This window comes from Lycium barbarum, chromosome 9 (assembly GCF_019175385.1).
Source record: "Lycium barbarum isolate Lr01 chromosome 9, ASM1917538v2, whole genome shotgun sequence".
Taxonomy (NCBI): domain Eukaryota; kingdom Viridiplantae; phylum Streptophyta; class Magnoliopsida; order Solanales; family Solanaceae; genus Lycium; species Lycium barbarum.
In genome coordinates this window covers 17,099,780-17,204,632 of record NC_083345.1, presented here as the reverse complement: position 1 = coordinate 17,204,632, position 104,853 = coordinate 17,099,780, and the positions used below count along the sequence as shown (strand labels likewise).

General features: G+C 34.5%; 8 protein-coding genes and 1 pseudogene across 13 annotated transcripts; 3 read left to right on the top strand and 6 right to left on the bottom strand.

Annotated features, from left to right (window-relative positions):
- Nucleotides 1-17,440: 17,440 nt before the first annotated feature.
- On the top strand, nucleotides 17,441-26,617 carry LOC132608912 (ABC transporter C family member 14-like). Of its 2 annotated transcripts, none has more exons than XM_060322700.1 (12): nucleotides 17,441-17,619; nucleotides 18,330-20,508; nucleotides 20,994-21,314; nucleotides 21,871-21,957; nucleotides 22,083-22,700; nucleotides 22,869-23,033; nucleotides 23,465-23,759; nucleotides 23,868-24,082; nucleotides 24,179-24,484; nucleotides 24,951-25,014; nucleotides 25,134-25,373; nucleotides 26,276-26,617. In XM_060322700.1, exons 2-12 carry the CDS (start codon nucleotides 18,373-18,375, stop codon nucleotides 26,374-26,376), a joined length of 4,548 nt encoding a protein of 1,515 aa, XP_060178683.1. In that variant the 5' UTR covers nucleotides 17,441-17,619; nucleotides 18,330-18,372; the 3' UTR covers nucleotides 26,377-26,617. The 2 variants fall into 2 exon arrangements, with proteins under 2 accessions (XP_060178683.1, XP_060178684.1); XM_060322701.1 differs by lacking the exon at nucleotides 17,441-17,619 and adding an exon at nucleotides 17,686-17,804.
- Nucleotides 26,618-27,413: 796 nt separating this feature from the next.
- Nucleotides 27,414-31,058, bottom strand: LOC132608920 (uncharacterized). Its single transcript, XM_060322722.1, has 3 exons — nucleotides 30,622-31,058; nucleotides 27,950-28,071; nucleotides 27,414-27,857 (listed from the first exon to the last, which is right to left on the bottom strand). Exons 1-3 carry the CDS (start codon nucleotides 30,968-30,970, stop codon nucleotides 27,741-27,743), a joined length of 588 nt encoding a protein of 195 aa, XP_060178705.1. The 5' UTR covers nucleotides 30,971-31,058; the 3' UTR covers nucleotides 27,414-27,740.
- Nucleotides 31,059-33,653: 2,595 nt separating this feature from the next.
- Nucleotides 33,654-39,445, bottom strand: LOC132608919 (probable E3 ubiquitin-protein ligase BAH1-like 1). 2 transcript variants are annotated; one of them, XM_060322721.1, is made up of 7 exons: nucleotides 39,338-39,445; nucleotides 38,976-39,207; nucleotides 37,348-37,592; nucleotides 37,012-37,266; nucleotides 34,825-34,962; nucleotides 34,251-34,309; nucleotides 33,654-34,138 (listed from the first exon to the last, which is right to left on the bottom strand). In XM_060322721.1, the coding sequence occupies exons 2-7, from the start codon at nucleotides 39,166-39,168 to the stop codon at nucleotides 34,033-34,035; spliced, it is 996 nt and encodes a 331-aa protein (XP_060178704.1). In that variant the 5' UTR covers nucleotides 39,169-39,207; nucleotides 39,338-39,445; the 3' UTR covers nucleotides 33,654-34,032. The 2 variants fall into 2 exon arrangements, with proteins under 2 accessions (XP_060178704.1, XP_060178703.1); XM_060322720.1 differs by having other exon boundaries at nucleotides 38,976-39,425.
- Nucleotides 39,446-54,947: 15,502 nt separating this feature from the next.
- On the bottom strand, nucleotides 54,948-60,711 carry LOC132608916 (beta-glucosidase 11-like). The gene is made up of 13 exons (XM_060322715.1): nucleotides 60,400-60,711; nucleotides 60,240-60,303; nucleotides 59,098-59,153; nucleotides 58,908-58,983; nucleotides 58,743-58,814; nucleotides 58,497-58,584; nucleotides 57,956-58,211; nucleotides 57,210-57,325; nucleotides 56,647-56,867; nucleotides 56,501-56,523; nucleotides 56,335-56,422; nucleotides 55,947-56,037; nucleotides 54,948-55,398 (listed from the first exon to the last, which is right to left on the bottom strand). Exons 1-13 carry the CDS (start codon nucleotides 60,547-60,549, stop codon nucleotides 55,167-55,169), a joined length of 1,533 nt encoding a protein of 510 aa, XP_060178698.1. The 5' UTR covers nucleotides 60,550-60,711; the 3' UTR covers nucleotides 54,948-55,166.
- A 7,553-nt stretch (nucleotides 60,712-68,264) lies between these two features.
- On the bottom strand, nucleotides 68,265-72,194 carry LOC132608915 (beta-glucosidase 11-like). The gene is made up of 13 exons (XM_060322714.1): nucleotides 72,023-72,194; nucleotides 71,393-71,456; nucleotides 71,069-71,124; nucleotides 70,906-70,981; nucleotides 70,741-70,812; nucleotides 70,499-70,586; nucleotides 70,144-70,402; nucleotides 69,932-70,047; nucleotides 69,617-69,837; nucleotides 69,393-69,421; nucleotides 69,216-69,303; nucleotides 68,969-69,059; nucleotides 68,265-68,685 (listed from the first exon to the last, which is right to left on the bottom strand). Exons 1-13 carry the CDS (start codon nucleotides 72,164-72,166, stop codon nucleotides 68,454-68,456), a joined length of 1,536 nt encoding a protein of 511 aa, XP_060178697.1. The 5' UTR covers nucleotides 72,167-72,194; the 3' UTR covers nucleotides 68,265-68,453.
- Nucleotides 72,195-72,428: 234 nt separating this feature from the next.
- On the top strand, nucleotides 72,429-77,617 carry LOC132608921 (uncharacterized). 4 transcript variants are annotated; one of them, XM_060322724.1, is made up of 4 exons: nucleotides 72,429-73,159; nucleotides 74,945-75,044; nucleotides 76,471-76,792; nucleotides 76,912-77,617. In XM_060322724.1, the coding sequence occupies exons 1-4, from the start codon at nucleotides 73,131-73,133 to the stop codon at nucleotides 76,962-76,964; spliced, it is 504 nt and encodes a 167-aa protein (XP_060178707.1). In that variant the 5' UTR covers nucleotides 72,429-73,130; the 3' UTR covers nucleotides 76,965-77,617. The 4 variants fall into 4 exon arrangements, 2 of the variants coding, with proteins under 2 accessions (XP_060178707.1, XP_060178706.1); XM_060322723.1 differs by having other exon boundaries at nucleotides 76,875-77,617; XR_009570613.1 differs by lacking the exon at nucleotides 74,945-75,044 and having other exon boundaries at nucleotides 76,471-77,617.
- Nucleotides 77,618-78,196: 579 nt separating this feature from the next.
- On the bottom strand, nucleotides 78,197-79,377 carry LOC132611707 (beta-glucosidase 4-like; the record flags this gene model as incomplete). The annotated part of the gene is made up of 2 exons (XM_060326092.1): nucleotides 78,197-78,659; nucleotides 79,274-79,377. Coding segments are annotated over 2 exons (336 nt in total), but the record flags the coding sequence as incomplete, so codon positions are not given.
- Nucleotides 79,378-80,629: 1,252 nt separating this feature from the next.
- On the bottom strand, nucleotides 80,630-102,154 carry LOC132608918 (beta-glucosidase 11-like; annotated as a pseudogene).
- LOC132611706 (uncharacterized) lies at nucleotides 92,685-94,770 on the top strand. Its single transcript, XM_060326090.1, has 4 exons — nucleotides 92,685-92,690; nucleotides 92,807-92,971; nucleotides 93,257-94,050; nucleotides 94,308-94,770. Exons 1-4 carry the CDS (start codon nucleotides 92,685-92,687, stop codon nucleotides 94,768-94,770), a joined length of 1,428 nt encoding a protein of 475 aa, XP_060182073.1.
- Nucleotides 102,155-104,853: the final 2,699 nt, after the last annotated feature.

Below are 104,853 nucleotides of genomic sequence, written 5' to 3'. Positions count from 1 at the left end.
GTATAATTACATAGTTTGATTAAATTTTAAAAATAAAAAATAATTATAAAAAACTAAAAGTTAATATTTGACAAATGTGCTTTATAAATGATATTAAATTAGATATTTAAGAAATATATTTTTGAAACACATTAATTAATAATCATATATTTGTAACTGATAAAGGGCAGTCCAGTCCACTAAGGGGTCTACGGAAGAGCCAAACCACAAATATATTTGTAACTAATATTGTAAAAAATAATTAATATATTTTTATTTAATTAATTATAAAAATTAAAATCATACATTTTGTAAGAATATCATGGAGTAATATTTATAACTACAATTCCATAACATTATTCTAAAGTTTGACAAAAAATAATCTACCAATTCTAATTTAAAAATGAACGACATGCGATGTGAAATAACAAGTTAATGCTATTAAAACAAATAAATTTGAACCGAAATATAACATTAATTCAAAATCTAATTTTTTTCCTTAACATAATACTCCTATGTCAAATTCCAACATAATAGAAAATAAGTTCCCACATAAGCTAATTAAATATAATTCAAAAGAAAAGGATAACATAAGTTTGTAACCCCACTCAACAATGAATTATACTTTAATGACATCATTTGTTATATTCCAAATTTGTTAATGACTCATTTTTTCTACTAATAGGAGGTGTAGTTTCAAGAACTATTATAACACACACACAAAAAAGGAAAAATAAATAAGAAATAAAATATGTGTAATTACATGGAATCACAAGATGTAAAGGTTGGAAAATGAGAAGAAAGAAAACGAAAGATAAATAATGTAATTTTTTTTGTAAATATATATAAAAAACTAAAATAATAGAAATAAAAATAAATAAAATAAAATAATAGAAATAAAAAATAAATTTAAATAAAAGAAATTAAAATAAAAAACAAAAAGCAAAGAAATTAAAAAGTTGTCATGTAATTACATGGTGTATTTACACCCAATTCTTAAACCCTCTTGAGAATTGAAGGGTGTAATTACATCCGTCCAATCACACCAATTCCCCTCTAACTTGTTAATTATCTGGCCAAACAAACATGTCAAACTGTGTGATTCCACTAAATTACACTCAATATCAATTCTCTTGCGGCTTTCCAAACAGGCTCTTAATTTTCATTATCCTTTTACTTGAAAGGAGGACAATACTATTATTTTAATATTTTCATATTTACTAATATACTCTCTCCATCTCAAAATACTTATTATGTTTCACTTTTTTAAGAGTCAAATTACATTTACTTTGACCAACATTTTAACATATATTTTTTCACCATATTGTATGAGAAGAATTGCAACTAATAGTACTTTTTGTATAGTTTTTGAATATTTAAATCATAATTTCAAGATATTGAATTAATCTATGAATTCAATTTAACTTTAAAAAATTAGTCAAATTAACTCTCGAAAAGTGAAGCATGTCAACTAATATCGAACATATAGAGTAATATAAAAGTCAATAACAAGTTAAACTCGTCTCCATCAAATATAATTCAGATAAAGAGTTGAGGGGAATAAATTAAACATGAAGACATTAATATTCGGCTAGAGTGTTTGGCCAACATATAAAAAGCAAAATTGATCACAATAAAGCCATAGAATATAGAGTTCATGCGCCGATTATTTGTTATTTTATTTGGATTGCAAAGTCTAAACATTATACAATACTATAAAGCCTTAGGGGTCGTTTGGTGCATGGTATAGGCTGGGATATCCCATCACTAATTTTTTGTATTTTGTTTGGTAGGAAGTATAAATTTATCCTGGGATAAATTTGTACCTCCTACCAAACACGGTACAAAAGGAAGCATAATCCCAAGGGAGGAATATCCCTTCTTATCAAACTTATCCTGAGATTATTTTATACCATCTAAAGATGGTATAAAATAATTCCAAGAGATGGAATAAATTAGTCTCGAAATTATAATTTCGAGATAATTTTGACTACCCACCAAACTAAGAGTAATTATTATTTATCCGCACTTGAATCTTGGATTTGCTGGGAAGATTTTGGTATCCCGACGGTCCCCATCTCACCAAATGAAAATTGCAAAATGTGGACAAATCAAGTACATAATCACACTAGTACAACCAAATCAGGACAATAATTTCCTTGTTTGCTAAAGGACAGGTGATGTCAGTTGAGAAAACTGGGAGGAGGAAATAAAACGTGTCAAATTATATAACGAGTCGGAAGAAAATGACTTTACGAATATTTCAAGTGTTTTGTTTGTGATATTTCATCGATCTCTTTGAAAAAGTCATTATAGTTAAACCAATATGTGGAATGGGTTAAAACTGCCGATTTATGTTTTTATCCCTTACAAAATAGCCAGCAAATGTATAGATTTTATATATTTATACTTAATATGGTATACTTATAATATACATATACTACACGTATAATATACATTCCAGTGTATATGTTGCATATTTGAGCTATTGCCGGTAATTAAGTTTGGCCGAAGGGATATAATCGAAAGTATCCCCAAAACTACAAATCAACACCTTTGGATGATCTAGTTTACAAAATAGTCAGCAAATGTATATATTTTGTAATTTATACTTAAATATATATGCTATACGTATAATACACAAACAGTGTGCAGATTTTATATATTTGGGCTACTACTGGTAATTAAGTTTCTCCGAAGGTACATATGCATAAGTTCACCTAAAATCAATCTCTCATAATTACGAGTGTTTACGCTTTGGTTAAAAATCGATTCAAACCGAAAACCAAAACCAAACCGATTAAATAAACCGATATTTATTAGGGTTAGGTTTGGTTTAGTTTGGTTTTGAATTTTTTAAAAACCGATAATATTTGGTTTGGTTTGGTTTTACTAAAAGCAAACTGAAGAAAAAACCGAACCGAACCGACAAATTTTATACATAATTATATATATACAATATATTCATTTTAAAAATAATTTATATACTTTTTAAGCAAAATTTTATTTATCTCTAATAGGCTAATGAACTTTATACCTTAAGCCGATTTTCAAAAAGAAATTCATGAATTCAAACTCATTTATTCAAAAAAATAACTATATGAGATTTACCTAGATTTATTTTTTGTATTTTTTATAAACTTTATTCACTTAATTAAAATTATAAGTCCTAAGACATTTTCTCCGTAATGCAAGAAACTATAACTACCACAATAAAAGGGTAACAACGGATTATAAGTTGAAAAATGATAGAAAATTCTCTCCTAATTGTAGAAAAAAAACATGAAAGAGAGATATACAGTTAATTTTCTTAACAACTGAAAAACCGACTACAACCAAATTGATGGATATGTATTATATTTGATTTGGTTTTAATAATTCTAAAAACCGACTAGATTGGTTTGGTTTTGGTTTTAACCCAAAACCGACCCATGAACACCCCTACTGCCATAATTATAAAATATTAAATTTAATTAGTGACAAATAATTTAAAAGAATTCTTACAAGAAAAATAAAATAAGGAAGGTAAGCATAATATTAAAACTATAACAGAGGTTAGTGTTACAAAGTCATACATGAGAGGAGATTTATGAAATTATGGCATGAATAAATTACTATTTTTATGAGTGAACATACACGTCAAATCCCCCAAAAAGATCCCCCACTAATTACATTTAAAATGGCTGTCGTTGGATACAATTTTATTACATTCTCCGTTTCATAATAAGTGGTGTTTTTAACTTATGCACACCCTTTAAGAAAATGCTCACTCCTAAAAAATTAGGAGTGTTTTTACTAACTTACCCCTAATCAATGCCTAGAAAAAAAAGCTACTTAATGATTCTTGATTATGTAATAAAAGTAATTTTAGAAGAATAAAATCAATTTCTTCCTGAAATCCTAAAGAACCACTTATTTTGAAATAAAATGACAAGCATAAAGCATCACTTATTATGGAACGGAGGGAGTAGTGTCCACCACCATTAATGGCAGAGCTTAACTTCTAGAAGAAGAAACAGCTAAGAAGAGGAAGAAAAGATTGAGAGAAATACCTGAAATGTAAGTTGAATTTCATTCATATCAAATTGATTACATTAGTTATATACAGAGTATTTTCAACCTCTTAACTAATTGATCTAACAAAATTAGTTAAATACACTATGCCACCCTAACTTCTTGTATTTACAAAGTAGCCCAGCTATGTTACTGCATCTTCAATACCCCCCCTCCCGGTCAAACTGAAGTTGTAAAGATAATATTAAATAGTCCAAGCTTGGATACGAGATAATTATGTTTGTGATTTGAATAATCCCTTTGTCAGTATATTAGCTTCTTGTTCCATGGATGGCAAGTACCTTGCATGTGCTGTTGAACTTTCTCTCTTATATAACTGGATGCCATTGGCCCGTGCTAGTACGGTCCCACCAATTGCTTGTTTTTTTAATTATTAACGTGTTTTTTTTGTTACACCTTTCGTTCAATTCATTTGGTTTATTTTTTTATTTGTTCGATTTTTTTAAAAATGTTGTAACAAGTTACCTTATATAGTTGAATAAAAGTTAAAAATAATTTTAAGCTTCTCAATTAGCTTTAATAAAAATTTCTTATTATCCGACACAAATGTTTCAGTTTTCTTTTTTATAACTACACAAATGTTGTAACATGTTTATTGAAATATAAAACAATTGCATCGGATATATTGATTTTTTTAATATATATATATAATAATAATAATAATAATAATAATAATAATAATAGAATACACTCTCAATTTGAAAGAGTGTTATGCTTGCTCAGTCATTTTATAAAGAATGAACCAATTAGTTGAATTAAGTATTACATATTTTTTGGTATCTTCGTTGCCTTACTTTAATATTTTGATGACCGGCAATTTAGATTTCTGACATATTCAAGCTTAATTGTTGAACAGAGTCTTGTTGCGTCTGATAAATCAGTAAGCTCTGATTTAGGCATATTCATCATTCCAAAAGCACAGTATTAGTTTGCTAAGATCTTCCTCCTATTTTTTTTATTTCTTTCGATTTTTCCCCTTTTATCTTTTTCCTTTGATAAGAAAGAATCAAAATTTGTTTATCTACATAGACCAAGCGGGTGATCTAATGAACATAAAATGTTATCAAATTATAAATAATCATGATATTGTATGCACAAAAATAAATTCTCTCAGTATAACTAAATATCATGCAATAATTCGAATTGCTTTTTTCCTTAGTACTTCATTTGATTATTAAATATGAATGTTTAAAAGTGAAAATTGGTCAACTTAAAAAAAATCTATTTTTGTTGTTCAACATTCAAAAACCAAAAAGGAAAAAACGAAAGAAAGATAATGAAGAACGTAATAGAGGAAATTCAGATTTAGAGATAGAGAGTAGAGATTTGGGGTGTTTGTAGCTTTATGTGACGTTTAAATGAGTTCTTTTAATACCCGCATGACACCAGTTGTTCGTTATAACGTACAACACAGTTGCGACTTCTTTTATACTGAGTATTTATGTAAAGATTAATTGATGCATGATTTGTGTAACAATACTTCTTCTACTAAAATCATATTTAAATTATTATATAATTTTATTTTATTATATTATTTAATCCCGGTACTAATATAAATATTTGGTACACTAAGTTCTTACCGTTGTTCTTCGATGCAAAATTTTATTTGTTTTATTCCCACGTAGATCATGTTTAATTTTTTTATTTGCATATATTTCCTCCTAATTGATTAATTCTGTTAACTCTGAAATTTTATTAACGAAGTACAAATGTCAATTACTTTTTAATCAATATTCAAGAATTGGGTTTACTAAGCCAATAAAATAAACTGAAGCAAAAAGAGAATTTAAAATCAACACATAATCATCAATTTTAATGGTTCGCTTTAGTTTTGATTTGGAAAAATAGAAATGTATAGAAACAGGGCATGAGTTTCGGACTATTAGCAGACAATGTTGTTTTAGTATAGCCACGTGGTAGCTATGTCTTCAAAGTTATAAATGTCAGCAATGATGCGTAAATTGGGCCCAGCAAGTACATTAGCTTATAGGCTATAAAATGCCATTAGTTTTTGCAGTGAATTATAATAATGCCCTTGGTCCCTTGGTCGACGATCCTACATCTAAACTCATCTTTCTATGTATCTCTTATAAAATGACTTATTTTTTTCGTGAAACACTGGATTCATTTTAATAGCTAATTTGTTGTCGTTGAATACCTATTGGTCTTTCAATTAAAAACTTCAAACGCCTCTAGTTCCTTGAACAATTAAGTATCTAAACTGTTTCAGTTATCGAATTTATCATACTTCTGTATTCAACTTCAACTGGGCTTCTAGATAAACGTGGCAACCGGTTCGGGTTAACCGGTTTTAACCGGTAACCGGACCGGTTAAACCGGAATCGGTAGAACCGGTTCCGGTTAACCGTGTAATAGTTTACCGGTCCGGTTCCGATATTTTGGAAACCGGAACCGGACCGGTTAAACCGGTGAAATTTTTTTTTTTTAAAAAAAGAAAGAGCCGTTGGGCCGCCCGCCTGTGCGTTATTAATGGACCGTTGCCAAACGGTCATTTTCTTAATTTTTGGCCCCCAATTTTTTTTTTTAACACTTTAACCCATCCCCCACCCCTATATAAACCCTTCTTCATTTTCATTTTAATTCACACCAATTCACTCTTCTTCATCTTTCTCTCAAATCTCAATCTCTTAATTATAGTTACTTTGCAATAATTAGCCACAAAGTCTTATTATAGTTTCAACTTTCAATTATTAATTTTGCAATTATAATATTGTTGGTGGAGTTGGTGATTTTGCAACAATCCGAAGTAGCTTTGGTGGATTTGCAATTCTAGCCGCCTTCACTTTGTTGGAAATTAATCCGGCAATTTGGTACCTTCGTTCCAACTCTATCTTTATTTTTCGCAATTTAATTTACGCAATTTAATTTGTTGTAATTTATCTTGTGATTTAAATTAATTCTATTTAATAATGTCAAAGAGATTAAGACGTGGTGCCGGTAGTAGTAGTCGTATTGTTAGGGGTGCGCTTAATGAGGAAACATTTGTGGAAGAAACACCTAATTTAGGTATTGATGTTGGTGGAAATAATCCACTTTTAGGTCATGAGGCAATGCAACAACATTTTACCGACACTTTTGATGAAGACTTAGATGATGATGATGAAACATAACCCCCCGAAAATCCCATAGGAGATGCATGTCCTGCACAATCACATACACAAGACAAACCGCCTAGAACTCGTAAGCCAACAGCTAAAGTTTGGAAATTTATGACTAAGAATAGGGAAAACCAAACAGCTACGTGTACCCTATGTGGACAAGTATTTAGTTTTAAGCAAGGAACTGGTAAGGATGGTGGAACGGGTACACTAAATGGTCATATGAGAACTAAACATATGGATATTTGGAGAGAGCAAACGGGTTCAAATGTGGGGGGGATTCAAATGACTATAGACCCACGAACCGGTAGAAATTTTAAGTATGACAAGAAAAAAGAACGCGTAGAAATAGCTAAAATGGTAGCTTATGATTGTTTACCATTTTCTTTTCCCTCGGGTTTGGGGTTTGTTACTTACATTCAACGTTGTTATAACCCATTATTTGAGGGTATTCCTAGAAGTACTTGTAGAGCCGATGTTATAGATTTGTTTAAAAAATATAGATTTTATTTGCGCCATGTATTTAATTCTTTAAATTGTAATGTTTGTCTTACCGCTGATTTGGGTCTTAGTATTAACCATTTAGATTTTTTTGCTATTACATGTCATTGGGTTGATGACAAGTGGGTTATGCAAAAAAGAATTATAACTTTTTTATATGACGAAGGAAAAGGTCGTCACGAAGGAAAATTTTTAGCCGATTCAATGTCTACTATTATGAGATTTTTTAACATTTATAGAAAAACACTTTGTATTGCTTTAGATAATGCTTCTAATAATACAAAGGCAATTGGTCTTTTAAAAAGAGAAATAAACCCTCCTCTAAGAAATATTTTTCATGTAAGATGTAGTTGTCACATTTTAAATTTAATTGTTAAAGATGGTCTTGTGCATTTTGATGATTCTGTTCAAAAAGTTAGAAATGCTCTTGCGTTTCTTTTTTGTAATGCTAATAAGGGAAGAATTAGAGATTTTAAGAATGCTTGTGTGGAAAATAACCTTAGACCTAGGAAAATTCAAGTAGAAATTGAGATTAGATGGAACTACACTTACATTATGCTACAACAAGCATATGAGTATAGGATTTTCATACAACAAGTTCACAACAAATATAATACTGATAGTGAAAATTGGTTAACTTTTAGGCATTGAGAAGATGTTAAAGAATGTAATGATATAGTTCCTTGCTTCTTTGATTTTCATGATATCAGAGAGTCATCAAACTGGCAAACTTTATCATGAAACCAATTACAGATATCTTCGAGTTAAGGCATGCTGCACAGTCAGCATCACAGATCAACTTTACCTTCTTTAATTGATATGTTATTGGACAGTAGACACCCTAACTTGCTTGTGCCTCACTACCTTCATTGATGCATCATGTGATATTTTTAGACTGACGTAGAAATAAAATATTTACCTTATCATATCATCCGAAAAATATCTATAAGTAAGTTTTCTTAAAATATAAAATTTATATATATATATATATATATATATATATATAATATTGAAAATAATATTATAACAGGTTAAAGTAATTTAATAAAAATTTCTCACACTAAATGTAGTAGTACAATTTTGACTATAAGATATTTTATGGTAATCATTAAGTTGATGTTTAGGTTAAAGTAATTTAATAAAAATTTCTCACACTAAATGTAGTAGTACAATTTTGACTATAAGATATTTTATGGCAATCATTAAGTTGATGTTTAGTCAAATATGGTTCATAAACTAGAACCAAGTGGGTAACAAAAAGGTGAGAGCGATAGTCACTTAACAATACTAAAATAAGCAAGACAGGGATCATCTGATTATTGAGGGAATTTTTTAATTAACTATTCAGCTATTACCGAGGGATTAGAAAAATAATTTCGGTTTAAAATTTAATATTATATTATGTTACAGTTGGTTGTCATTTGGTTTCTCATATAAGTTAAGACCAACAATTTATTTTGCAATTGTAGTATAATTGCACAATTTTAATATAGAAAAACTTATGCAAGGATTAACATTATGAATAAAACACCTAAAAGACCAAAACACTCATAACATTATCTTTCATATTTTCTCCACCTTAGAAAAAAGACGAAATTATAAAAATTTACATATTTTACAATATACCTCATGTTACAATTATCATTAATATTAAAAAAAAGAACTAAAAAATTCAATAATTATTTATAATTTCCTTTTTTATCGAGTATACTATATTTCTACATAACTTTGTTCAAGAACCAAAGAAAGTATTCCCTCCGTTCTAATTTACGTGTCTTAGTCTAATCGGACATAAAGATTTTAAAAATAAAAAGAGATTTTTGAATATTGTGATTATATTTGTGATTTTAAACTTGTCATGCAAGATTATTTGAATTGACAACTTACTACCGAAAGAGTTATTTTCTTTTTAGACAAATAAAGAGAAAAGTAAGACTATGAAATTTGAATGGAGGAAGATAATAATTTAGCAAAAGTACGTCAGCTGTGGCGACTTGATCAGTTGTCATTTAATATGTCATATGGTCAACTTTGACACACAACCACGAAAGTGCTTTGCATACAATTGACTAATGACTATACGTGATGCTTTCTAGCATGGTTGAAATTGTTTGGCGAACGAACGTCCCAACATTGACAGTTTTAACTTTCAGTTCATGTGAAATGAAATACATTGACGTAATTACAATTGGAAATTATAGTCAATTAAATTTATAGTTACTTTCTACTTTGTAATATGATTTAATTCACTTCAATTTAAATCAATCGATGAAACGATCGGAACACGGAATATAAGACTCGTGATTCAGTTACTGTCTCATGAAAAGTTACCCGAATTGATTATATCGTCAACTCGAAGAAAAAAAAGACACTTTAAAAAAGCTATAAGAATAAATATCATATAAAATATATTAAAATTTTACTAAATAAATATAAAGCCTCCTTTTAAATTCTGGCTTTAGGCCACCGGCTCTCTTGAGTCGCCCCTGGTAAAAGAAAGATTTTTAAAATCTGTAATATAAAACAACCACAAATATTTACGTGAATATAGATCATCTCTGTAAGAATAAAATAATAATTAAAAGTTAAATTCTCACTAAATATAAAATATTTTTTTTTTGAGATTGATTAAAAAAAGCATATCTAATAATTGGGGATAAAAAAAAGGTAACATATAAGATGTAGTAATATTTTCAATGATATGAAATTTTGGAAAATTCACACTAACTTTGATTCCAAACAGATTACATCACACCATTTAAGAGTACTTTGCAGTTCCATCCCCAACAGAAATGTCGCCAAACTACGTAGTGGTAGTGATTTTCATTGGTTCAGTCAAATCCCATATAGTAGACCTTTTAGATGCATTTCCTCTGTTACCACAAAAATATGAATATTCTCTCCAACGTAAACCACATAGCAAAATCCATTTTCTAGAACTAGAAGAAGATGCTTTTGTTTCCTTGGGATACAGCGAGTGTAATAAATTTTATTATTAAAACAGGATAAATAAATTTTAGATTCTGCAATCACATTGATTATTTATGACGGACAAAACATTCCACATAGATAAGAAAACCATAATTTCGTTGGAAATGGAGCGAGTGTAATAAATGCGAAATGGATGATGACAACGCTTGTGTCATCCGACTTATAGGAGTACTTAGGACCCGTTTGGCCACGAGAATTATTCACTTTTTTTCGAAATATTTTTTCACTTTAGCCATAAAAATTTTAAATACAACTTCTTGGAAAACAACCAAAACTAAGGCCCCGTTTGTCCATAGAAACAAAAAAAAATTCACTTTTTTTTGGAATTTTGGAGTTGGAGTTGCGTTTGGCCATAGTTTTTGAAATTGTAGTTTTTGGTGAAATATAGTTATAAAAAAGTGTTTTTTTTTAAAAACAAGTTTTTAGAGTTTTGGAAATTGTATTCGGAATTCTTATGGCCAAACGCTGAAAAGTGAAAAAAAAAATCCGGAATAAAGTGAATAATTCTTATGACCAAACGCCTACTTAATTTACAAACTAATCTATATTGTCTCTTCATCATTCAATAATTCCAATTTCCGAATTTTAGAAGTTTAAGAAGTTTATCACGTGCTCCGTTCAGATAAAAAAGAGTATCCACTTATCAAATCAAAAAAGAATTAATCTGATTTTTTCTCCAGATTTGACCCTATTAAATGTTACTCCTTCCGTCCCATAATAAATATCACCTTAACAAAAACATGTAAATTAAGAAAGCAATAATGTAAAGTGAAGTTTACTAAATTACTCCTATATAATAAAAATAAATTATTTTTTTCTCTTGATTAAAGCATGCACAAATAGTAATCGTTTTGACATTGAGAATCTAACAATACCAAGTTACTATGGGGCTTTTCCAATCATCATTTAGATGTTACTTTAACTTGTAAGTTTTTGTCTAAGGGTAGAATTGGAACAAACTAGCCAATTTATGTCTTGATTTTCTAAAGTGACACTTATTATGGGACAATTTTTTTTATTAAAGTGACACTTATTATGGGATGGAGGAAGTATGTGCTCAAATTTTAATACCTATTTAATTAAAGACAGTTTAGTTAAATTACTTATTTTTATTTAGAAGTTAGTATTTTTTTAATGAGTGTGCAAATAACTAAGTAGATACTCTTTTTGATTCGGAGGAGAGTATTTAATTTCTTACTCTCCCATATCTGATTCGGAGCCAACTAATCTAAATTCATGCAAAAGAAATATGACACTGCCAAACCTTTTGTTGCTATTTTGTGGAGTCGTGGACTCCGTCAACCAAACTATTTGTCTGATCAAGTTGTTTGAGATGCCTACTCATACCAATTCATATAAGTAATTTAGTACTACGTATCTGTTCTTTCACGATTTTTACATATTTCTTAAAAACGATATTTAGGAGTAATAACTTTATTTGTCTAAATTATTATTTATATACCTTTTTTAAATGTCTCACTTATGTAACAAGCTCCTAATTGAAACAGTTGGATTAGATTTTTTTAAAAACAAAGTAATAATAATTTGTTGTTGGTATAAAATGTCAAATATTAAGTCAAATCAATTAATATATAGGACCAATATGAATTGGAATGAGCAGGTAAACAAATATAAAATGACTTGACAAATTAAATTTAAGGGGGGGGGGGGGGGGGGGGGGTAAACTCTTTTTTCTTCTACAGATTGAGAGTATATAATTTGAGTAAAAAATTATTCGCATCCGATATTTACATCAAATCATATCAATTTACAATAATTATATAATATAATAAATAAGAATATTATTAACTAATCACAATTAAATATATGCACAAATACATATATATATATATATATATATATATATATATCTATTAATTTAATATAAACACTCTGAATAAATTTTCTTACCATTTAACTTCGGTCCTCTAATTGAGATAGTAAGGCATGGTAGTTGTAGTCAATTTCATTATTAGGCGACAAATTTGGCGGTATACTATAGAGCAAAATAAATGGTCGTCCTTTTTTCACGAGAATTTGGGCTATAAAAAACAAATGCGGACCACATAGTTAGATACGTACAATTTTTTTTTTTTATTTTTTTAATAAAAGTTCACTAGGCTTTTGGCCTAGGGCTAATTTTATAAATTTTATCAAAAAATCCAGAAGTTTGTACAACTCTAGCCAAAAGGCTAATGAAAATACAAAATTTAAACTAATGATCAAATTAAGACTTATAACTTGTCTTAATTTGATATTACAAATTGTTAAAAAATTACTAATAGAATGAAATTTGAAATAATTGCTCCATAAAGAACTTTTGTTTCTATATCTCACATGCTCTATATTTGGCCCTCTATATGCACCAAGGCAGTACATTTTCTAACTAATGACCAGTTCTCAGTAGGATGAGCATCCCGGGGTGCTAATACCACCAACTAAGAAACAACCACTAAATAGAAACTGTATGCCCATGTGTACTCAAGAGGTCTGTTGTGTTCCATGTGCTCAATCATTTGGAGCAGTAATTCCACTTCATGTCATTTGTCAAAAGTGCCTCCAACCAGTTGCAATTTATGCTGGTAAAACTTCTCAACATCCTGATTACACTGTGTTTCGCTGCTTGTTGGTATTCCTTCAGTGTGGTTGTTCTGTGGTACCTGTTGAATTAAAATCCTCCATTTATGTTAGTTTGTGTACCTGCAACCATTAGCAAACAGTTAGTGTAAACCAAATCCTTCACATTCTCCTCCCAAAGGATTTGAGTGTGAGGACCTCATTTTCTCCCACCTTCCCCCTATATTCAGTCTCCTTAACATGATCTAATTCTTAGACAGGGCAGCTGTAATTTGTCACTGTTCACAATTCTTTTACAGTGGCTCTCCATGTCATGAAAGGAATTGAATTGTATGTCCCCTGTGTCCAAAGCTAAATTAGCCAAGTGATCTGCTAATTTGTTTCCTTCCTATAAATATGCTCTATCACTACCCCTTTTTCCTCACTTATTCTCCAAATTTCTTCCACCATAGTAATGATTTGCCAAGGAATTTCCCATGTCCTTTGAATAGAGTTCTTCAGCAAAAGTGAATCTGTCTCTATCCTTATTTGATCCCATTGACTGTCTTTTAAATACCTGAGAGCCTGTAAAATGGCTAGGGCCTCTGCCTCGGTGTTGGTGCTTTGAAGATCCTCTATTTCTCTGGCCTGTGCTTGTATCACATCTCCCCTTTCATCCCTTACACAAAAGGCCCATGAACTCCTACCCGGGTTTCCTCTTGAGGCTCCATCAGTATTGACTTTTATCCATCCAATATCTGGAGTTCTCCAAGTCACTGGTGTTACTCTTATCTTTGGAGAATATCTCTGTAATGCCTCAACAATCACACTCCAATTATATGGTGCATACCTAAAATTTCTCCTTCTCACCTTCATGAATTGAATCAAAGTATGCATCACCTGGTAAATGAGTTTTGTGATTGACACCTTCCCTTCATGTCTCATAGTGTTTCTCCTCTTCCAGAGTTCCCAAATAATAATAGCAGGGACAGCTTGGTTGATGCATTTGGCATGTAGTCTACTAGGCATATCCCACCATTTGTTAATTATTTGGGTAACTTGCAAATTCTCAGTATTTATTCCCACTGGTCCACAAAAATACTTCCAGATGGCTTGAGCTGTTGGTGAGTGTAAAAAGACATGGGAGGTATCTTCCACTTTTGGATGTTGACAACAATAGCATCTGGAAGGGAATTGGTGTCCCCATTTCTTCAACTTATCATCCAATGGTAGCTTGAACTTCCAAAATCTCCACATAAAAAAAGATATCTTTATTGGTAGTCCTTTGATCCACATCTGCTTATACAAATTACTGGGGTCTTTTCTTTGTCTGAGCAATTGAAATGCAGACCCAACTGTGAATTTCCCCCTCGAATCTAATTTCCAGAAAGCCTTATCTGCTTGGCCACTTTCATTTGGTGGATTAATGTGCTGCACAATATGGTCTGCTAGATCCTCAGGAAGGATTCTTCTTAGCAACTGTTCATCCCATTGCCCCACTTTTGCAGTTTCTTTTACAAGGATGATTGTGGGATCACACTCAAAATCTGGTGGAGTAATATGGTATAGGGCTCCCAGTCCTGTCCAATTATCAAACCAAAAATAAGAATTACCTTGTTGAAGCTTCCACCATATCTCATGTTCCATCTCATCTCGGTATTTAATCATCTTCTTCCACACATAAGTACCTGATCCGCTAGGGGCTATCACAGCATGAAACTTCTTTAAGTACTTATTACTCGTGAAAGTTCTCCATAAGGATTGTTTGGTTCTCTTGTTCCACCACAGTTTAGCAAAGAGGGCTTTAGATATATCTTGTAGGCTTCTAAACCCCATGCCACCTTCTTCTTGTGGGTGACATAAGGTTGTCCAAGTTGCCCAGTGCTTACTTGAATTTCCCACAGAGTTGCTCCAAAAGAACTTAGCAAACAATCTATGAATCTGAGCAAGTATAGCACTAGGAGGGTCACAAGCGGATAGTAGGTGTATAGGCATGCTCTGTAAAACATGTTTAATCAGTGTTGTCCTTCCTCCAATAGATAACAGCTTACCAGTCCATGAGCTCAGTCTATTCTGAATCTTTTCTATTATCTCCTTGTAGTGAATGTTCCTTCTTCTCCCATAGTAGATTGGTACACCCAAATATGTGAATGGAAAATCCTTTTTAGGAATCTGGGTGACAGAAAATACCAGCTCCTTAATGTTATGAGATGTCAAATGATGCATATAAACAACACTTTTCTGCTTGTTGATCTTCTGACCACTCACCTTCTCATAATTACTCAAAGTCTTCATCACTAATCTCATAGACTGTTCATTAGCAGAGGTGAAAATGATAGTATCATCTGCATATGCCAAATGATTGACATATGGACTCCATTTTGGCATCCCATATTCCTTGTACTCATCCTCAGTATGTAGTGTATTGAGAGCCCTAGACAAACATTCTGCAGCCAAAATGAATAAAGTAGGGGACAGTGGATCTCCTTGCTTTACTCCTCTAGATGATTTGAAGAATCCATGAGGTTGCCCATTAATCAGAATGGAATACCAATTATTTGAGATAACTCTAAACACCAGATCAATAGTAAATTTACTGAACCCCATTCTCCTCAGGACTTTAGTTAGAAATAACCATGATACTCTGTCATAAGCCTTTTCCATGTCAAGCTTAATGACAACATTTGCAGGCTTTCCTCTAATCCTAATATCATGTACAATTGCTTTACACTACAATAACAAATGTAAAAAACGTTCAGATAGAAAATTGAAACTTTTTTCGTCCTTGGAATCATTTTACTTGGTACGTGTTTCGCAGAGGTTTCTTAAGAAATATTAACTAGAAGAATGCTTTAATTAAGTTATCTTCATTTATTTCGATCTTAATTTAATATTTATCTTTTTTTCCCCATATTAATTTAGCCTAATTTTTGAAAATGACAAAATTTGAACCAATTATTTATAATAATAACCATAATAAGTAAACTGGATCATAGACAGGTGACAAAAAAAAACTGGATCAGAGGATATATTTTTTTTTCCTCGAGAAATTGTACGAATTGCGCTTCAAATTGGCTGGTCTTTAATTTTTGCCTTTAACCATCGAACTTATGCGTAGTGACATAAGTTCCTTGGTTATGAGGGCATACTTGTTATGAGATTTTATGGTGTAATACGCCACGCGAAAAAGTTATTCCTATTTGTTAATTGTTATGATGGTAAAAATTAAGGACCAATACAAAATATGGACAAAAGTGCCAATCTTTTTGTTTCTATCTATTATTACTAATAATGACGAATCTGACTTGTCGCCAAACGGCAACATGATTCTACTTGTGGACGATTGCTACATCTCCACGTTTGTTCTTCATAGCGCCATTCATTTCTATCCAAGAAATTGCTACTTACTTTTTTTCGTCATCAATCAAATCCACTTCACTCCTTTGTGTTGAATAAAGTGCATATTGTCTCCTTTTATTTTATGTGGAACTGTTAAATTGAGCATAAAATAAAAATAGAAAAAATATTTAATTATTCTTCAATATGGAAAATGTTCTAAATATACCTTTAATTAGTACTCCCTTCATTTCATAATAAGTGATTCTTTTAGCTCATGTATATTCTTTAAGAAATTGCTTATTTTTAAAAAATTAGGAGTATTTTTACTAACTTACTCTTAATCAAATTGTGCTTACATAATTAAGTATCTATAAAAAGAAAAGATAGTTAATGAATTTTGATTATTTGAATATGCCACGACAGTTTTATAATTATGGAATCATTTAAAAATAGAATAAAAAATCTAACATTAAATTATTTTTAATATAATAAAATAATAACATCCTTCTGGAAACTAATATTAGAGAAAAAGTAAGTGTTAAAGTGAGACAATATGTCGTTCTCCATTTGCACTTTGCAAGAAAACCACATTGTCTTTGTCAAAGACTTAGTAAACATCCTGCTCTCTCCATCTCATATTAATTGTCCACATTACTAAATATATCCGTCTTAAAATATTTATACATTTAAAAACTCAAAATAGAATTAATAATTTATTTATTTATTTTAATTTTAACATTAATTATTTTTAAAGTAATTATTATTGATTAAAGTATAATTTATTGAAAAGAGATACGAATAAAATGCGCGTAACAGCAAAATGTGCGTAACAGCAAATGTGGGACAGAGGGAGTACAGTATATTAGACTTTGAATAACATTAGAAGAGATATATTCGAAGGTGCAAAGAAATAGGCTTCTTTGAATACAGTACCAAATACACTAGAAAAACTGTATGGTTCTAGTACTACTAATAGATTTCTTGTTCTTTAAATAGAACTGTTTGAGTGAAGAGATGTGAATTTTTCTCAACAAATTTATATCTTTGGCTTTCAGTTCTGGTTAGTTCTATTCATCTTTCAATTACTTATTAGCTTTTGCTTAGCAAAAGTTTCTTGCCTCTATGCCAAAAAGTCTATTTTTGCATGAGTTTTGTTGCTCTTTAATTATTGAGAAAGTATTTTTTCTTGATGGAATGGATTTTTCTCTTTTGCCATTATGATTAGAATTTATCAAATCTTAATTGGTATGAACTTTTTTGACAAATAAACATTTTGCTTCACATCATCATATCTGTTAATCATATTGCTTTAAACTTTTGCTAAAGTAGTATTTCCCTTTTTGTATTTTTTTTCTATATGAACTTTTGCTGTACTATGAAAAATTCTCATCATCATATCTGTTTTCATATTGCTCTAAGCTTTTGCTAAAGTTCCCTTTTTGGACTTTTTATATGAATCTTTGCTGTACTATTAATAGTTCATGAACTTTTTTATTGTACAGTGGTTCAACCTAGTAGCTAAAAAGTATTTTTGGTTAATCTGAGAGGTCTCTTTCTCCTTCACTTAATACTTTTACATGTTTCCCTTTAGCTCTCTATCTTTGTTTTCTTCTTGATTTGTTTCTTTCTTTTGATGATTCTTTTTCCAAACCACAATCTTCATGTGGTTTCATGTTTTGTTACTATGCTTCCATACTTTGTGTCTTTTGTTATGGGTGACAATATGTTTTCTTGATGAATAAAAAGATTCCTTTCTTTTTTTGTGTTCAGAAAGTCAAGGAATGCAGATTCAGGGGATATAAAGACATAAAAGATGAATCTTTTATGGTTAAATAACATGGTTGGGAAAAATATGTCTTCAGAATCTTGGTTAACATCACTTTCTTGTTCTGCATCAACACTACAATCTTCAGATGATTCACCAGTGGTTAAATGGCTAAGATTCATTTTCCTCTCACCATGTCCTCAGAGGACTCTGCTATCTTCCATTGATGTGCTTCTTTTGCTTACTTTCATTGTATTTGTAGTACAAAAGTTGTACTCAAAGTTTAGGTCTAATGACAGTTCTAATTCTGGCATTGACAAACCTCTCATTGCACACAACAGAATTTCTGTCAGAACCAATCTTTGGTTTAAGCTGTCTCTGATTTTATCAGCTATTTTAGCCATATCTTCTATAGTTTTATGCATTTTGGTTCTTGGAAGAAGTTCCCAATCGCCTTGGAAACTCATCGATGGAGTATATTGGTTGTTTCAAGCGATTACACATGTTGTGATCACTATACTAATAGCTCATGAAAAAAGATTTCGAGCTGTTTCCCATCCGATATCACTTCGTGTGTTCTGGATTGCAAACTTTGTAGTTATGAGTTTGTTTTTCGGTTGTGGGGTCACAAGGCTGGTCTCATTTAAGGAAATTGATCCTATTTTGAGAATGGACGATATAAGTTCATTAGTTGCATTTCCTATTTCTGTTGTTCTTTTCATTGTTGCAATAAAAGGGTCGACCGGAGTTGCTATGACTGGTGATTCTGAATCTCACATGGGGGATGAAAGTGAAACCAATGGGTATGAACTCCTTGTGGATAAATCCAGTGTGACTGGATTTGCTTCAGCTTCTCTAGTATCAAAAGCTTTTTGGATTTGGATGAACCCTTTACTGCAGAAAGGTTACAAGTCACCTCTCAAGATCGACGAAGTTCCTTCACTTTCGCCACATCATAGAGCAGAAAAAATGTCCGAACTTTTTGAGAGGAATTGGCCTAAGCCTGAAGAAAACTCGAAGCATCCTGTCCGAACAACGTTGCTGCGTTGCTTCTGGAAAGAAGTTGCCTTTACTGCTATTCTTGCAGTAATTAGAGTCTGTGTGATGTATGTAGGGCCAACACTTATAAACAGGTTTGTTGATTACACAGCCGGAAAAAGGACGTCTCCGTATGAAGGATACTACCTCATAGGAACTCTCCTAGTAGCCAAATTTGTGGAAGTTCTGACATCTCATCAATTCAACTTTAACTCTCAGAAGCTCGGAATGCTTATTCGATCCACACTTGTGACTTCTTTGTATAAGAAGGGCTTAAGGTTGTCGTGCTCAGCTAGGCAGGCTCATGGTGTTGGACAGATTGTAAATTATATGGCTGTCGATGCTCAACAGCTTTCCGATATGATGCTACAGCTTCATTCCATTTGGCTCATGCCACTTCAAGTTTCTGTGGCTTTAGGAATTCTTTATACTTACCTGGGTGCTTCGACTGTTGTAACACTAGCGGGACTTGCAGCGGTTATGGTATTCGTGGTGTTTGGGACTAAAAGAAACAACAGATTCCAATTTAACATCATGAAGAATCGCGATTCCAGAATGAAGGCAACAAACGAGATGCTTAATTACATGCGTGTTATAAAGTTCCAGGCGTGGGAAGAACATTTTAACAAGAGAATTCAAACGTTCCGTGAATCCGAGTACGGATGGTTGTCCAAGTTCTTGTACTCGATAGCTGGTAATATCATCGTCTTGTGGAGCACGCCTCTTCTAGTGGCGACACTCACTTTTGGAAGTGCGATTTTGTTGGGAATTCCACTTGATGCCGGGACAGTGTTCACTGCAACTTCTCTCTTCAAGATGTTGCAAGAACCAATCAGGACCTTTCCTCAATCCATGATCTCACTTTCACAAGCAATGATATCGCTTGATAGATTGGACAAATATATGATAAGTAAGGAGTTAGTGGATAAATCAGTGGAAAGATTGGAAGGTTGTGGGGGTACAATTGCTATGAAGGTGAAAGATGGAACTTTTGGCTGGGATGATGATAACAATGAAGAAGCATTGAAAAATATAAATTTTGAGATTAGAAAAGGAGAGCTTGCAGCTGTAGTAGGGACAGTTGGGTCGGGGAAATCTTCCCTCCTCGCATCAGTACTTGGTGAGATGCACAAGTTATCGGGTCAGGTATGGATCTTATCCTCATAGCTCATCCTTCTGTTTGAAAATGTGTAGAGTGGAAGTCTTATATGAAGAAAAATTACAATCAAACAAGTACCTTTCAAATATATTTTCGTACTGGTGCACTAATATATTCTCCTTGATGTATCAATTGATCTCCACTGAATCTGCGCCGTTAATGGCCAAACAAATCATACTAATGTGCTTCACTCCTTTTGCCCCAAATCTTAATCGTCTTTGCTTCTAATGAACTTCAAACATGTAAACTGAACACCTAATGCAAGAACTAAGAACCATATATTATCATTTATATTGCATTAGCTGATTAGTTTCTTTACACATCTAGACCATATTTTACATTTTTTGCTTGGTTGTAATTCATACTTAATCTACATGTACCGATTCACCTATTTCATGATATATAAGTAATACGATTAGCTAAATATAGAAATCATATGTTAACTTGCTTTTGCCAACCCCTTGTTCGACAGGTCACAGTTTGTGGTTCAACTGCCTATGTTGCACAAACATCGTGGATTCAGAATGGCACGATACAAGAAAATATCCTGTTTGGTATGCCAATGAACGGAGACAGATACAAAGAAGTAATCCGGGTTTGTTGCTTGGAGAAGGACTTGGAAATGATGGAGTTTGGAGACCAGACTGAAATAGGAGAGCGTGGCATCAATCTCAGTGGTGGCCAGAAGCAGCGAATTCAGCTTGCAAGAGCTGTTTACCAGGACTGTGATATTTATTTACTTGATGATGTCTTCAGTGCAGTTGATGCTCACACTGGCTCTGAAATCTTCAAGGTTAGAATTCTTCAACGTCATACCTCTTGGCGATTTAATTTAATATGGAAATTACACTGTTCCATTCTGCTAATTATGGACCTATTAGAGGAAAACAGTTGAATTGGTTGAGTGGCTTTGTAGGTGAAATGACAATAGTTGAGGACTTTTCTGTTACAAACCAAAGAAAAGTGAGTTTCTGTGATTGTATCTTTAGTTGAGTGACTTTTCTGAGATAATTACCATTAGTTGAGTGGCCGTCTGAGAAATCAACTCCTTAACCATATACTCTTGCCACTTACCGTCCACATTATTGTAGGGACCAAAGAATACCATCTCCTTCTTTATTATGCTTTAATTTGTATCTAAGGAGGCAACATCGTGATTCTTGTTTTTTGACCCTTGATGAAAATTCTTCTTACTACATTAATTTTCCATGAAGTTGACAAGTCCTATTTGCTACCTGAATACTTTGATATTTTGACCTGGTGTCTATGTATATTCAACCATCACATTTCCAAGCTCCAACTTGTTTATTCTTATAATGTCCATCTGAAAATTTCGAACTCTTTTGCAGGAATGCGTGAGGGGAATTCTTAAAGATAAAACTATTTTGCTTGTCACGCACCAAGTTGACTTCTTGCATAATGTTGATCTGATCCTTGTAAGTTCCGGAGTTGTGGTTCTCATCTTCCTAATTAAGCCTCTTTGGAACCAAGTATCAAGAGTAGTTTTTGTTTGGTTTCTGTAAAACCTGAACTTTGTGTTTTTTGTTATACTTTCTTGAAGGTCATGCGAGATGGGATGATTGTGCAATCTGGCAAGTACAATGAGATACTAGAAGCTGGCATGGATTTTCAATCGCTAGTAGCTGCTCATGAGACGTCTTTAGAACTTGTCGATGTGGAAACCAACAATGAGAGCAACGCTTCCCTCGAAGTATCAAAATCTTTTCGAAGACATGGGGAGGAAAATGGAGAGGATAAATCTCAACAGTCTACATCTGATAGGGGGGATTCTAAACTTATAAAGGAAGAAGAAAGAGAAACTGGAAAAGTCAGTCTTCAAGTGTACAAGTTATATGTTACTGAAGCTTTTGGATGGTGGGGCGTAGTACTTGTTCTCTTGTTTTCTTTCTTGTGGCAAGGTTGTCTAATGGCAAGTGATTATTGGCTGGCATATGAAACTTCAGCAGATCGTGCCATGTCCTTCAATCCTTCTTTGTTCATCGAGATATATGGTATTATTGCACTTGTTTCTGCTTTGGTGATATTGATGAGGATGTATTTTGTGACACTCATGGGGCTTAAGACTGCCCAAATATTTTTCGGACAGATTCTTCACAGTATACTGCATGCTCCTATGTCTTTTTTTGACACAACACCTTCTGGAAGAATACTGAGTCGGGTAAATTTCTGAAGACAAGTTTGTGCTTTTGCATGTAAATTTCAAAGTTTGCTGCTTAGATGATCAAATAAAGACAAGTATCTGTTGCATGATTTAATGTGTATGAGATGTCTGATTTGTGAATAGAAATTTATCACTGATGTTGAGATGTTTCGGTTACTTCTGCAGGCATCTAATGATCAGACCAACATTGATGTGTTCCTACCATTTTTTATGAATCTCACTTTGGCCATGTTTGTCACACTGCTCGGCATCATCATCATCACATGCCAATATTCTTGGCCTACTGCACTACTTTTGATTCCTCTTGGTTGGCTAAATTTCTGGTACCGGGTACGAGCACACTCTTTTTAATGGCTGTCCTTTTCGCTCTTTTTCTTTTCTTGTGTGAACTCAAATCCAAATTCATTTCTTAACATTCTTTTAAAGTTGATTAGTTCTCTGAGCATTTTGGCTGAAAGGTATCATGTAGATCAAAAGGGAAACTTTATTTTCTGCCCATCTTAAGCTTTTTACTTAGATGTGGTTAAGTACATGTCTCAGTGGCTCCTATTTTTTGACTATTTGCAACTCTGATCAATCAAAATTTTTTGGGGCAGAGTTGCTGTTCCTTGATGACTAGATAAACATAATATGTTTTAAAGTAATTCAACTGGAGCACACAGATATCACGCGTGTTATTTGGGATCTTTGAAAAAGATAAGGACTGATAATTATTTAGAGATTATAATTGAAATAAAAGTAAATTCATTTCTGGTTTACAGGGATATTATCTTGCAACATCTCGTGAATTGACTCGGCTTGATTCAATTACAAAAGCACCTGTTATTCATCATTTCTCCGAAAGCATATCAGGCGTTATGACTATACGTTGCTTCAGGAAGCAGGGGATGTTTTGTCAAGAAAATGTAAACCGAGTGAATGCCAATTTGCGAATGGATTTCCATAACAATGGATCCAATGAATGGTTAGGCTTCCGACTGGAACTGATCGGAAGCTTACTTCTCTGTGTTTCTGCAATGTTCATGATTATCTTACCTAGCAGCATCATTAAGCCAGGTATAATACCGTCCAATGATCACTTATGGGGAATGAACTCTAGTTTTTTTTACTTTCTATTCTGGAGCTGAAGAGAACTAATATTCCTTTTTTTTTCTTTTTCTGCAGAAAATGTTGGCTTATCACTATCATATGGTTTGTCCCTTAACAGTGTGCTATTCTGGTCCATCTTTGTGAGTTGCTTTGTGGAAAATAAAATGGTTTCTGTTGAAAGATTAAAACAGTTCTCATGCATACCATCAGAAGCAGAGTGGAAGAAAACTGATTTTGTTCCACCTCCAAACTGGCCAAGCCACGGGAACGTTGAGCTTGAAGACTTACAGGTAATAACTCCAACTGATATTCATTAGCCTACAGATTCTTAAATTTCAGATATGTTAACATTGAAGCTCTATATTGTTTATTCTACTGGTGAACAGGTCAGATATCGGCCAAACACTCCGCTAGTGCTTAAAGGAATTACTCTCAACATTAGAGGGGGAGAGAAGATCGGTGTCGTTGGTCGTACTGGGGGTGGAAAGTCAACACTAATTCAAGTTTTCTTCCGTTTGGTGGAGCCTGCAGCCGGAAGAATAGTCATCGATGACATTGATATATCCAGGCTTGGGCTTCATGATCTTAGATCTCGCTTCGGAATCATTCCCCAAGAGCCAGTTCTTTTTGAAGGAACTGTGAGAAGCAACATTGACCCCATTGGACAATATTCAGATGATGAAATTTGGAAGGTAATTTAACTTGCCGAGTGAACTAGTTTACGAACTACCTCAAAAGATCACGTAAAATTAGCGAGAAACATGTCTAGACTGCTGACGTTTTATTTGGATGATAATTCTGTAAGAGCAACATACTACTCCCTCCGTCTCAATTTGTTTGTCTTAATTTGACTTGCTGCGCAGTTTAATAAAATAAAGAAGACTTTTGAATCTTTTGATCTGAAACTAAAGATATGTGTAATATACCAAAATTCCCATGGAATCTTGTGGTCATAAGTAGGTCACGTAGGATGTCGAGTGTAAAGAGTTAGTACTACATATAAGAAAGTGACAATTCTTTTCTAGAAAGGAAAAGGAAAGTAAGATAGACAAATTGGAAGGAAGGGAGTATTTGTTAATGAGAAAAAAAGCAAATACTCCATATATTGTTTTGTTAACTTCCAGGAATTTATCTAACATGAAATCGTGCACATTGTAGAGCCTTGATCGCTGCCAACTGAAAGATGTGGTGTCTTCAAAACCTGAAAAACTTGATTCACCAGGTACCTTTTTCCTCCTCCACGCGATCCTTGTGATTCTCTGCTGAATTATGCAACCAACATTGATGCTTTTCAAATATTATACATACTGATAGCTGAATACTGTCATTGGTAAATCATAGTTGTTGATAACGGTGATAACTGGAGTGTTGGGCAGAGGCAGCTTCTTTGCTTGGGAAGAGTGATGCTAAAACGAAGCAGACTTCTATTTATGGATGAGGCAACTGCCTCTGTTGATTCACAGACAGATGCTGTGATTCAGAAAATCATCCGTGAGGACTTCGCGACCTGTACTATAATCAGCATTGCCCACAGAATACCAACAGTCATGGATTGCGATAGAGTTCTTGTTGTAGATGCAGGTACTGATTTCTCTCCTTTTACTTTGTACCTTATTTGAATCTGGTAAATGGTTATTTCTCTTTATGTGAGGATCATTTCAAATCAAGCATGGTCAGTATCTTCTATGAAGAATTTTACCTACTCTCTTTGCCAAGTAGTAAATGCCATGAAGTTCTTGGCCTATCTGGTTTGGCTTTTCCCTTTGCCTGATTTTGTGAGTTTCATACTAACATCAAACTAGAGGCTTATGATATACTGTCTGTAAGTCTGATCCCTTATTTATATACATTGTTCTCTTTTCCTTTTTGGTTTAACTAATATAAACGGACAGTAAAAAAGAATCACATTAGTAGGGTGTGTCTAGTATAGACGAATGTTTTCCAATTTTCTCATGTTTGGTTAGGTCACAATGTTTTGGTAAACATTTTCTCTAGGAAAACAAGTACCTTTAAGAATCAGGAAAATGACTTCTGGAGTAGGGAAAACAAGTTCTATAAGTGGCATTTTACGTTGATTATCTCCCCCCCCCCCCCCCCCAAAACCCACACCCCCACAACAGCATCGCCACCCCCCACCACTCACTGCCCTTCACCTCACCCCGATGCCCCATCACCCCCCTCTCATAATGTTTGCCTAGATTATATATAAATGCTCTTCGGATTCTGCTTACTCACCAAACACCAAACGTGGAAATATCACTTATTTCCTCTGAAACATTGTTCGTGCGAAAACATTTTTCTTCATATCAAACACTTTTAATGTGATTTAACCTACTATAGCAGATAATCTGTCTGATTTTCCAGGTTACTGATTCTACTAATTATAGCTAGTTAGTTATATTTTAGCTTTTAAGTAGCCTAATAGTGTTAGTATATAGAAATTAATTTTCTTTTTACCCCAACATTTCATTTTTTTTATGCAGGAATAGCAAAAGAGTTTGACAGACCATCTCGATTGCTGGAAAGGCCTTCACTTTTTGGGGCTTTGGTTCAAGAATATGCCAACAGGTCATCTGAGCTCTAACCAAACCATTCTGGCTTTCTTGGTTTTTGCTGTAATTTGCAAAATACCTATCCAATTATTTACATAGATTTCCAAATAGTGCCATCTCTCCCACTAGTCTTATCTATTATATTTTTGATGAAATGTAACAATATTGGCATTAACAATAGTAATTGATGAATCCATTTAATTAAAACAGCCAGAAGGTTATTCTGTTATTAGTCTTTACATCAATTATTATAAAGGCTGATTTTTGCTCTCCTCTTCCGATCCCCAAACTGTTCTAGCTTGTGTGTTTTCCTACGTACTGCTAAATTGAACTTAGGGTACTTATCTGATCAGTGAACCGTTCTCATCAACATTATGTCAGACAAATTCACCGTCGCCCACTTTAATTTGTTTGCACAACTAAAGTTGTTATCATGTCTTTAGCTCGTTAACCTATTGAGAGGTGAGACAAACAATGCTCAAGTCTCTCCACCAAGGAATGTGTTAGGATGGACGGGATCTCTCACTGGCATTAGTAAGAGTATCACGTTCGAGTCCTGAATGGAACCCTTTATGGTCTATGCGGCAAGCGCACAGCTAAAATAATATAGACATCATACTTGCAAAGTATGAACAATTTAGTGCAAAGAAACTGATGGAAAAATAGGATGAATCTGCCACACTAGAAGTACCTTCTCGGGACCAGAATATGTAACAGAGTATGCAGCAGCTACTATTCTTTGGCTTTTTAATTCGATTTCATCAATGTTATATATGGAAAGGAAGGAATGTCGAGGGAAACGCTTAAAGGGAACCGAAAATTACACCGGCATGGTGGAAGGCCAATTCATAGTTTAGGAAGATAGTTAAAGGGATGCTTCCAGTAGCACCATCACACCTTACGTGATAGATTCTTATTACCTTCCGAAAGTCTGAACTGTTTGCGTATCATCTTTCTGTTAAAACTTACCCGCACCGGGTGTTCATCCACTGATTGCATGAAAACACAATCTCGTTTTGACAACAATATGTTACGCCATTGAGGTAACATGTAAATAATACAACCACCGTCTGATAATAATCTCATTTCACAATGAAACCACAAGATTCACGGAAATTCTAAAGATATGAAAATAAGCTAAATATTGCATCTGGGCTCTCTTCATTTCCATCACTTCCGTAAATGCAGCCTACTACAAGCACACTGATGAGAAAAGATTGGCTAACAATCATACCAACCGCCTGCTCTTATATTCAAAACTTATAAACCAAAAAGAGGAGGAAAAAAAAAAGCAAAGCCACCAGATCAGCCACAATGAACGAGTGACCCTACCCTGAGTACTGGACCCAGCTAGTATCACATTGTCAAGAAGTACTGGATTTTCCCCGGACTGTCTTTAACTGCCAACAAGTAATGGATTTTTATCCTTGTACATGTGATATCTTTTGCACAGTTTCTCTAGTGTTGCTACAGAATGCTGCATTTTATTTAGTTTTGTGTCCATGAACATGCTCTGCAAAGAGGAAAAATTAGTCTCCAGTAAGTAAACGCCATAGCAAATACACGCTAAATAATTTTGTAAATCCCCCAATCCCCCATCATTACCTGATAATCATCTCCATACTCCTCTACAAGCCTGCTAATGTAAATTCGTTGTATGGAAGTCAGTGGTTGCAGAGGAGCACTTTTTCCATCCCTTCGTTTCTTCCCAAGTGCTGACTTAAGATCTATAGTTCAAGAATCAAAAGTATCACATTTATGATAAACAAAAACAGAAGAATCAGAGACTAATAAACTTAAATTGGCTTCATAGATATAAAATATATATTTAACTGGTAATTGCTGTTATTGCCTATTATTACTGCTGTCTATGCATCTCTCCTTGAGCCGAGAGTCTATCAGAAACAGACTCCCTACCTTCACAATGTTGGTGTAAGGGTTGCGTACACTCTACCCTCCCCAGACCCCACCTGGTAAGGATTATACTGGGTATGTTGTTGTAATGCAGTAGGAAGAGTAAAAACAGTAATCTAGACATTATCTTAATTCTGCAAACATAGTTTGTTATTCATCGTAAAATAAAATTTAACTGGCATTTCCATGTGGAGAAAGATAGCACGGCTGGCCTTTGCACTTCCCCTCTCACAATCCCTCTCTCATACTCTCCATAGATGAACTCCTTAATAAACCTAATTGGCAGCTTCTTCTCCATGAGGCAAAGATTGTGCATAGTGCTTTTAGTTTTCCAATTGTCGTCACAGATAATTAGTACTCCCTCTGTCTCAATTTAAGTGGCATCATTTCCTTTATAGTCTGTCTCAAAAAGAATGTCACATTTCTATAATTAGAAACAATTTAACTTTAAAATTCCTCTTTACCCTCAATGAAATGATTTATGGCCACACAACTGTCTAAGGGAGTAAATTCCTAAAAGGTCACCCATGTATTGAGAATTCCCTACAAACATCACATTTGTTTCTCTTCGGACCAGAATATCAACCAACTTTCACTATTTTCCTCAAAATATACTTACCACACAAAACCCTCCTTTCCTAAGTTGGCATGCCATGTCATATAAAATTCTAATTTTTTTATTTCTATTAAATTTATTTAACTGATCCAATCCATTTAACTCAACCCAAATCCATTTTACCCAACAACCCATATCTTAACTGGATGAATTAAATAAATGGTGCCACATTAATTGGGACGGAGAGAGTAATAAAACACTGCTAAGCACGCAATCCTAGTTTCCACTATCATTTGAAACATTCCAGAATTATGTAAGGCTCCGTAGCAGAAGGCTTCAAAATGATTTCTTCCAAAGAGAAAAGAAAAAAAGGACCTACAGGTACAAAACGTTTTCATTTCTAAATATAATCCCCATCCACTATGGTAACCCAGCTCAGAAGCACTCCAAAGAACTCAACAACCAAGCTAAAGATTTTTTTTTTTTTTTTGAGAATGGCACCAAGCTAAAGAAATTTTCCTCAGTACCCATATAGTATATCTTACCAGACTTATTAATACGTCAATAAATAGAGGCAAATCTATGGATATCAAACAACATTAGCATTATGACATTGCACTATGTCTAATCATAGTCCAGCTATATCATAGAACTTTTAGCTCACCACAACTTTTCTGAAGTAACCAAAATAGCAACACCAACCAGATGTACGGCTTAATTGTTGCTACACTTACATTTAGGTCCCCACTGCGTTGCTTGTCAAGTAACAGTTTAGTCTGGTTAGGGACTTGGACATCAGTGTTAGCGCCTCTATTTACTTTAAAAAAACCTTAATTTCCCTCAAAAGACTAATTTTTCGCATCGATATGAATGAATGAATGGAGCAAAATGGTTATGAAGTACTTCATTTTCGCCCACCCAACTAGTTTGATATTGAGGCGCCACAGTTGATTAAAACAATCGAATTCCTATAGTAACAACAACTAAGTCGTTTGGTAGCTGATTAGAGTTATCCATGTATTAGTAATGCAGGGATTAATTATGAGGAAATCTATGTACTTCTTCCGTTCCAATTTATGTAACACCCTTTCCTTTTTAGTCTGTCCCAAAAAGAATGTCACCTTTCTATTATTAGAAACAATTTAACTTTAAAATTTCCCTTTTACCCTTAATGAAATGATCTTTAGCCATACAAATGTCTAAGGTTTGTTTTAGACCACAAATTTCAAAAGTCTTACTTTCGTTCTTATACTTTGTGTCAAGTCAAACGGTGCCACATAAATTGAGATGAAGGGAGTATTATTTTATGCAAGGTATAATTATTCATCTTCTACCCTACATAAAATGATACATAAATTTTCTCATAACTTATACATGTATTAGTTATGCGGGTTTCTAAATTGCAAACCAAACACCATACCAAATTTATACATGAGAATAACTTACCTCCTAACCAACTTATTACTTATGCATGATTTTATACATGAATAACTTGCCTCCTAACTAGCTACCAAACGTGGTATTATTTATGTATCCGTGAATAACTTGCCTCCTAACTAGCTACCAACGCCCTCTTAGTACTAGGATGAATTATGCTGACATTATTTCTTATCGACTGTTTGGTTAATTGGTTTGTTGTATTAGAAATAGCACGTATTGCATTACTATTGAATAGCACTGGATAGGGTGTTTAAGTATAAAAATAGTATTGGTATTATTAACGCCATGATTTACTAATAGGGTGTATACGTAATACTTGTAGACTTAAATTTGGACCCCTAAGAGTATTTGTAAAAGGGATACTGACCATCTTCCTCGACGTCACTAGCAGAATCATCCAAATCCTCAAACCGATCCACGTCATCATCCATATCCATAGGTTTCTGTTTCTTCTTCGGCGGCGGCACCTGAAGGCTATCAGTTTCAATCATATGAGATGTCCGGCAACGAACACCAAGCAAATTAGGGTTCGAAACGACGCCGAATGACTTGTAATTGTCGATTACGCTGCCCTTATCATCCCAATGTGAGTTCACTAGTGACTTCAGCTTTGGTGGGAGTGAAAACGCGGGTTTGAATACATTAGGGTTCTTTTTTGGGAGACCCACTCGAACTTTTGTTCTTGATCTCTTGTATTTTCGCCGTGAACCACCCATAATAACTGTTGAATAACAGAGGAATAGAGGCTAGGGTTTAAGGTGAGGATGTTTGATAAACCTTGAGCCCTTTGAAAAAGGGTAATATGACCTTTTATTTTGGGGTCTATTTATATGCTTAACAAGGGAGAAAATGACTGAAATGTTCCCTTATGTTTAAGGTAGGTTCAAAATAGTCCCTTAAGTATTACTCCTTCTGTCCATTTTTACTTGTCCAGTATTTTAAAAATAAATTTCACTTTTACTTATCTCTTTTAGCATATAAAGAGAAGATAATTTTATTTTCCTGTTTTACCCATAGTATTAATTACTCACTTCAAATCATTTTTCAAATCCAATAAAAATATGCACTAATTACTATGGGCATATTGGTAAATTATGCACTTCATTTATTATTTTTTAAATAGTGGACAAGTAAAAGTAAACGGAGGGAGTATTTAATAGTTTTGGTGTGACAAAAAGGTGCCACCGAAATTTAAAGGTAAATTCTACAGAGTCATGGTTAGAACAATTATGTTGTATGAGGTAGACTTTTGGACAGTCAAGAAATCTCACGTCCAGAAGATGAAGTTTGCGGAAATAAAGATGTTGCAATGGATCTGTGGGCATACTAGGAAAGATAAGATTAGAAATGAGGTTATCCAGGACAAGGTAGGAGAGGCCTCAGTGGAGGACAAGATGGGGAAGTGAGGCTGAGATGGTACAAGCATGTGCTGAGGTGATGCACGGAGGCCAGTGCAGAGGTGTGAGAGATGAGCTATGGATGGTTTCAAGAGAGGTAGAGGAAGCACAAAGAAGTATTGGGGAGTTGTTGTCGTTGGTCCTTTAAGTTTACTAAAAGTCAACACTTTTAGTCTTCATTAAATATTTACCAGACTTTTTCTATTAGATTTGACGGGAATTATGAAAAAGAAAAAGAAAAGTTAGCAGGCACTCACGTTAGAGGTACAATTTTTATAGTTTCTGCTATTTTAAATTTACTTTTAGAGTCTGGTGTAACTTTTTGTGTTATAAGTTCTGCTATTGTTTTATACCAGTATCATTTTAGTGTCTAGTGTAGTCTTTTATGTTGAATATTTTAGAATTTGATGGGATTTTCTTGGTTTTTATAGTTAAATCTTTTTTCCCACTTTTTTCATCAAAAACTAATATTCAGAGTTGGGTAAATATTTAAAAGAGACTAAAAATGTTTAACTTTTGACAAAATTAAAGGACTAAACTATTAAGTGCATTCGTAAGTGACCATTCCGAATCTACCTCAAACATAAGGGACTATTTATGTCATCTTCTCCTTAACAAGGAGTAGGCAAATAGCGTAACTGAGAACTCGTCATATATATATATATATATATATATATATATATATATATATATATATATATATATATATATATATATATATATATATATATATATATATTAATCTTATAGGCTATAGCAATATTTTTCAGAGAAGATTATGATATTGAATTATCCAATAGCATTTCACATAATAATAATATAGATATATGTGAATACTACTATATCGATTGACTATTTTCAAAATGATGTCATTTAGCAATACATTCACAAAGCCGTTCCATTTTTGAAGTAAAACTTATTTGGTTAGTAATGATCTTCAAATAATTTGCAGTTTGGCAAAATAGTAAGAAAATAACTATCCATTGAACGGATAATATGAATATTTAGTAATTTAATATAAGAACCAACTATTAACTTTTGCTCTATTAATTGTAATTAAGGAATAATATGTTTCTTGTAAATTTGGAACCTTTTTTACATGGTTAAAAAGAGGATACCCTAGCCAATAGAATGCATGAAGTAGTCAAATGCTCATTAAAAGGAGGATGTCGAGACCCAATTGATAGTGAGTAGTGACCAAGAAACACTTATTTCGGGTACCTTTGTGCCAACTTCTCTATTGTTATTTTGAATTTGTTACAGTGTAATTCGATATAATATTTATTAGCTATCAAATTACCATGTGAAATTTAAACTCTATAAATACGCAACAACAATAACTTTTCATGTAAAGGACTATAAGCAAGATGAGTAAGGTTGACTAAAACTATTGATTTCATTTTTCATATAACCATCCTATATTCAAAATTCAATGACCTGGGTAATCCAGATTTTTCATGCCTAAGGCCAATATTGATTGAAGTAAACTTTTCCTTTAATCAATCAAAACTCTTCCAAACTTATACATGTTTTGTGTATTTGGAAATGAATCAATCTTGACGGATATGTAAAGGACTAAAGGCCATTCGAATGATTGAATTAATGATTGCTTTAGTCTCTTCGACACGATTAAAAGGAGATATCAACAATTCAACTATAACTTCTGAAGATAAAATCATGTCACTTAAAATTTCAAAAAGGTAAATTTTCTCATTCAAATTCTGGCCTTAGTAGAACTATGGTGACATGCAATAGTACCATATCCATTTTCCAAGTGAAGTAAATACTTACTATGTTCCGAGGTCAAATGCTGAATATTTGTTCTTAATCACCAATGGATACGGGGGGAATAAAATCTCTTCATTCTTAACTTAAAGTTTCATATTTGGGGAGAATGGTAAGTAACACAGCGCGAATCTAGATTTCGGGCCAGTGAAATCCAGATACCAAATGATTAAACAAACAAAAAAAAGTAAGAAGTTAAGGAACTGACTTCTGGAAATCTCGTAATTGGATAGTTGAGTTCCACAACAAATTTTCTTACAAAAATTATGGCTTAAGTTACTTGACCAAAAACCAGCAAGCAGGAGTGCTTTAACTAAAAAAAACACGTAATATGACAAAATTATGCAATTATTTACAGATTCTTGCACTTGTTCGGGGCATGAACAGCAGAAACATAAAGAGAATTTGAGAAAATCTATGTTGCTTGAATCCTTCAAAATAGGAACCACACCCATTTGGGATCCTCCAAAAATATTGCTCAAAATGCAAATATTTTTGGAAGATCCGACATGGGTGCAACAACATTTAGAAGAAAATACAGGAAAACAAAATGCTACTGTGCAATTCTAGTGCCACCATGAGACTAATATTATCATTCAGACGCCAATAAAGGCCCGACAATGAGATTCCCAATGCTCCTTAGCAAGCCGAAGTCTCTCTACTCTCTCGGTCTGAAGGCGCTCTTTCCAATACTCAGGACAACTGTTAAAAAATGTGGAAACGAATTAGAACCAACATAAGCAACAAGAGTACATATAAACACCTCCGGAGTTGATAGACATAAACTGGCCACACATTACAGAAGAAAGAATACCTTCTACTAAGTAGAATGTTAAGCTCGTCCAGATGCACAGCACCTTCATAGACTCCTTCCTGAATCACATAACAAAAAATATGAGATGAATATTATGTCTCAAAAATTTATTTAATACCAGTACAAAGTAAATCAGAATTGGAGAAGCCAGTGCAGAAGCTAGAAAACAGCGAGATTTACCATAACCGAACTGATATTATTGACAGTTTATTTCTTTTGCAACTTATGTCCATCACTAAAATAACGTCCCGAAATTTCTTAAGAACAGTATTCCTTGCATTGTGAAGCAGATTTCGCAAAGCAGGCACATCTTTGTATTTCTAATGAGTTCAAAAGTCCATGTGAAATTATTTTCCTTGTTTCAGGGGCTGGGGTGGGCTGCTATACTGTAACCAGAGGAAACAAGCCCCGAGAAATATTTTGAATTAAGTAACTTCTTTATCCTCTCTAACGCAACAGTAAACATTGGAAATTTGGTATCCAGTGTTTAAGAAATTGGTGCTCATAACATATTATTCACAAGTATCTTGCTAAAAGCTCAAGCCACTGAATAAAGACCAAAAGCTTAACTAACCTCTCGGCAGAGAGGACACTTTTCCTTGGGATTTGCTGCCTTCAGTCCATCAACAATGGTCACTGATGCACCTTTGCAAGCACAGATATAGCAGAAGATATGACCACAAGTGAGAGATACTGGATCAAACACGGTATCCTGCAAAAACAGATGTATTTAAAGCACTACTTCAAAAAAGATACAAACTTTCAAAGTTAATCTCTGCTTTATTTATCCTGCATATTGTAAATGGATGACAAATGATAAAATCTAATTGACAAGTTTCTACATGGATTGCTAGGATAGAAGGCAACATTATTACTAGAAGAGCAAGTGATATGCTGAAACTTACAGAGATAACAACCTTTCAGCTAAACTCCACGAAAAACTGATGACATGCAACAGAATTTGAAGCCAAAAACAAGAAATGTATTTCCAGTATCATATCTGCTAAGATATTGAGAAACCTTTCTTGATCAAAAAAAAAAAAAAAAAAAATATTTGAGAAACTTTCCTAGATTTAATATGCACTAGGGTAGTTTAGTAGGGATTGGATAACTACTGGTCCTCAGCATTTTGCTCCAGAGGATCTCATGTTGCAGCTTTTTCCTCCAAAACTTCATGTTGGTCAACCTTGCAACTTTCTAGTTCGCGATTCAGTTATCTAAGAAACTAAAAGGTTATCTCTAGTCACAGGTCATTTTGTGCTGCTGCCACAACAGTTTTTCTTTTATCTAATTAGAGAATAAGTTTGTCTAGATGTCTGTAATAAACGCGAGAAGACGTCCCTAGAGTTGCAAGGCAGACTTTGACAAAGCTGCAAAGCGTAAGGTTGTGAAATGCAGCTCTTTGCTCTGATTTCTATTCTCAATACTCCAGTTACATTACTGCCTTACAGCTGCAGCCTGCAAGGGTGATTGGATCTGACGGAGAATTAAGAAGCCAAGCTTGAAATGGTTCTTTTAATCTACCACCGGTTAATGTTGTTTTTGAATAACTAATGATGTTTCCTAATATATGGTAATAGGTACAATGTTGATATTCTTATTATGTTTTCAGATATGATTGGGATGTTAGCTTTACTCTGTCTAATGTTTTTCCTAAATTCAATTTCATTAATCATCCATTTGCCAAATGTTTAGTTTTGCTTTATGACAACTGTAGAATAAATTAGAGTTGTTTTTCTGAAATACTGAATTTTCAGGAATTTGTTTTTGATTGGTGAATTTGAGGAATTTAGGGTTGGTAATTATTTAGTATTTACACGCTATATAAATTTGATTCTTGAGCAACTAAATAAACTAAGATAAAGCTTTAAATTACTTGTTTTTCTTTGTCCGTTGTTACATGTATCTGTATCCTTTGTATACAATGCAAAATTGCCCCTCCAGTTTTCTTCTTTCATATGCATCGGTAGGTCAATTTATATCCACAGATAGAGACGGAAATATTGATTGTAGATGTCCTGATCATGTGAACTAGTGAAGTTGGCGATCATACTTGCTCAAAATTGAGCAAAAATTTTGGAATCTAGTAGATTGGATTAGTAGGTGGATATCCTATTATTTATCTAGTGTATCCAGTTCATAATACTTGGATAATACCCCAATTCTAGGGAGTGCAATACCCAACATGACAATCACACAACTACCGTTGTACTAGACGTTTCATGGTATAGCATCTGGAATCAGCCACGTAACAACTAAAGCAGTTATACAAGCTAAAAGAAATTCAAGAGCCAAAGGATAAATATTATCTTTATCTGAACAAAGAGATCGTGTACAAGATTGCAACTTCAAAATGATTATTTTGACCAGCTCTTGGACTGGTCGCACATACAAGTCGTAATGAACTTATCACCAAGTCCAAGGGGGTAAATTGATTAAGACTAGAGAAAATTCATTCATCACTGACGCTAAGAACCAGCTAACGCCAAATCACTCACTAAATTTGAAGTCTGACGCTTTTCATATGCAAAGGTTTCTAATTGTTAAGCAACAATTAGATAATTCCTTTTTATTACAGCAAAAGAGACATGTCTTAAACCACACAGACAAACACGTCAGCCTTCTACAATATTGTGTTTCAAACGAAATTTGAATATGATACTCAATTTAAAGGGAATCTTTTTATTGGGATTTGGGAGTGGGGGTGGTTTCTTGGCTGATAACATGAACAACGAGATATGGAGAACGAGCGAGCACGTACCAAGCAAATAGAACAGGTCAAATCAACGTCAAGCTTGATAGAATCAAAAAGCTCACAAGTGAGAGATGGTTTCCCTTCACTGAAATTCAGGAAGCAACCATCAAAAAGTGCAAGAGCCTTCCCATTTCTTGCTTTATTTTCTCTCAAATTGATGTGAAAAGCCATTAGTTCACACATCCAGGGCGATTGAAGGATCTCAATGTGCATACTTTGAGCTTGTGACTTGAATGCCTGCCCTTGCTTAGAATAGTGAATCTACAAATAGACAGAAGTAGTTAACAAAAGGAAGCAAAACTCAGTAATTAGGTTGAATTAATTGATCTAAAAGGGAAGTACCTTGTCATATTTCTTAAGTATTTTACGCATGGCAATTGCATTGATTATAGCATAGGTGACTAGATCTTTTCCTTCTTGAACTAAAGCAATATGGTTTCCCTGTATTTTTTCTTTGAGCAAGATAAGATACTTGCGGAAACCTGATGAGAGATGCAGTTCAAGCAATCTCTGCGCACGTTTATTGAAGCAGCCAACCACTTCAGACATCTCCTTAAGGAGAGATGGAAAAAAGCTTCCATCACAAACTAAAGAGAAGAGGAAAACTTATTAGAATCTTATAGTGATGACTGATATAAGATATAATAAAACAAAGACAAAAGTTTAGCTTGTACAAGCTTTAACATTGTTCCAGTGCATAATTTGTCAAAAACTCAAAAGACAAGAATTTCTTTGTTTACTTTTTTACCAAAAATAAAATCAAGTGATCCTGTATTAAGTTAATTTGAAACGTGGCATACACTAAATTCCAGAATGCAACTGAAGCAGTAAATAATGCGCATCAGAGATGCAATAACCAGAGATTCTAATTATGTCGAAGCAATATAACTAGATAGATTAATTAGAACCTTATACTAACAGCTGGTATAAAACATACTAGCAAACAAACAGAAAGTCTATAATTTTACAAGCTTTCAAAGTTGTCCTAGTGCATATATTGTGAAATACTCAAAAAGGGGCGAATTTCTTTGTTTTTTTAACCAAATTCAAGCCATCAAAAGAAGATTAATTTGAAAATGGGATGAATGCTAAATTCCAGAATGAAACTAAAGCAGCAAATATGCTCACTAGAGATGTAATCAACAAGGGATCCCACGTATTTTTAGCAATATAAGTAGATAGACTAATTAGAATTTAGACCTTATGAGATGATTGAGATAAAATATACTACTAAGAAATAAGAAAGTTCATTGATTTTACAGGTTTTAAAGATGTTTCAGTACATAAATTGTCAAAAACTCATAAGGGAGTGAATATTTTTTTCCTTCTCTTTTACCAAATTTAAGCAATCTTATAATTTGAATAAGCAAATGACACAAAAGCAGCAAATATCCTCATCAGAGATGAACCAACCACAGATCTTAATATGTTTAAGCAATTTTTTCTCAACAAATTAATCGTGCATAAACAACCAGATAAGTCACAAGGTGATTTCTTTCCATCTGTCTAAGCGCTGACGGGCAGAATTACCTATACTTGTCGCTGGTGGGAGGTAACAGGTAACCCGTGGAAATAGTCAAGGTGCGCGCAAGCTGACCGGGACACCACGGTTATAAACAAATATTGTCAAAAAATTCGAAAGTTGGCAATTTATTCACTCCTTTTTTTTTTTTTTTTGATGCCAACTGTAAGCTATCCTATACAAAATCATTTTACTTGCAACGATAGATGAAACTAAAGCAGAAAAGATGCTTATCAGAGTCCAGAGATGATGAATATAAGCAAAGAAAACATTTCTGCATTTATCAGTTTTAAAGTTGTCCCAATGAATGTATTGTCAAAAACACTCAAAAGGGGGCAAATTTATTCACTTTTTTAAACACCAAATTTGAGCTATCCTATACAAAATAATTTGAAATCAACCACAGAGTCACATATAAGCAATTTAAATTCAACAGATTTAAATAAACCTGAGCATTGATGCTGGGAACACGTGGAGCTTTCATGGAGATTAGTATTTCCAGGCAAGGCAACACTTCTTGATTGATCGCATCTTCGACACTTTTTCAAAATTTTCTTCAATTTCTTAAGACCCACACGTGGCAATTTTTTATTTTGACATTGCCCTTCCATATACTCTTCATATTTCTTGCAAAATTTCATCTTCAAAATTCAATCTTGTTTTTTCAATCTGGGGTTTTTCTGGACCAAAAAAATAAATAAATTAAGAGGTGTGAGCACTTATTAGTGGATACTGAAAAAACTCTGTAATTCTTTTTTTCTTGTCTTTATATCTATATCTCCTTAAATAATGGTAAAAGTGACACCTTACATATGTTATGATCACAGACAAATTTAATTGAATGAAGGCACGGAATTCACGGAAAAGTGGAAAACAATTTTGAAAGTGTGACGGCTTTGTTAAGTTATTTAGCACTGCCGTATTTATAAAGGCTGGTGGATATTGTGGGCCTGTTGTCAGGGTTGATTGTGTTAGTATTTGAGATTTGAATTCTGTACCATATTGTAAAATTTACTAAATAAGGTATTAATACATGTAAAATTTACTCCCGTACTTATATTTGTCCAATATTTCAAAATTATATTTTCACTTTTACTTGTCACTTTTAACATATCAAGAGAAGATAATTTCTTTTTTTCTGTTTTACTCATAGTACTAAATATTCACTTCAAATCATTTTACAAATTTAATGAAAATATGCACCAATTAATATGGGTATATCAGTAAATTATGAACTTCATTAATTATTTTTTAAAAAGTGTGTAAAGTAAAAAATTGACAAGTAAAAGTGAACGAAGGGAGTACTAAATAAGGTATTAATGCATCCTCAAAGATTAGGCGTTTACATCTCAAATGTAACTAGGTAGAATTAGTCATTTTCCAGTTATGTTGGGAATTATGGCTCTATTTCTACCTCAAATCAGATGTAATGGTGTTTTGGAGATGAATAAAATGCGTTAAAAAAATAATTACTTGTCCAGATTTAACAATAAATAAAGTAATAATTTTATTATATTACTCTTAATTATTATAAATAAATTAAACATATTTTAAAAGTTATGCAACCACTAATAATTTTTTGAAGTTTTTACCCCAAGTAATAAGGGTAATATATGTATGAAATGATAAATAATTTCTTGAGTTTTGAAACTGGACGAGTATAAGTAGATATATATTTCTTATACTGAACAGAGTTTTTGATTATGAATATAATTAATCAATATGGCATGGTACAAAGTTCAAACTTTATTTAATTATGAATATGAATCTAATAAATCAAATATGATATGACAAATTTTCAAACTTATTTCGAAAAGACTTGAACACGTTTTTCCTTTTTTTTTTCAAGAGCAAAAAGACAACAATTAATCAAATATTGACACATGGTAGCAAATTGTGGATTGATTGAAATCTATGTCAAGATTTTGTTTGCTCGATTTAAAGATAAGGCAAATGTATGTCGGTTTCGCTACGATGAGGAGACAGATCACCCCAATTATTAATGGAGAAGAGACTTTTTATGTGGTTGTAATGTTATCCTTTTCTATTTATAATTGTAATAGTAAATAATTTTTTTAGAAGATAAAGCACATAATTTAGTTATACAAAGTATATTAATTCTTAACACAACATACAAAACAACCAATAAAAAAAATCTTTTATTTATCATTATAACTAATTTTATTATTAATTCTTGTATAACTAACATTTACCATTACTAATCTTTATGTATCTTCGAACCAAGAGACCCCATAAAATTTAAAGAATCCACGTCTAGCCGTTGTCATGTGAAAGTAATCCGTTAGCCAAACACTTCCTTTTGGAGCCAAAAAACAAACTACCAACAAGAAATTGGAGTCCGGAATCAAAATAACCCAAAAAAAAAGGTATGAACCAAAATACCCTAGGAAAAAAAACAGATACAAAAATATCTTTAACGCATGATTTTCATGAGTTAAAGGTGTCCCTTTTTTAGTCAAATTTTTTGATGACCTTTAATGCATAATTTTCATGCGTTAAAGGTTTATCCATTTTTTTTAAAAAAAATTCTTTCTTTCTTTTCTTTCTTTCTTTCTTCCTTTCTTTCACACTTTTTTACATACTTTAGACATAGATTAATCATGCTTCGAGACTCCAAAACTTGAATATTTTATATAGAACCCTATTTATTTTTGTGCGATTAATAAGGTAGGCTCAACACATCAAGGATACACAAAACTTCGGATTGTCGTTTTAGTGGTTGAAAAGTGCTCGAAGTCCATTTTTGTTTGAAGACTTGTTGTCATTAGCTTTAAGTTATTTATGTTTTAGGGTTACACATTATTTTTATATTAATGCGTAACTTTATTTTTAGTGATTATAAATTTATTTTTATAATCAATTAACAAAATATCAATTCATGATCAATTATTTATGTGTATTTTTTTTTTTGGGGGTTATACCCTTCAACACCCAACTAATTGGAGTCCGCAACTTAAATAACTTCAAAAGTTGGTTTGGGTACCAAAATAACCCATTAACGAATAACGAACAATAAGTTAAATCCTGAATAACGAATAATAAACTAAATCTCGAATAACGAACGATAAACTAAATCCTGAATAAAAAACGATAAACTAAATCCTTAGTTTTAGATTGAACATCATTAACGGAATTTCCGAAAAGGATTAGTTAGTTAACATAATATTTTGATGAAGGATTAGTTAGTTAATATAAAATTTTGTTCGTTATTACTTTAACTAGATGAGTTAAGTAAATTATAATCGACAATACAATATCATGGATTATTCAAAATAACTAATTAAATCCTCCATAACTTATCCTAGTTAAGTAAGTTCTAATTAGAGATTTTTTTTAGTTAATTTCAAGAATAATAAATAATTTAGTATTTACAAATACGACATCTCCATGGATCTCCGTTAATTATTTGTTAATTATGACATTGTTAATATTTGTTAATTATGTCATTGTTAATATATTTATTTCTGAAATTGTTTTTCCCATGTTATTTACTTGTTTATCCCATGTCAATCGTTAAATAAATTAGTTCATTTTTTTTACTAATAATATCTTCTCAACGCTCCCGCTGAGGTTTGATCCCTGGTGGATGAGATTAAAAAAAGTCAAAAGTCAAAGGCTTTACCACCATGCCAAGTTGGTTAAAGTAACAATGTAGACACTTTTTATTATTTTGTATGTTCACTAATGCTATCTAGCTTGTTTTCTTAAATTGAATTTGGAACCTTGAAATTGACATTGAAAACATCATTATCACGGGATTATGGAATTGAAATATATTTTTTGCCATTAGATTTAAAAAAGAAATAAATGAAAATTGCACATTAATTTGGGGGAAAATTGAAATTGAATGGGATAACTGACGTTTTTCGAAAATTTGGGGCGGCCGAATAGCCTTGCGGCAGTTCAGACGCATAGATCTGGAAAAAATACCCAAAATAAAAAAAAATCGCATCAAATAGACATCCGAGCACAAATTTATGACCATTTAAAATTTCACCAACTTACAAATAAATTAGTGCGCAAAAGGTTTTTTAATGGGTTATTTTGGTACCCAAATCCACTTTTTGGGTTATTTAAGTTGCAGACTCCAATTAGTTGGGGGTTGAGGGGTATAACGCAAAAAAAAATAAAAAAAAATTACACATAAATAATTGATCATGAATTGATATTTTGTTAATTGATTATAAAAATAAAGTTATAATCACTAAAAATAAAGTTACGCATTAATATAAAAATAATGTGTAACCCTAAAACATAAATAACTTAAAGCTAATGACAACAAGTATTCAAACAAAAATGGACTTCGAGCACTTTTCAACCACTAAAACGACAATCCGAAGTTTTGTGTATCCTTGATGTGTTGAGCCTACCTTATTAATCGCACAAAAATAAATAGGGTTCTATATAAAATATTCAAGTTTTGGAGTCTCGAAGCATGATTAATCTATGTCTAAAGTATGTAAAAAAGTGTGAAAGAAAGAAAGAAAGAAAAGAAAGAAAGATTTTTTTTTAAAAAAAAGGATAAACCTTTAACGCATGAAAATCATGCGTTAAATGTTATCAAAAAATTTTCCAAAAAAGGGACACCTTTAACGCATGAAAATCATGCGTTAAAGGACTTAACGGCTCCGTCTGCGTTAACTCCTTTATCGCATGATTTTCATGCGTTAAAGGTACTTTTGTACCCGTTTTTTTTCCTGGGGTATTTTGGTTCATACCCTTTTTTTGAGGGTTATTTTGGTTCCGGACTCCAAGAAATTGTGTGACCTGTCATTAATTGCTTCCAATTTCCAAACAAAAATAGGTTGGTGGATAGTGACAGGGTTGATCACATTGACAGAAATTATATGCCTGTTTATTTCAAGTCTAATTCTAAGATTTTAGGTCAATTAGTACTTGACAATTGACATGGTAAGTTGAAGCAGAGGCGGATCTACGATTTAAATTTTAGGGGTTCAACTTTCTAAATTTTTAGCATTGAACTCTTATATTTTTAAAGTTATGAGTTTATATCTACTATTTATTATAAATTTAATAAATTTTTACACATAAATTTATACATCACATCGAAAGTTTGGGGTTCAATTGAACCCAAGTTATAGTGCTCCATCCGCCTCAGCTTTGAAGAGAACCGTACTTGATATGGTTCAATTTACAAAAGAGGGATCCTTTGGTTGATTGCTTAGTTATGTTTAGTTATAGGGTAATTGCATACTCTCATTTCATTTTTATTAGTCCTTTATTGATTTGATACTTTTCTTGAGAAATTATTTATGAAAGTTAATTTTTCTAGATTATCAATATTAATTATCTTTTGAAATCTAACTTTAACTATAGTGGTAGTTTATGTAGTTACTTAAAGATAAGGGTAACATAGGAAGAAAATAATAAATTTATGTTAATTTGCAAAAATAATAAGTAAAACGAAAAAAACTATTTTAATACAAGGGACTAATAAAAGGGAATGAAGGGAACAATATATAAATTATTCTATAAGAAAGTAATATAAAGTTGTTATCCAAAAAATGAATAATGCATGAATTGTTATTTAGAATTTATTTATTGTAAGTACATTTTTATCTTTAGATATTCAAATATTATTATTGTAGGCATATTGCTTATTCTGCTTTATACTTGTATCCCTTGATTTTTCATATTAAATTTATGTGTAATTATGTGATCTGTCACAAAATAATTAAAATATATATCTAATAGTTGATGTTAATTTCAAGTATTCATCATCATTTATTTGACCTATTAACTAGGCTGTCTGTAATTGTTCATTTGTTTGTCATCTTAAATTGAATGCTTCTTATCCAAGAATTGAATTGCATTAAAAGAAAAATAATTAATTGCATCCTTGGAGAATGAAGTTGCAATTTGCATGTGAAGTTTTAAGAGACTTTGTGAGAAGTTTTTTATAATGATACTAGTGTACACAACCGCGCTTCGCGCAGTCATAAGAACAAACAAAGTAAGATTAAAAGTAATGTCATAGTTTTTGTTTAAAAAACTTTTTTTTTTTGAGTTTTTATAACACCTTTTCGAGATTCTATCTTTATAGTGTTTTTCTAACATTTCCTTCATTAAAATTATTTGACAAAGAATTTTTAGGAATATGCAAGTATGAAATAACCCATTGAGATCAGTATACTAGAACTTGATTAAGAAATACAAAAAATAAGAAAATAATAAAAAAGCAAACAAAGGTAATGCAAAAATCTGGAGATGTAAATCGACGCATCTTTTCATTATTCATCGAAAACCTTTTTCTTAATAAGAATAACTAAATGTATCCATTCTTGTTGCACGGTACATCAAATTCCTAGTTCTATTACTTTTTCCCCCTTTTTTATTTTATCACCTTCTTTTGTATATCTCAATCATATTCTTTTACGTTTTTCAGTTCCAACAACTCATTCTTGTACAGATCATTATATGTTTGGTTTGATTGTTTAGCACAACTTTATTTTCAAAAAGAATATGAAATCTCAATAATTTAAGAAGACACACTTGTAACAATATTTTTAGATCAAAAAAGTAGTAGAACAATTTCATACTATATTTCATGAATTTAGTACTGCTTAATTACTAAGTGATCAACATAGAAATATTAAACGATCAACATAGAAATATTAAACTTTTAGCAAGAGAACCTTTCCGATTTACTTATCTGACCTACCGTTGCCTCCTTGGGTATGCAACTACTTATAATATGAAGTAATTACGAACTGATACTTCTTTTCAAAATTTTAACATACAAAGTAAAAGTAAACCAATTTTTATCCATCTATGAAATATAACAAATATATAAAAGGAGGAGCTAAAACATACATGGCCTGTGAAAAATGTCAAAAACATTTTAAAGAAAACTGAGAATACATGAGACAGAGAATCCCGTTATTGTAGAGTTTTAAGCATCTATTTACAAAAAACGACCACACTCAAAATCAAATACTCCTATCAAATATCAAAGAACAAAAAATTGACGCCAACATATCTAAACCTAATGAATCAAATAAATAATCCATCAAATTAAACGTCTTCTCATTTCGCATTAATTGGAACCTCCCTGTGTCAAAAGAATAATCTTTGCAGAAAAAAGAACTACAGGAAAAAAATTGAGAAACAAAGAAAAGTTAAAATTTCCTTTTACCTTATGTACCATCATAGCCATTTTTAATGTTGTTGTTGTGTCATGAGCAATCAACTTTTTCTAATCTTCTCAATTTTTATAGCCTGCCAAGATGAAAGTGTATATCCTTCTCTTCTCTTAAAATTAAATATTCGAATAGCTATATATATTGCACCTGAGATGAAAACAACCTAAAAATATTTATTTTATGTAGCTTAGTTTTTAGAACTTAGAACCACGTCAGTCTTTACTCTTATCATCCAAAATAATATTTTCTCCAAACTCACCTAGATAAGAAAATTTACAATATTATTACTAAAATGACATGAGAATTCAAATAATAAGGTGACAGAAGTTGAGAAAGATTAGGGGGTATATAAAAAAAATAAAAAAATGTCAACGATAAACTATTAAAATGTTGGAATTGAGAAAGCTAAGGAGCAACAGAAATGCGAATGTCCAACTGTTGTTGTCATGTTTGGTTTATATATACTAAGATTAAGCATTTCACCTTGAATGAATACCACATTCAATATAATTAAATCATGAGAAGTGGAGTGGGAAGAGATTGTATCGTGTAAGAGTAATTAAGGGAATAATTAAGAAAGTGGCTATTGGACTTGCCAGTAACGTAATAGGAGTAATAGTACGTGCACATTTACACAAAATAATAATAGGCATTAATCATAGGAAGGAGAAGATAATTGTAGGAGAATTAGATGCGGGACTTTAATTTGAGTTTTTCACCGTAATTAAGAAATTTAAAGAATTACTTCTTTAGTTTTTTGAGATAGCATATTTACAAATATATATAATTAAGAGAGTTAAATGAGTGATTTTTGAGATTTTTTTTATCATAGCACATAAATGTGAAAAATATAGAGAAAACCCAACAAAAAGGAGCAAAAAGATAATTGTGCTTCTAGACCATAGAGAGGTGCCACATCACCTTATCTATGCCTAACTTTATATTATATATAGATTTCTTCAACTTTGTCTACAACTCTACATGCAAGTCTCTGCCCCTTTAATATTTTCAGCTACTCATCTCATACTAAAGGGCATGTAAGTTATCAAATGAGTCATGTTGTGCACTTGTGCTTGTAATCTATATGCTTCAAGCCTTCTTCAAAAAAGAAGTCATAATTTAAAGCTTATGAATTCAAAATTTAGTCATGTTAAGTTAGTGAATTCTAAATTAATAATTTCTATATTTCTAATAATTTTCTTAAAACAATTACAGGATTTTGGACCAATCTACTCAGTTCGGCTGAACCTGCAATTTGTATTTTAGTTCAGACTTTATCTTAGAATAAGAAAATCCACACACAAATATTTACACCAAATCAAGAAAATATTAAATGTATCTCAATTAACTATAATTAAGTGATAACAGTATATAAAAGCCAAGTATATATTGTATGTTTATTTGGTTGATATAACACCAGGTATGAATACAAAAATTTCACATATTTTAATTTGGCTCCCTCTCTTTTACAATGACTTAAAGGGCGAGAAGAAGCGTTCACAATTGACCTTTCTTCTAAGAAAAATTACGTGCTTCAGTGATGGCATTTCTATTAGGGGTGGGCATCGGGCCATCGGATTGCATATGAAAATTTCGGTTTGAATTTTTGGTTTTTGATTGAAGAAATTATAATCCAAACCCAATCCAAATAAGCTCGGATTGGATTGGATTTTTAAGTTCGGTTTTGGATTAATCGGTTTTGCTTTAAGCCTTTAAGGCTAGCTTATTAGGAATGAAATTCATGTGCTCCGGTTACAAGTTAAAGGTCTTAGCATATTGTGAAAACATATATGTGGATTCAGGAAAGAATTGTTACCATTAAACTAAAAGGTATCAAGTCACATAGTTAAGTTCTACATTATTTCCTTTGTTTCAATAGAAGTTGCCTTATTCTTAAAGTAGTGAAGTAAACTTCAGCTTTGCAAGCTATATTGTATTTAATTTAATAGAAAATTCTATGTTGGACTTAATATTATACTGGACCTTAGGACTAATTAGTATTGGACACATATAATATGAGTAAGGCTAAATATAAAGTATAGAAATTTCGGATTTTCGGATATCCGAAAATCCAACGTACTAAATCCTATATCCAATCCGAAATCCATAAATTTTAAAAATAATATCCGAAGTCCAATCCATAATCCAAAAATCCAAATCATATATCCAAAAAATTCAAATTTCGGTTTGGATTTCGGGTTGACCCAAACTATGCCCACAACTAATTTCTATCCAATAAAACTACCGTGCTAAATTATAATCAAAGAAACCCAATTTGAAGTTTATCTAGAGCTATCTTCTCCTTCAAGAACAAAAAATAATAATAAAAATAAATGACGTGTGAGTAGAAAGAAAACGTGCAAGCAATTGTTGTATACGCAAAGTTGCAAGTTGCAACCGTACGTAGTGCGTAGAAGCATATTGTTGAGGACGTACGTCCCAAGGTAATCCAATGGCAAAATGTGGAAAATACTTTTAAGAGTTTAATTATAGAAACTTCTTTAGATTTTAGCTTGTAAGATGTTACTCTTCATTAACCAAAAAAAAACTTTTGTAGTCCTAAGTTTGTAGAATTAAACTCTTTAAAGTATTTTCCATCTTTTATCATGGTTACCTTTTAGGTTTCGTGAAACTAAGTTTGTATACAAACCAACTACTTTTCTCTAAATCAGACATTCCCCAATTTTGTTTCACACTTATTTCTCACTAAATTTATGATCCACATTAAGGACAGAATTTGTGCTTTCGTTAAACAAAATGGACTAAGAAGTTTGCATAATATTCAATATGATAATGCCGCCACGTATGATAGATTCAAAATCTTTGTAGAAATATTCGAAAATATTGATTTATCTATTGTTTTATCAGCATGCAAAATCCCCATCTAGGATTATGCTTTTTGACAAATTGGAAGAGTTGTTTACCTTTCCACCTCAGTAATAGTGGCTATTGATTCACCTTAATAGAAGAACAAATCAAGCTTTATCCTTCAATCCATCTGAATTTAAGGAAAACAAAATAAAGGAAGACAGCCAACTTGTCCTGTCTGTCAGGCATTATCGGTGGCGTAAGCACAATTTTGTAAACATTAAGTCGGTTTATAAACACAATTATTACTATATGAGACTATGATAGTCTTAAGATTTTATGCTTATCCCGAGTTAATATTTATTTTGTTCGAATTCTAGACGGCCACGATGGATTATACAACAACAACAACAACAACAACCCAGTGAAATCCCACATCGTAGGGTCTGGGGAGGGTAGAGTGTACGCAGACCTGACTCCTACCAAGGTAGGACGGCTGTTTCCGAAAGACCCCCGGCTCAATAAAAGCATAAAACGAAGTCAGATACGGTTAGATAAGGTTAAGAGATTCGGATAAGAGATTTAAAGCGATATGGAAATGAAATAATGCAAGCGACACAGATAATACAGGATAATCAGAGCACAGAAAATAACCGATAATAGCAAAAATCAGAGCAGATGACACAGGATAACCAAAGCACAGGAAATAACACATAATAACAGATAATAGCAGAAATCGGAGCACAAGAAATTATATTGCAATAATGCGACTACTAATAAGAACGGATAACGAGACTATCTACTAGCCTTCTACCCTAATTTGGGTCCTCCAAACCCTCATATCTAAGGTCATGTCCTCGGTAAGCTGTAATTGCGTCATGTCGTGTCTAATTACCTCTCCCCAATACTTCTTCGGCCTACCCCTACCTCGTCTGAAACCATCCATGGCCAACCTCTCACACCTCCGCACTGGGGCATCTGTATCTCTCCTCTTCACATGCCCAAACCATCTCAATCTCGCTTCTCGCATCTTGTCTTCCACCGAGGCCACCCCCACCCCCACCTTATCCCGAATATCCTCATTCCTAATCCTGTCACTCCTGGTGTGGCCACACATCCATCTCAACATTCTCATCTCGGCAACTTTCATCTTTTGAACGTGAGAGATCTTAACTGGCCAACACTCCGCCCCATACAGCATAGTCGGTCTAACCACCACTTTGTAGAACTTGCCCTTAAGTTTTGGTGGCACCTTTTTGTCACATAGCACTCCGGAAGCAAGCCTCCATTTCATCCACCCTGCCCCAATACGATGTGTGACATCATCGTCAATCTCCCCGCTGCCTTGCACAATAGACCCAAGGTACTTGAAACTACTTTTCTTCTGGATGGCCTGGGTACCAAGCCTTACTTCCAAGTCAGCCTGCTGAGTTGCTTCACTGAACTTACACTCCAAGTACTCTGTCTTGGTCCTACTCAGCGTAAACCCTTTAGACTCCAGAGTATGTCTCCAACACTCCAGCTTAGCGTTAACTCCGCTACGAGTCTCGTCAATCAGGACTATGTCGTCCGCGAAAAGCATACACCATGGCACCTCACCTTGAATTTGCCGTGTCAATCCATCCATCACCAAGGCAAATAAAAACGGACTAAGAGTTGATCCTTGATGCAACCCCATCACAACTGGAAAGTGCTCTGAGTCTCCTCCTACTGTCCTCACCCTGGTTTTGGCTCCCTCATACATGTCCTTGATCACCCTAATGTACACCACAGGTACACTTTTAGCCTCCAAGCATTTCCATAGGATCTGTCTTGGAACTTTGTCATAAGCCTTTTCTAGGTCGATGAATACCATGTGTAAGTCCCTCTTCCTCTCCCTATACTGCTCCACCAACCTTCTCATAAGATGGATGGCTTCTGTAGTTGAACGTCCCGGCATAAATCCGAACTGGTTTTCTGAAATAGACACACCTCTCCTCACCCTCATCTCCACCACCCTTTCCCACACTTTCATAGTATGGCTTAGCAGCTTGATACCTCTATAGTTGTTGCAACTCTGGATATCTCCCTTATTCTTGTATAGAGGGATCATTACACTCGCCCTCCATTCTTCGGGCATCAATGCCGTCTTAAAGATGACATTAAACAACCTAGTCAGCCACTCCAAACCTTCTGGGGCCGCGCTCTTCCAAAATTCCCCCGGAATCTCATCAGGTCCGGTTGCTCTTCCCCTGCGCATCCTACGAACAGCACCCTTAACCTCGTCAACCTTAATACTTCTGCAATAGCCAAAGTCGCGACGCCTTTCTGTATGTTCTAAATCACCCAACACAATGTCTCTGTCCCCTTCTTCATTCAAGAGTTTGGAGAAGTATGACTGCCATCTCCGTCTAATGACAGTTTCCTCTAGCAATACTTTGCCATGCTCGTCCTTGATGCATTTTACTTGATCCACATCACGTGCCTTTCTCTCCCTTGCCTTGGCTAGCCTGAACAATTTCTGTTCCCCTCCTTTCTCTTCTAGGTCAGCATACATGCGTTCAAAAGCTGCCGTTTTTGCCGTCGAAACCGCCAACTTCGCCTCCTTCCTCGCCATCTTATAAAGTTCTGTATTCGTCCACTTCTCCACCTCATCCTTGCTTTCTATCAACTTCGCATACGCCACCTTCTTTGCTTCCACCTTCCCTTGAACTTCTCCATTCCACCACCAGTCCCCTCGATGCTGACCACGACTACCTGTCGAGACCCCCAACACTTCCCTTGCTACGACCCTAATGCAATTAGCCGTCTTATCCCACATACTGGTCGCATCCCCACTACTATCCCAGGCCCCCATATCCTTCAATTTGTCTCCCATCTCCAGGGCACTAATAGTGGTCAAACTCCCCCATCTGATCCTAGGTCGGTCCTCCATGACCCTCTTCTTCCTCGTCATTTTGATCGCTAAATCCATCACCAAGAGCTTATGTCGGGTTGTAAGATATTCGCTCGGGATGACCTTACAATCCTTGCACAGACCTTTATCATCCTTCCTAAGGAGTAAAAAGTCAATTTGAGTCTTAGCCACCGAACTACGGAAGGTTACCAAGTGTTCCTCCTTCTTTGGGAAACTCGAATTGGCTATCACCAATCCAAAAGCTCTTGCAAAATCCAAAAGTGAGACTCCTCCTCCATTCCTGTCCCCGAAGCCAAAGCCTCCATGCACATCATCATAACCTCCCGAAATAGGTCCGATGTGTCCATTGAAATCACCTCCCACGATGGATTATATGTATACATATTATCTTTTAGAAAAAATAATTACGCTGTATTTTTTTTTTTTTTTTGGCGAAGCAGTGCCAAACATTCCTTAATAAAGAGTGTCTCGACCACGAGGTGTTCATGCATCTTTTTCTTTTTCTATTTTATATTATATATTTAAGTGAATAACATGTGAATCTAGAGATATTAATGGTTGGTCTCACAATTGACTAGATCTTAATTAGATATGGGTGGTTGAAAAGCAACATTATAGTGGTGAAATAGCAATTTTATAAATCACTTTCTATCTATATTTCATCATGGCTTATAGCTAATGGCCTATACTACATTAATCTAAATACAAACAGACCATTATTGGCGGAATTGACGTCCACTAAACTTAGTGCATCCCAATTCTGTTTTTAAATAGTCTTTTATTCACCTCCTCTTCAACTTAATTACAATCAATTAAACATGGCTAGCAGTAGGATCTCATTCTTAGATATTTTTGGTGTTCAGATGTCACCCATATGCTTATCGAATTATCTGGACTATAGTATTTTAATGATGAGTGATACTAATTAGTTTCAAACTTATGATTTCTACTTGGCGGTAGTTCAGATTCTAGACACTTTTATTTTAAGAAAAACTTAGAAGTCACCTGTAACCCTTATTGACTTGGTATGTATAGTCTTTGTTAAATGGAATAAATATCCCCTACTTCCTTTGCCGCTCTATCTCTTCTCGTAACCGATATTCACTCAAAAACGTGGCTTTTATCGTTTTTATTACTCACTCCGTCCCAATTCATACGAGAGTGTTTGATTGGGCACGCAATTTTTTTTTTAAAGAAAAACTTTTGAATTTTGTGGGCTAAAACAAGCTAAATTTTTTATGGCTAGAAATTATTTCAGTAAAGTTAAATGTGAATTTTAGAGTTATTTTACTAAACATAAAAAAGATGTCTTTTTTTTTTTTAAAAAAAAACTGATTAAAAATTAAAGAGTGTCATATAAATTAAGACGGAGAGTACTACTATATTGCTGTGTGGAAAGTCACTTGATTGAATCCAAAGTAGTTACGGAAGGAATAATGCAAAGCAACTTCTTTACGTGACATCAACCGCAAAATTGCAATTTTTTTTTTTAAAGAGAGATAATGGTAAAAAACACACGTATCATTTTTTTTTTTGAGTTTCCTACCTGAACTATCACCAATTAGTTTGCACATGTATATTTTGCAAACTAATTGATGATAGTTTAGGTAGAAAACTCTCACACCTGATAGTTCAGGTAGAAAACTCAAAAATAGGTGATACTTGAGGTGTGTTTTCGATCCTTAACTCCTCCAAAAAAAAAAAAAGAAAGAAAAAGGGTGCAAGAAGTCACGAGAAAAGGACCAAAATCATCCATAATGTTTGGGTTTGGATCAAAATCATGCATATTCTTTCACATGGTGCACTAATAGTACATTATGTTTGCATAAGTGGTGCACTTTTAGTCACAATCCCAAATAAATTTAACGGAAAAGAACAAAAATGCCCCTGAACTTTTAGAAAAGGTATAAAAATACCCTTTATTCATCTATTTTGCTAAAACTACCCCTCAATTCAACTTTTTGGCTCATTTATTCCCCTTGACTAACGGACAACACTAATTTATTTATTTTTTAAAAAAAATTAAATTGCACATGACATTTTATTACTGAAAAATTGATTTATTCTTTTAAAAAGAAATCTGAAAAATCGTTATTTGTAGAATAAGGAAAAATAATTTTTCAACATCCATTTCTTTAAAAAAACAAATGTAGTAAGCCTTTTATATATATATATATATATATATATATATATATATATATATAAAACAGAATTGGATTTTCATTAAAACATGTGGAATTTTTTTAAGTTTGGAAAAAAAAATTTAACGGGTGGAAACCCCATTGTTTTTTTAGAAAATTCAATTTTTAAATCTGAAAAACTGATTGTTTTTTTAAGTAAAATGTGAAAAACTAATACTCCATAATTTTCTTCTAGATTTAAAAAAAGATAGTTTTCTGGTTTTTTTTTTAAACACAGTTTTTCCATAAAAAATTTAATTTTTTCAGATTTTTATAAAAATCCAATTTTTCACATTTTGAAAAGAAAAAAAAATTAGTGTTGTCCGTTAGTCAAGGTTTTACTCGTTAAAAAAAAGTTTTCCAAATTTAAAAAAATTCCAAGGTTTCAGATTTCTTTTTAAAAGAATAAATCAATTTTTCAATAATAAAATGTCATGTGCAATTTTTTTTTTTTTTTTTTTTTTAAAAATTAGTGTTGTCCGTTAGTCAAGGGGAATAAATGAGTCAAAAAGTTGAATTGAGGGGTAGTTTTAGCAAAATAGATGAATAAAGGGTATTTTTATACCTTTTCTAAAAGTTCAGGGGCATTTTTGTTCTTTTCCGTTAAATTTATTTGGGATTGTGACTAAAAGTGCACCACTTATGCAAACATAATGTACTATTAGTGCACCATGTGAAAGAATATGTATGATTTTGATCCAAACCCAAACATTATGGATGATTTTGGTCATTTTCTCAAGAAGTCACAGCCAAATGAGAGTTTAGCAAACATTAAATTACGAAGACCCAAAATTTCAGCCGAAAGAAAAGCAAGTTAAGCAGCCCCCTTTCATACCTTTTAGGTGAATGAATAAACTTTGCTAGTTTTTGATGTGCAAACCTACTCTAGATATTTCCAGACCATTTTGTCTTTGACAATTTGAAGAATTAGAAATTATGATTTTGTACTACATCTTCTCTAAGAAAACATACATTAGCTTCTCCGGTTATGTCTGGTATAAAAGAATAGAGTGACTTGCTCTAACCAAGACTCCACTTTTTGTTTTGTCCATTGAGCGTATGAATTTCCCAGAAAGTAGATAGACCAAAAGAGGGAATGAATAGGAATGATAGTACCATTGGCCAAAAGGTCACCTGTGCCCGTTAATTATTTGTACAAGATAATTTAATATTAAGAGCAATATTAGGTGCAAGTAAGTATTTAACGTGTAGTCATGGGACAAGGTGACTCTTGTTGATTGATTGATCAAAGTCGTCAATATCTGGTTGTGAATTCTGCTTTGTAACATTACTGTGGCAAAATGTGGGATTCTAAAAAGAAATCATGACACTGTATGTGATTAAGACTAATAGAGAAACTAAAGAGATAAGCCTGACATAGCTTATAGGCTAATTGTGCCCATGAAATGATAAAGAGAAAAGTTGACAATCTGTGGGGTTTCGTGAACAGAAAATTTATTTTCTTTCCACAGAAATTTTGTGCAGGTAACTAATCATATTATTTGAAAGCTAACGTAACACCTTGTGCAGGTAAAATTTCATTTTAGAGAAGAACCAGTTTAGTAACAAAACTAGGATTTGTAGATAGGAAGCTTGTCTGCTGCTTGGAAAATTGCATCATTCCTCGAGCTTTTTCCCTTTAAGAAATTGGCATACCAGTATGCAGAATGTTTTGGATACCTTCTTAATTCTTTGTCGTCCAAATCTACATAGTAGAGGCCATAGCTCGGTACATAGCCACCAAGTAACTCTAAACCATCTAAGAAGGACCAGACGAAATACCCTCTTGTATTCGATCCGTTCCTGCATAAATAAGGAAAGAAGCTTTTAGCGAAGTGCACATAAGAAGAACTTAGCCTACATCAACTTGAAACATGATTAATGAAAGGAAAAAATTTATGCTCTTAACCAATGAACTTGCTTAGTATTAGCAATTAAGGTGCCTACCTGTTGCACAGGACAAACAAATAAAATTAAGAGTTTTAAGTTATACATATCAGGTAACTTATAAGGTAGTTACAGGTTAATGCCTATGATGAGCATTAATTGGTAACCTAATAAAAATGGCAACAAACCTGTTATAGTAGGTTAAACTACACTAACCCTTTACATTATCAATGGAACTTAAATCCTAAAAGGTGGCTTGACGTAATTAGGATAGTGGTCTCAACATTTTAACTAGCAAGAGTGTAAAACTTTTATGATTTTGTTTACTTCTTGAAAAATGATTTGCCAAATTTACAAGAAGCAAAGGAACTTGACTTTCCATCTCTTCCAAAGACAAAATCAAATATACGATCAAGAGATCTCTCTGACTACGGATAGTCAATAACTTTGTTGTGAGATAATACCTGACAGCATCAAGAATACTCCCAATGTAGGCGTGCAAATATTCTATTCTTGGCATGTCATTTAGCGTCCCATTGCGCAGAGACTTTTGACCTGCCAAAGCAAATCATTCTAAGCATCTCTAACACTTTTCACTTCAGGAATTTGAAGAAAGTAACATAAGTATGTTTGCAGCCTAAAATCCTCACATTTGGAATTCAGAGGAAATTACATTACAATATAGCATAGTTTGCAACTGCAAACTTCATCAAAGATTTTCTAAAATACCCCAAAACAGGAAGTGGGTGTAGGGGATGCCAAAATCTTGAAGGGTTGTTACTTAAGTGAGATCAAAAGCCTCCAAAATCATGATAAAATCAAAAGAAAGGGATGTGATTGACGAGGACGCACCATTTTCCTGAATGTATATTGGCAGGTTGCCATAAGCTTCTTTAAGATACTCCAGAAGTTCATAAAGACCAGAAGGTATCACTGGATACTAAAGTCAAACAACATTAAAGTGACTGAATGCATAATCTCAGAAACATCACATAAGAACTTATATTAGAGGCCTTACCTGATCTGCTGCCAGTACCGCAACTGCAGAAACCCAAAAAAAGGATAACATTAGCAAGCTCATTTATGTCACCTAATTCATCATAAGCAGATATAGTAATAGACTATGGAGGGTGATCTTCATTTAGTAAGCACTGGATTTCGTACGTGAGAAATCTGCTTCCATGTCGGCATTGAAGTCCTTGCTATGCTTTTCAATGCTGGAAGGCCTGCCCTTCACAGATACAGTAGTATAGTGGTTTAGGCCTATGAAGTCAACTGAGCCCTTAACTAGCTTAGCTTCATATTTGGTGAAGGTTGGAATTCTTTTCCCAGCAGCCTTCTTCATTATAGAGGGATAGTCTCCAAATATGAAAGGATTCATAATCCTGCAGCCAAAGTTGGAATAGGAAATTGTGGTAAACAAAAATGTTACTTGCAAAGACTGGATAAATTACTTGTATTTCCACTGAAGTGTAATGAAATTTTTGAAAAAAAAAAAAAAGTTGCATTTAACATGCTATAGAAGATTACTTGCCTTAATTTACAGGTTACTAGTTCCATTTATAATGGGTAGTCACCTATACTACTATTTTAAATGACCAGATAGTGTGAGAAACTTTTACACTGTCATATTATATAAAAGTTAAACTCTGATTGATGAGACTGTTAGGCAAGAGTTTACACATCTGGCAAATATACTAATTAGCCAATGAAATTCAGAAACTTACCAACCAATAAAAAATTCGTTGGCTCTTTGTGCTGCAATTACATCAGCACTTGCATTTGTGTAAGGAACGCACCACATACTATATATATTAAATCCCACGAAACCATGTTGAGTGGACTGCATTGTAAAATTTTGCCGTCATTAGTAAGCACGAGTCTTAAAGTAAAGTCATTCATGCGCAAGTTTAGAGGGAAGTGGAAATGAGAAAGGATATTCTAAAATTCCTCACGTAGAGCAGTAGTTTCATCAAAGAATTAAGAGGAGAAAAAAGGAAAAAAGTTTTCCTCAACACAGGGACTTAAGCCGTATGATGCCAAACATCTAATGTTACAGACTAATCTGCTAGTTAAACTAGTTTGCACACGTGTGTTACTCGTAGTACTAACTGAGAACGATAAATTAAAATGGAGTACTATTTTTACTAAATTTAAATAAATAATACAAATATTACATAAATTATTATTCAGGAAACTTGTTACCGAATAAACCTTTAAAGCATAATAACTAATATTTGCCCAAATAGAAGGAATATGAGGTGATAAAATTGCCCTCCCTATATTGGTAACAATTGTTCAAACTATAAGAGTTATCGGATGTTCAAACGATAACCTCAGAACAATAAAACACTAAAGTGCTAAATCACTTATAATACAGATGAAAGTTATTTAAGTGAATCAGAAAAAAAAAAAAAAAAAAAGGTTATTTAAGTGACCAATTTGCTTCTAGATTGGAATCTTTGAATCATACCTTGTAATTTCTCCTGTACAATTTCATTGCAGATGAATGCGCAAGCAACATGTTATGTACAGCCATGTATGGCTCAGTAGATGAATTCCCTCTAGAACAATTAACTCCAAAAGGTGGGGAACAACGTCCTGGAGGGGTGAAGCCATTATCATAACCTCCAATCGCGTATACATTAGCTTCATTAATGGTGGTCCAATACATCACCCTGTCACCAAATTCCTTGAAGCATACCTCTGCATATGCAGTGAAGTCTTTCCTAAAGTCAATAGAAAATTATACTGTTGAAGTTAATCATATCTGAGTGGCCTGATACTAAACCAAATATGAGTAAACAAGGCAAAATAGAGGGATAATCACATTTTTGAACCGCTCTAAAACATAATAGCCGGTAAATGTATATGTTTTGTATAGTAAGTATAAATATACATATTATATACATAATCAGTGTATAGGTTTTGTAATTTTTGGCTAGAGCCCCTAATTAGTTTTGACAGACAGGCCAAAAAAGAAAAAAGTCCTAAAAGATACGCTTTATACATACACAATCTTTCGGCTTAACCAACCCCCATATTCATCTTCAAGTGCCTGTGGTAGATCACTGTGAAATAGTGTAACATGTGGTTGAATACCTGCAGCATTAGAAGATATGAAAGAGTTTTTTAGTGCACTCTTCAGAGGAAATTGGAAGTGCAGTTTTTTGCTTTTATTTCCTCCCTATTATATATGTAATTGACAAATGAGCTGAAATTTCAAAATGTTGGAATGCTAATAAAGATTTAGTTATGACCGTGGCTGATAAGTTCATCAATGTAGTTGTTGTAAAATTGTAAGCCCTTTGGATTTACAGGTCCTGTTCCACCTGGAAAGAGAGCAAACACAGCATAAAAGGGACGGAAAAAAAAAAGCAAAATTATGTGTGGTGTTTCATGTAGTATCAAAAGCTTAATCCTACCAGGAATAAGTCTAGACCATGAAATAGAGAACCTGTAGGCTTCTAAGCCTATGTCAACCATGAGTTGGACATCATTCTGCAACGAAAATTTGATGAACTCAAAATGCCTTTCTTTATGAAAAACCTGATTGAACTTGAGAGCTACCTACTCTTTACAAGAATCATATTAAAACAGAATGATTGTACACACCTTGTATTTGTGGTACAAATCACATGCTATGTCTCCATTGGCTCCACCGGAAAAACCTAGGAGCAAAACTTGAAATATCATATGCCAATCTGCATTAATCTAACTCACACATCGACAAAACACACGAGAGATGTTGGGTAAATAAGTAAGCAGGCCTTAGACCCTAGTGACGCGTTTTAAAGTCATGTGACTTAGGCCCAGAGCAGACAATATTACTAGGGGGTTGGGCTGTTACATATGGTATCAGAGCTACACTTTATCAGCCTTGTCGATTGTGGGTCAGTGTTCAATTGAGTTTAGGCGAATCTCGGGTAGGCCGAGCAAACCTCAGTGCTGAGTCTAGGCAAATCACACACGGTGGGGCAAACCTCAGCGAGGACACTGAGTCCATAAGAAGGGTATATCTAACACCTCAGCTTAGGAGAAGAGTCTCACATCGGCAAAACATAGGAGAGATGATGGTTTATAAGTAAGCTTACCTTCGACCCTAGTGACGCGTTTTAAACCCGTGCAGGCCGAGGCCCAAAGCGGACAATATCGTTAGTGGACTGGGCTGTTACAAAAGTTTTACAATTACGCAAGAAAATGAAAAGAGGACTTCCTTTCACAATTTCAACTTCTCACACATGGGATAGACAGGAGAACTTATTGAGGTTAAGAGATGAAATAGCTCACAAGGACATATATTTTGATTATGCTCTAAATTGTTCAAAAGTTAAATGAGCTTAAAATCTGAATTTCCTTTAACTTGTGTCTCTAGTTAGTAAAAGAATGACAAGGTCTCGGACTATACATAGCTTGGTAAAGCATCAACTATGTGACGCCCGTGACAGAAGGGGGTGGGGGGGAGGACCGACAGGGTTCTAGGCGACAAACATATGAAAAGGGGCTGAATATGATACAACAACAACAACATGGCCAGTGTGGGCTGAATATGATACGTTAGGCAAATAACATACCGAAAGAGAGAAGAAAGTGAAGTGTAAGACAACGCTTTTGGACTCAAAAGTGACGTAGTCCAAAAGACAAATCCTGGGGCCAACGCAAACAATACATGTCATGGACATGGATTGACACAAACTGCTAGTTTCAAGATTATTGACCAGAAAAGAAGCAGAACTGCAAAGATTTGAAAAACGAACCAGCATGAGCAAAAGTGTCCCAAATGCTAGGTGTCCTTCCATCTTCAAATGCTGCCCCTTCAACCTTTTTTTTTTCCAAATATAACCAATCAAACAATAAATATTCAGCAATGACAAACTTGACTATTAGTATAAAAAAGAAGAAAGCTTTTAAACTGACTTGATAGGCGGAAGTTCCAGCACCAAAAACAAATCCAGGAGGGAAGTCACCTCTGTTATAATGGTCTATACCAAAGACTATGACAAGTAAACATTGAACAGAAATAATCAGCGGCAAAAAACAGAAATTGGGCTTCAAATTTTGGAGCATCGTTGTGGCTAAGGTTAACTCTTACCCACAAGTACCCTCAAGATTTATTGTATTTCTTGACTCATATACCACATTTTAATGAGTTCTTGATGTAGAACAATTTCACAAAGTTAATGATTTGAAGTGTATAATTGATAGTGACATGGAGAAAGCAAATTTTGAGAAAACTTGTTCATCTTTTTATTCCTTTTTAAAGTCTAGGTTGTGATGTCACATTCTGACATTGCAATCCAACCATTTTGATTTTTGGTATAGAAATTAGAACCACACTGGGATAAGTCCCAACAAATGTCACAATATGCAAATCCTTGATTGACTGTGTTATGTAAAGCTACTGTGCAACAAGTTCCATTTTTCTGGGTCTGCCCACTTGCACGTGCAACGAATCTGGGATACACATCAGTGACTTATGTTTTTTACTCGCTCCGATCATTTTTATTTGTGGGGGTATTGACTTGACATACTCAGTTGCCACAAATTGAATAAATTTTTACTATAACATCCTAATTATTAGCAAGTCATTTAACGATTGAAATCAATTGAACATTTTTTAAAAGAAATACAGTCACTAATAATTTATTGAAGTTTCTAACTCAATAATTAATAGTAAAGATAAAATATGTATGAAATGATAAATTATCTTTAATTTTTCAAATTAGACAGATAGATATAAGCATCTATTTTTAGCATAGAGGATAAGTAATAATGGACGAAGGGAGTAAAACATTTTCAGATGATAAGTGTGATTTTCTAAAAAAAACTCTCTCGGTTCATGTGATGTATTTGGCTGCACGAAGTTTAAAAAATAAAAGAAAGATTTTAATTTTTTTTTGATATAAAACAAGTCTAATAAATATTTGTTTGAATATATATAAATATTTCATTACGCGTAAAATAATATATTTATAGTTAAATATTTATTAAATACAAAATGATACTATCATCTTTTAATACCACACTAATTTTTCCATTATTTCGTTGTATATAACCAAACTAGATATACGCACGGGCCCAATATTTTTTTTTTTTTTTTTTTTTTTTGCATTTTATGTTCGTATGTTAGTTTTGGCATCAACAATATGAGACTTGATAAGTTTGATCTTATAGTAATTTGATGATGAAGAGATTATAAAGCAAATTGCTTTTCAAGTGATCAATTAGTTATTTCGATTCTTGGTGATTCACTTGAGACAATGCAAGAGTTACAAGATGCTAATAACTACAACTATATGCAAGAGTAGAGCATCAGAAATATCATAATTACCCTCCAAATTGCCAGGCAAGCATGTCGATGAAACAGAGTCCTTAAGCTGAAAACTGTGGCTTCTTATATTAGAGAAAGAGAAAGTAGGCTTTTAGAAGCTATCCCAACATTTTTTTTTTCAATCTGGGTATAGTTCGATTAATAATTTGTACTTTATTTTTAAAACATGACATAAGCGTCGTAGTATTATTGTTAAGATATTTCATTAGTTATGTAAAATAATGGAGTATTAAGGGGTCTTTTGGTTGTTGGTTAGGAAATGAATTACTTGTGTATTAAAATCAACATAACTAGTATTATGTTTGTCAGCATTTTAGTTGCTATGTATATAATTCAGTACACCAAGATCGGTGTTTGATTACCAAGCTTAACATCCCGCCTAAAAAAAAAAAAAAAAAAAAAAGGACAGCCCGATGCACTAAGCTCCCGTCTAACTAATACATGTATAATATATGGGGAATCTATGTATCATCTTATGCAGGGTAGATGATGAAATTACTAATACATGAATAACTAAATCCTCCATAACTAAGCTCTGCATAATTAATTCATGCATTACTATTACCCACCTAACTCTAACCAGCAACCAAACATCCCCTAAATGTTCATTCAGTACAATTTTTATAAGAGTTTGTATCCATGCATGCAATGTTCAAGCAAGTTGCAACGATGCATATTGTGCAGACTTAATTTTTTAGATGGTCATTCAACTTAACGAAGTTAGCTAGTAAAGTCACTTATATTTTTTTGTCCTAATAAAGTCACTCATGTTAACATATACTTCCTCCGTTCACTGTTACTTATCCAGTATTCTAAAAATACATTTTCACTTTTACTTGCCAGTTTTAGCATATCAAGAGAAAATTTATTTTTTCCTGTTTTACCCATATTAGTAATAATTACTCATTTCAAATCATTTTTCAAATCCAATAAAAGTATGCACAAATTGTTAGGTTTTAGGTTTTCCCTTCCTATGTGGAATTGGATTAATAAAGCCCAATCCAATTTGGACCAGGCCAATTTTGCCCAAAATTTCCTCTATATATAGGATCAATTTAGGTCTTATTTTGAGAGCACAAAAGTGAATTCATAGCAGCCATATAGAGAGAAAAACGTGAGAGAGAGAACAGATTTTCGTCCAGAAATTTTTTGCTACAACAGTCCTCTTTAAATTGCGTTTCCCGATTCGTTAACCGTTGGATCGTGCTGAAATTTGAACTGAGGGTTCTAAATATCTGGTTATTAGATTTCAACGGTGGAGATCGGAATATGTGGTCTATAGATCCAGTTTTCGGATTATGTGGTCTATAGCTCCAGTTTTCTAGATGAAAGATCTTCTATTTGTCAAGAAATTGCATTTACCTGTATTTGCTTCTAAGAAACCCGAGTCTATTAAAGATGAGGATTGAGAATTTGAGCACTTATAGGTTTGTGGCTATATTAGGCAATAGGTTGAAGATAATGTTCGAAATCATATTGTGAATAAGACAAATGCTAAAAGCTTGTGGGAAAAGCTCGAGACGCTTTATGCTTCGAAGGCTGGCAATAACAAGTTGTTCCTACTGAAACAATTGATGAATATTAGATACAAAGAGGGCAGTCCTATTTCTGATCATATCAATGATTTTCAGGGTGTCCTTGATCAGCTGTCTGAAATGGGTGTCAAGTTTGATGAAGAAATACATGGACTTTGGCTTCTTAATACTCTTCCAGACTCTTAGGAAACTCTTCGAGTTTCTTTGACTAATTCTGCTCCCAGTGATGGTGTAACCATGGAATATGCTAAGAGTGGTGTTTTGAATGAAGATATGAGAAGAAGATCTCAAGTGTCGTCTTCTTCAACTTCACACTCCGATATTTTGGTTACTGAAGACAGGGGGAGAAGTAACTTCAGAGGTCAGAATGACAGAGGCAAAAGTAGAAGCAAGTCAAGATCCTCCAAGTACAAGAATCTTACATATGACTATTGTCACTTGAAAGGGCACATCAAGAAACATTGCTACAAGTTTAAGAGAGACCAGAAAAGGCAAAAGAAAGAAGGCGATAATGAAAATCGTGTTGCTGTTGTTGCTGAAAATGATCTTCTCGTTGCTTGTGGTAAAAATGATATCAATCTTATTTGTGATGAGTCTACCTGGTTTGTGGATTCAGGTGCCACTTCTCATGTCACGCCAAAGAAGGAATTATTTTCTTCTTATACTCCGGGTAATTTTGAAAATTTACGAATGGGCAATGATAGTGAGGTTGAGGTACTTGGTATTGACACAATTTGCTTGAAAAGTAAGAACGGTTCGAGGTTGGTTCTTAACAATGTCAAGCATTCTCCAGATGTTCGTCTGAATTTAATTTCTGTAGGAAAGCTTGATGATGATGGTTATGATCAAACCATTGGTGGTGGCCAGTGGAAGCTTCTTAAAGGTTCAATGGTTGTGGCTCGAGGTTACAAGATGTCTGACTTGTACTTATTTCAGGGCTCCATTTGTGGTGACTCAGTAAATTTGGGGGAGAATGATACTTCATCAGAATTATGGCATATAAGGCTGAGTCATATGAGCGAGAAGGGGATTGATAACTTGGCTAAGAAGAATTTGCTTTCTGGAGTGAAACAAGCAAAGTTAAATAGATGTGTTCATTGCTTAGCCGGGAAACAGAAAATAATTTCTTTTCAGTGTCATTCACCTTCAAGAAAGCATGATTTGCTGGAGTTGGTACATTCTGATTTGTGTGGTCCTTTTAAAGTAAGCTCTCGTGGTGGTGCACTTTAATTTGTGACTTTTATTGATGATCATTCTCGCAAACTCTGGGTATTTCCTTTGAAGTCCAAGGATCAAGTACTTGATGTGTTCAAGACTTTTCAGGCCTTGGTTGAGAGACAGACAGGGAAGAAACTAAAATGCATCCGCTCAGACAATGGTGGTGAATACATTGGTTCCTTTGATAATTATTGTAGACAGCAGGGTATTCGGCATTAGAAAACTCCTCCAAAGACTCCTCAGTTAAATGGTTTAGCAGAGAGGATGAATAGAACTCTAGTTGAGAGGGTTAGATGTTTGCTTTTAGATGCTAAACTGCCAGATTCATTTTGGGCAGAAGCACTTAATACTGCTGCTTATGTTATCAATTTATCTCATACTGTTGCTTTGGATGGTGATGTCCCTGACAGAGTTTGGTTTGGTAAGGATGTCTCTTATGCTCATCTAAGAGTCTTCCGATGCAAGGCCTTTGTGCATGTTCCTAAGGATGAGAGGTCAAAGCTGGAAGTTAAAACTAGGCAGTGTATCTTCATTGGTTATGGTCAAGACGAATTTGGCTATCGTTTCTATGATCCAGTTGAGAAGAAACTTGTTAGAAGCCATGATGTTGTGTTCTTTGAAGACCAGACAATTGAAGATTTTGATAAAGCTGAGAAGGTTGATTCTCAGAGCAATGAAAGCTTAGTTGATGTTGATCCAGTTCCTGTGACTATTGCACCCGAAGAAAACCTTCAAAATAATGAAGATCAAGTTGATACTGAAGCTAGTGATCATGTTTAGAATGACCAGCATGATGCTGTTGATGCTCCAGTGGAAGATGATGTGGTTGGCCAGCAACCAGTTGCTATTGATGTTCCAGAGAGTTCTCTCAGAAGATCTATTAGAGAGAAAGTACCTTCATCTCGTTATTCTCCCAATGTGTTTGTACTCTTGACTGATGGGGGAGAACCTGAAAGTTTTAATGAGGCCATGGATAGTGAAGAAAAGGAAAGATGGTTTGATGCTATGCAAGATGAGATTAAATCCTTGCATGATAATCTTACATTTGATCTGGTTAAGCTTCCTAGAGACAGAAAAGCTTTGAAAAATAGGTGGGTTTTTAGGGTGAAACATGAAGATGGTAACCCAGTTGCACGATACAAGGCTAGATTGGTTGTCAAGGGCTTTAATCAGAAGAAGGGAGTTGATTTTGATGAAATCTTTTCTCCAGTTGTGAAGATGTCATCCATTCGAGTTGTTCTGGGCTTGGCTGCAAGTCTAGATTTAGAGGTTGAGCAAATGGATGTTAAAACTGCTTTTCTCCATGGTGACTTAGATGAAGAAATTTATATGGAGCAGCCAGAAGGTTTTGAACTCAAGGTTAAAGAGAATTATGTTTGCAAATTGAAGAAGAGCTTGTATGGTTTAAAACAAGCTCCCAAGCAGTGGTACAAGAAGTTTGGTTCTTTTATGAGTCAACAGGGCTTCAAGAAAACTTCTTCAGATCATTGTGTTTTTGTGCAAAAATTCTCTGATGGTGACTTTATCATTCTATTACTTTATGTTGATGACATGCTTGTTGTTGATCAGAATGCTTGTAGAATTCAGAAGTTGAAGGAAGAGTTGAATAAGTCTTTTGCCATGAGAGACTTGGGACCAACAAGGCAGATTCTTGGCATGCAAATTGTTCGTGACAGAAAGGCCAAGAAGTTGTGGCTATCACAAGAGAAGTACATTCAGAAAGTACTTCGCAGGTTCAACATGGATAAAGCTAAAGTTGTCAAAACACCTTTAGCTATGCACTTCAAATTGAGCACGAAGCAGTGTCCTTCCAGTGATGGTGAGAAGGAAGATATGAAGAAAGTTCCTTATGCTTTAGCCGTTGGCAGTCTGATGTATGCAATGATTTGTACAAGACCTGATATTGTTCATGCCGTTGGTGTTGTCAGCCGTTTTCTTTCTAATCCGGGAAGAGAGCATTGGAATGCTGTGAAGTAGATTATGAGATATCTTTGTGGCACTTCTAGTCTGAGTTTGTGTTTTAGGACAGGAAAGCCTATTCTTTGTGGTTACACTGATTCAGATATGGCCGGTGATGTTGACACTCGTAAGTCTACTTCGGGCTACTTGATTACTTATGCAGGGGGAGCTGTGTCTTGGCAATCTAGGTTGCAAAAATGTGTTGCTCTATCTACTATAGAAACTGAGCTTATTGCAGCCGTTGAAGCTTGTAAAGAGTTGCTCTGGATGAAGAGATTTATGGAGGAACTTGGCTTTGCTCAAGAGAGGTATGTGCTTTATTGCAACAGTCAAAGTGTTATTCATCTTGGCAAGAAATCTACATTTCATGGTAGGTCGAAACACATTGATGTGAGGTACCATTGGATTAGAGATGTGTTGGATTCTAAGTTGCTTGAACTTGAGAAGATTCACACCGATGATAATGGTTCGGATATGTTGACCAAAGCTTTGCCAAGAGGGAAGTTTGAAGAGTGTTGCTTGATCGCTGGGATGACGGTTTCCTCCACATAGTCGGGAGGGGGAGAATTGTTAGGTTTTGGGTTTTCCCTTCCTATGTGGAATTGGATTAATAAAACCCAATCCAATTTGGACCAAAGCAATTTTGCCCAAAATTTCCTCTATATATAGGATCAATTTAGGTCTTATTTTGAGAACACAAGAGTGAATTCATAGCAGCCATATAGAGAGAAAAACGTGAGAGAGAAAGGAGATTTTCATCCAGAAATTTTCTGCTACAGTAGTCCTCTTTAAGTTGCGTTTCCCGATTCGTTAACCGTTGGATCGTGCTGAAATTTGAACTGAGGGTTCTCAACATCTGGTTCTTATATTTCAACGGTGGAGATCGGATTATGTGGTCTATAGCTCCATTTTTATAGTACGAACAGTAGCTCATTTTTGGGGGTGATTTCTCTCTTTTCTTCGCTAGTTTTGGTGCTATCTTTTATTTATTGTTGCTCTGTGCTTGACTTTGTTGTTGTTGACATTTGGAGAACATTGTTGTAACTCTTGTTGTTTATAGTGGAGCTTTTGTGGGCCGGAGGTCCCGTGGATGTTTCCTCTTTACATTGAAGAGGTTTTACCACGTAAATTTGATGTCTCTTCCATTCGATTTATTTTTGCTTTGCTATTTTATTGTTGGTATAGCTGCTGCCTGGATTTCCATTTGTGCTAGTGTTTATTGTCTTCTCTTGGTTCAAATAGTGTGGGAAGTTTCGACTTGGGTATTTATTCTGTTGTTACCTCGTCGTGCAATTTGGTTATTGCTTGTTTCTTCCCAACACAAATTAGTATGGACATCATGATAAATTATGCACTTCGTTAACAGTATTATTTATTAAGGGGTGTGTAAAGTTCATAGTAGACAAGTAAAAGTAAACGGAGTGAGTATATATCTCACAAAGTAACAATTGCAGGAGAACCCTTTAAAAATGAGAGAAAATGTTCAAAATAGATGTTCAAAATAGTGCCTTAAGTTTGGGATTTGAATTAAAATGGCCTTCGTTCTTTAAGACGGAACACTAATCCTTTCGGTAGTATTCTTTCTTTAGAGGTAAAACTGCATGTCCGATTATTCTAGCCAAAAGCATTTCTTGAATGCCTCGTTGATAGGTGCAAATGCTGCAATCGCTTGCCTTAAATCTAAAATGTACCTATGTAATTTCATTTCATTTGCATAACTAAACAACTGAGAATGAGAATTACAGAATAACTGCATTATAGATTTTCTTATGCTGTGTAATTAGTATTAAAATTCGTCCTCATACAAGGATACAAGACTAATCGTCTAGACATAATCATCATTTGTAAAAATTGCAACAGAGAATTGTGAAATCCATAACTGGATTGACAACACAATAGAACCCAATACTCGCGAAGGAAAGTAACACTTATTGAGAAGAATGAAGTAATTTATCCTCAATCTCAAGAAGTGCAGTATATTTGGAGGCTTTTCCCTTCAAGAAGTTAGAGTACCATTGTGCAGAAAGCTTTGGATATCTTGTTAAGTCTTTGTCATTCAAATCCACATAGTATAAGCCAAATCCCGAGTCATATGCGTTCATTAACTCAAAACAGTCTAAAAATGACCATGTGAAGTAGCCTTTGACATTTGATCCGTTCCTATATTAACAAAGAGATGCGGGTGATATTATGGTCTCTCTCGTGGCGGAGCCATGATTTTCATTAAGGGAATTCAAAATATTAAGAAGTAAACACACGAAGAAGTTAAGGGAACTCAATATCTGTTACAAATACATACAAAATAATTTTGACCTTATATATGAAGTACTTATAACTTTTCTGATGAAGGGAGTTCTGATGAACCCCTTCGTGCCCCTAGCTCCGCTCAGGCCTACAGTCTCTCATCAATAGCAAATGTGTAATGTGAAGATAGGGGGCTTACCTCACAGCATCAAGCAAATTCCCAATATAAGCTTGCAGATATTGTACCCTACTTGTATCATTTAACGATGCATTTCGGGGTGTCATTTGACCTGCCAAAACAAATAACACCAGGTTTTTTAGAGTTCTTGTTTTATGGGATGCCAACGCGTATAAAACTTTATTGGGCTCAGAAATTTAAAGCAAAGGTATAGGTATTTGATGGGTGTTTGTGTGTGAGAATGAGAGATAAAGAGAAAGGGGGGAACCATTTTCATGAATATACATAGGTGGATTGCCATAAGATTGCTTGAAATATTCTAGTACTCCTTGTAGACCAGGTTGTGTCACTGGGTACTGATTCAGAACATATTGTCAATGGAAAAATAAATAAACATAAACAAGGTCAAGTGCACCATAGAATTGAAGCATGTCGCGATCCTCACCAGGCCTGGAGGTGGACCACCAAGAATGACTGCATAAATAAAGTGATAGAAGCATTGAATCTTGCATCAGACAAATCTAAAACAGAGAAAACTGATCCAGTAAAGAACTGGCGTTGGTTCAGTACCCGATCAAATTTTAGCTGATTAATATTGTCTTCTAAAGCCAGTTAAATGGATCATTATCTTTATTTTATAATGATTGATGCATTAGTCATTATTCTTACTTTTAACTTGACATGCTGCATCGGCATTGAAGTCTCTGATATCAGTTTCCAGGCTGCTGGAGTTGTCTTTGACATGTGCGTTCAAATAATGGTTCAGGGCTATGAAGTCTATGGCACCTTTAACTTGCTTAGATTCTTGTCTTGTGAATTTGGGCAATCTAGAGCCAGCATTCTTCTTCATTATATCAGGATAGTCTCCAAATATCAAGGGATTTGCAAACCTGTAATAAGGATAGGAGTTATAATGAACCAAATAACTTCAGTCCATCAGCGTTAAAGTTTGAGATGCTAGGCCAAAACACTTATGCATCTTACCAGCCTATGTAGAAATCATTAGCTCGTTGTGCTGCAATTATATCGGCTGTTTTATTTGTAGAAGGAAGTGACCAGAAAGCAAAGAGATTTAATCCAACAAAACCATGTTGAGTTGACTGCATTGGAGCATATACACTATTAGCAAACATTTGGGAATTTAGAACATTAGTAGATAGTGATCACTCATGGATTATGATGTTTATCGGTGATACCTTGTACCTTCTCCTGTAGAGTCTCACCACAGCTGAATGGGCGAGTAGTAAATTATGAGCAACTATGTATGGCTCGGTCGAAGAGTTACCTCTGGAGCAGTGTTTCACTCCGAAAGGTGGGGAACAATGATTTGGAGGGAATATTCCATCATCATAACCGGCTAGAGCAAATAAATTGACTTCATTCAAGGTAGTCCAATGCAAAATTCTGTCACCAAATTCCTTGAAGCACACATCCGCGTAAGCAATGAAGTCATCGCTGAAAGAAAAACATGAACAACTTTTATGCATTCGATTATATATAAAGAATATGTAGCCAACATATGAACTAAACTAGAAGTACTCTGCATCACACATTATCTTTCGGCTCATCCATCCTCCATAATCGTCTTCAAGTGCTTGTGGAAGATCACTGTGGCATAGAGTAACATGCGGTTGAATTCCTACAAATTAAGGAAAACAAAAGGAAAGGACAATGGAGTCTATCAGATAAGCGATAGATCATTTATTAACTCATAATCTTGCTTGCAAGAAGTGAAATTCAAACTTCCTACTGAAAAAGATAAGAACTAGTGCACATGGAAATGTGATATATACCATGACTAACGATTTCATCAATGAGATTATTGTAATACTGCAATCCCTTAGGATTAACGGGACCTCTTCCATCTACATAGAAAGCAAAACTCGAGTATGAGAAAGGAAGATAAAGCTTAATAATAACAGCATCATATGCACTATTAGTTGAATAAAAGTGCTTACTAGGAATAAGTCTTGACCACGATATGGAAAATCTATATCCTTCCAAACCCGTGTCAGCCATGAGTTTTACATCTTCCTGCAATAAACAGATTTTAAGGGCAGTCAAATTAATCATCAATTATGTGAACTCAAGGTTAAATTGATCTAGTTTCGTCTTCTAGACCTTGTATTTATGGTATGCGTCACAAGATACATCTGCAGTGGCGCCTCCATATCCACCTGAAAATTTAGGGACCGAACTTGTAGAATTTAGGTGTCAGTTGTTGCTGCTGTAGGAACACGGCAAATATACTGGCCTTTCCCAAATCATAACGATCTTTCAAAATATTATTTTATTTAGTACCAATAAAGTTTCTTTTAACTTTCTAATAAAACTGAGAAAAATTTATAATTCTATTATTTACAAATCTATTAGTTCATCCTGCTAAAAAAACCATAACATACTTTGACATTCAGAGATTAACCACAAAGGTTAAAGAGAACAAACCAGCATGAGCAAAGGTGTCCCAAATGCTAGGAGTCCTTCCATCTTCAAATGCTGCCCCTTCAACCTTTCACCAAGCGAACCGCTAGTCAAGTATTTACTGTCTACTATATTTGCTAACTAACACTGTATATCCATATATACACACATAATCACATGCATATTACATATACATTAGGCCAGCGCCAGAGATATAGAATTCACATGAATAAGTAACTTTTGCACAAACTCTACCTATTAATTATGAAGTCCGCTAGGTATTGATAAATATTTTATTATGAACCCAGTTATTATTGTAATTAACTTGAGTTTGCTACAGTAACACCTAAACGTCAAATCTCGAATCTGTCTCTGTGTGCATGTCATGTATGTATTCTAATTTTCGGTATCTATATTGAAGTATACACCCATACACATATATGTATTACCTAGTTATCTGTGATTTATTGTATTTGCTAATCAACACTATATAAGTAAGAGTTTAACTTCTATAAACTGATGAAAGTGATGTACATTTTGCAATATCAGGTCACTTAAAGGCAGACACTCATGTTGTTCACAGTCAGTGTATATGAGTTATTAAATCGTACATCTAAACGTATAATTGCAGGAGTGAAAATAAAAATTACTGACTTGATAAGCAGAAGAACCGGAACCAAAAACGAAAGTATCAGGGAAGTCAGCTCTGTGGACATCATCCGCGCCGAAAACTACAAGGGGCAAAACAAGCGTCATTGCAGAGAATATACATCGGAGCTGCTTCGCTGGAGTAATCATTCTTCTTTAGGTATTGTCGTAGCTTCAGCAAAACTCGTAATATATAGTCTATCAGTTTTGTCGTATAAGACTACAAATTTACCATTAAAGAGAAAATTAGCAATGAATTAGAGAAAGAAAAGGCAAGTCTCTGTCAGTTTCAGTAAACATGCAGTTAGATATCGTGCTGAATCAAACTACTAGAGGCTAGAGGTGCCAAAATTCAAAATAATGACATGGTTATGAAGGTTAGAATTTTTTTTTTCTTCTTGCTTACTAATTAAGGTAATTGAAATATCTCTTATTGGATTTCTTGATCCATATACCACATTTTAGCAAGTTCCAGTAAACTATGAAACCCCATAGTTGGAGAGTGCACAGAAGTTGACGTAGAATTGTCTACTACAATTTCACACACGCAAAAAAAGCCGATTTAAAGAGTGTGATGATTGATAGGACGTGGAAGAAGCAAATTTTGAGAGAACTTTTTCATCTTTTTCAGGTTTTGATGTCACTTTCTAACTTTGCAATCGACCCATTGCGGAGATTGCTCATTTTTGGTAAAGAAATAAAGAACCACATTGCTAGAAGTCCTAACAAATGTGTCATAATATGAAAATCCATGCTTGACTGCCGCAAATATACTGTGCAACAAATTCGACTTCCTTTTTTTTTTTTTTTTTGACACTCCCATCCCTCCATAGCCTCATTTATGATGTTACCCGCACCACACTAACCTCTTTCATGATCTCAATAGTTAATATTACGTTTAAGATTATCTTTTTGTAATCTTTTATGTAATAGTATAAATAAAGGTATGAAAATTGATATGATAGACGCTTGATGAGATAGAAAAGCCTCTATTTTCTCTTTACATATTCTTCGATTCTCTTTGTGTTACTGTTTTTAATCTTTTATTTTACAATGTTATCAGCACAAAAATTCTGATAATCACATTCAAAGCGTGGGTTATGTTTTTCCTCAAATGCTCGTCTCTAATTTAATTACCAGCTGGTATGGCCTGTTATTCCTTTGCAACATTGATTCGTTGTGATTGTCATTTTTGGTTCTTATTAGTTCTAAGTGTTTGACTGCAGCAGTTGATTATACCAGCTAACTTTACTCTTGCCTATTTACTTTTTTTCCTACTAATTACCGTCTTCGGTGGAATCATCTGTCCGCATGAACCCATTGGTTAAAATTAATGCCATAAGATGCAACGTGTCAAATGCTTATAAAGTCAAACCTCTCTATAATTATTATTCGTTATAACAATATTTCATTATTACGGCCTGATTTTCTCCGAAACCGATTTTTTATGTTATATTTTACTTTTCTATAACAATATTCTACCAATAACTGTAGTGACATTCATTATAGCGGCACACTCTTTGTAAAATTATCTCTCTATAACAGTCATACTCAAATATTGTGTAATACTCCTTCGATCCGATTCAAAAAGAGTATCCACTTAGCGTTATTTTTTTTGGTTCAAAAGAGCGTTCGCTTACCAAATCAAGAAAGAATTGACATTATATTTTCAGACTTACCCTTATTAAGTATTAGGTGACCAAATCACCTATTTAATTTGGGATAGTTTAGTCCAATAACCTAGTTTTGCTTAAGAGTTAGTATTTTCTTAAGAGGTGGGCAAATGATCTAGTGGACACTCTTTTTGAACAAGAAGGGCTAATATTTTGTGAGAAACATATTATGCATAAGAAAAATATTAAAATATTTTGGTAATCAAATTCCTTTTTGCTAAAAGTTTGGAAAAAAATCATCATTAATTCAAGTGTTATATTATCACTAAAAGACTGAAATTTAAGAAACAACCTATAATGGTAGAATTTTATGTCAAACTTGAAACATTTAAATTTTCAATTAATTTAAAATGCATATGTTCTTTAGATTTTAATTCTTTATCGATACAGTACAACTAGTTACGAATTTATTAGTCACTAGTTTGGCATGGAAGTGAGACTTGTTACCCAGATCATCCCAAAGAAAAGAAGTTTCAAATATCTCGGGTCTATTATACAAGAAAATGGGGATATTGATGATGATGTCTCACATCGTATTGGCGCAGGGTGGATGAAATGGAGGCTTGCTTCAGGAGTGGTGTGTGATAAGAATGTGCCACTAAAACTTAAAGGTAGGTTCTACAAAGTGGTTGTGAGACCGACCTTGTTATACGGGGCAGAGTGTTGGGCAGTCAAGAGCTCTCACGTCCAAAAGATGAAAGTTGCGGAAATGAGAATGTTGCGATGGATGTGTGGGCACACCAGGCGAGATAGAATTAGGAATGCAGATATTTAGGGTAAGGTTGGAGTAGCATCAGTGGAGGACAAGATGAGGGAAGCGAGATTGAGATGATTTGGGCATGTGAGGAGGAGAGGCACAGATGCTCCAGTGCGGAGGTGTGAGAGGTTAGCTATGGATGGTTTCAGAAGAGGTCGGGGTAGGCCGAAAAAGTATTGGGGAGAGGTGCTGAGACAGGACATGGCGCAGGATCAGCTTACCGAGGACATGATCTTAGATAGGAGATTTTGGAGGACTCATATTAGGGTAGAAGGCTAGTAGGTAGTCGTTGTTTCGATCTATAGTCTATTGCCCTTTGTTTCTTGCTACTATATGTGGTTTCTTGTACTTCGATTATCTTATTTATCTGTGGTAGCTATTGTTCCCTTTTTTTCCAGACTGCTTTATTTTGACTTATTCGCTTTCTTTAGTTTCATTTGCATTCTGCTTTGAACTGCTTGTGCTTATCTAACCTTTCTCGTTGTGATTTCTCCTGAGCCGAGGGTCTTTCGGAAACAGTCTCCCTGTCTTCCGAGATAGGGGTATGATCTGCGTACACTTTACCCTTCCCAGACCTCACATTGTGGGATTTCACTGGGTATGTTGTTGTTGTTGTACAATTTTAATTAATGAAATAGATATTAACAAGTATTTTGTTTTTCATTTATAACATAAAAATTACAGAAAAATAAATTTTTGCGTATTTTTGTTTATAATAGCTAAATGAGATTCAAAAATCAAATGTCAATATACATACATAACAACACCTCACTATAACAGCTATGAAATTTTCGGACTAACACTGCCACTTTAGAGAGGTTTTACAGTACTTGGCAAACATAATATTATCAAGATCTATGCTAACTAGCCTATTGGAACATCTTCTGTGTAGAACAAACTATGCTATTATTAATGAGATTACTTGACCAGACCTTATTTGCTTTTGAAATTGAAATATGCCTAGTTGACCAATATATATATATATATATATATATATATGGGGACATAGCTAACTTACTACCTTCATATAGTATGTTAGCAAGATTATATAGATATATACTAGTCTTTGGAAGCCCATGATAAGCTCGGACCTAAAATCAAGGTAGAAAACTCCATATTTGTTTAAATTAAAAAAGAGATAATTTGACATATCGTAAACTAACATAGTTGGAAGTATTTAAAATAATTTCTAATTGACTAGAAGAGTAGTCGACTGTTCAGTTTTGCTTTTCTTCACAATGATTCAGAAAAAATTTCACTCTCTCCGTTTCAATTTAAGTGTCTTAGTTTGACTGGACACAAGGTTTAAGAAATAAAAGAAAGCTCTTAACATTTAATTTTTGTTATTTTTTCTTAACTTTTATTGTTAATTGTTAATGAAATTATTTATTTCAATTCAGATCATAAACTATCACCTATTTTTGAGTTTCCTATCAGAACTATCAGGTGAGAGTTTCCCACATAAACTATCACCAATTAGTTTGTAAAACACACCTCAATTATCACTTATTCACTTTTTCTACCTAAACTATCATCAATTAGTTTGCAAAACACAGGGGTAATAGTTTAGGTAGAAAACTCTTACACCTGATAGTTCAGGTGGGAAACTCAAAAATAGGTGATACTTGAGGTGTGTTTTCGACCCTTAACCCAAAAAAAAAAAAAAATAACCGCAAGAAGTCACACCCAAATGAGAGTTTAGCAAACTGTAAATTAACAAAGACCCAAAATTTCAGCCGAGAGAAAAGCAAGCAAAGCAGCCCCCTTTCATACCTTTTAGGTGAATGAATAAACTTGCTAGTTTTTGATATGCAAACCTACTCTAGATATTTCCAGACCATTTTGTCTTGGCAATTTGAAGAGTTACAAATTATGATTTTGTAGTACATCTTCTCTAAGAAAACATATTTTAGCTTCTCCAATTTGTTAGGTCCAAGGTTTCACCTATTAATTTTGATGATAACAAACCAACATAAGTTTTAATAAAAGAACATTTACTTGCGGTAAATTTATTTTTGGTATAGGCTTGTTTGATGAAGACGGATCCGGTGAAGATACAAGCAAATATGGAAAAGAAGATATTACAAGATGGAATTATGGAAGAAAAGCTTACTCAAATCAAGGTGTATAATATATCTACCGCAAGCTTGGAAAGAGGGTGGATGGATTTTACTACAATATTAAGGCAAGACTATTCAGATTATTTGGTAAATTGCTACAAGTTTCTTTATGGAAATAAATTATACTTCCAAGATCTATGCATGGAAGGAAAGCACTTATGGAATAAATTATTATGCACAAGATTGGCACAGATGGAAAGGAATATTATTGCATTAGCCCGGGATGGTAAATATTCATTTCGTAATATAAGAGATCTTCATATATTGACTTAAAGGAAGTTGTGATGATTGATTTTTATATTTGGAAGGAACACTTTTGATTGAATTAATACTTAAATGGAATAGAAGTTTCAAGCAAAGAGGCCATCAAGGAAGTAAATATAAAGGATCTGTTTTGATTGGACCTCGCGTGGAGAAGAATTGAAATTGGGAGCACTTACTATATTGATGGGGCGTTAACATTTTACTACAAAAGGAAAAGTCTTTTTGGAATGAGGATTTCTTTCCTTACCAATAATGAATCTGGAAGCATGAATCAAGACACACATCAAGTCAACAACAAAGGAAATTCTTTTCCAAAATTAGAAGACCAGTTCAACGGCTAGACTATTCAAGACCAAGTATAAAAGACAAAGCAAGTGCAACAATTTAATTCACGCAGCCAATTATACTTTTGTCTTAACCTTCTCAAGTTTTTTGCTCTACTTTTCATAAGCATTGTAATTCTGAGTGACTTACTGTGTAAACAACTAAAAGAAGAGGGATATAGTATAGTTGGTGAGGCTTTGTATTAAGAGGTTGTGTCATTGTTCGTTTCTTTGGTGAGCGAGTGAAAAATCAACTTTGTGCGTTGTTGGTGAGCGTGTCAAAACCAACCCTTGTTCGTTGTTGGTGAGCGAGTGAAAATCAATCTTGTAAACGTTGGTGGTGAACGAGGAAAACCACAAAGGCTGTACTCAACTCAAACTACAAAGAGCTTAAAAAGATAATCTCCTTGCAACCCAAGGGGACTGGATTAGGATACCACATTGGTTCCGAACCAGTATAAAAATTGCTGGTGTCATTTATTTTATTACTCTCATATTATATTCTGCACTCTTACTATTTATTGTGGTTTATACTTATGCAAATCGAAGGACAAATAATTTTGTGCAGGCTGTCTCGCTATCAGTCGACTGACACCGAACAATAGTCGACTAAATTTTTTAACAGGCTTATAATTCACCCCCTCTTGTACTTTCACAATTATGTCTGGTAAAAAAGAATAGAGTGACTTGCTCTAACCAAGACTCCACTTTTTGTTTTATCTGTCAAGCGTATGAATTTCCGAGAAAGTAGATAGACCAAAAGAGGGAATGAATAGGAATGATAGTACTATTGGCCAAAAGGTCACCTGTGCCCGTTAATTATTTGTACAAGATAATTTAATATTAAGAGTAAATGAGCAATATTAGGTGCAAGTAAGTATTTAATGTGTAGTCATGGGACAAGGTGACTCTTGTTGATTGTGATCAGTTGATCTGATTGATCAAAACTGTCAATAGCTGGTTGTGGAATTCTGCTACGTAAATAACTGTGGCAAAATGTGAGGATTCTAAAAAAGAAAGCATGACTCTGTATGGGTTAAGACTGTTAGAGAAACTACAGAGATAAGACTGACATATAGCTTATATGCTCATTGTGCCCATGAAATGATCAAGACATAAGTCGACAATCTGTTGGGAGTGTGGGGTTTCACGAACAGAATATTATTTTCTTCCCACGAGAATTTTGTGTAGGTAACATCTAATTATTTGAAAGGGTAATCTAGCACCTTTTGCAGGCAAAATTATTTTAGAGAAGAACCAATTTAGTAACAAAATTAGGATTTGTAGATAGGAAGCTTGTCCCCTGCTTGGAAAATTGCATAGTTCCTCGAGCCTTTTCCCTTTAAGAAGTTGGCATACCAGTATGCAGAAAGTTTTGGAAACCTTCTTAATTCTTTATCATCCAAATCTACATAGTGGAGGCCATAGCGCGGTACATAGCCACCAAGTAACTCTAAACCATCTAAGAAGGACCAGACGAAATACCCTCTTGTATTCGATCCGTTCCTGCATTATTAAGGAGAGTGTACACACGCACAAAAAAGAAGCTTTTAGCGAAGTGCACATGAGAAAACTTAGTCTACATCCACTTGAAAAATGATTAATGAAAGTAAATCTTTTATGCTCTTAACCAATGACTTTTATGCTCTTAACCAATGAACTTGCTCAGTATTAGCAATCAAGGTACCTACCTTTTGGCCATAGGACAAACAGATAAAAATAAGAGTTTTAAGTCTATGTATTTACGGTGTATTGTATATACCAGGTCACTTATAAGGTAATTACATGTTAATGCCTATGATGAGCATTAAGTGGTAACCTAATAGAAATGGCAACAGACCTGTTATAGTAACTTAAACTACATTAATCCTTACACTGTCAATGTATGTAACTTAAATCCTAAAGGTGGCTCGACTTAATTAGGATAGTGGTCTCAACATTTTAACTAGCAAGAGTGTATACCTTTATGATTTTGTTTAGTTCTTGAAAAATGTTTTGCCAAATGTACAAGAAGCAACTGAACTTGACTTTCCATCTCTTCCAAAGACAAAATAAAATATACAATTGATGAGAGACCTCTCTGACTACAGCTAGTCAATAACTTTGTTGTGAGAGAATACCTGACAGCATCAAGAACACTCCCAATGTAGGCATGCAAATATTCTATTCTTGGCGTGTCATTTAGCGTCCCATTGCGCTGAGACTTTTGACCAGCCAAAGCAAATCATTCTAAGCATCTCTAACACTTTTCACTTCAGGAATTTGAAGAAAGTAACATAAGTATGGTTGCAGCCTAAAATCCTCATTATTGGAATTCAGAGGAAATTACATTACAATATAGCATAACTAGTAAATTTATCCGCACTTTGCGCGGAGTAAAAGAGTCTCACTAAATTTAGGATTTATTCTTTTTCGAATGCTCAAATATTAAAATACTCTAAAATTATATTTTAACAAAACTAATTTTATTTTTAATTATTCCTCCTTTAAAAAGTAATCTAGGCAGAAGAAATTATAACTTCAACCAAAAGGTCCTTTTACAAAACTTAAGTTATCAAATGCTAAACCAAAAATCACATAAAATCATCTTCTGTATATTTATCATGAGCAATAAGTGAAAAAAAATATAGAAAAAAATAGCCTCCATGGCAGCAAAATAACAAAAAGTCTAAAATAAAAAATATATAATTCACAACACATTTTGTAGACGTGGAATGGTAGAAGTGGGTTTAGTTCACAATACTGATCAAGTTTTTCATTTTTATAACTTCTAGTTACAAAATAAATGAAAATATTTGTTCTTTTATTTATGTGATTTGTATTCCTACCGAATCAGATGCTTTACCTTTGAAGTTTGAATAGAAACATTGTCTATTATAAGCCAATAATGTAGTAATTTTCCAGATCATCATAAGCAATATTGTTTGCAGCCTACTGGCAGAAGATGGCAGTCCTTTCTCCTTTGGCTATATAAATATATATATGTATATATGTTGACCGAAGTCACTTTTTTATTAATTTTTACTACTCAAGAAAAATAAGCGAATGAGCAACAAAAACCCAAACAATTTCTTAAGAAATACCCCTCATTGTACCGCCGTCCGAAAATGAATACACTGCAAAAGTCCACCAATTTTTTACTCATACTCACAACCCCAATATCCTGGGTTCATAACATGATAAGACTAAATGAAGATGTACCATAAAATGCTATATTCGTTTGGTGCTTAGGTCAGGTGTATATATAATAGTGGTGCTCAGGTTCTTTGATATACTTATGGAGCCTTTTAAGTTTCCAAGACTCATAACTGGATAAAATAATTCTGTAACTGAAAGAATAAATTCAGCCTATTGAGGTTTGTCAAGACAACAGACAAGGCATAGAGGCTGCATTAACAACCCCATGATTACAAGCATGAATCCCACGAAGACAAGTATTAACCCCACTTTATTAGAGGGACTTTATAGCCTGTTAATTGAATAAGATAAATTGAATTATAATGATAAAAATAATAGGGTAAAAAGCTAAAAAAAAAGAGAAAAAAGATAAATAAGAATGCTAGTTGTGCCACATCACCTTGTCTATGCCTAGCTTTATATTATATATAGATTTGCAAACTGCAAACTTCATCAAAGATTTTCTAAAATACCCCAAAGCAGGAAGTGGATGCTAAAATCTTGAAGGGTTGTTACTTAAGTGAGATCAAAAGACTCCAAAATCATGATAAAATCAAAAGAAAGGGACGTGATTGACGAGGACGCACCATTTTCCTGAATGTATATTGGCAGGTTGCCATAAGCTTCTTTAAGATACTCCAGAAGTTCATAAAGACCAGAAGGTATCACTGGATACTAAAGTCAAACAACATTTAAGTGACTGAATGCATAATCTCGAAACTTCACATAAGAATTTATATTAGAGGCCTTACCTGATCTGCTGCCAGTGCCGCAACTGCAGAAACCCAAAAAATGGATAAAATTAGCAAGCTCATTTATGTCACCTAATTCATCAGAAGCAGATACAGTAATAGACTATGGAGGGTGATCTTCATTTAGTAAGCACTGGATTTCGTACGTGACAACTCTGCTTCCATGTCAGCAGCGAAGTCCTTGCTATGCTTTTCAATGCTGGAAGGCCTGTCCTTCACAGATACAGTAGTATAGTGGTTTAGGCCTATGAAGTCAACTGAGCCCTTAACTAGCTTAGCTTCATATTTGGTGAAGGTTGGAATTCTTGTCCCAGCAGCCGCCTTCATTATAGAGGGATAGTCTCCAAATAGGAAAGGATTCATTATCCTGCAGCCAGAGTTGGAAAAGGAAAATGTGGTAAATAATTATATTACTTGTAAAGACAGGATAAATACATGTAATATTGATAGGATTTAACTTATTTCCACTGGAATTGTAATGAAAATTTCGATAGAAAAAGTGCATTTAACATGCTATAGAAGGTTACTTGCCTTAATTTACAGGTTGCTAGTACTTCTATTTTAAATTACCAGATAGTGTCAATATATAGAAGCTAAGCTCTGATTCATTTGGCTGTTAGGCAAAGTTCACATGTCCAGACAAGTATACTGATTAGCCAATGAAGTTCTAAACCTTACCAACCAGTATAAAATTCATTCGCTCTTTGTGCTGCAGTTACATCAGCACTTGCATTTGAATAAGGAACGCACCACAAACCATATATATTAAATCCAACGAAGCCATGTTGAGTGGACTGCAGGGTAAAATTTTGCTGTCCTTAGTAAGCACAAGTCTTAAAGTAAAGTTGTTCATGCACAAGTATAGAAAGAACTGAAAATGAGAAAGGATATTCTTAGATGACTTTCATCAAAGAATTAGGAGTAGTAAAAAAGAAAAAAGGTTTTCCTCCACGGTGACTTCAGCCATATGATGCCAAACAACTAATATTACAAACTAAATCTGCTAACTATACTAGTTTACACACGTGTGTTGCACGTGATACTAAGGAAAAAAATGATTTTTTTTTTTTTTTACTAAGTTTTAGATAAACAAATAGAAATACTAGATAAATTATTATTCAGGAAATTTATTACCAAAATCGACCTTATAGCATAACTAACATTATTCCAAATAGAAAGAATTCGAGGTGATAAAAATTGCCCTCCCTATATTGGTTTAAATTGATCAAACTATAAGAATGATAGGGAATGTTCAAACTATAACCTTAGAACACTAAAACACTAAAGAAAGTTAGTTAAGCGACCAGGTTGCTTCTATATTGAAATCTTTGAACCTTACCTTGTAATATCTCCTGTACAATTTCATTGCAGATGAATGAGAAGCAACATGTTATGAACAACAATATATGGCTCAGTAGATGATTTCGCTCTAGAACAATCAACTCCGAAAGGTGCGGAACAACGTCCTGGAGGGGTGACGCCATTATCATAACCTCCAGTTGCATATATATTGGCCTCATTAATGGTGGTCCAATACATCACCCTGTCACCAAATTCCTTGAAGCATACTTCAGCATATGCAGTGAAGTCCTCCCTAAAGTCAATAGAAAATTCAAATGTTGAAATTAATCATATCTAAGTGGCCTAATACTAAAACAGATATATGAGTAAACAAGGTAATTATAGGGATAATTACATTTTTGGACCGCTTTAAAACATAATAGCTGGTAAATGTATATATTTTGTATATTAAGTACAAATATACATATAATATACATAAAATATACGTATAATATATATTATGTATAGGTTTTGTATATTTTGGCTGACGCCCATAATTAATTCTGACCGACGGGCCAAAAATGAAAAAAGCCCTTAAAAATACAGTAGACATACACAATCTTTCGGCTTAACCAACCCCCATATTCATCTTCAAGTGCCTGCGGTAGATCACTGTGAAATAGTGTAACATGTGGTTGAATACCTGCAACATTAAAAGATATGAAAGATTTTTCTAATGCAAAATCTTCCGAGGAATTTGGAAATGCAGATTTTTTCTTTTCTTTTCTCCCTATTATATGTAATCTACAAAATGTACTGAAATTTCCAAATGTTGGAATGCTTGTAAAGAAATTAGTTATGACCGTGACTGATAAGTTCATCAATGTAATTGTTGTAAAATTGTAAACCCTTTGGATTTACAGGTCCTCTTCCACCTGAAAAGAGAACAAACACGGCATAAAAGGGATGGAAATAAAGCAATATAATCTGTGGTGTTCTCATGTAGTATCAAAAGCTTAAACCTACCAGGAATTAGTCTAGGCCATGAAATAGAAAACCTGTAAGCTTCTAAGCCTGTGTCAACCATGAGTTGGACATCTTCCTGGAACGAAAATTTGATGAACTCAAAATGCCTTTCTTTGTGCTAATGTTTGAAGGACTTAAACTGTGTAAGATCAATGTTCAGATGCTTAAACAAATATGATTAAAGAGTAAGGCTAAAAGAGCCAGAGTCAAATGCTTTCGTTGGCATATAGTTAGGAAACTTGTAAGATAGGAACCTGTACACATTCCACATGCATTGCAGTTCTGTAAAACATAATAAGCAAGAAGTCATCTGATTCTAAATCCTAAGCATGGAACTGAACAGTTCTTTCAGTTGCTTTTCAAGGTAATCAGCATGTTATTTATCCCACATCTATAATTTGCTCATTGTAATTGTCCATTTTATTCTCTGATATCAACAGACTTCTATGCAACCAACTCTCTTGTAACACCTCGTACCTTTAAACTAAGCTACGTTCATGATACGAGACTTGGAAACCAAGACAAGAGGTGTTGGAATTGAAAATTTGCTTCAACTCAGCTAAGTAGCGTTTTGCGTCAAAATGTACGGGCCGTACTTCTTGGACGTACATTGTCCCCAGAAATTCCAAGTCACTGGAATTTGACATTCCAGGTACGCGAAAGTTTTTACGGGCCGTACTTCTAAGTACGGACCGTACTTCTAAGTACGGACCGTACTTTTAAGACGTACATTTTATACGGTCCGTACTTTTCAAGTCGTACCTCACTAATGAAATTTTTTAGTTTATGGAATGTGGCACATGAGGTACGGCCACAATGTACAGGCCGTACCGAAAGCCCGTACTTCTCCCCGATTCGGCAAAAGTATAAATACGAGACTTGAGTTCTTTTTCTTATTTTTCATTCTCTCCAAGCCCTAGAGCGAAGTCTTCTTTTCCCACCATCAAGATTCACCAAGGTAAGTCTATTCTAAGTATCTCAATTGAATTCTGACATATTTCCATTTTTACTAAATAGGAATTCATTGTTCCTATCCTAGGGTTTTCAAGAAAACCCATCACAAGGATTCAAGACTAAGGCTTTTGGACTCTTCTTAAATTTCAGACGTTTATACAAGTTTTGGAGCGAATAAGGTATGTAGGGTTTCTATCTATGTGTGGGAACATCATTGTTCTTCCCCACGCCACGTTCTTCCATGATTATACGAAAGTTCATCAAAAACTAGGGTTCTAGACACATTCATGATACCATGATATACCATGTTTGTATTATTAATTCGTTATTGTGTTCTTAATATTCCATTATGGTTATTGAGAATCTATTCGTAATCCATGAAAAACCCATACTTTGCATTCCATGGGTTCTTAGATGCAAGATATGAACTGTAATGATTATTTTCATGAAAGTCTATATGATATCCATATTTTCATGCAAGTTATACTATATACTTATGATTATACTAAATTATACTCACGAACCCTGTAAACAAGCCATGTTTATGAATCAAGTATATAAGCCATGTTTATGAACCATGTTACAAGTCATATCATGAAACCATGGGCTGTTAAGCCAACTATAACCATGTTCATGTTCATATTTTGGGAGTAGCTTACATGTACCGAGAAGGCTCAGATAGCCTGAAACTACGTGTGCTAGCGTAGGGTAAGGGTCGATCCGCCCAGATTAAGACGACATCTTCAGACAATTGAATTGGATCCATTTTCACGTCATGCTCATGTCTCATACCTTGGAAAGGTCTGGGATTGCTCTGTTGGTCGGGCTAGGTACCAGACTCCAGGCTTCGCGTGGTGATTCCATGTTGTCGGTTATACTAAGGCTCTCCTACACACACACACACACACACACACACACACACACACATAAATATTTTACTCATGTTACAATATACCCATGTCAGATGATACTCATGTTCATGTCCAGCTTACAGTTTCAGTTTCAGATCACTTTATGTATCCATGTTATTGATTTGGGCTACCCATTCCCCGAACACCCCACTTACAGTTCTTTCATTCAGTTTCAGTTACAACTATTATTATTTCATGTGCCATGCTTTGTTATTTCATTCAGTTGCTTTACATACCAGTACAATACAAATGTACTGACGTCCCCTTTTATTGCTCGGAGGCCTGCATTTCACGATGCAGATTTACAGGACGAAGGATCAGCTCGTTAGGACTTTGCTCGTATCATCTATTGGTGAGCCCCATTCTATTCGGGGTGTTATCTTTATTTTACTTTCATGTTAGTTATGCTGTCAAGGTATGCCGGGGCCCATGTCCCGATAAACAGTTTAGCAGTCAGACTTACATTTAGAGGTTCTATAGACTAGTCAGTTATGTCCTATCAGATATTCAGCTGGGTTAGCCTTGTTGGCTACACCCCTATATTTTATTTCTGCATTCATGATATAAAATTGATGAGTTCAAACACTTTATAGTTTTGATGATTGACATACTTGCTAAGGGACCAGGTCCCTGATGAGATTCCCTAGGCGTTGTACGACCACGATAGCTATAAAAGCTGCACCACTCTTCCGACACACAGTGCCTCAGCGGAACAATAGCTCCATGTCTGCTAAAAGCCAAAGGCCTTTGTAATGTCACTATCCATGGTCACATGCCTCTCACATGCTCCTCTTTTGGTTCCCTATATATACAACATGTTGGCAACTTTTAACCTAGCACTTACAAAGAAAGAATTCTCATTTATGTGAAAGAAGCAATCGCCACTGTTTTCTCAGGGCCTTCAAGATCAAGCTTAAATAACTCCAAGGACCAGATCCCTAGACTGAAGATGTCTTAAGTCCTAGGTTGTTTAATTCTTTATCTTTTGTTCTCAATATTGTAAATCTACACTTCTCTCAAGAAGGGTTTAGTAGGTATTTGCTTTTTACAAGTTTTTCGTTTAAACGCCTAACTAGAGTTAGTTATGGTGATTTAGGGTTCAGCTAGAGTTTGTTGAATCAGTGAAGTCTTAGCTAGAGTTAGTTAAGGACTTAGCTTGCAATAGAGTTATTGTAAGAGGAGAGATTAAGAGTTTAATTCCTAGGTTGCAAAGGGCTTGTGATCTGAAACATTACTCGTTTAGTGAAGTTGAAATCCTACTCTGGTGGGTCGTGGTTTTCTATCCCTTGAGTAAGGAATTTTCCACGTAAATATCGTGTTTATTTACTTACTGCTTTTATATCGTAGGGAACAGATAAGGTACCTGGTCCCTTATCTGTTTTGGTAGGCCTTATCTATTTTGGTAGACTCTTAGTTTGTATCAATTGGTATCAGAGCACGTTCTTTCTAAAAAGGTTACACCTAGAAATGATCTCTCAGTATGGCTGCACCACCAAACTTTGAGGAAGGACAGTCAAGCACAAGGCCCCCAAGGTTTAACGGACAATATTATGGCTGGTGGAAAACGAGAATGCATGACTATTTGATGGGTTAGGATTCTAAGATATAGGACATCATTCTTGATGGTCCTTTTATTCCAACAAAGACTGACGAGGCGACTAGAAAGTCAGTTCTAAAACCCAGAAAGGAATACTCAGAGACTGATAGAATGAAAAAGGGTTCAAGGCTAAGAAGATATTGATATGTGGAATTGGACCAGATGAATACAACCATGTTTCATCTTGCGAGAGTGCAAAGGAGATATGGGAAGCCCTGTTGACGGCTCATGAAGGACCTCCCAAGTCAAAAGGTCCAAAATAGACATGCTCACCACTGAGTATGAACTATTTAAGATGAAAGATGGTGAGTCAATTCAGGATATGAACACTCGTTTCACGTCCATCATCAATGAGCTTCATTCTCTTGGAGAAATCATTCCTGCTAACAAGCGAATTCGAAAAATACTTGTTGTTCTACCAAGTTCTTGGGAGAGTAAAGTTGATGCCATAACTGAAGCTCATGATCTGGAGAATATGACTATGATTAACCTAATTGGAAACCTCAAAACTCGTGAGTTGAAGAAGTAGAAGGACCTTGAACGGCAAGAGCCAATAAAGGAGAGGAACCTGGTCCTTAAAGCTGCTAGAAGAGATTCAAGTGATGACGAATCTGATATGGCCTATCTTACAAAAAGGTTCCATAAGATGATTTGTAAAAATGGTGGGTTCTCTAAAATGGAAAGTTCCAGCTGTTATACCCCATTTTAACCGGGTTAAAGTAGAGTACAACATATTGGTGATTCCTATTTTTTGTTTATTTTAAAGAGTCGCCACCTAATTATTTATGGTGAATTAGGACACCTAAAGTTTATTAAAGTTATGTTTAAAGTTAACTCTGTTTAAGGTCTGCGAAACTTAGGATTCTAGGTAAGGGTTCAATTAGTCTAAAGGGAAGGTATTAGGCATCTTTTAAGACCCATTAACAATGGTTAACCGACCGGACTAAAATTTAATTAGACTAAGTGTAAATGTAATATTTGAATATTTAAGAAAATATCTTATAAATATTCCTAAAGTTATTTAAAGTAAAACTTGTAGAAAATAATAGTTGCATAAAGAGTTTAGTTAAAATAAACTAAAAGAAACAGGACATGTGATGTTTATATGTATTTGAGAAAAAGTGAGTTATGCCGACTCACAAATTAAAAGAGTTAATGTAAGATTAACATTAAATAAATTTTAAAGATTTCATAGAAAGATTATTAGTTTAATGTTATATTGTGCGAAAGTTGTTTTAAAACAAATATACATTTCAAGTGTTGGAAAGGAACTAAAGTGAAAGAGTTATCCGTTGAAACTAGTTTGCCTTTTATTCCTTAGAATGAGCTAACGTTAGTGTAAAATTTGTGACGTTTTAAACTTCTAAGATAGTAAGCATAAATTATGATTCTTTTAGCCAAAATATGTAATCATGCTATTTTGTATGTCAATTGTTCTAACACATAAAAATATTATGGATATTATAAATAATTTAGAATATAAATAGAAGTGAATGTAATTAGTGAAATTAACTACCCATTACTAAACTAAACCCCTTAATGTCACTAAGGGTTCATCTAAATTAACAAATGTAGTGTTAGTCATACCATACAAATTAAATGCACAAAATAAAATAAAATAGAGGAGTAAAATGATTTGAATGAACTCAGCCCATTTTAGGACTACTACTGTCCACTGTTGCTGGGCTTTGGCCCAGCGAAATTTTGATGGATTGTCACGGATGGGCTGACTCGAGAGACGGCAATGTTGACGAGTCTCTCGCACTCGTATGCGATGGTCATGCATAAAAACAAAAGAAAAAGGATTAGTATATATCCCAATAAATAAAATTGGACATATGTAATGCAAATTCAAGACAGGCCAATGGCCTTCACCTGAAACAGGGAGGGCTGCCTATGATTAGTATATTAGTGTCTTCGTAAACAAACAACAAGAAAAGAAGCGACCATGGCAGATGTAGCATAAAGCAAGCACGTAGAATTTTGAATACTTGCAGTGAAAATGAAAAAGGATTGTATTCGGTCCAAAGCAGAAGCTAACTGGACTGGTGATAGATAAAACAAAGATAAAATGGGCAGTTTTGGACAGAATTATCTCACTTAGAACATTAGCACATTTCTGAGATCAACTGTAATTCAAAGTAACCATGCATCTCTTCACAGACAGAAACAGAAACTGAAACAGTTGAGTTCGAATACCTATACTTCATATGCACATTAGCAGATATCTTATTTACCCAATGAACAATAACAACAACTTCTTCTAACAATGGAACCAGACTTAAACACAGAATTATATCTCACAAACTTGAATCACATGTGTACATAACAGGGCTGCAAGATATTAGTTACATTTTCAAGGATGTTTTAGATTGTCAAAGCCCAGAATATAACCTAATCACCTGGGTTCCTATGGAAATAACAATGCATTAACAATGTTCTTTTTTTCTTACAACCCAAGTGACATCCTCTGAAGATTTTCAATACTAGACAGAGGAGTATATTTTGAAACCCCCAGTTAGGTTCTAAAATCACTCGAACACCAACAAAATGATTCGAGAGAGTATGCAAAAGTACAACATACCCTTCAAATTCCTATGCTTCAGTTAACCAACTGAGTGGGAAAAGCAACCAAATGCTTCCACAGATGATTCCATACAAATTATGCCCTAAAAGAACGAGCTATAGAATATACTGAAAAATCAGAATTTAAATGGCATGATCATGTAAACAGTCCGAGAAGTCATACAAGACACAAAAGGGTATCATTTGTCTTTTACAAACAAGTCATATGGTATGCTGCTTTAAGTTGCTCGCAGTTTTTACCAAACTCACCATCCGGAGATAAATCTTTCTAATCTATTCCTTCATGTCAATTACAACTTAAGGCAAAAGGATCATGTCTAATTTCATACTAGCAGTACCAGCAGTAATTTTAGGTATAGAGTGTTTAAACTGTTTGATCAAACAACCAAATGAACATGCGCATCAATATGAGGATATACATATTGGACAACTAGACTCAACTACTGCATACTAATGCTAACACAGACAAATAAACTAAGAATAGAACTAACTTATATGCTAACATATATTAAAGCCAAACCAGCCAACCAATTTATATGCTGAACATATCCAGTAAACTACAAATTCAATGCTTAAAACAAACATAGTTAAATGAGCCTGATCAAGTACAGATTTAACAGAAATGATCATATAGTATACAACTAGCAATTTTGTCAACAAAGGACTTTAAACAGCATTACAGGACTTAATAGGGCATTGGTGCAGGTTTGCAAACTATGAACTCGACAGATGTCAACCCAAATAACTTATACGACAGTCAAGTTTTAAGTTAAAACTAAACACTTATGCATTTGAAAGCCAAACTATATAACCTAGCAACCTTCACTAAATCATTTGAACAGATAAAAACACATCATTATCCCTTAACATCGATCAGATTCTGTCTTTTAACAAATAAAAATAAAAAATCATGACAATGTAAACTGGAGGAAACCGCAACTAAAAAGACAAGCGACTATCATCTAGCATTAATCGAATTCGACTTAAACCATGCAGCGAAGACATGGTAAACTGGCCTAAGTCTCAAACTAACCATTCAACATTAATCTTATCAGTTTAAACAGGCAGCCATGATCTTGCAGACCAAATAAAATCAACAACCAATATCGATATGTCGTATAATCATTTCGTCACATCTAAACCCAGGTAAATTACATTCGTAACAGAATACGTTATTTCGAACAAATAGAGCAAAAGAGGGACATTGCTGACCTGTTTTGGGTACAGTGAACTGGGTGCCGACGGCCTCGAATCTACTCGAACACGACGAGCTCGAACTCGAAAAAAGTCTTTCGAATCGAAAACTTCAGTATCAGCTGAAACAGTATATTCTTATTGAAAGAAAAAGAAACTCTGTTTTTCTCAAAAGTTTAAATGTAGGTAAAGGTCTAGGCGACTGAAAATAATTCCAGAACAAAATGGACTTTTAACAAATCCCGGATTTAGAGTGGTAGTGGAGACATCGAAAATGTTCAAGGAAACAGATAAAGTAATCGTGTAAAATTTCAGGGGTAAGCCAACGAACCAAAAAATTCCCCCAATCAGTGTTCTCTTCTTAAACCCTGAATAATCCCCCCACAAATGTCTGAAGAAGGTCCTCTTTATAGGGTTCCGATTCGGGTTTAAGAAAAAGAGGAGCGTATGAGAGAAGATGAAGGCGTGGGGGACAGGTGTGTGTGGAGGCGGAAGGGAGCAGGTATGGGACAGTGGTGAGTGGAGGTGGCGATGGTGGAGATAACGTGAGGAAAGGAGGGTGAGGAGCAGAGAGGCGTGGGGGACAAGGGAGTGTGGATGTGCAGAGGTGTGGAGATGAGGGGACAAGGGAACGTGGAAGGAGGCAGAGGAGTGGGGGGCGGCGATGGTGAGAGATGGAGAAGAGAAAGAGGGGAGAATGAGGGATTAGGGTAAGAAGAGAGATAAGGGGATTGGGCCTGGACCGGGTCGGGTTGGTTGTGAGTGTTGGGCTGATACGGGTAGTTTAGAGTAATGGGCTGCTGAGTAATGGACCTAAAAGGTGGACTGGGTATTAAAATGTGGGCTAATTATTTGGGTTTGGGAATAACTTTGTATTTGTATTTTGGGTCATTAATGTAACTGAAAATTGCTGGTCCTTCCTCCTCTATTTAGTTATTTTTGGGTTTCTAATTTAGTAACTAGTACAATATATATTATGTGAAGACAAATAATAATTAGTAAGCAGAAAGTAAAGGATTTAACAAAGTAAAAATTAATTTAACGAGTACAAATCCTAAAATGAAACGGTGACAAACATTTAAAATTTGTGATAAAGTAATAATAGTAATATTGAAAGTAAAAGTAGCGAAAATAATAGTAGTGAAGTAAAATATAATAGTGAAAAATAGAGTATTTAGCTTGGCAGTAAATTTAGGAGCCCGAGTAAATAAAATTAAATGGAGGAGGGACAAAATTGGGTGTCAACACCAGCAAAAACTTCAAACAAAATGACTTATGTCACAAATGTGGGAAGCCTGGACATTACATCAGGGAATGTCCTTTTCACAGACAAGATCAGTACAAAAATGCAGATAAGAGTGTGAAGAGGAGCCAGGTCCCTGAGAGGAAGTTTAACAGAAAAGATGCTGCTGATAACCTGGTGAAGCGGGCTTTAGCTGCTTGGGGAGACTCCTCCAGTGAGTCTGAAAATAAAGAGACAGAGGATACTTTCATAATGGCGATTGAAGATGAACCTGCGAAGTATGAGTCCATTTTTGCACTCATGGCTAAATCTGAAGGTGTAGAGGAGAACGAGAATGAAGAGGTAAATTTCTTTGATATTAAGAATAATCTGAAAAGCTATTCTCAAAAGAAATTAATATCTCTTGCAAATGTATTGATTGATACCTATCATAGTCTTATCAATGAGAAAGCTATCTTAAAAGAAGAAATTGATGGGCTAGAAGAAGTAAGAGATGATTTGGTGGTCACTGTTGTTGATTTGAAAGAACAAGTTGAAGAACTAACTAGGGATAATGCCCAGTATGTTAGTAAAATGCACAAATGGATAAACACTCATGCTAAAGGAAAACATGTGGCAAATGAGATTCATGTTGAACTTGAAAATGAACTCAAAAAGGCTAAAACAAATCTAGCTGCAGCACTAGAAAGGAATGAGCAACTTCAAAATGACTTAAGTCGTGTGAAACTTAAGTCGTGTGAAAAATAAACTCGACGAGTCACTTCATAAGGACCACTTTCTCTAATGAGTTTGCTGCTATGTACCTAGAAAATGCTGGTAAACAGGGTCTTGGTTATAAAAAGGCCAAAATCTCATATAATGTTCATAACAAGTATGTTTCTGTGCCTGATAACTGACTTTGCACTCATTGTGGTAACACTGGTCATTACAAGGACTCTTGCAAAGCTAGATTTCAGTCTGTAAAGAAAAACAGAGTCTATGCTCAGAATATACCAAAGGCTGCGGGAACGGGTCCCCGAAAGAAGAAAAATATGCTGCCTGCATGGGCAAATAGATCTCTTGTTCATCCATTCTATGACTACAAGGGACCTAAGTTGGTTTGGGTTCCTAAGTCTGACAAATGATTCTGTTTGCAGGCTGGAGTGAGAGGGAGCAGTCAAAAATGATTCGTGGATAGTGACTGGTCAAATCATATGACTGGAGGGATTGAAAATTTCCTCTCACTCAAAGCCTTAAAAGGTGGGAGTGTATCCTTTGGAAATGGTAAACAAGGATGTATCCTTGGTATTGGCAAAATTGGAAAGACACTCTCCCATGCTATTGAAAGTGTTTACTATGTAAAGGGATTAAGCTACAGTTTGCTAAGTGTGTCCCAAATCTAGGACAAAGGGAACAAAGTGGAGTTCTTGTCTCACTTGTGTACTGTCATAAATCTCAAAACTGGTGAAGTGGTTCTAACTGCAAAAAAATATAAGAATATTTATGTAGTGAATTTTGGTATATCAGATGAGAGTGACTTGACATGTATCGGTGCTGTAGATGATGATACTAAGCTGTGGCATAGAAGACTAGGACATGCAAGTTTCACTCTGCTGAACAAACTTGCATCAAAGGACCTGGTCTGTGGGCTACCTAATGTCAAGTTCAAAGATCACAAGGTGTGTGATGCATGTATTAAAGGGAAGCAGGTCAGGACTTTCTTCAAACCAAAGAAGGAAGTAAGTACCTCTAGGCCACTAGAGCTTCTTCATATGGATCTTTGTGGACCTATGAGGATACAAAGCAGAGGTGGCAAGAAGTATATTTTTGTGATTGTTGATGAATTTTCAAGATTCACTTGGACTCTGTTCTTAAGAACCAAGGATGAAACATCCTCTGTGTTTGTAGCCTTTGTGAAAAAGATTCAAGTGAAGTTGGGGCACCAAGTTGCAAGTATCAGATCTGATCATGGCACCGAATTTGACAATGTCAATTTCAATGAATTTTGTGCTGAAAATGGAATCAGTCATAATTTCTCGCCTCCTAGAACACCTCAACAAAATGGTGTTGTGGAAAGGAAAAGCAGGACACTTGAAGATATGGTTAGAACAATGCTGATTGCGAGTGGTGTGGCCAAAGGCTTCTGGGTTGAGGCTGTTAACACTGCTTGTCATTTGATCAACAAGTGTATGATTAGGTCCCTGCTTGAAAAGAATCCCTATTAACTTCTGAATGGAAAGAAGCCCAAGTTATCCTATCTTAAATCTTTTGGATGCAAATGCTTTATTCTCAATAATGATAAAGAATCCTTGGGAAAGTTTGATGCTAAAAGTAATAAAGGATTCTTTCTTGGGTACTCTTCTCATAGCAAGGCCTACAAAGTCTTTAACAAAAGAACTCAAATGGTGGAAGAAAGTGTGCATGTGATCTTTGATGAGTCAATGAGTTGAGAAGCAAAGGGACACAAAGTGGTGAAGCAGATGATGGTGATCTCACAATTCCTGATGAGGTCTTGGAAATCACAAATGGGAAAGCTGAAAGGATGAATCAAGTTGAGGCTAGTAATGAAGAAGGAGTTGCAAAATGTGCAGGAAAGGCTGAAGTACCTAGTCCCTCCATTACTCCACTTGAAGCTGAAGACAGGGTAGCTGATGTTGTGTTAGGAACTCCTAGTGCTGAGACAAGAAGTGAAGATCTTGGGTCCGTTGATGCAAATAATGGATCAAATGTGGCAGAACCTGGTCCCTCAAACACTCAAATTCAAGTATCCAACTGGAAACACAAAAAATATCACCCTCTTGACAATATAATTTCTCCTTTAGACACAGGTATTCAAACCAGGTCTAAGGTCAAAACCATGTTTGCCTACTCTGCTTTCATATCTCAAATTGAGCCAAAAAAATCAAGGAAGCATTGAAAGATGCTGATTGAATTACTGCGATGCAAGAAGAGCTTCATCAATTTGAAAGGAATAAAGTATGGCACCTGGTCCCTAGGCTAGCAGACAGAACAATGATTGGGACTAGGTGGGTGTTTCGCAATAAGCTTGATGAATTTCGAAACACGATAAGGAACAAGGCAAGACTGGTAGTTCAAGGATATAATCAAGAGGAAGGCATTGAATATGATGAGACGTTTGCACCAGTGTCTAGGATGGAAGTAATCAATATTTTAATCGCTTTTGCATCTCATATGGAATTCAAATTGTTCCAAATGGATGTCAAAAGTGCCTTCTCAAAATGGATACTTGAAAGAAGAAGTATTTGTCAAGAAGCCTCCTAGTTTTGAACGTCATGATCATCCAGAGCATGTATACAAGCTTGACAAAGCTCTTTATGGATTATAGCAGGCCCCTCGAGCTTAGTACGAGAGGTGGTCAAAATTTCTTTTAGATAATGGGTTTACTAAAGGTAGAATTGGTAACACTCTATTTTTAAAGAAAATAGGGAAGAAATTTGTTGATTGTTCAAGTCTATATTGATGACATCATTTTTGGTGCAACTCTTGATTCCCTCTGTGAAGAGTTTGCTAAGCTCATGGGAAGTGAATTCGAAATGAGCATAATAGGAGAGTTAAATTTCTTTTTGGGATTGCAAGTCAAGCAATCTCAAAGGGGAACCATGATCAGTCAACAAAAATACATCAAGGAGTTTCTTAAAAGGTTTGAGATGGAGAATGCAAAACCTATTGATACTCCCATAGGAACGACTACCAAGCTGGACATGGACGAACCTGGTACCCCAGTGAATAAAACGATGTATAGAGGCATCATTGGGTCTTTGCTATACCTAAATGCTAGCAGCCTGATATTGTGTTCAGTGTTGGGCTATGTGCTAGATTCCAATCAAGCCCTAAGGAGTCTCACTTGAAAGCAGCTAAAAGAATTTTGAGGTACCTCAAGGGTTCACAGGACCTGGTCTTCTTCTATCCTTCTGGAGATAACTTTGACTTGGTTGGATATGTAGATACTGGTTATTTGGTAGATAGAAAGAGAACCTCTAGAATGGCACATTTTTTGGGCTCGTGCTTGATCTCATGGGGTACAAGAAAGCAAAACTCAGTAGCTCTCTCTACTGCTGAAGTTGAATATGTAGCTGCTGCCTCTTGTTGTGCTCAATTGTTGTGGATCAAACAACAACTAGAGGATTTTGGTGTCTTCACTGATTGTGCACCTCTAATGTGTGACAACACAAGTGCACTTAATATGGCAAAAAATCCAATGCATCACAGAAGAACCAAACATATTGATGTGACACACCATTTCGTAAGGAATAATGTGGAGAAACAGTTGATTTGCATGGAGTTCTGCAACACAGAGGATCAGATTGCTGATATGTTCACGAAGGCCATGAGCAGAGAGCACTTTGAAAGAAATCGCTTGGAGTTGGGCTTGATCAAGCTCAACTAAGTGTCCCTCGACGACTGGCTATGTTAAGAGAAAGAGGTACAATGCATAACGTGTTTTTTGGATACATCTAACTCAACTTCATACTATTACAGGTATACTCACATAGTGCTCTCGAGATAACATAAGCACCAGAGACATTGCGGTATTCAGAGTTATTGCCTAACTATTATCAAACTTTTAAGGGACCTGGTCCTGCTGACTCATGTTAGTAGTCTATTCTTTACTTGCATACTTTTTAAATTTTTCAAGTGCCACGTCATTAAGTGTATCCGTTGCCTCTTTCTGAATTCTTATGCCCAAACGGTATAACTTTTTTGAACCGACCCATCGTTTGGTATCGGTTCCTTCCTCGTCTTTAAAATCAAATTCATTCTCTTCTCTCTCTCACTTTACCCTCTAACTCTCAAGTTCTCTTCTCCCTAATCTTTCATCCTTGCTCTAAAATTTCAACATGTTTAACAAGGAAACTTCTTCTCCACCCTCCTCCGAAATTAACCCCTCTCACTCACCCTCTAAAACACTATCTTCCCTAAATAAAATGTCTAACCCATCGTCCCCAATTGTCCAAAAACCAAAAGAGCCAAACCCTCCTATGTCTTCTCTCAAACCCATCTCTAGTTCTTCTAGAGCTCATAAGAGTCAAACCCCCAAGAAATTTGCTCCTGCGTCCTCCAATCCCTCACCATCTGTGAGACCCGACTCTGACGACAATATGGGTGTGACCAGTGAAATTAAGAAGGGGGTGTCTGTTGTGGAAGAAAATGCAAGAGTAAAGGCAAATGAGGTTATGGATACTGGTGTTAGTGGTACTGCTGAAATGGAGACTGAGGAATTGCCTACACAGCCTCATGGGAACATGAAAATTTGAATGGACCTGCTAAAAAGTGGTCCCTCACGGGAAGATTTGGAGTCTACAGGAGTATCTACCATACATGTTACTTGGAAAGAAACCTCTCCTGAAAAGGAAGCCTTATCAGAAGAGGAACCTGGTTCCTCCACTCCATCTGAGAGGGTTAACTCTGAAGGAGACGAAGTTAACTTTGATAGTGACATTCTTGTATGGTCTATGTTCAGAATAAGTTCTGGAGGCTCTGGAGGCTCTAGGGTACGGAGAAAGGGGGAATCTTGGAGAAAACACATTGCTGAAAAGAAATCTTCTGTAAAAACAAGAAAGAAACCTGCCACTACTAGCCAAAAGGCTCGGGCACGACTAGACTCTGCCTTAAAGGCTAACAAAGAGAAGACTAGTGGGGAGAAAAGGAATTTGGTTCTTTTGAAGAATTTGAGTAAGTTAAGAGATGAGGAGGAAGTGATCTCTGCTTCTGATAATGAAGAGGAACAGGAGCACACTCCCTTGGTGAGGAAAAATTCAAAAGAGAAGGGAAAAATAGTGGCTTCTGAGGAGCAAAGCAGTCATAAAGAAAGAGAGCGTGCTAAGGCCCCTGAGGATGAACAAGAAGAACTCGTGACTAAGGGAAAGAAGAGACCTAGTTCCTCTAGAAAAAGAACAAGCACTGCCAATGAAGAGACAAGTTCCATAAAGAAAAGGAAGATCAATGTGACAAAGGGACCTGGTACTTCAATGAAAGGCAAGCAAAAGCAAGCAGATGTGCAAACAGAAGAAATACTGGAGGAAGGAAGACAGTTCAACATACGAGGAAAGAAAGTTTTTATGGGGCAAGTGATTTCTCCTGAAATTAGTGAGCACCAAGCTTTGAATGATCTTATGGAGGTGTTTAAATTTCAACAGTGGGAGCACTTGATGGTGGGTCCCCTGGTAGTCTATGAACAAGAAGTGGGACACTTCTTTGCAAATCTTGTGTATATGGATGATCAAACTCTGGTTTGAAAAGTCGGGGAAGTGGAGTTTACTTTGACCAAAGCACTGTTGGGAGAAATCCTTAACGTCCCCAGTGATGGCATAACTAGACTTGAGGAGGGAGACGAGGCTACTACTGTTTTTAGAACTCACATCGCAAAAAGGGGGTGCAACTGACTACTGAGACAATCCACAAGACACATATGAAGTCTCAGTATCAATTGCTATTTGAGCTTGTAAACAAGGTATTGCTTCCTTGGACTGAAAAAAGACTGATTGCCTCCACAACGGACTTGGTCCTTATGGAAATCCTGGATAGCAATTACTTCGTCTGTTTGCCTGGTATCATGACGCAACACATGATGAAGGTTGTAGATGTCAAAGATGGTAAGAGTGGTCTTCCTTATGGCTTTTTTCTTGCAAAGGTTTTTGAGCATTTTAAGATACCCACTGGAAAAAGTCACAAAGAGTAACAAGATGCACATGTTCTCCCTGTCCACTTTGGAAGACTGTGAATTTGTTCCTAAAAAAGGAGGCACAGGGTCCACATCCACCGTTTGCAGTCTGATCGTGGCAAAAGAAAAATCTCTAGCTGAGGTAGAGCGGCTTCAGGTTGAAAACTCTCTGCTTCAAGATGAACTTGCTAAAAGAAAAGCTGAAGGACCTGGTCCTAGCGGTGAAGAAGTAACAAAACTTGTTGGGTTAAGGGAAGAGAATGCCAGGCTTCATCAGAAGGTTGTAGTGCTTCAGGAGGAACTCCTGGCTTCTTATAAGGCTACAGATGCCAGTGTCGACCAATTGCTCAGCGTTCTTCGTTCTTTCACACCTGCAAACCCATGATCCTTTCCCCTAAACTCACCCTGCCCTATGTACTAGTGATCTTGGCATTTTGACAATTTATTTCGTATGTTTGTTGTGAATTGACTGCTATATTTATCAAATTTGGCGATTTATCTGATTCTTGCATATGATTCTCTTACTTTTGCTATTGTTGAATCTGGTTGTATTCATGCTGAGTTTCCCAAGTGGCATGGGTTAATGTTTCTAAACTTCTTCTTGCTTGTGCCAACTATTGTCTTTTTTCGATGATGCCAAAAGGGGGAAGAAAGTGGGATGGACAAAGATTTTTTTTAATGATTCTTGCTGCACAGGTGAGAACAAGGCTAGCATGTTCGCAGGGGGAACCTGGTCTTCCGTAATGGAGTAAGAGATCGATGTATGCTACATGTTATTGAGGCCAAATTAGCAAAGGAAACCTGATACTCTGGGGGAACACTACTTATGAGTTTGTCATCATCAAAAAGGGGGAAATTGATGAGTTCAAATATTTCATGGTTTTGATGATTAACGTACTTGCTAAGGGACCAGGTCCCTGATGAGATTCCCTAGGCGTTGTACGACCATGACAGCTGTAAAAGCTGCACCACTATTCCGACACACAATGCCTCAGCGGAACAACAGTTGCATGTCTGCTAAAAGCCAAAGGCCTTTGTAATGTCACTATCCATGGTCACATGCCTCTCACATGCTCCTCTTTTGGTTCCCTATATATACAACATGTTGGCAACTTTTAACCTAGCACTTACAAAGAAAGAATTCTCATTTGTGTGAAAGAAACAACCGCCACTGTTTTCTCAGAGCCTTCAAGATCAAGCTTAAATAACTCCAAGGACCAGATCCCTAGACTGAAGATGTCTTAAGTCCTAGGTTGTTTAAATCTTTATCTTTTGTTCTCAATGTTGTAAATCTACACTTCTCTCAAGAAGGGATTGGTAGGTATTTGCTTTTTACAAGCTTTTCGTTTAAACGCCTAACTAGAGTTAGTTATGGTGAGTTAGGGTTCAACTAGAGTTAGTTACGGACTTAGCTTGCAATAGAGTTGTTGTAAGGGGTGGGATTAAGAGTTTAATTCCTAGGTTGCAAAGGGCTTGTAATCTGAAACATTGCTCGTTTAGTGAAGTTGAAATCCTACTCCGGTGGGTCTTGGTTTTCTATCCCTTGAGCAAGGAATTTTTCATATAAATATCGTGCTTATTTACTTACTATTTTTCTATCGTAGGGAGTAGATAAGGTACCTGGTCCCTTATCTGTTTTGGTGGGCTCTTAGTTTATATCAAAAATATTTTCAGGCTTATAATTATTGATGTTTTTCACAAACAATGCATGTTTAATTTATATTCCGCATCAGTATATGTCGCATGTTGACTCAGCAAGCCATGTGGTTCGCTCGGTCACATGCAACAAGGCACCGAGTGCCTTGTTACGTTCAGACCATGATTCGGGGCGTGACACCTCTAACTATTAACGGTACCGTAGTTTGTTATATCACGTTAATTTATAGCAGTCAGAGGGAAGAAAAGAATGTGATAGTCACTTTTTTGGACCGATCCAAAAAATAATAGCCAGCAAATGTATAGATTTGTTATACCAAGTACAAATATACATAGTCAGTGTACATGTTGTATCTACATTTTGGCAAGCGCCCAATATTTAATTTCGTCCGACAGGTCAAAATGAAAAAAGCCCTAAAAGAATAAGATTAAAACAGAGTGATTTTATACCCCTTGTATTTGTGGTACAGATCACATGCTATGTCCCCATTGGCTCCACCAGAAAAACCTGGAAGCAAAAACTTGAAATATCATATGTCAATCTGCATTAATCACCTCACCGCATTTGTTTCCTAGTAAAGAGATTTTAAATTTCTAAAAGAAAGAAATGTTCAGCATATAACTGATAAGTCCAAAAATAGTATATCCCCTTGATCAAATGTACAACTATCAGTAGCAGTAGTAGTATAACAACGTTCTGCACCATAGTCAGTGATTGGTTGTGCATGATATTATGATTATGCTTTAAATTATTGAAGAGTAAATGGGCTTAAAATCAAAAATTTCCTTTTTAACTTGTGCCTCTGGTTACTTCACTACCATAGAGGTAAAGCAGAAGCACGTGATTGTTTCAAAATGCAAAAAATTTTATTATGTGCCTCACATAACTGACACTAGCTGCGTGAGGTTTCTTTTTGTTTCACAATAAAGTGGACCCACAGTTTGTGGACCAAACATGTAGATTTGGATCCACTTTTTTATGAGACAAAAAGAAGTCTTCCACAACTAATGTCAGTTGTGAGACACAAAATAGAAAGTTTTGTACATTATGCGTTCAGACTTGATTGACATAGGCTCTAAATGACAAATCCATGAGGTCAATCGGGTCAAAGCGGACAATACATATTATGTGCAGTGGCGGATTCAGGATTTTCACTCAGGGGGTTCGGAAAAAATAACAAAAGCTAAATATAAAAAATAATGTTGTCCCTAGGAATCGAACCTAGGACGTTGGAGACAATTTTGAACACACCAATTGAGCTAACCTTTTGCATTTGTTCAGGTATTCAAAAGTTAATATATATCTATAGACACAAAAAATCAACCTTATATATACAATATAATTTTTGCCGAGGGTGTTCGCCCCACCCTCTAAATCCGCCCCAGATTATGGGTTGGGCTGACAAACTACACTTAGTTTCAAGATTATTGGAACAGAAAGAGAATAAAGGCATAAAGAAGTCAAGGATGCAAAGCCAATAAAGAAGCAGAATTGGATTGATTTTAAGAAACAAACCAGCATGAGCAAAAGTGTCCAAATGCTAGGTGTCCTTCCATCTTCAAATGCTGCCCCTTCAACCTGTTTTTTTTTTTTTTTTCAAATATAACCAATCAAACAGTAAATATTCGGCCATTACAAACTTGATTATTAGTATAAAAAAGAAGAAAGCTTTTAAACTGACTTGATAAGCAGAGGTTCCAGCACCAAAAACAAATCCAGGAGGGAAGTCACCTCTGTTATAATGGTCTATACCAGAGACTATCACAAGTAAACATTGGACAGAAATATCAGCAGCAATAAACAGAAATTGGGTTTCAAATTTTGGAGCATCATTGTGGCTAAGGTTAACTCTTATCCACAAGTACCCTCAAAATTTATTGTATTTCTTGATTCATATACCACATTTTAATGAGTTCCAGTAAACTTGACGTAGAACAATTTCACAAAGTTAATGATTTGAAGTGTATTGATAGGGACATGGAGAAAGCAAATTTTGAGAAAACTTGTTCATCTTTTTATTACCTTTTTAAAGTAAGGTTTTGATGTCACTGTGGACAATGATATTTTATTAAGTTTAAATCCGCAAGAAATTTGAATTATATTAAATTCAAAATATATTAGTCCAAATAAATATTATGGGCTAATATGATTGACTTAATTACTTAAGTCCATTAAATATGAATTTGACTAATGATCCAATTTCGTTGGGCTAATCCATTAATTTGGGCTATAAATAATGAGCCCACATTGCTGAGCCCAAGATGTCATCTTCCTAGAGGCCCACTTTGGTGCCACGTGTCAAATGACGTGGCATGCCAAGTCAAATAAAGGAGCCTATAGGGTCATGCCACGTGTCAACATGATGCAGCATGCCTAGACAAATCAAAGGCCAATGAAGATGCGCCATGTGTACAAGTGACATGTTCTGGCCAATCAAATATCGATATGTCAGCTTAATTCTGATTGGTCGAAAGAAGTCTGCCCTTATCACAACTCCTCCATCCTACAACTATAAATAGGGGTCTCATAATTCAGAAAAAGGACAGAAATTCTAACAAGAAGCAAGAGAGAGCTCGTGGATCAAACGCTGCGGATTTCTCTACAAGCTAAAAGCATTCAAGCATTCAAGTATTTCTCTAGAAGTTCTAGAGATCCAGACGAAGATTCAAGATCAAGCTTCAAGCCCTTGAATCCAAGTACAAGTTCAAGGTCAAGACCACCAGATTCAAGATCAAGCTCAAAAGCCCTTGAATTCAAGTACAAGTCAAGATCAAATCCATCAAGTTCATGATCAAGCTCAAAAGCCTTTGAATTTATTGTTGAAAAGACGAATCAGAGGAATCATAGAGATTGTAACACTCATATTCTGAAATCAAATACAAAGATTGTTGCGATATTTTCCTGTCTTGATTATTATTTTCTCGACGCGAATTTTATTGTCTACAGTCACTTTCTAACTTTGCAATCCAACCATTGCGATTTTTGGTACAGAAATTAGAACCACACTGGGATAAGTCCCAACATATGTCACAATATGCAAATCCTTGCTTGACTGTCTTAGGTAAAACTACTGTGCAACAAGTTCCATTTTTTTGGGTAACTGCCCACTTGCATGTACCATGAATCTTGGATGCATCAGTGACTTATGATTTTTTACTCCATCCGTTCATTTTTACTTGTCCTGTATTGACTTGTCATATTTTAAGTGTCATAAATAGAATAACTTTTTATTATATCACCCTAATGTAATTATTAGCAAGTCATTTAATAATTGAAATCAATTAAACATACTTTAAAAGTTGTGCCGCACTAACAATTCACTGAAATTTTCAACGCAATATTTAATAGTAAGAGTAAAACATGTATGAAATGGTAAATAATTTTTTAAACTGGATAAGTGAAAACAAACATCTATTTTTCGTATAGAAGACAAGTAAAAATAAAGTAAGGGAATAAAATATTTTCAGATGATTGATTGAAAAGTGTAATTTAAAAAAAAAAAAAAACTCTCTGTCCATGTGATGTATTTGGCTGCAGAAGTTTAAAAATAAAAGAAAGATTCCTAAAATATTTGTGATTTGAAACAAGTACTAATAAATATTTGTGTGAATATATATAAATATCTCATTGCACGAAAAATAAAATATTTATAGTTAATTTATTTATTAAATACAAAATGATTCTATCATCTCTTTATACCACACTAATTTTTCGATTATTCCATTGTATATAACCAAAAGTAGGCTTTTTAGAAGCTGTCCCAACATCTTAGTTTATCTTCAATCTGGATATTTTGCGATTAATATTTTGTACTTTATTTTTAAAACATCACATAAGTGTCGTATTGTTATTAAGATATTTCATTAGTTATCTAAAACAATAGAGTACTATATGTTAATTGAGTACAATTTTTACTATAACAGTTTGTGTATATGCAATGTTCAAGCCAATTGCAATAAGCATGTTTTGCAGAGTTACTTTCTTAAATGATTACTCAACTTAATGAAGTTACCTAGTAAAGTCACTTATGTTTTTTTTTTCTAATAAAGTCACTCTCAAGTTCATATATTTATCTTACAAAATAACAATTGCAAGAGAACCCCGTTAAAAATGAGAGAAAATGTTCAAATAGTCCCTTAAGTTTGGGATTTGAATTAAAATGGCCTTCATTCTTTTAACACGGGACACTACTCTTTCTTTAGAGGTAAAACTGCACGTCTGATTATTCTAGCCAGAGGCATTTCTTGTATTCCCTGTCATGTCGTTGATAGGGGCAATTGCTCATAGCATTACATAGACATTGCCACAGGCTTGCTTTAAGTTTAAAATATATCCTACTATGTAATACTATTTCAATTTTATAACTAAACATGACGCTAAAGAATGAGAATGGCATAATAATTACGTTACACATTTTTTAATTTACTTTGCTGTGTAATTAGAATTAAAATTTGTCCTTATACAAGGATCATTATCAATCTCGGAAAGAAAGTAGTAACACTTATTGAGAAGAACGAAGTAATTTATCCTCAATCTCAGGAAGTGTAGTATTGATGAAGTCCATCCCATTTGGTGGTAATTGGCATGTGCCAATTTAGTTGGCTAAAAATTGAACTTGGAGCCAAAAGAAAATGCTTGGAGCCAAAGATAAATTCTTGGAG

Coding starts and splice junctions, on each gene's coding strand:
- LOC132608912 (XM_060322700.1), top strand. CDS start 18,373: ATGAATCTTTTATGGTTAAATAACATGGTTGGGAAAAATATGTCTTCA. Junction 24,083..24,178: donor TTGAGCTTGAAGACTTACAG/GTAATAACTCCA, acceptor ACTGGTGAACAG/GTCAGATATCGGCCAAACAC. Junction 24,485..24,950: donor CAGATGATGAAATTTGGAAG/GTAATTTAACTT, acceptor TGCACATTGTAG/AGCCTTGATCGCTGCCAACT.
- LOC132608920 (XM_060322722.1), bottom strand. CDS start 30,970: ATGGGTGGTTCACGGCGAAAATACAAGAGATCAAGAACAAAAGTTCGA. Junction 28,072..30,621: donor TAGTGACGTCGAGGAAGATG/GTCAGTATCCCT, acceptor CTTGAACTATAG/ATCTTAAGTCAGCACTTGGG. Junction 27,858..27,949: donor AGTATGGAGATGATTATCAG/GTAATGATGGGG, acceptor TCCTCTTTGCAG/AGCATGTTCATGGACACAAA.
- LOC132608919 (XM_060322721.1), bottom strand. CDS start 39,168: ATGAAATTTTGCAAGAAATATGAAGAGTATATGGAAGGGCAATGTCAA. Junction 34,963..37,011: donor TGACCTGTTCTATTTGCTTG/GTACGTGCTCGC, acceptor CTGTTTTTGCAG/GATACCGTGTTTGATCCAGT. Junction 34,139..34,250: donor AACATTCTACTTAGTAGAAG/GTATTCTTTCTT, acceptor ATTTTTTAACAG/TTGTCCTGAGTATTGGAAAG.
- LOC132608916 (XM_060322715.1), bottom strand. CDS start 60,549: ATGCTCCAAAATTTGAAGCCCAATTTCTGTTTTTTGCCGCTGATTATT. Junction 58,984..59,097: donor ATTTGTACCACAAATACAAG/GTGTGTACAATC, acceptor TTTTCGTTGCAG/AATGATGTCCAACTCATGGT. Junction 55,399..55,946: donor AGTATTCTTGATGCTGTCAG/GTATTATCTCAC, acceptor TTATTTATGCAG/GAACGGATCGAATACAAGAG.
- LOC132608915 (XM_060322714.1), bottom strand. CDS start 72,166: ATGATTACTCCAGCGAAGCAGCTCCGATGTATATTCTCTGCAATGACG. Junction 69,838..69,931: donor AATGATTTCTACATAGGCTG/GTAAGATGCATA, acceptor TCCTTATTACAG/GTTTGCAAATCCCTTGATAT. Junction 69,304..69,392: donor GTGGTCCACCTCCAGGCCTG/GTGAGGATCGCG, acceptor GTTCTGAATCAG/TACCCAGTGACACAACCTGG.
- LOC132608921 (XM_060322723.1), top strand. CDS start 73,131: ATGCTCGTCTCTAATTTAATTACCAGCTG. Junction 73,160..74,944: donor TCTAATTTAATTACCAGCTG/GTATGGCCTGTT, acceptor ATTTCTCCTGAG/CCGAGGGTCTTTCGGAAACA. Junction 76,793..76,874: donor TATTGCATTAGCCCGGGATG/GTAAATATTCAT, acceptor TATATTTGGAAG/GAACACTTTTGATTGAATTA.
- LOC132611706 (XM_060326090.1), top strand. Junction 92,972..93,256: donor ACTACAAGGGACCTAAGTTG/GTTTGGGTTCCT, acceptor TCCCAAATCTAG/GACAAAGGGAACAAAGTGGA. Junction 94,051..94,307: donor ATCAACAAGTGTATGATTAG/GTCCCTGCTTGA, acceptor TGAGTTGAGAAG/CAAAGGGACACAAAGTGGTG.